Source organism: Sus scrofa, chromosome 3, assembly GCF_000003025.6.
Source record: "Sus scrofa isolate TJ Tabasco breed Duroc chromosome 3, Sscrofa11.1, whole genome shotgun sequence".
Taxonomy (NCBI): Eukaryota; Metazoa; Chordata; class Mammalia; order Artiodactyla; family Suidae; genus Sus; species Sus scrofa.
This window is the reverse complement of record NC_010445.4, coordinates 11,418,593-11,533,166: the sequence shown is the minus strand read 5'-3', so window position 1 is coordinate 11,533,166 and position 114,574 is coordinate 11,418,593. Positions and strand designations below refer to the sequence as shown.

The 114,574-nt window shown below is 55.6% G+C and overlaps 1 protein-coding gene across 6 annotated transcripts; it reads right to left on the bottom strand.

Moving 5' to 3' along the window:
* CLIP2 (CAP-Gly domain containing linker protein 2) lies at positions 27,750 to 113,721 on the bottom strand. 6 transcript variants are annotated; one of them, XR_002342326.1, is made up of 18 exons: positions 113,414 to 113,530; positions 92,437 to 92,630; positions 91,981 to 92,076; positions 74,930 to 75,480; positions 63,071 to 63,195; positions 61,103 to 61,316; positions 60,257 to 60,454; positions 59,018 to 59,121; positions 56,871 to 56,931; positions 50,422 to 50,526; positions 47,900 to 48,835; positions 44,988 to 45,045; positions 40,094 to 40,170; positions 39,008 to 39,164; positions 35,555 to 35,714; positions 33,677 to 33,868; positions 33,327 to 33,389; positions 27,750 to 29,638 (listed from the first exon to the last, which is right to left on the bottom strand). XR_002342326.1 is itself a non-coding variant. In XM_021086339.1 (18 exons), exons 2-18 carry the CDS (start codon positions 92,561 to 92,563, stop codon positions 29,627 to 29,629), a joined length of 3,243 nt encoding a protein of 1,080 aa, XP_020941998.1. In that variant the 5' UTR covers positions 92,564 to 92,630; positions 113,414 to 113,530; the 3' UTR covers positions 27,750 to 29,626. The 6 variants fall into 6 exon arrangements, 5 of the variants coding, with proteins under 5 accessions (XP_020941998.1, XP_020941999.1, XP_020942000.1 ...); XM_021086339.1 differs by having other exon boundaries at positions 40,087 to 40,170; XM_021086340.1 differs by lacking the exon at positions 91,981 to 92,076 and having other exon boundaries at positions 40,087 to 40,170; positions 113,414 to 113,571.

The window sequence follows — 114,574 nt, the reverse complement described above, 5'->3', positions numbered from 1 at the left end:
CCAATAAACTCTCACGCAGAAGCTCAGTCCATACGCTTTTCTGGGTGGAGCAGAAGTGAAGGTCCTGGAGTTGCCCTTGAAATTCCCTTCATCTGCTGGTTCCTCTGAGAAGTCCCTGTAGACCCCCTGCCCCCCACTCCCCCCCCCACTCCCCACACTATAGAGCAACCACTGCAAATATTAATAAAAACAGGAGTTCCTGTTGTGGCGCAGCAAAATGAACCTGACTAGGAACCATGAGGTTGCGGGTTCAATCCCTGGCCTCGCTTGGTGGGTTAAGGATCCGGCGTTGCCGTGAGCTGTGGTGTAGGTCGCAGATGCTGCTCAGATCCTGTGTTGCTGTGGCTGTGGTGTAGGCCGGCAGCTATAGCTCCCATCTGCCCCCTAGCCTGGGAACCTTCCTAGGCAGCCCTAAAAAGCAAAATAAATTAAAAAAAAATAATAATAAGATTTACTAACTGCTTACTCTAAGCCATGCCCACTCTGTGGAAGAAAGAGGCTCAAGGTGATAACTGAGAAACAAGGTCAATTTCACAATTACAATATCCCACGCAGGGTGAGGCTGAGGCAGCCGGTGAGTCCTCCTTGACCCCAACTTGGAGGAGCTGCGACAAGGGGAACAGAGCCTTTCCTCCTCATGTCATCCCCGCCAGGAGGCTTCCCGGGTCCTGGCCCCCCTGGTCTCACCTGGGCCCAGCGCCCCCATCCCCAACCTCAGGGCCAACTGGCAGGCTTGATTTTCTACCAAGTAGCAGGCAGCTGCTCTGCTAAGCAAATTTAGTGATTAGAACCACTTCAGGACTAGAAAAGAAAAAAAAAAAAAAAAAAAAAAAAAAAAGCACTTCAAAGCCACTTCCCCAGACATTATAGGAAAAAAGCAAAGTTGGTAGGAAGGCTTTGGGAGGTGGGTCCCAGGAGGGTTGACGGGGGAGGGGCTGAGCAGCCTGCACCCCCCCACGCCCCCCCTCGACTAGAAATCTAGAACTAAAACTCAGCTGCATCCTTGGGTCGTTTCTTCTCCCCAAGCCTCAGTTTTCTCATCTGCAGAGTGGGTTTCTAATACAGCCCAAGGCCTAAGGTGTGTTCGGCCCCAACCAGCCCCTGGCACAAGGGCAGAAACCCGGTATGGCAAGAGAATGAGCTAGAACTGGGGGTCACATGGGCGCCTCTTCCATCACACTGGCAGCTGATGGGGACGGTGACAGGGGAGGGGAGCCTGACAACCTGGGCCTCTTTCCTCACCTTGAGTGCTTGGTAAAAGCGCAGGTCCAGACCCTTCTTGGAGATGCGTTGGCTCAGACTCTGGAGGGGTCCGGAACGTTGCAGTTTAGAGCCCGGTCCTCTACTCTTTCGGACACACATCAAGTTTGGGGCACACGAAACTTCATGTTCTTTTTTTTTTTTTTTTGTCTTTTTAGGGCTGCACCCGAGGCACATGGAGGTTCTCAGGCTCAGGGTCGAATCAGAGCTGCAGCTGCCGGCCTCCACCACAGCCACAGCAACGCCAGATCCAAGCCACATCTGTGACCTACACCACAGCTCACAGTAATGCCGGATTCTTAACCCAGTGAGCGAGGCCAGTGATCAAACCTGCGTCCTCAAGGATACTAGTCAAATTCGTTGCTGATGAGCTACAGTGGAGACTCTGAGACTTCATGTTCTCCAAGGGCTCCAGCATCTGTGGTTTGACCACACTCAGCCATGTGGTCCCAGCCCACAGTCAGGTCCCTTGTGCCACGGGGCCCTCCATGCTGGCTCCTCTGTCCCAGACTGCCAGTGTCCAAACCAGCAGCAGGACCTGACATCTGGCTCGGCCAGATCAACCCTGCGATGGGACAGCCCTGATTCCACATCAAAGCGTCCCCTCTGTAGCAGGTGTCCTGTAGACACAGTGGACACCTGCCCCTGGGAGCTCTGGGCCAGCTCTGAGCACACAACAGTGTCCGGGGGCCCTGGGCACTGGAGCCAGAGGCTGCACCCAACTCAGCCTGAGGGGACTGGGGGCTGCAAGGCTACGCCTCTGCCCAGGGGGATGGTAAACCCACACAGCCCACTCCGCCCTCCATGCCACGGGTCCACTGGTCCAGGGCCTCAGCACAACTATGCTAAAATAGTTCTCTCCTGGAGTTTCCCTGTGACTCAGTAGGTTAAGGATCTGGCATTGTCACTGCTCTGGTTCCAGTTACAGCTGTGACACTAATTTGATCCCTGGCCCGGGATCTTCCACAGGCAGCAGGCAGCAGGCTCGACTAAAAAATTCTCTCGCTTCCGGATTTTCTGCTGCACCCCCTCCCCCCAGGAGAAGACATCACACAGGGTCTGTCTGTCTCCCCCACCAGCCTTCCATACACCCCGTGTTCCGAGGGGTGTGCTGGTCCAGGCCTTGGAAGCAAGTCTTTGCTTGGACATTAGCATGTGCAAACATGCCTCTGCACGGTGGCCTTACTATTTTTTTTTTTCTCTTTTTAGAGCCCCACCCACGGCATATGGAGTTTCCCAGGCTAGGGGTCAAATCAGAGCTGCAGCTGCAGGCCTACACCACAGCCACAGCTATGCCAGATCAGAGCCACATCTGCGACCTACACCACAGCTCACGGCAATGCTGGATCCTTAACCCAGTGAGCAAGGCCAGGGATCAAACCTGCATCCTCATGGCTATTGGTCGGGTTCTTAACCCACTGAGCCACAACAGGAACTCCCTGTACAGCATCTTTGCACACACAGTTCTTCTAAAGCCAGCACCCTGCCTGCCCCGCCAGGTCAGCTCCTCAGCCTCCAGATCGCAGGCTTCCTGACCGCACTGACCCCGCCACCAGCCCACCAAAGCTCTCAGAGCACTTTAGGAAAGAGCAGCGGAGAAAACCTGAGCATTCGCTCCAGCTGGAATTGTACACTGGGTGAGTGATGCTTTGACCCCACCTCTGACTCCCCCATTAAACTCACGTGAGGGCAGATGTGGGGTGGGGTCCCGGTGAAGCTCAGGGTCTCCAGCACCCGAACCACCACAGGACGGCACCACAAACACCTGCTGAGTAAATGAGTGAATGAATGAATGAATAGGGCCTTTTTTTTTTTTTTTTGGTCTTTTTAGGGCTGTACCACAGCCACAGGAACTCGGGATCTGAGCCACACCTGCAATCTGCAACCTGTACCACAGCTCACGGCAACACCGGATCCTTAACCCACTGAGCAGGGCCAGGGATCGAACCAGCATCCTCATGGACAATGGTCAGGTTCATTAACCACTGAGCCACAACGGGAACTCCAATAGGGCCTCCTCCTATCTGCTGTCAGCGGACTTGTCGGTCTGTGTCCTCTCTCTCTCTCTCTGTTACTCCCCATTTGTTTGTTGCGGTCTTTTTACGGAGCTCCCTCTAGCCAAGTACGTGCATAGGTCTGCCTCCGGCCTCAGTCTCTCCTTCTCTGGGATCCCAGCTGTCTCTCTGTCCCTGTCGCTCTGTCCATCAGCTGGCTTTCGTGGGATGCTTTCTGCCACCACTCTCTCCTTAAGCTTTTGGCTCTCCCACCTGTCTTGGGTCTGTGGTTTCTCTCTGCCGCTGCATCTCTGTCATTCTCCGTCTCTGGGGGTCCTCGGGTCACCTGCTCTCTGCGACCCTCTCTCCTTGCGCCTCTGTCTCGGCCGTCACTGCTCTCTGCTTCCTCCTGACTCTCCTCCACTGGAATCTTTTAAGAACGGAGAGCGAGGCGTGGAATCGAGCCGGGGCCGTCTCCATGGTTGCAGCTGTGGAGTAACTGAAAGATCAATTTGCAGCGACTGTCTTTGTAATAATTGCAGTGTAATAGTTTCTTGAGGCAGAGCGGGGCTCGGTTTGAGATGGCCAGGACGGCTGGGGACTCTGGTGGGAAAGGGCCACCTGGAGCCACCAGTACCCCAGGGCCAGGCTCGGGAGGGGACACGTGGCTTTGGCCAGGAACAGGGGGTGGGGTGGGAGTGGGGGAGGGGACGGAGGCCCATCGCACGCCCCCACCAACGCCCTCCAGAGGTATCCTTGCCTCCCTGCATCTACCCGCTGTGCCCCGCTCCTGTTTCTAATTTATGCTTATGATCGGAATTATCAGCAATAATGATAACGTGATTATAATTGCTGAGCTGCCTGGCTCAATTGCAGCACTGTTGGTAAATATTGTGATAGGGAGTAGCGTGAGGTCACTGCCTCCCGGAGCCAGAGGATGGGGTGGGGGAGGGGAGGACCACGGGGGTGGTGTGGTCCTGCTCCCACTCCCGGCCAAACCGACCCCCCCCAGAGAACTTGGGCCATTTGCACGTGCATTTTAACAGCCGGCCATCCTCCCTGCACCTGCCTTAAATCATTCCTGCTTTTGGCTCAGCCGTCAGCATATAGACCGTCTTTGGGGTGTCACCCCACCCACAGAGGGCTCTCCGGGGCTGTGGTGAGACTTCCGCCTGGGAGGCTAGGGCGGGGTGCAGAAAGGACGGCCCTTCTGGGAGGTTCTGTTGTAGCTCAGAGGCTTACAAACCTGACTAGAATCCTCGAAAATGTGGCTTCAATCCCTGGTCTTGCTCGGTGGGTTAAGGATCCAGCGTTGCCGTGAGCTGCGGTGAAGTTCACAGATGCGGCTCAGCTCTGAAGTGGCTGTGGCTGCGGCGCAGGCCGGCAGCTGAAGCTCCAATTCAACCCCTAGGCTGGGAACCTCCATACGCTGCAGGTGTGGCCCTAAAAAGCCAAAAAAAAAAAAAAAGCATAGTCCATCCCCAACACTCAAGTGGGTTTGACCGGCAACTCAGTCGCACAGCTCAGAGGTGGTCTTGGGGGTCTGAGAGCAGAAAGCCAGGGGACTGGACAGGGCCACTGCCCCAAGCATAGTCCCTGGGGGACAGGGGATGTTTCTGGCACCCAGAGGGCACCTCTTTCTGCCCAGGAGAAGTGAGGCTGGAGGTGCAGGGTGGGAACAAGAATGGCAGCCTGCCTCAGCCATAAACACAGCGCTTTAAGGGAGGCCACCCGGATGACCCAAGGAGAGGGACGAGATGTGCCCACTGCAGCCACCAACAGGCCCTCCCTCAAGCCTGTGGCCTCCAGCAGCCTGGAATGCCCGTCCGTCTGGGATGCTATTAGGGCGTGGTTACAAGGGGCCGCTGGGCTCTGAGAGTCACAGTGAGGCCATGGTGAGCACAGCGGTGCCCCAGGAGGGGGCCCATGTGCTGGTGAAGATGGACCAGCATGCACGGGCTGCCCTGTGGGTGGCAAGGCCCAGCACCCCCACTCTAGAGCTGGGTGCTCCGAGGCTCAGAGAGACTTCCCCAACTCACAGATCAGTGAGGGCACAGCCAGGATGCGCCCGGGGCCCGTCTGTGGCGACTCCAACTCGGAGCCTTCCAGGACGGGACAGGACGGAGCTGTGCTGGGCCCTGGGCCCCGGTGTGTTGCATTATTCATGAGCCCGACATTCCCCCAGGGATAAACATTCAGAAGGAGCGTTTCAAATCCACTTTCCTGCTCTGAAAATAAATAAATGAGCAGAGAATACCAGTGCACATGGAGGCTGTGGGCCCAGACTCCTCAGAGCCTTGGGAAAGCTCACAGATGGCCTATTTCTGTCCCCTCACCCCGGGCCCCTGACCAGCAGGGCCTGAGATCCACGCGCTTGGCCAGCTGGGCTCAGCCCAGAGGGAGCCTTTGAGGCCAGGTGCCCCTCTCTGCCCAGTCTTCGTGCCCCGACCCAGGGATGCCCCACCCTGAAATCCAGGTGACCCCGGTGACATTGGTCCTTGGGGTCCTGGACAGTTGACACAACCTCGGGATCCTCCGGGGACTAGGAAGGTGGTTGGGCCCAGAGGAACCACCTTGGCGCCTCGCCAGGGTCAGGCTGGATACCCACTGAACTGGTGCCTGAAAATAAATGAGACAGAGCGCCCCTGGGCCTGTGGCCTGGAAGATGGCCCTGTGGCCTCCCCTCTCCCTGAGCTGCCTCTGCCCTTCTCCACCAGCCCCCCGGAAGGAACATGCCACACAGGGATCGAACCCTGGATACTAGTTGGGTTCTTAAGCCAATGAGCCACAAGGGGAACTCTCTAGGGGTGTGGGTGTGTGTGTGTGTGGAATGATGGTTGGGTGGCCCTATGAAGGGCCCCCTGTCCCTGGGTGCCATCTTCCACCTTGTCTTGCAATGGGTCCTCCAGGGCCAGTGCCAGGCTCCCTGGAGCTGCCACTCAGGGGGACACGCATGCCAGGACCAGCAAAGCACTCAGAGAACACCAAGGCTTGGTGGTGGGCAGCCACCCAGCATCCTCAAAGCCCCTTTGATCACCAGCCAGCCACCCTTTTTATTTATTTATTTTTTTTAAGGGCTGCACCCTCAGCCTATGGAAGTTCCCAGGCTAGGGGTTAAATCAGAGTTGCAGCTGCTGACCTACACCACAGCCACAGCAACGTGGGATCCAAGCCGCATCTGTGACCTACACTACAGCTCACGGCAATGCCAGATCCTTAACCCGCTGAGAAAGGCCAGAGATTGAACCTACAAGCTCATGGATGCTAGTCTGATTCGTTTCTGCTGCACCAGGACCAGAGCGCCCCAGCCAGCATTCTCTCCGCCCCCCCAGACCCCACTGTCAGGGCGCAGCGTCTGGGAAGGACTTCCTGCTCTCGAGTCGGTCAGCGGCCCGTGGAGCACAGCGCTCTGCCCCTGCTCAACTCGGCCTGCAGAGGCCTGGGTAAAGGAGAAAAAGGAAAGCATATAAAACACGTTTCCCCTCCTGACCCATCAGGGGCCAGGGCCGGGGGCAGAACTGCAGGGTGAAGACGGGGTGGAGTGGGGGGCGGGGGGGGGGACAGGGGGGCGTGGCTCAACAAGCAGGAAGAATGTACCCGAAGGGCACTAACACATAAATACTTTCTATCTGCCACAGTCTCTTTTCCCACTTATCACGGTGGGGGTTTTTTCCAATTGCCATGTAATGTCATTCCACATTTTAAACATTTAAAATGTGAAATGTTCAGCATGGTGCCATTGCATTCCTTACCCTTCATCTTTCGGTTGTTCAATATCCATTTTATTTTATTTTATTTTTGTCTTTTTGCTATTTCTTGGGCCGCTCCCACGGCATATGGAGGTTCCCAGGCCAGGGGGTGAATCGGAGCTGTAGCCACCGGCCTACGCCAGAGCCACAGCAACGCAGGATCCGAGCCTCGTCTGCAACCTACACCACAGCTCACGGCAACGCCAGACCCTTAACCCACTGAGCAAGGGCAGGGACCGAACCCGCAACCTCATGGTTCCTAGTCGGATTCGTTAACCACTGTGCCACAACGGGAACTCCCAATGTCCATTTTAAATGCTGCTCGAACAGCATGTAACACATGTGTGGAATCCCCAAATTGACGCAGTTTATATCATGCCTTGTACGTGCCAGGCTATTCATTCTTCCTCCAACAATGGCAACAGGGCACACAACGAACACAGCTGTTTTAAGTTCACTTTTTTTTTTTTTTTTTTGGTCCCACGGACGCATGCGGAAGTTCCCAGGCGGGAGATCGAACCTGCGCCACAGCAGCCACCTGAGCCACAGCAGTGACAACGCCGATCCGTAACCCGCCGGGCCACCCAGGAACTCCCTAATGTCACTTTTTGATACATAGGCATTCAACCAACTCCCTCTACCTTTGGCTTATGATGGGTAAGGAAGGATCAAAAGGAAAAGAAGCTGTGCATTGTCCTATCTTTGCTTTTCCGTGTCATCATTTTCAGCACGAGCAGTCGGCTGATGCAGAGAAGTAACGACTAAGACAGAGTAGGATAGGGTTCCTTGGTCCTCCGTGATTCTTAGAAAGTCATTGCCTTCTTCCTGCTTTTGAAGCAAGTTCTGGTTAGAACAGAAAGCAAGACGGCTCAAGACTGTCAATGGCCCCCTGATACGACAAACTCATCTTGTACTTGCTTCGCGTCTCCTGCTCTCGGTGGGTCCATTGGAATTCCATGCCCCAGGGGCATCGCCACCACCGTGTGCAAATACGGCGGCCTCGAGCACGGATACGTATTCTGGGCACCCCCTCTGTTCCCATTCGTGCTCCCTGTCCTATTGGATTTTATTTACAAAACACACATTCAAAGATAAAATTATGTTGTCTTTTTTTAGGGCCACACCCATGGCATATGGAAGTTCCCAGGCTAGGGGTCAAATCAGAGCTGTAGCTGCCAGCCTACACACCACAGCCTCAGCCACGCCCGATCCGAGCTGCATCTGTGACCTGCACAGTTTGCGGCAATGCTGAATCCTTAAACCCACTGAGCAAGGCCAGGGATCAAACCCACATCTTCAGAGATACGGGTTGGGTTCTTAACTCTCTGAGCCACCACGGGAACTCCCAAAGATAGAATTGTTAAGGATTTCGAGATGGCAGTAGCAGAGCATTTACCTGAGCACAGAGACCTTTTCATTATAGCCAAGGGGCGCCTGGTTAGCTCATTTGCATGTTTGCACACGTCATTCTCACCCTCCTGGGAGCTACAGCTGCCAGCCTATGCTGCAGCCACAGCAACACCAGAACCAAGCTGCATCTGCAGCCTACACCACAGCTCACGGCAACGCCGGATCCCCACCCCACTGAGCGAGGCCAGGGATGGAACCCACATCCTCATAGATCCTAGTCGGATGCGTTTCCACTGCGCCACAAACTCCCCAGAGCTGGTTCTTTTTGGTGACCAGGAGGAGTCTATGGAACCCTAGGGAATTGCCTGGGGACCCCACCCCAAGGCCAGTCAACAGCATCACCCCTAACCTGGCCCTCCCGGGTCACGGGCCCAAACACGGATCTGTTGACTGGCCTCCTCACCCCAGCTCATCCTCCTTCCCAGAAACCAGAGGCCTGCCCCTCCACCTCCGCGGCCCATAAGCTATGCAACTTCAGGAAGGGCACCCCCCGCTCTGCGTCTCAGGTTTTCCCCTGGGGTGAGAGACGAGATGCTCCGGCTGCCCGATGGGCTTCATGAACTTGCCATCTGCCAGGCCGGCAGGGGAGAGGTGTCCTCCCCTGTCTACCTCTTTGTCATTCTCGGGGGCACATTTTAGGGAACAGTCCCCGTTCACCGTCACCCAGCCTGGCCCCTTTCCTGGGGTGTAGGGGTGTTCGTCCCAAGTGCGTTGGTTTCCTACCAGTTGGGAGTTTCCGCTGACATAGCCAGATCTTCAGCCCTGGCATTGTGCTTGTATTTAGGTCAGGCCTATTTTAATTCCGCTGGGACTAGCGCTGGGCTGAGACCGCCTTCTGGGGCCGACACAGAGAAGTACTGGGTTGGTTCAGCCCGGCTAGGCTGCTGAGGATTCGGGGAGCAGGCAGAGGGGGGAGGGAGACCGGAAGGGGCAGGTGGCCTTGACCCCAAACCTTGGCCCATCTGGGGCCCCTCCACCCTATTACATCTTGGCGGGGACCTCTGACACATGGCTGCTGAGGACAGAGACCGCCAGGCTGAGCACCTGGGGACATGGTTTCTATGACACCAACGTGCAGGAGGATTTTGGCAAGGGACACCCTCTCCCCTCTCCTGCCTTGGTTTCCCCACCTGTGCCATGACGGGCAGCTTCCATGATGCCAGCCAGCATATCTGGGTCCTCACGTCCCCGTGGTTAACAGCCCAGGCTGGTGTCCCGGTGCAGCGGCCTGATAGCTGTGTGACCTTGTTAGGTTACAAAACCTCTCTGGGCCCGAATGGCCCCAACTGAAAAATGGAGATAAAAATAGGACCAATCTCGTGAGGCGGTAGGGAGCGAGAGGACAGAAGGCACAGCATCGGGGTCACGTGGGCCCTGCCTGGCACTCGGGAGCTGCTCAGCGGGAGCTAAGTGGCGGTGGTGGTATTTTCACCACCCAGGGTGCCCCTCCGCTCCCAGCCCCTCCTCGGCCCAGAGCGGAGCCACGGAGGCCAGGCGCTCATTGGCATTCTGACCACCAGGACCCCTACCCGGCCCGAGCAAACCTCACCCGCGTCTATCAGCAGATCTGGTAATTAATACCCTTGACGGTTTTTATTGGAATGAGGCAGGACCTGCACATGACTTGCTTTTTAATTAATAACCAGCCTCCCTCATGGCTCCCTTCCCCTCCCCTCCCCCAGCCGTCCTTGAGGACAGGCCGGGGTGGGGGACCCAGAGTCACCTGGGCTTGTTGGGCCAGCTCTGGAGGGAGGGGTGCATGGCGAGGCAGGGGGAGGCAGCCCTGGGGTTATTCCCAACATGCACCCCAATATGCTCTGTGCAGAAGGGCCGGCTCTGCACGGGGCCAGGCCTGCCCCCACCCCCAACGTGGCCCCCGACCTTGGGGAGCGTGCAGTGCAGGGTGGCTAGACCCACAGACACATCGATTCCAAGAGCAGGTGCCCCAGGAGAAGTCTCTGGAAGAGCGGAGACAGAGACAGCCAGCCTGGCCTGGAGGCACCGGGAAGGTGCCTTTGCGCTGACGCCACTTGAAGGATGACGCAGCATCCCGTGGAAAAGAGGAGCCGCCCACATCCCAGGAGGCAGGAGTGGCCTTGCAAAGGCTCCGAGGGAGGGCAAGGCTGGTGGTCAGAAAGGATGCTCCCATGGCTGGAGCACTGGGGAGCCCTGAGGACCTGGTGGGAGTTGAACCGGGGGACCAGAGGGGCCTCGAGCGCGGGACCGAGGCCTGACCTTATCCTCAGGGCAGTGGAAGCCTCGGCAGGTTACACGCAGACAAGCGCTGTGGTCAGGTGGGATGTTCGGAATCACTGCTCGGGTGGTCAGGGGGCCAGAGGGACGCGGGGGAGCCCGGCAGCAGGGGGATCCTGGGCTGTCAGGGCCGGGTCCGAGCTCAGGAATCTGGACCATCCCAGGCCACAGGGCCTGCTGCCTCCCTCCAACCCCGGAGCTCCCTCCTCCTCCTGCTATTTTTAATACAGAATCTTGTTGAGATTCAAATGAGCATCTCCAATCTGGGCCTCTTTGCATAATGTCCCTCCATTAACATGTCTAAGGTGCCAAAAGAGAAGATCTCACACCCCCCCCCCAAGTGGGGACCCCTCGCTCTGGGAGGAACCCCACTTTGCTGGTGAGGAGCACATGGTCGCTGGAAGCTCAGCCCCAGACGGGGACTTGTTGAGCCCGACAGAGTGCGTGGGAGAACCCTCTGCCTCTCCAGGCCTCAGTTTCCCCTTTGAGAGAGGAGGAGCTGGCTGTGTGACCCCCGAGGAGCTGAGCCCTCTCTCGGCTCGGAAGCCACACATTGGCCCCTCTCCTCTTGGCAGACCCCTGAGGGCCATGGGAGTGATGAACCCATTGAACAGATGAGGAACCTGAGGCCCAGAGAAAGAAAGCCCCAACATCACTTAGGGCTTCAGCAACAGAGTCAGACCCAGGCCTTGCGTCTCAGCCCACAGGGTCTCCCGAGCTCTACAGGGCCCCAGGGCACTGGGGGAGCCCAGGGCCTCATGGGAAAGTGAGGCAAGACACGGCTACGGTCCCCGAGGGCTGGGGCAGCCAGGAAATATTTCCTGTTTGTTCTCCGGATCTCAGCCCCAACTCACCTCCTCCAAGAAGTCTTCCCTGATCTCACTTCTCTGAGCTCCTTCATCCCTGACTGTCCTGCTGCCCACCGACACCAATCCTCCAGGTGGTCCTCTTCTCCCAGGATGCCCTGGTCTCCCCGATGGACCATGGCGTCACTGAAGGCAAGGGCGGGTCCCCTCGGTTCCGATGCTCCCTGCCTCGGAGTCCCGTGTGTGGCTTTGCACGGACCTGAGCACACACAGGGCTGCCTATCTCCAAAAGCTTATATTTCAAAAAAAAAAAAAAAAGGAGTTCCTGCTGTGGCACAACAGCATCAGGGGTGTCCCTGCAACGCTGGGACACAGGTTCAAACTCCTGGCCTGGTACAGGGGATTAAAGGATCCAGCGTCGCTGCAGGTGCAGCTTGGATCTGATCCCTGGGAACTCCATATGCCACAGGGCAGACAAAAAAAGAAAAACAAGATCCAAATGCTTGTATTTCCCACACATGGCAGGACCCGTCGTGTGCACTGGACACGGGAATGAGGGCCAGTCCCCTGGTGCTGACACAGGTCCCTTTATGACAGAACTGGATGCTCCTGGAGGGCAGGGACCACACTGTCTCCTCTTCTTGGCCGCTAAGTCCTACCCCAGGATTTCCGTGTACGAGGCTGAGTTTACTGTTGGTGCTCAATTAGGCATCTGGGATTTAAATCCCTTTGCTTCTTGGATCCATGTCTCTTCATCTGCAACATGAGAATCCAGGAATATTTTATGAAGCATCTGCTTGGTGTGGGGCCCTGGGACCCCCCAAGGAAGCAGATCTGACATTCCCCCTCCTTTCAGAGCCCAAGGCTAGCTGGGGAGACAGAACATCCTGGATAAATACGGGGCAATTAGATGGATGCTCTGAGGAGTGTATGTGACAGGCTGTGGGGATGAGAGAGAGACAAAGCAAGAGAAGAGAGAGAGAGGGAGAGCCACGCTAGCTTCTGAGCTGCCCTAAAAGACGGGAGAAGAGCAAGGACTGATCAGAAGGAGGAAAAAGCCTGAGGACACCCAGGAGGCAGGAGACAGCACAGAAATCACAGCCATCCGGCTGGACCCGAGTGTGGGGAGAAGACAGGAAACGGAAGTCTCGGACTTACTGGGAAGGGCCCTGCAGCCCAGGGGAAGCATCACAGTCATGATGCTGGGGCCACACGATGCTATTTGTGACCCTTTTGCTGTTGGTGTCCTTCCCATACACCCTTGACCCACCAGGCATCGTCTGCAAACAGCTACCCGTGACTCTGCCTGAGGGCGACGTCTGGCTCCAGGTGGAAGAGGGACCCTCCCCGTGGAAGGGCAGGAGCTGGAAACTGAGCACCCCAAATGCTCCTGCTCCACGGGACCATCCTGCAGCATGAAGCTAGCCAGCCCCCGATCTCAGGGGGTCCCAAGCCCAGTTACCCCCAGAGTCACCTGCTCACTCACACACACTTCACTGGCTTTTCTTCCTGTTCCATCCCCTCTCGCAGTCATCCTGGGTCACCTCCCAATCCCTTGCATCCAAATCCTTGGGGAGCCCGAACCAAGAGAGCCCAAATTTCCTCTTTCTCTAGGATGGACTCCTATTTAAGAAGCCCAGAAGGACGGAGCTGCAGAAGTGCTGGGGAAGAGGGGGTGCCTGGAGCTACAAAGACTGAGACACCTCAGAAGTTAGGGTCTGTGGAAAGATGTTGCATCTTCACCCTTTCATTCCCTCAGCTGCCTGGATTGTATCTCATCCAGAGGATTGAGAGCCATTTTCAACCACACATGTATAACACTCACATCAGGTGGGTCACCTGTGTTTTATTAAGTGACACTGTCCCCAAGGCAGTGGCTTGATCTTTAAGGTCACTGCTTCACCCCCCTGCTGTGTACTTCAGCATTTAGCCTTGACATACCTGGTTTGTCTGGAACCCTCTGCTCAGACACAACACATCCTTTCTGGTCTCTTCTGGGTGCCTACGGGTAAGTTTCATGCACTGGGTTTTAACCTTTTTCTTATTGATTTGCAGGGATTCTTTATATATGATAGATCCCAATCCTTTGTGTAAAATTTTAAAACATTTAGGTATAAGCTCTGCAAATCTTTCCCCAAACTAAGAGTTAACATTCATTTGTTGTCAGTATTTACTCATTAAAATAATTTAAGTATTTTATTTATTAGAGATTTAAAATTTTAATTTAATCTCTGCTGCCAATATTTTTCTTTTTTTCTTTTTTTTTTTCTTTTTTTGTCTTTTTGCCATTTCTTGGGCTGCTCCTGCGGCATATGGAGGTTCCCAGGCTAGGGGTCCAATCAGAGCTGTAGCTGCCAGCCTACGCCAGAGCCACAGCAACGCAGGATCCGAGCCGTGTCTGCGACCTACACCACAGCTCATGGCAATGCCGGATTGTTAACCCACTGAGCAAGGGCAGGGATCGAACCTGCAACCTCATGGTTCCTCGTCAGATTCGTTAACCACTGCGCCACGATGGGAACTCCCCAATATTTTTCTTTAACATTTGTGCTTTTTTGCTTCTTATTTCAGAAAAACTTTCTATGTCTGATTCTGCTCATGGTCTCCAACATCCAGTCTACCCGTCTACTTTAGTATCAGAATTCCAGTTTTTAGCCAGAATTTTTTTTTTTTTTTTTTTTGTCTTTCTGCCTTTTCTAGGGCTGCACCTGTGGCATATGGAGGTTCCCAGGCTAGGGGTCGAATCGGAGCTGTAGCCACTGGCCTACGCCACAGCCACAGTAACGCCAGATCCGAGCCACGTCTGTGACCCACACCACAGCTCACGGCAACGCCGGATCCTTAACCCACTGAGCAAGGCCAGGGATTGAACCTGCAACCTCATGGTTCCTAGTAGGATTCGTAACCACTGCGCCACGATGGGAACTCCATTTAGCCAGACTTATTGCCATTCAGTGAAAACAATACATTTCCTAGTCTTCTTGCCAGCTGGGTGTGGCCATTAGACTGACACCTGGCTGATGGCATGTGAATGAAAGTGTTTTGTGAGGCTTCTGGGACATTTCCCCTCCTTACCTTCTCCATGCTGCCATCTGGAATGCAGATGTGATGGCTGGAGCTCCAGCGGTCATCTTGGACTATTTTTTGGTCACACCTGTGGAAGTTCCCAGGCCAGGGATTGAACCCGAGCTGCAGTTGCAACCTTCGCCACAACTGCAGCAACACCAGATCCTTAACCCACAAGAGACCATTGAGGGGATGTCGATATGGCAGCAACATGCTGAATGTGGCAGGGCAAAAGTTGGAAGCCTGATTCTTGGTGGCACAGTGCATCTGCTGGCCTACACCAGAGCCACCGCAACTCAGGAGCCAAGCCGCATCTGCAACCACAGCTCACGGCAATGCCGGATCCTTAACCCACTGAGTGAGGTCAGGGATTGAACTCGCAACCTCATGGTTCCTAGTCGGGTTCGTTAACCACTGAGCCACGATGGGAACTCTGGTTTTTCTGGTTTTATTTAGTTTTGTTGCCTACCCTTAGAGGGATTATATAGCTGATGGAAGTGGTTTTCACTGGGAGAGAGCACTTCCTTAAGCCATTATTGCTTTGGGTTTCTCCAGTCAAATACACTCCCCCCTCCTACATTTTCTTTTAAAAGTTTCACAGTTTTACTTTTCACACGTAGTTCTTTAATTCATCTGCAGTTGATTTTTGCCAACGTGGGAGGTGGGGATCTAATTTTATTCTTTTTCCATATGGACAGCTAACTGTCCTAGCCTCATTTACTGAATAGTCCAAAACAAAGCAGAAGGTGTTTTGGGATCCATTTGGTAAAAGTTGCTCAAGACCTATATAGATAACATTGCGACATTAACTCAGGGATGTAAATTTAACAAACACTTAGCTAAATGGAAAGATAGACCCTGCTGACAGAGGTGAAGATAATTCATGGTTGGGAAGAGAAATCTCCCCTCAATGAATCTACACATTTCAGAGTCACCCCAATTAAATTTAAAACCTGTGGGTTTTTCAAGTTATATTTGCAAAGATAAAATCAAACAATGACAAGTTGGGAGGGAGTTCCCTGGTGGCCTATCGGTTAAGGATCTGGCATTGTCACTGGGTTCCATCGCTGGCCTGGGAACTTCGGCAGGCCTCAGGTGTTGCCAAAAAACAAAACAAAACAGGCTAGGACATTAGGGAAAACAAGGGCAGGAAAAGAAGATAAAGCCTGAAAGTGGGAATTCCCACTGAGGCTCAGAAGGTTAAGGAACCGGAGTTCCCTTTGTGGCTCAGTGGTTAACGAACCCAGCTAGAATCCATGAAGATGTGGGTTTGATCCCTGGCCTCTCTCAGTGGGTTAAGGATCCGGTGTTGCCTCGGGCTATGGTGTAGGTCACAGACGCTGCTTGGATCTGGGGTTGCTGCAGCTGTAGCTCCAATTTGACCCCTGGCCCAAGAACTTCCATGTGCTGCAAGTGCAGCCATTAAAAAGTAAAGTCAGAAGTGAAGGCTCGTGTAGTTGTCAGAGCTGGGAGACATTCCCCTATAAAATTCTGGCATCTGATACACGAGGGAAACATGATCCGTGCTTTTTTTTTTTTTTTTTTTTGGTTTTTTTTTTGCTATTTCTTGGGCCGCTGCCGCGGCGTATGGAGGTTCCCAGGCTGTGGGTCGAATCGGAGCTGTAGCCACCGGCCTACGCCAGAGCCACAGCAACTCGGGATCCGAGCCGCGTCTGCAACCCACAGCATAGCTCACGGCACCACCGGATCCTTAACCCACTGAGCAAGGGCAGGGATCGAACCCGCAACCTTATGGCTCCCAGTCGGATTTGTCAACCACTGCGCCACGACGGGAACTCCTGATCCATTTTTATCTAAAAGGTAAAAGCACCCCGTTACCACGTAAACACAGGTGTTCCCGGGAGTGGTGGAGGAATCGAGGGGCTGACAGCCAAGGCCACAGGGTTTCTTTCCGGGGTAATGAGAATGTCCTAAAATTGATGGTGGCGTTCCACTGTGGCTCAGTGGGAATGAATCTGACTAGCATCCATGAGGACACAGGTTCGATCCCTGGCCTCGATCAGTGGGTTAAGGATCAGGCGTTGCCGTGAGCTGCGATGCAGGTCACAGACGCAGCTCGGATCTGGCACTGAGCTGTGGTGTAGGCCAGCGGCTACCAGCTCCAATTCCACCCCTAGCCTGGGAACTTCCATATGCCATGGGTGTGGCCTTCCAAAGACAAAAAATAAAAAAGAAAATAAAATAATAAAATAAAATTGTGAGGATGATTCTACAACTCTTTGACGCTCTGACAAACCACAGCACATTAATGGGTGGGTTGTATGGTATGTGAATTATGTCTCAAGAAAGCTGTTAGAAAAAAATACAAGAACAAAGAAGAACATACACTAAAGTGTCATAGATGTGTTGGTGTCATCACTCATGGTTCCTGGCTCGAAATCAAGCCCCGAACTCAGTGGAGTGACATGCAGAAAAGGGTCATTACCTAAGCATCTCCAAGAGCCCAGAGTATCTCCCAGAGTTGTGACCTCGGTGACAGTTAGCAGGCAGGCCAGATCTGGTGCAGGGCTCGGGGAAGCTACAGCTTCTGCTGCAGGAGAGTGCTTCCTTTTTTGCTTTTTTATAAAAACTTCATTGGGAGTTCCCTTGTGGCACAGTGGGTGAAGGACCTGGCATTGTCATTTCTGTGGCTTGGGTTGCTGCTGTGGCACAGGTTGGATCCCTGACCCAGGACCTTCCCTATGTCTCAGGCACAGCCCAAAAAACAAAAGCCAAAACCCCCAAACAAGCAAAAAAAGCCCTTTTCATTGAAGTTACATTACATACACAAACGTACACACATTCTAAGTGTGCGGCGTGTTGGATTTCATAATCGGAACACTTGCATGTAACTCGCATGCAGCCTGACTTGCAACAGCAGAGCTTACAGCTGCCTGTTTTATTCCGTATACAAAGGGGAGTCTATAGGTTTGTCTGGCACTTTTTTTTTCTTTTTGTCTTTTTAGGGCCTCGCCCACAGCACATGGAGGGTCCGAGGCTAGGGGTCGAATCGCAGCTACAGCAATGCCAGATCCAAGCTGCAACTGTGACCTACATCACAACTTTTGGCAACACTGGATTCTTAACCCCCTGAGCGAGGCCAGGGATCAAACCTACAGCCTCATGGATATTACTCAGGATCTTAACCCACTGAGCCATGACGGGAACTCCTAGCATCTTTCTTTTTTCTTTTTTTTTTTTTTTTTTTTTGTGTGTGTGTGTGTGTCTTTTTTTTTTTGCCATTTCTAGGGCCGTACCCATGGCATATGGAGGTTCCCAGGCTAGGGGTCAAATCGGAGCTGTAACCACCGGCCTACGCCACAGCCACAGCAACGCGGGATCCGAGACGCGTCTGCAAACTACACCACAGCTCACGGCAACGCTGGATCCTTAACCCACTGAGCAAGGCCAGGGATCGAACTGGCAACCTCATGGTTCCTAGTCAGATTTGTTAACTACTGAGCCACGACGGGAACTCCAGTCTTTCTTTTTTTTTTAATTTTTAGAAGTTTTATTGCAGTACAGCTGATTTATTGTCTGGCATCGTTCGTTGAACAGATCTTTTCCTTCATCAAAAGAATTTTTTACACTGTCTACTACGCTTCTGGGGGTGAAGGGTGGGAAGGAGGTAAGACAAGCCTAAGGGAGGGACACTCTAGGGCATCCTGGTGACGGGTGTTGATCTTGGCAGGAAAGCGCAGGGGGTGGGGAGGTGGTTTCACTGCTGGCCTGAGTCACACGTCCTTGGCGTGAGTCGACTGTAAGCGACCCCAAAGATGACCTGTGGGATGAGCTGTGCAAAAGCCAGCTGCTCTTGACGGCGCCACGCCAGGCGGGTCTTGGTGCAGGGTCCCTGCGTGGGGCCACGTGAATTGCGCCCCCTGGAGTTGTGTAATAGAGAGGCCTGGTTTTCATCCAGCCTTTCGGAAAACAGGACTGGACCCCCCAGGAATCGAGGGGGTCAGGGGAGCCTGGTGTGGAGCTGGACCAGGGGCTGGAGTGGACGCTGTCCTGTCCTCTATCGCCAGCTCCCAGGAGCCCAGCATCAGTTCCTGCCAGAGGTCGGGGGCATGGCCTCTGAGTCCGGGCCGTCCTCCTGGCAGAGTCTGCCCTGACTCCAGTGGCTTCTAAAACACACGAGTCCTAGAGTTCCCGCCATGGCTCAGCAGTTAATGAACCCGATGAGTATCCATGAGTTCAGTCCCTGGCCTCACTCAGTGGGGTAAGGAGCCAGCGTTGCCGTGAGTTGCGGTGTAGGCTGCAGACGCAGCTTGGATCTGGCGTTGCTGTGGCTGTGATGTAGGCCGGCAGCTGCAGCTCTGATTCGACCCCTCGCCTGGGAACCTTCGAAAGCCACGGGCTCTGAGGCCTGAATAGCATGAGATTCTAGGCAACCACGTGCTTTAGTAAATCAAGGTGATTTTTTTTTTTTTTTTTTTTGGCCACGGCTGTGGCAGGTGGAAGTTCCTGGGCCAGGGATTGAACATGCGCCCCAGCAGCCACCCAAGTCATTGCCAGGGATTGAACCCAAGCCACAGCAGCCACCCAGGTCGGGGTCTGAAAACACCAGATCCTTACCTCGCTGCCTCAAACAAGGGAACTCCCAAGGTGATGTTTGTACAGAAAGCCTGGTGAGTCTCTCGGAATGAGGTTCTGGGACAAAGCAGAAGCAAAGAGGCTGGGAGAGACCCCCAGGGCAGCCTGAGGGGGCCGCCGGGAAGCCGGGGAAAGGAGGAGCCTGGACCCGGCCTCGGGGCCTCGACTTGCCGCCCTACCGCCACTCACCAGCCGTGGGACCACCGGCAAGCGCTTATCTCCTGGGGTCCCCCCTGCTCACCTTTAAAGTGGGGTTGCTGACAATCCTAGAAGAGCAGCTGTGTGGGGCTGAGGGCGGCCTGACTGCCTGGAGGCTGCGGAAGGTATGATTCCTGAGAACAATAAGGATTTTTAAACCAAGAAAAGCAAAGGCCGGTGAAGACTTAAAACCAAGAAATTTTTAAACACAACACTGTTAATCAACTCTACTTCAATAAGATACATTCTTCAACATTCAACATCAAGAATTTTTTAAAATAAGGAAGGAATTTAAGATGACAGAAATAAAAGACAGGGACCAATGAGATAACAACTTTCAAAGATGAATGTGTAGTTGCCGTTGCGGCTCAGTGGTAATGAACCCGACTAGTATCCACAAGGACGCAGGTTCGATTCCTGGCCTCGCTCTGTGGGTGAAGGATCTGGCGTTGCCGTGAGCTGCGGTGCAGGTCACAGACGAGGCTCACATCCCACGTGTCTGTGGCCCTAGTATAGCCCAGCAGCTGTAGCTCCGATTTGACCCCTCGCCTGGCAACTTCCATATGCCTCAGGTGTGGCCCTAAAAAGCAAAAAGACAAAAAAAAAAAAAAGAAAAGAAAGAAAGAAAGAAAAGATGAATGTGTGTATATAATGCAAAGCTCTGATCAACAAATACAAAACGAAAATGAAAAACCGAGGAGTGGGGCTTAACGTTTACCCTTAATGAGAGATGAAAGCTAAGGGGTTTAAAATAACAATAACACAAAGTGACAAAATGAATATGATTTAAGATGAAGATCAAAGCCTGAAGTTGGAGCTTAAAAGATTAAACACAGGAAAGGTAAGGACGTGAGAATTTAAGAAGATGCAGGCGACCACCCGGGAGACGAAGAGAGATTTTTCAGGAGTAACCCTGGCAGTGAAAACAGTGATGTTTACCTTCTCAACAAGAAGGAAACTTGAAAGTAAGAAAGAGAAAGAGAAAAACCATTTCAAAGGAAACCACAGCAAGACGCTTGAGATGAAGAGAGAGAGCAAGTAAACTCTCTGATTACAAATAAATAAGGATAATTAAGAGACTTCCAGGAGTTCCCGTTGTGGCTCCGAGGTAAAGAACCCGACTAGTATCCATGAGGATGTGGGTTCGATCCCCGGCCTTGCTCAGTCAGTTAAGAATCCGGCGTTACCATGAGCTGCTGTGTAGGTCGCAGATGTGGCTCGGATCTGGGGTTACTGTGGTTGTGGCTGTGGCTGTGGCGTAGGCTGGCAGCTGTAGCTCCAATTTGTCCCCTAGCCTGGGAACTTCCATGTGCCTCAGTGCAGCCCTAAAGAGACAAAAATAAAATTAAAAAAAAAAAAATTAAGAGACATACACAGGGCTCCATGTTTTAGAAGGGAGGGCCACTCTGGGGATGTCCGGGGCTCCGAGAAGACGGCGGAGAGGAGGAATAATGTTTTATCAGTCACCTGCTATGGGACAGGCACTGGGCTAAGTGATGGGGAGGTGGGTGAGCCACCCACGGGGCCTGCCCCTGGGAGAGACAGGTTACACAAATTCAAATTGTGGTCCATGCTGGGAGGGGGTGGGGAGAGGGCAGGGGGAAAAAACAGGGTGTGTGTGTGGGGGGGTGGTCACTGGGAGTGGCTTCCCCAGGCTGTGGGGTTTGAGCCAGGATCTGAGGGCTGAGCCGTGAGAAGGGGGGTGGGGTACCCGGAGGAGGTCCGGGCAGGAGTGGGGGGATCAAGGGCAGAAAGTAAGGAACATGATGATGCCCAAGGATGCGCACCTGGCGAGGCGGGAAAATGAAGATGCTCTTGGTAAATTACCAGCCCAGGGCTTCTGGGAAATTGGAAGCCAAGTTGTCTGCGTCGGTCAGAGGGGAGGGTGGCTGCTGTGGCTGCAAGGGGGAGGTTATAATTGGGCTGCTCAATGCTGAGGCAACCCTGGGGGCAGCAGGTCCTGCCCTCTGCTGGTACACCTGAGGGAGAGAGCAGAAAGCTTTGCCCAAGCTGCCAGAGAAGATTCTAGAACAAAATCCCCTGTTGATTTGCCCTATCCCATGTCCCATGTCCTCTCCTAAATTTACACTGGACCCCAAACTTCTGCCTTAAGGCATCTTTCAGCAGCTCCTGGGGAGTAGGAGAGGGACCAGAAAAAGTACCAGAGTTGGGGTGGTGAGGGGGACGTAATGAAAAAGTTTAGGACAGAGATTCTAGGTCTAGGAGGCAGCTCCGTGGAGGGCGGGTAGTGACTGGAGCCAGGCGGGGAGCATCAGGACCCCCGGTTCCTGCAGGGTGGGGAGGCCACGGTGACGTCAGGGTCAGGAACTGGTCTGCGGGATCCTGGAGAAGGAATGAATATCCACCCCAAGCTGACCTGGATCCCAGAAAGATTCTCACACAGAGGTCAGAACCAAGACTGGGAGGCCACAGGGGCAGAGAGCTCTAGGGCCACGCGCTGGCACATCTGGGTCCCCATCTGGTTCTGGCCACGCCCCTTCTGCGTTCCGGCCTCAGTCTCCCTCCCCTCCCTCCACAGTGGCCTGATGTGCAGTGGTGAGCGGGCTTAGGGTGACACCTGGTGGTGAATGGGAAGCATTGCAGGCTTGGCTTGCCTGATGGTTCCCTTCGGAGCCTGGGGTGGGTTTCACCCACTTGCCAGCATCACCCCCAGATCCCTCAGGAGGAGACAGCCAAAGCCTTCCCATCAGTCTAGATGGTCCTACTGATGTCTCCCTTCTGTCTCCCGGGAAGGCAGAGCAAAGCGGGAAAGTGGGACCAGAGAAAGCCCAGTTCCTAAGACCAGCAGCCCTCAGGAGACAGAACCTATGTTGAGGGGAGAGGATGTCACCCTGAATCATCACACCCACCCCGTGTGGAGCTGGAAAAACAGGGGTTCGGGAGGTTTAGGTTCTGGCGAAGGTCATAAACCTGGTAAGGGCTGAGCTGGAATGCAAACTCAGACCACCTCGATCTTCAGCCTGCTCAGGTTCTTTGCACAGCCCGGGAGACAAGGGCCAGTGCTCTGAGCACCGGGGTGGAGGTGTCACCAGGACAGTCCCCAGTGTCTCGGTCCCACACCCCAGACATCGCCGCTCCAAGTCCCACTTAATCTTCCCAGAGATGAAGTTCCCCCCGAAGGATGCTTTCCCCATGCCCCGCCCGGCTCACAATTCCCATTTCCCTTTGTCACCCTGACACATGGGGACCGCGCTCTCCCCTGTACAGTGAGGAAACGGAAGCCTTGCCCAGGGCCGCAGGCAGGTCAGAGAGTCCGAAGTAGAACCTGGATCTGGGTCACTGCATGGTGCTGCCTCTTGAGGACAAACGGGGAGTCCTGTGAGCTCTAAGGCACTCTTAGGGGCTTCACCCCCATCAGCTCCCAGTTGGGGCTGATGAGGAAAAATCAGGTAGGAACTGCTTTAGCACAGCATCTCAGCCTCGGCGCTACTGATGTTTCCCAGTAACTGTTCTTCTGGGGGCCTGTTCTGTGCGCTGCAGGCTGTTTAGCGGCGTCTCTGTCCTCCACCCACTAGATGGCAGTCTCCCCAGTCGTGACCACCCAGGAAACATCTTGAGGCTGTGCCACGTGGCCAGTGCTGGGAAGCCCCAGTTGGGCTGAGAACCAGTGGCTGGGAGGGAGCGGTGTGGGGAGTCCTGCTTTCCCAGAGAGGGAGGGGTTGCTACAGCCGAACTCAAGCCTCATTAGAAGGGGCTTTAAGAAGACCCCTTGAAGAGCTTGTCACTGGAAAGTTGGGGGACACAGTAGGCAGGTGCCCAACATCCCGAATTGAGACTATGTTTGCAATCAAAGTGACCTTCGTGGTCTCTTACCTTTGAGCACCTGGTGAGGTAAGGGACATCCAGGGACAGGGGCCAGAGCCCCCCACCCCCACTTGGACAGGTTTTATGGCAAACTGGGAGATATTTAATTGCTATTGTGACAGTATCCTGTGAGTCCTGCTTGGATCTTTGACATTCTGCAATTTTTTTTACGGGGGGTGTCTTTTTGGTGCCGAACCCACGGCATATGGAGGTTCCCAGGCTAGCAGTCCAATTGGAGCGGTAGCTGCTGGCCTACGCCACAGGACAGCAACGCCAGATCGGAACCGCATCTGTGACCTACCCCACAGCTCACAGCAGCGCTGGATCCTTAACCCACTGAGCAAGGCCAGAGATGGAACCCGCAATCTCATGGTTCCTAGTCGGATTCGTTAACTACTGCGCCACCACGGGAACTCCTCCATGCCTAATTTTAAATTGAGGTATTTGTCTTAGAGGTGAACGAGTTCATTATATATTCTAGACACTAGACCCTTAGCAGGTATATGCTTTGCAGACATTCTTCTCACCTTTGGTGGGTATCCTTTGAAGCAAAAAAAATCTAAATTTTGATGAACTCCAATTGGATCTATTTTTCCCCCTTTGGTTGCTTGTGCTTTAGGTTCTTATCTCAGTGGCGGATTCCAGGGATACAGCAGGAAAAATAAGAATCTGGAGCATAGGGAGAAAGTAAGAAGAAGCCAAAAAACAGAAGGATGGGGACAGGGGAGCCAGCTGAAGGCACTCCCGATGGCCAGCGCTAGGATACCTTGAACAATAAAGTAAAATAATGGCCATGTTGGGTAATAACCCAAAGTATAGGAAAAATATCTATGAGTCCATAGTGAAATAAGTAAATAAATGGAGAAGAGAAACCTTTCCCTACAGAAGAATTTCAGTTAATAAATGGAGACGGAAGAGTTCCCCCTGTGGCTTAGTGGTTAATGAACCTGACTAGCATCCATGAGGACATGGGTTCAATATCTGGCCTTGCTCAATGGGTTAAGGATCCAGTGTTGCCGTGAGCTGTGGCTTAGGTGGCAGATGTAGCTCAGATGCTGCGTGGCTGTGGCTGCGGCTGTGGTTGTGGCCAGCAGCTAAGGCTCTGATTCGCCCTCTAGCCTGGGAACCTCCATATGCCTCAAGCGCAGCCCTAAAAAGCAAAAAAAAAAAAAAAAAAAAAAAAGTCACAGTAATAATGACAGCAGGTAAGGTCCAAGGACAGATGCAAAAATCAATGGTGAAAGTTTAAGGAGAGCCGGACCTTTGCATAATCTCAAAGCGTCTTCTCGAAAACAGTTCTGAATTAAAAAGGGCAGGAGGGTGACGGATGGCAACGGATGGTGGAGAATCCGGGCGCACATCACTTTAAGCAAATACCAAGGTGACGCATCATCCATAGTAAGACAGGCGACATCAGATTCCCCGAGACACCGCGCTGAGAGGGCACATCACCTCCAGGCTCCACTCATCATGAGAAAACACCAGACACACCAAACTGGGAGACAGTGGACAAGATAACTGTTCAGTGCTCTTCCAAGATGTCAAGGTCATGAAAGACCACGGAAATCTGAGAAACTCCAGATCGGAGGGAAAGCGGGAAATGGGGCGAACCCATGCCCTGCGGGATCCTGGATGGGATACCGGAATGGCAATGACGTGAAAGGGAAAACTGGTGAAATCCAAACCTGCACCGTTCCAGGCTCGGGGTCGGGTCTGGATCACTAGCCTGTGGTCGGACAGGAGGCTAAGGTGAGGGGAGCTGGTGGAGGGTGCGGGGGAACTCTCTCTGCGATCCTTCTGTGCGTCTGACATTGTCTCAACATTTATTTATTTATTTATTTTTATTTTTATTTTTTTTTGTCTTTTGTTGTTGTTGTTGTTGCTATTTCTTGGGCCGCTCCCGTGGCATATGGAGGTTCCCAGGCTAGGGGTTGAATCGGAGCTGTAGCCACTGGCCTACGCCAGCGCCACAGCAACGAGGGATCCAAGCCACGTCTGCAACCTACACCACAGCTCACGGCAACGCCGGATCATTAACCCACTGAGCAAGGGCAGGGACCGAACCCGCAACCTCATGGTTCCTAGTCGGATTCGTTAACCACTGCGCCACGACGGGAACTCCTGTCTCAACATTTAGAAGTTAGCAAAGTCAACCCAGGGGCGTGGGGACACCCCCTGTCCAGAGTGGCGGGCTCCCAGCCCCTCCTACTGTACCCCAGACCCAGCCTCGGGGCGGGGGGATATGCTTGCTTCTTCCTCTTTTTGCTTTTTAGGGCTGCACCTGTGGCATATGGAAGTTCCCAGGCTAGGGGTCAAATTGGAGCTGCAGCTACCGGCCTACACCACAGCCACGGCAATGCAGGATCCAAGTTATGTCTTTGACCTACACTACAGTTCACGGCAACTCAGGATCTTTAACCCACTGAGCGAGGCCAGGGATCGAACCTGCGTCCTTATAAACACTAGTCAGATTCATTTCCACTGAGCCACAATGGGAACTCCGATGCTTGCTGCTTCTAACCTGAACCGTCAAGGGGCCTGCCGGGGTGGGGGCTCCCAGGGGCCTGTGGGTCGAGGAGGGGCAACCTGCCTGCTAGGCTGGCAGAGGGAAGGAAACCCCCAGGTGTAGGCTTTCATCTCAAGGCTTCTTCTGTGGCTCATTTGGTCCCCACGATGCATGAGAGGGGTTTTCTTTTCTACATTGCACAGGTGCAGAAACGGAGGCTCAGAGAAGCCGAGCATCGGGCCTGGTCTGCAGAGCCAGAGGGTGGCAGGCTGGGCTGGAGCCCAAGGACGTCCAGGGCCTGAGCTGTTCCCGGGCTGCTGCTGTCAGACACTCCCTACCCCTGCCCCGGGCGGACAGCTCTGAAGGGCTCAAGGCTGCCCTTGAGGCCTCTGACTTTGGACGCATTCCCTCAGCGTGCGCCCCCGCCCCCCTGCGCTGCATCCCTCGGGCTTCCTGCCCCCCCGGGGCTATGAACCCCTGTGAGCAGGGCCCTGCGTAGTAGGCTGTCATCGCCACCTGGCCCCTGCAGAGGCCTCCTCATCCTGCACCTCCTGGATGCCCGGCCCTGGGTGGACAAGGACTCAGGAAGCTCCTTCTGCGAGATGCCAGCCCTTCTCCCTCTGGACCCCAGGCTCCCATACTGTTGGTGACAGGAGGGGCCAGAGACCCCAGGCTCCTCGCCCTCCCTGTGACAGGCCCTGCCTGCCTCCACTTCCTCCCCCCGCCACCTCCCCAGCAAGCTCATCTTCACAGCCGCTAACACGAGCCCTAACAGAGTTCCCACCAAAGTTTAAATGGGTCTGGAAAGCGCTTTAGCCTGGGGTGGGGGGAGAACCGGGTTAGCACCGTAGACACCCGTAGACACCATTCATATTTGGGGGGCAGAAGCCGGAGTCGGATGCGGTTTACATCCATCCCAGGTCGGTCTTCAACAGACACTGTGTCGATTGCGCTCCTTGTCCCCACCCCAGACCCACTCTGCACCCCGCGGGGCACCCTGGGTCCCAGGGGCTGACCTCTACAGCCTCCAAGAGGCTCTCCTGTCTTGGCCTCCGCTTGGCTTCAGCCCACGGGAGTGCAGAAGTCGGGGTGTCTGCCCCTCCAGCTCCTTCCACGCCGCCCGCTGGGGTCCTCCCCACAGCCGAGTCCCACGTGGGCTTCCTGAGCCCTGTCCACAGCTGCGCCCACAGCCCCTCCTTCCAGTCTCCGCCACCGTGGACAGTCCCGCCGTTTCTCCAGGACTCTGCTGACACGGGGCCTGACAGAGCGCGCCAGCTGCCGGACACATCAACCTCGCGAGTCCCGCTCAGTCTCCACGGGGCGGTGGGGAGGACGGGGCGCCCACAGCACAGCCTGCAAATGGCCATCACGCTTGCAAAACGCTGACCATTTGATCTACAGACATCTCGCTGCAGGAGACAGAATTAGCTCACGAAGCCCTAAGTGTTCTCATCAAACTTGGATTAGCTGATCCATCACGACTTTTGTACATCGGGGAGAACTTTATTATTTTTCCTTGGGCGCCCACTTATACCTCCCAGCAGATTCAAATCCACCCCCTTCCCATGCTTCTCTGGCAGCCTGCCCAGCCTCCACCGCACTCCTCCCTCCCTGCCTCTGGTTCTCTCTCTCCCAGTTCTTTTTTGGTAGGGCCACACCCACGGCGGCGTATGGAGGTTCCCAGGCTAGGGGTCGAATCAGAGCTACAGTTGCCGGCCTACACCACAGCCACGGCAACACCAGAACTGAGCTGCATCCGTGACCTACACCACAGCTCATGGCAACGCCAGATGGCTGACCCACTGAGCGAGGCCGGGGATCGAACCCGCATCCTCATGGATCTTAGTCGGGTTCGTTTCCACTGCACCACAATGGGAACTCCCTCTCCTCCAACAAGGCAGCTCAGTCCCACACTTCTTCCATACCAGACTTTGTGAGGCCTCATCAGCCATTCACACTTGAGTAAGAATTAGTTGGCAGTGCATCGGGAATAGGATTGAGAACAACCCCTGGCACCAGGGTGCCTGTGAGCTGGGAGAGGTTGAGGGAGCCAAGGTGCGCACAGAGAAAAACAGAAACTGCAGGGTCCTGACCTCAGTCACAAGCTTTATTGTCTCGAGCACAGACTCGCCACACTTTTCAACAATTCCACTTTGGGGAAGGGAAGGGTGCGGAAGGACTTGGGGGGGGGATGGCTGAGCGCACACTGGGCAGGCGTGGAGGCTCACAGGGAAAGCACTGGCCCCCTGCCAGCCCGCCCGGGGGCTCAGCCCCAACTCCTGTGGGCTTTTGGCTGTTAGTAGACTAATCAGTCTCCAGTGGGCAGGGCAGCTGCCTGATTTTGCTGGCAAGAGTAGTATTTGCCTCTGAGTTAAGCCACTACAGCGTTGCTTCTAGACTGTTGTTAATAAAACCGCATGCAAGAGCTACCGAAAGCCAACAGGGAGAGTGGAGGGGGCCCTAACTGGCCGCCCCCAAGGTGGGCTGCTCTGGGGCAAGGACAGGAGCACTCAGAGGCTACCTGGGCTGCTCCCAGGGCACCAACTGCTTAGCTGTCCTGGTGGGAACTCCTGGACCCTTGGCCCCACCTCCAGCCCCCAGTGGGAGAGGCCCCTGCAGATACCCCGAGCTGGGGGAGGCTGGAAGCCCTAGAGGTGGGGGGTGTGGGCCGCTGCTGACTTTCCCACCACGCATGTGGCAGGACCGGCGGCGGGGGGGGGGGTGGAAACCGGGGAGGTGGGTGGGTTTTTCCTGCTGCATCATCCTTGGATTCATTTCTCGGCTACAGGAGACAGGGCTTTAAAAAGCCCCAGGCAGGGGCCTTCTAAGAAGGAAAGCGGGCTGTTGGGATGTGTGGTCTCACGAGTGCGCGTGGCCCATGCCTCCCTGAAGGCTCACCCACGTGTAGTGGGCTGTGTGTGTGCACGGCGAGGTTGCAGGAGCGTTTGCCGTGTGTGCGGTCACAGCCCTACCCAGCCTGGACCGGGGCTTGGTCCTGGAACCTGAGGGTGAGCATCCGCGTGGCCTGAGCATCCCGCCCACACAGCACGTGTGCACGCGTGACCCCTCTGAGTGTGTGTGCGCCAAGGGTCCTTGGGTGCGTGGGTCGGGGTCTGCGTGGGCCCCTTGGCAGGTGGGAGGCCCGGCTCTGGAACATCAGGTCAACCCAGGGGACACCGTGTTACTGAGCAGCCAAAACACACACCGAGCCCTGGTTCTGGGGCCCCCTGTGGCCGCCCCGCCCCAACTCCAAGCCAGGTCCGCAGTGAGGGGGGAGGGGAGGGGCTTCCAAACTCTCCTAATACTGTGGCTCTGGCCTTGGTGACCACCCTCCGGCCAGCAGCTCGGAGCTGTGTGCGCTGGGGTGGGGGACGAAGGGCCTTGCCCCCCAGCACTTTGAACATGGGGCCTCACTGGGCAGATGGGCCACAGGGACTTTGTACCACTCTTTGAACGAGGCTCAGTATGTGGGGACAAGAAGCCCTGGGGATGGCCTTGGCCTGGAAGCGGCTGCAGCTCCTGAGGGCTGGGCCGCCCTCCTTGGTGCCTGCAGGAAGCTGGGGCCCTCTGCCAACGCCTGGCCCAGACAATGGCTCTTGGGGTCTGGGAGGGATCCAGGAGAAGCGGGGAACAAAGGGGGGGCCAGGATGGTCCTCGGGCAGCTCCCAGGGAGAGGGGCCTGGCCGGATCTCTTGGCCTCCCCAAACCAACTCCAGAAGCTGCCGGATGTCCAGTCTGAAGGTCCCGGGGCCTGGCCGGGGCTGTACCGCTCTCTGTGGAAGGTCGGGCTTGAGGAAGCCTCCTGGTCCGGCAGGGGGTCGGGTGGGGGATTGTCCGCGGGTATCGTTACAAACACTGCTCTCGGCAAAGCGACAGTTCTGGCCCCTGCCTGGAGGGGGCGCCACCAGGGCAGGCCGAAGGGGCTCTGGTGTGGACTGGGCCGCTCCACGGTGTCCCTCAGGGTCAGTGCTTGTCCTGGAGAGAGCAAGGGCTTGATCAGCAAGTGGCACAGGAAGCTTAGGGACAAGTGGGAGAGGTGACTCAGGTAGGAAAGGGAGCAGGGCGGGCTGGGGGAGCAGAACCCACCTGTGCCAGGTAGAAGGAACAGCATGTGCAAAGGCCCTGAGGCTGAAGCAGTCTCTCTCTCTCTGGCTCTTTTTTTGGGGGGGGGGCTGTGCTCACAATGTGCAGAAGTTCCAGGGCCAGGGATGAAACCCTCGCCACAGCTGCAACCAGGGCCACAGCAGTGACACGGCCGGGTCCTTAACTCACTGCGCCACCACAGAACTCGAGGAGCAGCCCCTCTGCTGAGCATTTGGGGCTCGGAGAGACAGGAGGCGGTGGGGAGCAGTTTGTGGGAAGTCGAGGGGAAGAGGTGAGAGCAGGTAGGTTGCACAAAGCGCTCAGAAGGCCCGTGTGGAGGCTGGATCCGAGGAGAGGAACACGGGAGCTGAGACTCTGAGCCTCGGTTTTCTCGGCTATAAACCAGCATAAGCCCCATGTGCCTCACAGCAAAGCCTCACGAGGAAAGGGCATCAACTCCCAGGGCACCCAGCACAGGCAGCTTCTCTGCAGACAGAACCCCGCCAGCCCCACGCCCCCACCTGCTCTCAGGCCCGAGGCGGGGTCCCCTCTTCTGCTCGCCCAGCTTTCTGTTCCTCACCCACAGGGCCAGGCCCTTGGCAGACTCCGCGGCCAGGGCTCTCCCATCTCTAGGGGAGCGCCTGTGGCCGCAGCTCCTTCCTCTGCCCCAGCCTCGCTGGCCCAAGGTCACACACTGAGCCAAGGACAGGGCCTAATGTGGCTGGCACCTGGGACCCTGGGGAGGGCTCGAGCACTGTGCGGGGGTGCCAGGGGTCACCTGTGGGGTGGAGGCCACCAGGCAACCCCCTAAAACATAACCGTGGGGCAAAGGCCTTCCCAGGAAGGGAGTCAGGCCCAGGAAGTTCCAGAAAATCAATTTTCCACCCACAATCTTATGAAATGTAGAATTTACAGAGACTGCTTAAGGAAGAGAGAAAATGCTTATGCTGAAAAGATTTCATAAAAAACAACAACAACAAAGTTGACACTGTAAAGCACGCGACCCGCTCTATTAAAATGATTTATCTGCTACTTTGCAACCACCACCGTCAGGACCGGCTGGGGCAAGAGGCAGGAATGGAGGCCGAGCCCCGGCGGCGCCTGGTCAGGGGGAGACGGGTCATCACGCTGCCTTCGAGAGTCTCCACTTAACACTCCTTAGGAAGCGACCCTGAACTGACTTGGACAACACCTTGACAGGTGACCAGAACGCACAGCAGGAAAGAAGGGCAGACGGATGTCCCGCTTCCCAGGCGTGAGGCCCAGAGGAGAACGTGACATTGACCAAGTGTTCCAGCCTGAACAGTAGAACCCGGCTCCCACCGCCGGGAACCAGCACACCAGCCGCACGGGAGGAATCTTCTATACAAAAAAGGAGGGAGGACTGTATCTTACAAATGTCAACGTCATAAAAATCAACGCCCAGGTGAGGAAAGGGTCCAGATTCAAGGAAGAGACATGACAAGCAAATGCGACAGGCTGGTTTAAACCCAGACTGGATCCTGAACCGAGGGGGCAGGAGCCGGGAAGAAGCTCCTGGGTCAGCTGAAGAAAACGGGGACGGGAGTTCCCGTCGTGGCGCAGTGGTTAATGAATCCGACTAGGAACCATGAGGTTGCGGGTTTGGTCCCTGCCCTTGCTCAGTGGGTTAACGATCCGGCGTTGCTGCCGTGAGCTGTGGTGTAGGTTGCAGACGCGGCTCGGATCCCACGTTGCTGTGGCTCTGGCGTAGGCTGGCGGCTACAGCTCCGATTCGACCCCTAGCCTGCGAACCTCCATATGCCGCGGGAGCGGCCCAAAGAAATAGCAAAAAGACAATAAAAAAAAAAAAAAAAAAAAAAAGAAAACGGGGACGGAGCGTGAGGAGCCACACATCTCGGATCAGCGTCACGTTGGCTAAGGTGGGTAACTGTACTCTGTTTATGTAAAATCACATCCTTTCTCTCCGGAACCACGGACTGAAGGATGAAGGGCCATGACACAGGCAGTGATATTCAAATCGTTCAGAAAAATAATGACACGCATTATCACACACATCTACGCATGGAGAACCACAAATAAAGCAAATGTGGCAGAATATTAACAATATATTATGGGGGGGGAGCAGAGCTGAGGCCCTAGGTGCTGTTTTTATTCTTGCAACTTTTTTGTCGGTTTGAAATGATTGCCAAATAAAACGTTTATGTATGTACATCAATGATACTTCAATAAAAAATGTCTTTGGAAGAGTTCCCGTTGCGGCTCAGTGGTGAGCGAATCCGACTAGGAACCATGAGATTTTGGGTTCGATCCCTGGCCTCGAACCCGGTTAAGGATCCGGTGTTGCTGTGGCTGTGGTGTAGGCCGGTGGCTACAGCTCCAGTTCGACCCCTAGCCTGGGAACCTCCATATGCTATGGGTATAACCCTAAAAAAAGCAAAAAAAAAAAAAAAAAAAAGGCTTTAAGTTAATATATACACACACCTACAGACATATATATATACACATATATGTGACAATTCTCACTATTTGCAGGAGTTCCAGTCTGTAAAGTCACGCCACCGCAAAACCAGCAAATACTGAACCATCGCTGCTGGTGGGAAGACAAGGTTCCTGCAAAACCTCCCACCTCCACACGCAACCATGTTTCACGAGTGCTTCTGTTCAAAGACCCCTCACTGGATACACACTGTTGACTCAGTAACACTAAACTCAAGGCCAGCAGCACTATAACTCATGCCTACAGGAGGCTTCTATCAAGTACTTTCTAGAAGGCACGGCCCAGCCTTCGTGCACTTAGGAACACCAGACTTAACTCTTCAGCACGGCGCTTGGGGGCCACTGTGAACAGCGGAAATCACCAAGACAAAAAGCTTGAACATGTGAAAAATGTGTCACTAAATAGACTGTGAAAAGGACACGTGTTTGCAGAATGAGCTCGATAAGAAGGCAGCAGAGGGCCTTGTTCCAGTTGCAGCTTGAGCGGGAACAGTGAGCTATTAAATTTTTCTCTGCTCTGCACGTGCCCACGAATGACCAAAAAAGTGTCCTAATGATTTTGGGGGTTAAAAATAAATGATATCAAAATAAATAAATAAATGTTATTGAGTAGGTAAGCTTGCAAGTATGGAATCCGTGAATAACGAGGACTGTCTATGTGTACACACACACGCACGCACGCGCGCGCAGACACACTTAGCAAACCGCAGGAAGGTGGTCACTTAAAAACATTAGCCTTGCTCATGTCTGGGTAGAAGGGCTACTGGTGAGTATTTTCTTCTTTATATATATTTTTTTCATATATATATATATATAGAAAACTACCCCTGCAAGTTTCCCAATAGGCATGTGTTACTTCATAATACGATTTTTTTTGAAAGGTCAAAAGGGCGGGATGGCAATTGAATCATGTTTGACTACGCTTGATTCAATGGTAATGAATCAAGGGCCCACTCCATGAGCGACCCTAGTGCCAAGCCTCCTACAAAAGGCATCTTTGTATGTTTGGTGGCTTTTCAAAGTTTCCTTTCCAGAGGAGTGTGCCTACATGCGAGGGTCATGGGAGGGTAGAGAATCTCCCCGGGCCCAGCGTGCCCCTTACCTCTTGCTTGTGGGCCTTGTCTTGCTGGTGGATGCCGTTTGCAGAACCGGAATTGCCGACGGCCTGTAAGAGTCACGGGCAAGACGCTGCGTGAGGTTCACCGGGCAGCATTTCCTGGTTCGTCCACTAGATGGCGGGGTCTTCCCGACGGGACCATCTCTGGCTCCAAACCGAGCAGAGCGCTTCAGAATGGGGGTCCCCAGACCCCAGAAAACCTAGGCTCTCTGGGCGAAGCCGCATCTCTGCCCTTGGTCTGAGCTCCTCAGGATAAAGCCATGCACCCCTTCGGCTGAGACTCCTGGGGGCAGGGCTGGGTCTCTCCCCGCGGACCTGGGTGAGATGCAGCTCACCTGGGGCTTGTCGGGGCAGCTCCTCATGGCCTCCACGAGCCTCTCCACCTGCTGAGCCTGGTCCAGCGCGTTGCGCAGCGCATCCTCCGTGCTCATGAGCTGGTGCTGCAGCCGCAGGACCTCAGGCGCCGAGGATGAGGACGGGTCAATAAGGGAGTAGCGCCTCTGATCCGACAGGGACTTCTCTTTGTCCTGGACGCGGCAGGGGAGGGGAAGAGCGTGCACGTGCACATGTATGCGTGTACGCGTGTGCGTGCGCGCACATGTTCGCGTTGCCAGAGCGCAGACTCTCCTGTAGGCAGGGAACTCCTCTGTCCCATCTCATCTCTGGCCAGGCCTGAGCATCACCAGGGCCCGCGGGCCTCCCTCCCTCACCTGAGGGTCCTCGATGAAGCATCTTCCTTGCCCCCCTGCCCTGAATTCCCAGCTTCCATCAGATGCTTCACATTCTCCGTGTCCTGAAACCTCTCTTTCCTTCTTGCATTCCCTCCCTGCCCCCCACTCCCTCCATGCTGTCTCATGGGAGTCCCTCCTCTTCCCCACTAGACCCAGAGCCTAATTCCCTGAACCCTTCCTCCACCCACAGGACACCTGTTACCTTCCCTTCCAGGGGTGCCACAGCTGACCCCGCCACCATGCTACCCAGAGATGCACTGCCTCCTGGCTCACCAGCCTCCTCGCTCTGGCACAAACCCTCCCTGAACTGCCTCCCTTAGGCTGATGCTTCCAGGTCCTTCTGCTCTGCTCTGACCCTCTACCCAACCCGCCCTCTCTGTCCAAACCTTCCTCACTTCAGGAGGTTTCTTACTACCAAGCCCATCCCTGGTTCTCCGTGGTGCTGGGGACAGTTCACCAGGGACATGGGACAGGCCGCCCTGGGGGAAGGGGCAGCCAGTCACACGTAAACTCGACCGGCTTGTGGCCCATGGAGACAGACAGCCAGGGCAGCTCTGCCCCTTCCACATGGTTCTGGGGAAGCCTCGGAATCAGGACTCCCAAATCCCCACAGCCCCAGGCTTCCGAGTTACACCCAGATTCACAGCACCATGAGGCCCACAGAGGGTTCTGTATTCACCCCCGCCCCCTGGTGGCCAGACCTGGAAGGTCACAGCGCATCCGGACCCGTGGTCCCCAGGATCTGGGAGCAGCAGAGTGACGCCCCTTCTCCCTTAACCTTGCCAGTGCAAGCCTGCTCCCACGGCTGCAGGCAGGTCTTGTGTCCCCTCCTGCCCGGGAGGCCTCTCTTCTCCTTCCATCTCCTCCTGTGTGGCTGGACCCACGTTGCTGGGCGGGAGGGCAGTGAGGAGCTTCGGAGCAGCTTCTCCTGACAGCAGGCCTGTCCTTCCGGACCCTATCCTGTCCACACCCTGGAGTTGGCCAGGCCCAGGAACTGGCCACAGGCTTATCCTGAACACTGACCACGGGGATGGTTTCATCCTGTGCAACCAGTACCACTCACCTACCCCGGCCCTACCTCTGAGAACTCCACTCAGTCAGGCCCCTGTTCCTCTCTCCTTCCAGAGACTGATGCATGAATCATCATTACTGGTTGATTACTTCCCTGGACGGCAAGCTCACCATCTGACGGAAGCTGGTGCTGCCTCTGGACTGGCCAGATTCTTAGGAAGTCTTCCTTTGCATTGCATCACCCAGACGGCCCCACAGCCAGCCATGATGTCTGTAAAAGGGCCACCATGGCCCCCCAATAGCCATGTCACTGACTCTGCCTGCAGTTCTAGAGGACTATGAACCCTCACTGTGACTTGGCTGTCCCTGGGGTGGCTCCAGGAGGTCACCAGCCTCCATGGCCTGACAGCAGGTAGCCCTGGCCCCGTTCCAGCGTTCCATCATTCTCAGGCCGCCCCCTTCTCCACGTACCAGCCCGGTCAGCTTTTCCCGCAGGCCCCGGATGTCATCCTTGAGTTTCTGCTCCTTGATCCGCCACTCGGCCTTATGGACCTCACGGCTCAGATCCCTTTCAGGCCCCGGGGAGTGGCGATTGGCCTCCAGCAGCAACACCCGCAATTCATTCAGGCTCCTGGAGGAGGGTGGGGGTACACAGAACAGCTGCAGTCAGCCTGGGCCCCTCTGTTCCCATGCCCCACAAGGTGCCAAGTGCCCACAGACTAGCTACCCCAAGGGACAGCGCTTCTCAGCATCTGTGCCAGGAGGGGCCAGAGAAGAAACGTGAGGCCTGGAACCATCTGATCACAGGGGGCAGGGTTCAGGGACGGGACAGTCAAGAGAACTTAGCCTTTCTCAGAATGGTTTTGAAGTTTTTTTGGTTTTGGTCACATGAGCAGCATGGGGAAGTCCCCTGGCCAGGGATCAAACCTGTGCCACAAAAGTAACCAGAGCCACAGCAGGGACAATGTCAGATCCTTAAGCTGCTGAGCCACCAGGGAACGCCTGAGTTTTTTTTTTTTTTTAAAGAGAATATATTTGTTTAATTAAAAATTAAATAATACAGGAGTTCCTGCTGTGGCACAGTGGGTTAAGGATCTGGCACTGTCCCTGCAGTGGCTCGGTCTGCTGCTGAGGCACAGGTTCAATCCTTGCTTGGTGCAGGGGGTTAAGGATCTGGCATTGCCACAGCTGTTGGGTAGGTCAGCAGCTGGGGCCTGGATTCGATCCCTGGCCTGGAAACTTCCATATGTCTCAGGTGCCGCCAAAAAAAAAAAAAAAATATATATATATATATATATCAAATAATATAGAGGTAGAAATACAATGTTGTACATGTGACACTTAATGATGTTATAAACCAATGTTATCTCCATAAAATAAATTTTTAAAATACTAATTAAATGAAATCAAGAGTAGAACATTTAGGAGTTCCTGTCATGGTACAGTGGTTAACAAATCCGACTAGGAACCATGCGGTTGCGGGTACAATCCCTGGCCTTGCTCAGTGGGTCAAGGATCCGGCGTTGCCGTGAGCTGTGGTGTAGGTTGCAGCCGCGGCTCAGATCCCGCGTTGCTGTGGCTGTGGTGTAGGTTGGCGGCTACAGCTCCGATTCGACCCCTAGCCTGGGAACCTCCATATGCTGCAAGTGTGACTCTAAAAAGCAGAAAAAAAAAGAAAGAAAGAAAGATAAAGAAAGAAAAAGAAACCTGTATCCAAGACAGCTCATGTGGCAAGACATTTTAAATGCCTGGTGTCAAACAAGTTCTAGTTCTCACGTCAACTCTTAATCAAGTGGCAGTACCTGCCTTGATTCGGAAGCCACATCTGGGCTTTGCAGAAAAAGAGTGCACTGATCAATTGGCAGTGTCTTCCATGGGCACAGGATGAGAGAAAAGGACACTCTCCTTCTAAGCTTTTTCCCTTGCCTGCATCTACCAGAGAGGACAGGAAAACTCCCTCTCTAGCTGCCCATCAACAGTTAAGAACAAAGTGAAAGTCGGCTGGCACTGACCCTTTCCTTTTCCTCCTTCTTCCTGCTATGAATGTGATGGCTGGAGCTTCAGCAGCCACCTTGCAACCATGAGGGAGAGTCTAAGAGGAGAGAGGTGTTGGCACGGATAATTTGAGCCACTGAGCCAAGTGCCAGCCGTAGCTACCTCCAGATTTCTTACATAAGAAAAAGAAATCTCTATTGTTTAAATCTGTCAACACATTCCTAGCTGACTTCTCACTCCTATCCTAAGCATCACAGAAGCACGGAGGAGCTCATAGTGGCCTACATTAATCAAGGAGGGTTTTAAGGAAGAGGTGGGCTGTGAGCTGAGCCTTGAAGAATGGACCAGATCCAGTGAAATGATCAAAAAGAAGGTGGTATTCCAGAAGGAAGGAATTGCATGAATGATGAGAGATGGAAAGGAATGAGCGTGTGGATGGCAGCAAGACAGACTCCTCAGAGGAGGGGAGAGTGGGCTGACTGCCGGGAATGAAATATCTGATTTGGACAGGGGAGGAGACAGGGAGCAAGAAGCAGCGGAACCCTGACGGGGTGGGGCCCCCGGCGGTGACATTCGTTCCTGCCAGGAAGGGAATGTTCCCAAGTTAGCTTGCCGCATCTTTTTAACCCCCATCCCACCCCCTGCCCGGGGCAGGATCACGTTTTCTAGAGAGTTTCATAAAAATTCCCAATTTGTACATCAGGTGTGTAGGAAGGGAGATGAGAAGACAGCATTTTCTTCATGAAAATATGCTTGTACTTCAACAAGATTCCTTTAACTCAGGGGCTGACAGGGGCTGATGAATCATGTCCATGAACTGGGCATAAAAAAAATAACCAAGGGGGAGCTCCCATCATGGCTCAGCAGTAACAAACCTGACTAGTATCCATGAGGACACGGGTTTGATCCCTGGCTTCGCTCAGTGGGTTAAGGATCTGGTGTTGCTGTGAGCTATGGTGTAGGTCGCAAACACAGCATGGATTCAGCATTGCTGTGGCTGTGGTGCAGGCCTGGCAGCTGCAGCTCCGATTTGACCCCCTAGCCTGGGAACTTCCATATGCAGTGGGTGCGGCTCTAAAAAGCAAAATAATAACAATCATTATTATTTGAAAAGGATATTAAAATACTCCCCTTTTTTCTAACTACATCTCCACGTGAGGCCAGATTTTCCTAATGTATTTCAACCAAAACAACAAATTGCAAAGACTAAATGCAGAAGAAGATAAAAGAATCTTCAGCCGTCTTCCTTTAAAGGAACATTCAAGAAATCTGCAAAACTGTGAAAGAGTGCCACTCTTCTGACTAAATACTTTTTGTTTGGAAAACAGTTAATCTTTATCAAAAGAATGTAATCCATGTTACATGCGATCGGTATGCTATTATTTTTCAATGGATTAATATTTTAAATTTCTGTGTTAATTTATACTATAGTAAATAAAAAATAAATACACAAAAGCTCCTTGGGAACCCTCAATAGTATTTAAGAGTTTATAGGAGTACCCAAGACCAACATGTTTGGGAACCACTCATCTTTTTCATCTGTTTGTTTTTAGGGCCCCACCTGCGCCCTATGGAAGTTCCCAGGCTATAGCAACAATGCCAGCTCCAAGCCACAGCTGGCAGCACTGCTAGATCCTTAACCCACTGAGCAAAGCCAAGGATTGAACCTGCAACCTCACAGACACTCTGTCAGGTTCTTAACCTGCTGAGCCACAGCGGGAACTCCAGGAATCACTCCTTATAAGCTCTACTGGGAGAACTGTGTGAAGAAGGATTCTGCGGCTTCATTGGGGCTTAGGAGTGGACGGCAGGGTAAACACTGGTGATGCCAGCCATCTGTCCACTGGGTCTAGCGCTGCCCCCTCTGGAGAGGACTGGCTAATCTCAGGGGGAGGGCGGGTCCGACCACTCGGCCCTCGGCTGACTCACCGCTCCTTCCTGAGCAGCTCCTGGCTGATGAGGACCAGCTGGCCCGAGGCGTCGTGGGTCTTGCGGGACACGGCCTCCAGCTCGGCCTCCAAGCGCCGCTTCTCCTTCTGGAGGGCGTCCACCTTCTTCTCCCCGGACCTGCACTTGCCCTCCAGTGCTGAGGGCGCCAGGCAGGGCGGGTGGGGAAGAGGGTTGGGATGGCCATGGGAACCTGTCCCATGGCCAAGTCCCAGGCAGGGAGCAGGTGTCCCCGGGGGTCCCAGGGACACTCCACTGAGTGGGCCTCTCTGGTCCTGGGGGGGGGGCAGGCAGCAAGGGGCCAAGAGGGGCCACTATGAGAAGCAGTCCCCCCAGAGCAACGGGGCCTCCGGTGCCAGGAAAGCAGACCACCCTTCCCGAGACGGGGCCTGGGCGTTGACACTGTTGCCGGACACGGAGAAGCTGAATCTTCGCCTTGTCCCCGGAGGAATCTGAGGTCAACTGACCTTTGAGGGACCGACTACGCCACGTGAACGTGATGAGAAGCGGATGGGAGCCAGGGTGGGAACCATTTCTCGGGATGTGGTCCGTCTCACGGACACCACCACTGGCGTCCTGGCGGACCCGAAGCAGGGCCAGCTTGTCACCGAGTCATAGATTCCAGACGCCCTGCCTCTTCCCCAGGCTCCATTCTGGCCTCGTTCCACGTGCCTGGCCCTTGGCTGCAGCCAGGGTCCCTCCCCCCAATTCTGAAAGCCAGGCGTTTCTTTAGGGGCTGGTGCCCAAACCCGGAACCGCAGGGACGGGAGGCTGAACCCTAAGGTCTTCAAGCCCCGAGGGGACTCGTGACGGATTTCAGAACACAGACCCACTGCTGGGGAGAGAGGCTGGCGAGGGCCCCTGGTTATAACGGACCGAGCGTGGGCCACGCTTCCCCTCAGCCCCACCTCTGCCCAAGCAGACGCCCAGCGCTCACGATCGGGGCCAGGCCACCTTCTCCTCCAGGCAGAGTCAGGGAGGGCATCCTGATCTGGTGCCACCCGCTCGGTGCTGGCCGGGCAGCGAAAGCCCTGCATCTGCCCTGCGGTGGGGAGACTTACCACTTACTTGGGCCCTGAGCATCTCGGTCTGGGATGTTAAGGCTGTCACCTCTTTGTCCCTCTTGTTCAGCTTGTCCTGCAGGCCTGGGGGAAGAGGGAGAGATGAGCGGCCATCAACTGTCCAGAGCCAGCCCTGCGGTCCAGGGGGCAAGCGGGTGGCCCTCCCATAAAAACCCTAAAAGGGGGTCACATGTGGCCTTGAGAGTCCAAATTCTTCCTCACGCCAGCTGCCCCTCTGGATAACCTGCCCTGAAGGAGAGGTGCCAGGATGGTGAGATTTGGGACAACTTAACTCTGAGGGTCTCCGTTCCCTCAAGTGAAAAATAGGGATTAAAACAGCCCTGCCCATGCCACTTGGCCAAGTGCATTCAATAGCGGAGAGTCTCCCAACAGTCATGAGAGAGACGCACAAAGCCGTTCCTGGGCGGCTCAGTGGGTTAGGGATCCAGCATTGTCACTGCTGTGGCTCGGGTTGCTGCTGTGGTGATGGAACTTCCACACGCTATGGGAGTGGCCAAAAAAAAAAAAAAAAAAAAAAAGACGCACGGGCAGTGCTAGACCGACACTGACTTTCCACCAGTTAATTTATCAATTCAACATAATGCCAATAAAAATGCCAACCAGATTTTAATTGTTATGGAACTAGATAAGCTGATTCTAAAATCACTTGGAGGAGTTCCCGTCATGGCTCAGAGGAAATGAATCCGACTAGCATCCATGAGGAAGTAGGTTCGATCCCTGGCCTTGCTCAGTGGGTCAAGGATCTGGCATTGCCATGAGTTGCAGCGCAGGTTGCAGACACAGCTTGGAGCTGGCATTGCTGTGGCTGTGGTGTAGGCCAGTGGCTACATCTCCAATTCGCCTCCTAGCCTGGGAACTTCCATACGCCGTGGATGCAGCCCTAAAAAATAAATAAATAAATAAAAATAAAATAAAATCACTTGGAAAAATAAGCAAGAGAGTTTAGCAAAAAACTTCAAAGAGTCAAGCGTGGGAGTTCCTGCCATGGCACAGTGCATTAAGAATCCGACTGCAGTAGCTTGGGTTGCTGCAGAGGCATGGGTTCAATCCCTGGTCCAGCACCGAGGGTTAAAGGATCCAGCACTGTCGTGGTTGCAGCATAGGTCTCGGCTATGGCTTGGATTCAACCCCTGGCCTGGGAATTTCCATGTGCCAGAGGTGTAGCCATAAGATGAAATTTAAAAAAGAGTTAAACATGGAATTATTATATGACTCAACAATTCTATTCCTAGGTGTGTATCCCAAAGAGCTGAAACCAGGTCTCCATCAAGTACCTGAACATGCATTTTTTTGTCTTTTTAGCCCCGCACCCCACCCCATACGGAGGTTCCCAGGCTAAGGGTCGAACTGGAGCTGCAGCTGCCGGCCTATGCCCCAGCTCAGGGCAACGCCAGATCCTTAACCCACTGAGCGAGGCCAGGGATCAAACCGGCGTCCTCATGGACGCTAGTCGGGTTCGTTAACCACTGAGCCATGACGGGAACTCCTGAACACGCATGTTTATAGCAGCACTATTCTCAACAGCCAAAAGGTGGAAACAAGCCCAACGTCCACTGAAGGCTCAGATAAATGGAAAGAGGTGTGCACGTATGATGGTGTATTACTCAGCCACAAGCAGGAAGGAAGCGCTGACACGTGGTACAACACAGATAACCTTGAACACGTCATGCTAAGTGAAATAAGCCAGAGATGAAAAAGGCCACATATTGTATGATTCTATTTACATGAAATGTTTAGAATGGGCAAATCCACAGAGACAGAAAGCAGACGAGCAGTTGTCAGCAACTGCAGTGAGGGGAAAATGGAGAGTGACTGATAAGGCATACGGGGCTCCCTCTGGGAGTGATGAGAAGGTTTTGGAATTAGATGGAGGTGGCGGTTGCGCAGCCGTGTGAATGTACTACTGCTGCTGAGTTATTTACTTTAAAATGATTAATTTTATTTTATATTAATATTGGCTTGATTTAAAAAAAAAAAAAGAATGGCCAAAAGAATTTTGAAAAAGCAGAGCAGGAAAGACTGGCCCTGCCAAAAATTAAAATAGAAACAAAGCTTCAAAACATTATAGAATTGGCACACGAACAGATAGATAGGTCACTGGGAAGGAACTGGAAGTCTAGAAATAGAGTCAATCTCCTGATGGAATTTAAAGATGGTGAGTCTGGTTAATGCACATCAGTGGAGACAAGGAGATGGGTTTTTTCAAAAATAGTGTGGGGAGAAGTGGGTATTCTTGGGAAAAGAATAAAAATGCATCTTTGCCTCACACCTTGTTTTTTGTTTTTTGTTTTTTTTTGCTTTTTAGGGCCACACCAGCAGCATGTGGAAGTTCCCAGGCTAGAAGTCAAATCAGCGCTGCAGCTGCCAGCCACAGCCACAGCCACAGCCACTCCAGATCTGAGCCGTGTCTGCAACCTACACCACAGTTCACGGCAATGCCAGGTCCTTAACCCCATGAGCAAGGCCAGGGATTGAACCCCCCTCCTCATGGATACTAGTTGGGTTCATTTCCGCTGTGCCACAATGGGAACTCCCACCTTACACCCTTTTTAAAAAACCTCTTTATTTTTGGCTGCAGTGTGCAGCAGCTTGATGTGGGATCTCAGTTCCCAATAAGGGACTGAACCCAGGCTGCAGTGGTGAAAGCACTGAATCCTAACCACTAGACCACCTCACACCTCAGAGAAGGGAGTATTCTAAAAGGACCAGAGATTTAAACACAGAAAATGGAACTTAAAAGTTACTAGAAGAAACTACGGGATACATTTTAAGAACAGTAAACCCCAAAAGAAAGGATTGATTTTTAAAGATCTGCATGGCAAACACCACCCGGAGAGGAGTCAAGAGACAAACCATTACCGGGGGGGAAACGTTTGCAGTGTCAGGTATAAATTTCTTCTAAAAATCCACAAAAAGATCAATAACCCAACAGGGAAAAAATGGGCAAAGGATGCAAGGAGAAATGGAAACGGCGCTACATCTGTATCAAGAGAAGGGGAGGTTGAAGTTACATCAGGTAACATCTTTTACCGTTCAGACTGGCAAAGATCACAAGGTGTGGGAAAATATTTCGTGGGTGAGGCTTGTGGGGAACCATACTTTTTTTTTTTTTTTTTTTTTTTTGCTATTTCTTTGGGCCGCTCCCGCGGCATATGGAGGTTCCCAGGCTAGGGGTTGAATCGAAGCTGTAGCCACTGGCCTACGCCAGAGCCACAGCAACGTGGGATCCGAGCCGCGTCTGCAACCTATACCACAGCTCACGGCAACGCCGGATCGTTAACCCACTGAGCAAGGGCAGGGACCGAACCCACAACCTCATGGTTCCTAGTCTGATTCGCTAACCACTGTGCCACGACGGGAACTCCGGGAACCATACTTTCAACCATCGCAGGCGGGAGTTAAAGTTGGTTGAGCCCAATGACGGGCAAGGTGTTACCCTCCGGCAGTGTTTGCAATAGATGAAAACCCGCATCAACCTATGATCTGGCAGCTACACACAGGATGGCAGCGCCACACGCCCGGATGCTCTGCACATGTTAAAGAAGGCAGGAACCGGGAGCCGTCTTCAAGACACGGTGTTAAATGGAAAACAAAACAAGGGGCTCAAACCGTGTGGGAGGCGAGGCGGCACCTGTGTCACCTCTGTGTGTGTGCGTGCGTGTGTGTGCGTGCACAAGCCATCTCTGGAAAGGAGACAGGAGGTGGCCGACACTGTGCCAGTGGGGAGGTAACTAGGGAACAGAGGATGCTTCACCAAATGACCTTTGAACCATCTGAAGGGTTTTTTTTGTTTTTGTTTTTGGTCTTTTCTAGGGCTGCACCTGAGGCATATGGAGGTTCCCAGGTTAGGGATCGAATTGGAGCTGAAGCCGCTGGCCTACACCACAGCCACAGCAACACAGGATCCAAGCCACGTCTGTGACCTACATCACAGCTCACAGCAACGCCGGATCCTTAACCCACTGAGCGACGCCAGGGATCACATCTCATGGTTCCTCGTCAGATTCATCCCCACTGAGCCACAGTGGGAACTCCTGAACCATCTGCAGTTTATCTCTATTTTTAAAATAACAAAACCAGGAGTTCCCGTCGTGGTGAAGCAGAAATGAATCCAGCTAGGAACCATGAGGTTTTGGGTTTGATCCCTGGCCTCACTCAGTGGGTTAAGGATCTGGCGTTGCCATGAGCTGTGGGGTAGGTTGCAGATGCGCCTCGGATCCTGCATTGCTGTGGCTGTGGTATAAGCCGGCAGCTGTAGCTCCGATTACACCCCTAGCCTGGGAACCTCCACATGCTGTGGGTGCGGCTCTAAAAAGAAAAAAAAAACCAAACAAACCAAAAACCCAGGAGTTCCCCAGTGGTGCAGAGCATTGGGGATCCAGCGTTGTCACTGCTGTAGCACAGGTTCGATCCCTGGCCTGGGAACTTGTGTGTGCCACGGATGTGGCCAAAAAAAAAAAATCAGGGAGTTCCCGTCAAGGCACAGTGGTTAACGAATCTGACTAGGAACCATGAGGTTACAGGTTTGATCCCTGGCCTTGCTCAGTGGGTTAAGGATCCGGCGTTGCTGTGACTGTGGTGTAGGCCGGCGGCTACAGCTCTGATTAAACCCCTAGCCTGGGAACCTCCATGTGCCTCGGAATGGCCCTAGAAAAAGGCAAAAAGACAAAACAAACAAACAAACACAAAATCAGCCAACTCCAAAAACTGAGGCTCCGCCCTCCTCACCCAGGTCGGGGGTGAGTGGCTGGTGCACACAGTAGGCCACTCTCACCAAACAGCAAGCAATGCAAATTGCTTTAGTGGGAGCCAGCTCGGAGGCAGAGCCAACCAGCCTTTCCCCAAAGCCCCACATCCGGCCCGGCTGGGCGGCCACTCACCCTCCACAGCCTCCTTCATCCTTATCTTCTCTCCTGAAATGTCGTTGGACTCGATCATCTGAAAGGAGAGCCGTGTAAGGGGACCCTCGACTCCCCGGCTCGGCCCCAACCAGCCCACCTCTCCCCGATTTCAGGAGACTTTCGGGGCTGCAATGCGGCAGGGAGCACGGATGTCCTTGGAGTGGCTTTCCTGACAAGAGGATCCCCCCGCCCCGTTCCTGGTGGCCCCCACCTGCCCCGGGCTGCTTACGAACCTTCCCCGCAACCACCTCCGACCCTTGCCTTTTTGCAAACGTCTATCGTATCGAACAGCCATCTCCTTTCCCGGGACACCTACAGAGACGGGTCCCAGGAATCTGTTGCCATCATCACCCAGAGGCCAGACGCTCAGCCTCGGTCTCCCGTCCATAAAACAAGCACCGCCTGTCACGGGCACCGTGTGCAGCGCACGCCCAGGGCCGCCTCTGAGGGACCGGAAGAAATGCTATTTCCTTCTAATGCTTCTTTGTAAAAAATAAATCCAGGGAGTCCCTGTTGTGGCTCAACTGTAACAAACTCGACTAGTATCCATGAGGATGAGGGTTTGATCCCTGGCCTCACTCAGTGAGTTAAACAATCCAGTGTTGCCGGGAGCTGTGGTAAAGGTCAAAGACACGGCTCAGATCTGTGGTGTAGACTGGCAGCTACAGCTCCGATGTGACCCCAAGCCTGGAAACGTCCACATGCCTCGGGTGCGGCCCTAAAAAGACTGAATAAATAAATAAATAAACAAATAAATCCAGGGAATTTCCTGGTGGCCTAGTGGTTAAGGACTCAATGTTGTCACTACTGTGGCTCTGGAACTTCCACATGGCTCGGGCACAGCCAAAAAAAAAAAAAAAAAGCCAAAGAACAGATCAACTAAGAAAAAAAAAAAAAAAAATCTGCATGGCAAACACCAACAGGCTCCTCGCTGCTTCCTGGCAGACATTTCCAGCCTCCTGCCCAAGCTGGCTGTGCTCTGAGTCTGCAGTCTGCCAGAGGAATAATAACAAATAAAAATAGGAGTTTGCATCATGGCTCAGTGGTAACAAACCCGACTAGGATCCATGAGGACATGGGTTCAATCCCTGGCCTCGCTCAGTGGGTTAAGGATCCAGTGTTGCCACAAGGTGTGGTGCAGGTTGCAGACGTGGCTCAGATCCCGCATTGCTGTGGCTGTGGTGTAGGCTGGAGGCTACAGCTCCAAATGGACCCCTCGCCTGGGAACCTCCATATGCAGCTCCATGGGTGTGGCCATAAAAGACAAAAAAAAAAAAAAAAACCCAAAAAATAAAAATAAAATAAATAAAAAAAATAAAAATAAAAATTCCCATACTTACTACTTGAAACCAAAAACTGAGTTGTCCCTGGACTTAAACTTTTGAATCTGAGAGGCAGTGGGTCCAGACCAAGGCCCCGTGCGTGTGGAAGTCAAGAGACGGACATTCCTGACCATCCACTCTTTGGCCTGAGGGCTGTGACCAAGGGACAGTGGGCCACCAGGTGGAACCACAACAGCCCCAGACCTCCCCTGCGAAGGGAGTCCAGGTCCTGGGGTCCTAAGGGACCCCCCCTGCCCTGAGCAGCCAATCAGGCCACGTGCACACGGCTAACCTGGGGCTCCTCCCTTCCCCTCTGCCCGGGATTCTGGAGAGCACCTGCAAGCAGCGGTCCCCCCCAGGAGACAGACGGGGGCGGAAGAAGCCTGCACAGCAGGACGTGTCTGGGGTGAATCAGGGACTCCAAGACTGGGAAGAAGGCTGTTCTCTGTGCCTAGAACACATCTAGGAGCACTGGGGGCTCAGAAAAGGCATGCCCTGGGCGTGGAACTCCTCAACACTTACTGCTCAAATGTTACACTCTGGTACAAAGGGAATCAGAAGCTCAAGAACTCCCAGGGCTGATACATAGGCAATGATCTTGCGGCAAACTGTCCCCTCCTATGCGGTTTGACCTTGTCCTCCTGGGCGCCCCCTGTCAGCCCTTTGGCGGTAGGGTTGGGCATGAGCCCTGCCACGGGTGGCCAAGAAGCCGTGGGAAAGGTGCCCTGCCTTGGAGTCTGGGTTTGCTCATCAATGAAATGAGCCAACATGGACCTTGAGGGTGTCGAGGTGAGGTTGCCGAGGTGAGGTGGGGCATCGTAGGACCTGCACCGGGTGTGGGGCCCAGAGCCACTCACGAGGCCCTTCCCGGGCCCTGCTAGAGACACACCCACACTACCTGGGGTCTCGGCCTCTAGATTTGGAGCAAGACCAACCCTGGTGGCAGTGGCAGCCGCTCCAGGGTCACGCCCCTCCAGTCTTCCAGAGCCCGCTCTGGGGACCCCCACCCCCGGGAAAGTGGCTGCCAAACCATTGCTCAGTCTCCTCAGGACTGGCCGATGGGGGCTGCGCTCGCTCAGGTCCCCTCGGTGGGCGCGTGTGTTGGGGATGGGCGGGGTTTCCCTCCACGTGTTTGTGAGCCACACGGACTAGCGCCGGGATGCCTGGCACAGGTGCCTTGGGGAGGCCCAGGAGCCTGCACCACGGGACGTGTCTGGGTGGATCAGGGACTCACAGACCAGAAAGAAGGCTGTTCTCTATGCCTGGCACACATCTCTCCAGGCCTGGTCTGGGTGACCCAACCAGGTCAGCTCAGACCACCTTGGAGTCCCCGGTCACCACTGCCCTTCTGACGGAGTTTTTGAAACCAAAAACTGAGTTGTCCCTGGACTTGAACTCCTCTGAGTCAGGTGCCCTCCGCCCTCACGAGGCCGTGCTCCTGCGGGGGGCACTCCCTGTGCTGGGGATAGAAGGTCAGTGGGCACCGAGACCCTCCCCAGCTGGGCCCTGGCACCCGGGCCGCTGCTGCCCGTGGGCCCCTCGGAGCTGGGCAGGAGGGGCGGCGCCTACGTTGGTGTGCTGCGACGAACACAGGGACTCGACGGCCTGGAGTCTGTTTTCGGCGACCAGAAGCTTCTCCCGCAGCCTCTCGGCCTCCTGCTTGCTCTGGGCCTCCGAGCGCTGCAGCAGCTCATAGTCCAGCATCTTCTTCTCGGCCAGGGCGATCTGCTCCTTGAGGAACTCGATGGCCTGCGCCTGGCCCCGGTACTCCACGTCCAGCTTCTCCAGCTCGTGCACCCGCAGCTCGGCGTCGCGGCACTGGTCCTGGGCCTCCTGCAGCTCCAGCCGGTGCTGGCTGGCCTGCACCTCCAGCTGGGCCCGCCAGTGCTGCTGCAGGCCGGCCAGCTCCTCCTGGGCCTCCTGCAGCTTCTGCCGCAGGCCCTCCTTCTCCTTCACGTGCATGGCGGTCTCGATGTCGTGCTTGGCCCGCAGGTTGCCCAGCTCCAGCTGGTGCTCCATCTTGATGCCCTCCATCACGGCCTTCAGCTCCCCGATCTCCTTCTGCTGGGCGCCCGGGCCCGAGTTCAGGGTGGCCTTGAGGTCCTCCAGGGACTTCTGGTGGTCCGAGGCCAGCGAGTCCAGCTTGGACTTCCAGTTGTCCATGAGCCCCATGTTCTCGCTGGTGGCCTGCTGGACCTTGGCCTTGAGGTCCACCACCTCCTGCGCGTACTTCTCGTTGGCCGCCCGGAGCTTCTCCACCTCCGCCTGGTAGGCCCTCAGAGCCTTCTCGTACTTGTCCCGCAGCAGGCCGCTCTCCCGCTGGTGCTCCTTGCTGGCCGACAGCAGTCGCTCCCGCAGCCGCAGGGTCTCGGCGGCCTCGGGGTGGTCGGCGGGCGGCGGGCCGGAGTGTAGCAGGCACTGCTGCAGCTCCTTGATCTCCCCGCGCCGCAGGCTCAGCTCCTCCTCCAGCTGCAGCACCCGGGACTTCTCGGCCACCGTGGTCAGCTACCGGGAGAGAGGGACAAGGGGGTCAGCAGCCTGGCCGGAGGGCGAGGGGACACGGCAGGGAGGGGGTCTCGCCCCTCACTGGTCCAGCCCTGATGGGGGCAGGTCATGGGACGTCATGGGACGGGAAGGGCACCCCTTCCACAGCTCCCAGGGGGACTCCTGACTTGCGTGCTATCCACGTGGGGACTCAACGGTCCCCACTGCCCAAGAGACACATCGGTGGTTAAAAGAAACCAACCTATTTGAGGTTCTGGCTTCCCTCAGTTTCATGCTGTTTTTAAGGGGCAGACACGACAGAGGGGAATTTTGCATTATCTTGCTCTAGAATAGTCCCAGCTGGAATGGGTTGACTCACAAAAAGGCTGTCTGGAGGGGGGTGGCCAAAGAAAGGCCTGTTTTAATGCCTAACGCTGGGGGAAAAAAAAGTAGGCTCCCACATCTGCCTCCTGGTGGGAAACTCTGAGAGGAGAGGGTCCCTCCGCCAAAACCCACCTTGATCCTGTCAATGGTCATAGACATGGAAGCAATATATTTTGATGTTTTAAATCTTTGACAAGCTTAAGAAATCTGTGGACCTTTAGTTCAATAAACATGTTTTTGTTGATTTAATCCGGTTGACCCCTAGAGGAAGATGCCTCGGTTGAGGGCTCCAGCCTGTCAATCGTGACTGGGTTGGTTTCTGCACGCGAGCTCCATGCACGCGCATGTTTATTGCACAAGCACACGTGGCCACTGGGCAATGGCCCAGTGTGTGGACAGGGACCCGTGTGTGTCTCCAGACGCCCACACGCACGCATGCACCAGCTTGTGTGCTGAGGCCCACCTGCAGAAACTGATGCCCCCCCCCCAACACTGTGTACTGTGATTTTCCCAGTCACTGCTCACTGGCTCTTTAACTCCTTGGCCAGAGGAACTGCAGCTGGGCTGGCCAGCTATGAGGATGTGCGCCTGCACAGGGGGCCGGCCCTGGGGCCCACATGGTTTGTGTGAAGGGCCCAGCGGGGTCTGGAGCCTGGATTCAGAACCCCCAAGCAGAGCTTTCCTTGGCCTAGGAACCACTCCCTGGGGCCGACACAGAGCTGTATGCCCTGGGCACATCCGCCCACTCCTCCAGCCCCAGGTCCTTCAGGCTGGCCCCTCGTGCCATCCTACTTAAGACCCCCCACAGTCCCCTGGCCTCCCGCCTTCCCAGCCTTGGGGAGATTGGAGGTGTGGACGGATTGCACAAGGGCCAGAACGTTCCCAAGTGGGCTGCCCCCCCCATTTCTGAAGACAGCAAAGTGTTGTCATGACAATGCAAGGTGTGGGGGAGGGGAGGCTCTCACAGGACCTTCCCAGCCAATGGGACCCCGAGCTGGGGAGCAAAGTCCCAGAGAGCCAGGACCCCCACCACCACCAACAAGCATCATGGATGGAGCATCACGACCCTAAACTTTACTTCCCTCCTAGAAGGGGCACAAAAGGAGAAAAAAAACAAAACAGTGAGGAGAGCAGCCAGAGACAGAGAAAATAATAAACCAGAGAAGCTGCAGGGGGCGTGGGCAGGCGAGGCGCCGGCGGGCGGCCGGAGGCGGCGGGATTACCCTGTTGTCGGCCAATTCTCGGAGCAGCCTCTCGGCCTGCGCCTTCTCCAGTAGCAGGTTTTGCTCCAGCTCCCCAATGCGCGCGTGCTCCAGCTGCGTCTGGGTCTGGTCCACCCGGGGCGGGTGGCGAGGGGGCGACAGGAGAGAGGGGCACAGGGGAGAGGAAGCCGGAGAAAGAGAGAGAAAGAGAGAAAGAGGCAGCGTCATCTTCTGTGCACCAGACAGGAGAGCAGGTGGAAGGAAGCCAGGAGGCCTGGGGAGGTGGGTTGGGACCACTGTGTCCTGGCTGGGTGGGTGCGAGGGCAGAGGACGGATTGCAGCAACCCTGTCCAAGCTGGCCCCTGGTGAGGGCAGCAATGGGTCCCTCTTGTCACCCCAGGGGCCCCTTCCCCTCGCAGCTCCTGGGGAGGAGTAGCCCCAGCCGACTCCCTCCTCCTCAGCAGGGAGCCCGGAGGCTGGGCCTCATTTTAGATGCAGAATCCTGCACACAGGAAACCCCCCTGACGGGCAGATGAGTAAACGACCCCAGGATCCCCGGGCCCCAGGCCTGTCTTGAAGGTCGAAGAACCAACTGAATGAAAGGTTTTCAAAAATATACCCACACCATCGTGATTCTCCTGCCGGGCCTCAGTGGAGGCCAAGCTGGGCCTCCCACCACCCTACCCTGAGCCCAGCCCCAGCCGGGCCCACTCCCCGGGCCCCACGGAGGGCGCCTGGTCTCCTGAAAGCACAAGAGCACTGTTGTCCCAGCTCCTACAACACCCACTTCACACGCTAACAAAGCCCGACATTCTCAGGGCATCCAGCCTGGCATTTGGCTCCCAACAGATCTGCGAGGGCGGCAGGAGGCCGAGGCCCGGGGCCACCGGGGGGGTCTGCACACCAAGGTCACAGCAGGGAGAAGCCAGAGGGTCCTCCGCCTCCTCCTGGCGGCGTCACAGAGGAGGGACAAGGTGAAAGCAGATCCACGTGGCGGTTCTGAAGCAGCAGGGCTTAGCACCAGAGCACGTCCCGTAAAAACCCCGGCTACACACCCGACGCGAGCAAGGGCGACAGCGACAGTGCAGACTGATGGTACTGTCCCAGAAATACTCATGCACTGCATGAGCTAGAGACACGATTCTGTCCTTTGGCCCAAAAGCTTATTCCCACAATCTTCCTAAAGGAACAAAAGCTTCTCCCTCTCTCCCAGGAGAGGTGCGTGCCGCAGGGCCGCAGAAAGGGCCGTGCGCCGTCTCTGCTGGAAAATGGTGCCCCGACTCCAGCCTCGCAGGGGCCATGTTCCCCGCCTTCTCCCCCGACGGTGGGCACAGCAACTCTGCCCCCGACCCCTGCTAGACAGAGCCTGATCACAAACGCCACGGTCTAAAACAGCAACAGGACACAGGCCATACCGGTGGCCCCAAAAGCAAGAGGACACCTCCAGCTTCACAACTTCAAGGGCAACTTTGCGAGGTAGCCCCCACAAAAGGACGCGTCCCCATCACACTCAGAGCTCCCGGCCTCCTGGGCCATGGGCCAGGGTCTCTGTGGGGGCACAGGGGCCCCCAGGGGAGTTGCTTCAGATAAATTCACCCAGAGGAGCTTGGGGACGGGGAGCCTCTGGAGGCTGGATTTTAGGGGAGGGGAACGATCTGGCCTTCGTTCTGCTCCAGGGACGCAGCCCGGGGTGTGAGCAGGGGCAGCCCCGCACTTACATGCTTACACTGGGGGCAGTGCAAATAATTTCTGGCTCAGGGGCCAACTTTAGAACCCATCCCTCTAACCACACCCACACAGTGTCTCACTGGAGACAAGGACCCCTCCCTGTCTTCAGGAGATAAGGACCCCTCCAGGGAGACAAAGCCTCAGGCTCACAATCTCCCAGCAACCTGGGACAGCACAAAGCCACGGAGGCCTGGATTTCAGAACAGCGGCCTTTCCCACCAAACCAGCCTGAGTCCACGGAGGGAAGGCACAGACTTCCAGCAGCAACAGGGAGCAGGGACAGAAGCTCCTAAAGTGGGGGACCCCCTGTATCCCCGCCCCAGTCCTAGTCCTAGAGGCTTGGTGAAGACTGGACTGAGCCCTGGACCTACAGCTTCTCTCCTTCTTGTGTGCATCGTGTCTACACCACTCCAAGGTCACTGCCGTAGGTTCCGCAGGGCTGGGATTATTAACTAACTGGGCAGGAGTTCCCCCAACTGCACCAGGGGCTCCCGAAGGTCAGAGGCACATCGCCCCTCTTAATCTCCCTCCAGGCCTCACCCTGCACAGCCAGTTTTTAACAAACAGCTTATTCTGGGTTCTGGCTCTTCCTGTTACAATGGGTGTATCCCTGCCACGGAAAAATAACACCGAGGCGCTACTTAATTAACAAAATATTAACACAAAACCCACGAGTGACTAAATAACAATAAACCACCAATATCCTCAAGTCTCAGGTGACTTCCCGACGTCCCCACCAGAGTGGCAGCAGGGAGTGGCACAGGTTTTCATGATGCATCATGGCCACGCCCACTCAAGAACCACAAAACATGTCCCCAGCCTGGGACCCAGAAGCATGTCACCATGCTGTGCCTGCTCTGGCACTGGGGACAGGAAGGTGCAGGACAGATAGGGCCCCGGCCCCAAGGGGCTCATTTCCTGGGGAGGGTTGCAAGCATGACCAGCAAGGGGCATTGCAGACCGTGATTCAGGAACAGAGAACCACGTGGGGGGCGAGGAGGGTGGAGGTGAAATCGAGGGGGGCAGCGAAGGCCCCTCTGAGAAATAGTTTAAGGGGAGACCGGGCAGAGAAGCAGGAACCAGCTGACCAGGGCGGGGGTGGAGGAGTGAGTGTTTCAGGCAGAGGAACCAGCAGAAGCTCAGAGGCAGACAGCCTGGGGTGTTCCTAGAGCAGAGTGGGGTCCCCAGGGTCCTCCCTGGGCTACAGAGCCCGGGTTGCATCTAGGGTAGTGTCATGAGATGTGTGGGCCAGGAAGGGGCAGGATCTGATTGATGTCAAGAGTTGTGGTCATGTGATGCCTGCAGTTTGCTGCAAGATAACCCGAGGTGGAGGCGGGGGCTGTGAGTGGGGGTGGAGCTGAAATAGGAGCGGCCAAGAGTGGATCATCGTTGTCAACATTTTTTGCCATGTTAAAAATTTTAGGGAGTTCCCTGGTGGCCTAGTGGGTGATGATTCGGCGTTGTTACTGCTGTGGCTCAGGTTCGAGCCCTGGCCCAGGAACTTTTGCATGCTGTGGGTGCAGCCAAACAAAAGAAAAAGAACAAGAAAAAACTTTAAAAGATTTTTTTTAAAGCCGATCTGGCTTCAGTGTGCAACAAGAAAGGCAACAGCAGAGGCTATGTAAGTTGTCCAAAGCAAGGCACTGGGACGGGCCCAAGAGGGAGGTGGGAAGAAGGCAATTTCAGAGGCAAGATCAGGAGGCTTTCTGATGGAGGGATGAGGGGAAGAGAAGATTCCAGAGGCTTTTTAGCTATGGGGTCTCAGCAACTGTGTGGACTGGGGGCAATGACCGAGATGGGGAGGATAAGGGGGGGGCGAAGGGGGCAGGAACAAAGGGAGGGAGAGAGAGATCTGTTTGGACGTGTGACCCGTGGGCTGCTGTCCGGCACTGAAGACCATCTCCCTAAATTTCAAGTCTACCTGGAACCTCAGAATGTGACCTTGGGTTTTTTGGGTTTTTTTTTTGCCACACCTGCAGCATGTCGAAGGACGCCAGGGATCAAACCTATACCACTACAGTGACCCAAGCCGCTGCAGTGACAATGCTGGATCTTTTCCCTGCACCACCAGGGAACTCTGTGACCTTGTTTTAAATGGGGTTCTTTGCATATGCAAATAGTTGTGATGAGGTCATACTGGATTAAAGTGGGTCTGATGACCAGTGTCCCTCTAAGGAGGCCACGGGAAGAGGCACAGTGACACACGGGGAGGAAGATAATGTGATGACTGAGGCAATGATGCAGCCCAAGCCCAGGAACACCTATGGTCATAGCTGGGAGAGGGCCGGCGCACGGACCGCGTGCACACCTTGGGTTCAGACTTCTGGCCTCCAGCACTGCAAAGCATAATTGTGTGTTGTTTGAAGCCGCCAAATGGTGGCAGTTTTTTCCTCTGCAGCTCCAGGAGCTGCTCCAGGTGCCTGCTTTCTCCTTCTGAGGGAAACACCCTCAGTGGGTGTGCTTGTGAGGGGCTCAGGGGAGGACTGAGAGCATCCTGGGCATAGAAAGGGCATCTGTGCCACAGACTGGATGCTCTGAGGGAGGGTGCAGACCCAGACTGAGCCCTTGGACAGGAGGCCAACATTCAAGGTCAGGGAGGAGGTAAAAGGTTGGAATGGGGGGTTAGGGTTAGGGTCTGGTGGCTGGGGGGTGAGGGGAGAAGAAGGACAAGCAAAGAGATGGGGTGACAGAGCTTGAGGGGGGCCAGGAGCTCAAGGTGATTTCCTGGGTTTTATTTTTTAAGATGGGAGGGGATGAGACGGGCTCTGGGTCCATCTGCCTTCTGGGTGCCGTGAACGTGCCACCATAAAAACAGCAGCAAGGGATTCTGCTGCCCTTGGACTGAAATAACTGTCCCTGTCTCTCCTGGTCAAAGCTGATTGGACCAGGGGGTAGAACCTGAACCAAAGCCAGCCAGCCCACTGGCTAGCCTGGGACCAGTTGGGTTCTCCTCGAGGGGAGAGATGGGACAGCTGGGAGACAGTGGGTGCTGGAGCCTGGGAGGGGCCAGGAGGGTGGGTGTCTGGGAGACAGGATGTGCCAAGAGACCTGCAGACACAGTGAGAGACAGACAGACTGACCACAAGTCATGAGAAGAGGGAGGCTTGGTTTCTGATACTGTTTCTTGCTGGCTCCCTGACCTGCCTGCTGTTGGGGTCATTGAGGCTATGAGATTTCTTTGCAGCTTTTCAATAACCCTCCTGACGGCAGAGTTAGTACGAGGGGTCTCTGTTCTCTGCAACCATGGGTGTGTTTCCCAGAAGCGCACCCCAACCCATGCAGCAGAGCAGTCAGGGGAACCTGTCAAAACACAACCACGTGACCTGCACACCTCCCTCCCCCGCCCCGCCCCCAAGAGGGAAACTTACACTGGAACACCCGGATGCCGGCTGGGTTTCCTACACCAGGTGGTACCCCAATATCCATCCTTCAACCACAGGCAGTGAGGCATTTGGCTGTGACCCTGGATCACACACATCCCTCCCCCAGCCATAGTCACTGAGGGACGGGACAGCCATAACGCACAATTTTTCTGGACGTTGGTAGTTACAGGGGTCTTAATGCAGCTCTTTCATAAAATCAGAAACCCGTACTTCCCCGCTGGAGCTCAGAAATGATCTGCGGTAGTGGTTCCCAAAGTCTGGTCCTCAGACCAGTATCACAGGCAACTGGGTAGAAGCGCAAATTCTCTGGTTCCCAGACCTACTGAACGGCCACTCAGGCGGGGACCCAGCATCCTGTGTCTGAACACACCTCTAGGGGATGAAGTCTCAAGTTTGAGATTCTCTGACCCGGTTCAGCCTCCTCATTTTACAGAGGAGCAGGCCGAGGTCTGGGAAAAGGAAGAGGCTGCCCAAGGCCAGGTAGGGCCAGGACCAGAGCGTGGAAAGGACCCAAAGTGACTGCTTCCGTCCCATCTGATGGCTCCAGACGTCCTTGTCCCCTGTCACCTCCTAGTGAGCAGGGAAGGTACCAGGGGAATTTGCATCCCTGTGTACCCAGCTGTGAGCAGGCCTAGAGAATGATTTGGTGGATGGGCTGGGGGGCAGGGGTGCTCCTCAGCTGCTTCGTGAATTGATGGGAACATCCTCCATCCTTTGGCTCAGAAAGGGTGGGGCAGGTTGGAGAGTGAGCGTGGGAGGTCCACCCGCGCCCGGGCCGCTCGTGCAGGTGTTATAACTGAGGAGGTGCTGGCACCAGTCATCCTTCCAGGCAGAGCTCAGGAGTCAGGGGTCCCCGTTCCTGGTCCTAGGGGCTGCTGACTTGCTCCATGACCAGGTGAGCCCCTTAACCCTTCTGAGCCTGTTTTCCCATCTATCCTTTCTGGGACTCAACCACAAGCTATTTCCAGCCAAAATTTTACCGGGAATTCAAGATGAACGAAGGGTCCAGGGAAAATCTTTAGGGCTCCTGCCAAAGAAAGAAGGGACAGGGGATCCCGCCACTATGTCCTCAGGCCCAGCCCTGTGATGCCTGGTCCATCCCACCCAGCTGCTGACACAGGAAGCCTTGCACCCTGGGACTCCTGAAGCTGAGCCAGTCCTGCTTCTGACACCCAAGGCTCTCAGCATGGGCCCCCTCTCCCTTCCCCTAGGGTGTGACCTTTGACCCCTCCCCATTTCTCCATCATAATGTTGCTGCCTGGACCTCCTGGCTATTTGCCCTGTGAAGGCTGGGCCTGGAGCACTGAGTGAGCCCAAGGGGTCGGGGTGGGAGTGGGGATGGGGGGCTTTGGCCGTTACCTCCAGGTCTCCCTTGGTGATGGACTCCTCCTCCACTCGGAACTGCAGGTCCTCCACCTTCCTGCAGGGGGAGAAGGGGCTGAGTAAGCTTCACCCAGATGGGTGGGCCTCGCCAAGTCGGCGACGGTGCAAGGAGCCAAGGCCACCGGTGGCTCCAAATCCACGCTCAGACCACGCAGAAAGCACAGTCCCAGAGCCCCACGGCTGATGGGGGCCAAGCCTCCCAGAAACCCCCAGCCTTCCCACCTTCCTGACCCATGCTCGACACAGCACACTGCCCTCTCCAGAAGAGCAGTGTACAGGAGACACTGCTTTGGGAAAGATTCCCCAGGGTTCTCCTTACTTGCTCCAAGTAACAAACCCTTCCTTCTCTCACAAAAATAAATGCATACTTAATAAAAACAAAATATGAGTGTTTGGAAGTTCCCAATGTGGCACAGTGGGTTAAGAATCCGGCACTGCCACAGCTACGGCATGAGTGGCAGCTGCAGGTTGGATTCAATCCCAGGCCAGGGAACTTGCATATGCAGGTGTTACCACCGTCCCCTCAAAAAAGAGCATTCAATGTGGCATCTGTCCCCACTAGGGAGGTTGCTGGAGTAGATGACAGAACAGATAGTAAAGGGGGGGCCCTAACAGCTCTGTTTTCATCACAACAGGGAACAGACATGCCACACGGACCAGTTTGTGGGGAGGGAAGGAAAATGGGTTTTTCCCGTGCTGACCCCATTCTCATCCTCTCCCCTTGAAGTCGGGGGCCAGGGTCCCAGCCCCCACTGCTTGGACTGCTCCCTGGTGTGGAGCGCCCCCAACACCCCGATGCGGGTGTGGGGCTCACCCTCAGGGAGACACCCCCGCCCCCACCTCCAAGAAGCACAGGAGAGAGACACGGGCACAGCACAGCCCACAAAGCTGCTCCTCCTGGGGCCTCCCGACAGCTCCCAGCACACACGGAAGAGGAAACTGCGGCCCAGAAAGGGCCAGTGACTGGCTCAAGGTCACACAGCAAGTGCAGGTCAATGCTAGGACTGGCATCCACGCCTTCCTGAACACAAGTCCCAAGATATCTGCTTTTGTTTGTCGGCATCAGGCACGTCACCATGGCAACCAGATGTGTGGGCCACACCAACCGTCTCAGGCAAGATATAAATAAGCCCTCCTCTCCCCGAGTTAGACAGTAACAACAGACTGTCGAGCACATGCCTCGGCTGAAAGCCCAAAACCAGACCCAAGCTGGGCGAGGAGGGGGGCTGGGGCTGGGGGTTGCCTGCCGCGTGGGGAGTGAGCTGCAAAAATCTGTGTATCAGCAGCAAAGAGACAATGAGAGGCCCCTGGGCCAAGGGAAACCCCAACCCTCGTCACTGTGAGTTCTACCAGGTGACCTAGGACCACGTCAGGCCAGAATCCCCACACAGAGGGACCCACAACCCCTACTGGCTACTGGGGCAGGGCGGAAAGAGCCCAGCAGCACCACTAACAGGCTGGTGACCTCAGGCAAGTCCCTCCCCTGCGTCTGTGACTTGGGGGCAATACCTGCCTTCTGGGCTATTTCTAACACAGAGACAGGGCAGGTAAAGCACTTGGCACCGGGCGGACCCCCCAGGGGCAAGGGTTTTCCAGTGGCCTTTGCTGCTGCTTCTCTGCGCCTTGGTTTCCCGACAGGTGAGATGGGAAGGGAGCTCCGGGACCCAGGCTGGGAGCTCCGTGCACGGGACCTGGCACAGAGGGTGCTCCGTGCATGCGAAGGGGGTCCCAAGGTGGGGACATCGGGTGCACATCTCCCGAGTGAGCACCCCCCACCCCTGCGTTCTCATGATACTTCACGAGCCAGGCAGGGCAGGAACGTGACCCCCACGTCAGGAAGGAAAGCGGTGACGCGCGCGGAGTCTCCTGTGCCTTCCGGCCGCGCTGGGCGCTTTGCTGGCGTTACCGTCTGTGTCCTCCCAATGGCCTGCACAGACGGGGTCATCGCCCCCCTCTGGAGACGAGAGGACTGCAGCCGGCAGAGCTCGCGGCACTGGCCCAGGCGACACAGCCAGAGGCGGGCGGAGGCAGGGTTTGGACCCGCCGGTCCTGAGCCTGTGCTCTCCCTGGTCATCCCTATCGGGGGTCAGGGGAAGTGACCCTGGGGCCGGAGCGGCACCCACCTCCTCTCCTCCTCCAGCTGGTTGGACAGGTCCACCTTCTCTTTCCGCACGCTCTCCACCAGCAGCCGGGCCCGCTGCAGCTTCTCCTCAGCTTCTGCAACATACTGGGCCCCGAACGCGGGCCAGGACAGGGTCAGCTTCTTCCCGGGGGCTGGGGGCCGGGGCGGGCGGCAGGGAGGGGCAGGCCGGGAGCCCCAGCCACCCCGACTTGGGCGGGGACCACGGGCCCAGATGCTGAGTGCCAGGAATGGCAAGACTGGCCTCACCCAGTGGGAGCCCAGGTCCCCTGCCCCCAAGACCCACCCCCTCCCTCAACCCTTGGGGGCCTAAGACCTACTGTCTTATGAAGGCCCCTGTCACAGCACACACGTGACCTTGGCCTTAATAATTCCAGAGCCCGAGGGAGGAGTGAGCCAGGCTCCAAATGGGGACAGAGGCCCAGGAGGGAGCTCATGTGTGGGGGATGGGCATGGGGGAAGCGCAGACATGTGACAGCAGCAGACTCAAGGCTACAGACAAGGGCTTCCTTGCCTGAAACCCAACCTGGGAATTTGCTCAAAAGCATGATCTGCAGTGTGGACAGTTGTACTCCAAAATGTTTACATGTTATTTAAATAAAAATGAGGCGCTGGAAACAACCTAAACACCAGCTGGGGACAGGCCACCTCAGTAAGGACACTGCCTGTGACAGACAGCAACACAGCCCTGCAAAAGGGAAGACTCTTCCATGACCTAGAAAATGCTTGAACTATAGAAAGTAGGAAGAAGCAGGTACTCGGAGCTCTTGCTGGCTCAGTGGTAACGGACCCAACTAGGATCCATGAGGTTGCAGGTTTAGATCCCTGGCCTCGCTCAGTGGGTTGAGGATCCGGCGTTACCATGAGCTGTGGTGTAGGTTGCAGACGCGGCTCGGATCCCGCGTTGCTGCGGCTGTGGCATAGGCCGTCAGCGGCTCCTCTGATTCGACCCCTAGCCTGGGAACTTCCATATGCTAAGGGTTCAGCCCTAAAAAAAAAAAAAAAAAAAAAAAAAGAGGCACACAAGTTTGTGTCCAGGTCCTGGATGAATGCGTACCTAGCACTGGAAGGAAATCCGCCAGGAGGATGAGAGGTGTTGGTCACGTGCATCTTAGTATTCTCTGCACACCCCAAGCTCTCCTCCCTGAGCGTGAGGGATGGACAAGACGGAGCAGGTGGCAGGTGCCCTCTGGGTAACCCTTGGCCCCGCTGATTCACCTACCTGCTCGTGCTGCGCCTTGAGCAGGGCGATCTCCTTCTCCACCTCGCAGATGTGGCTCGTGGCCTTGGCCACCTCGGCCCGCTCCAGGTCCCGTTCAGCCAGCAACTGCTCGATGTGCTGCTGCTTCTCCTTCAGGGCCTCTTGCAAGGCGGTCGTGCCTGAGATCTTGCGGGCGTAGCGCGAAGACGTCTCCGTGAGCTGCGGGAAGGCGTGGGTGCAGGCAGGACTCAGGGACGTGGAGCGCCGTCCACACGGGGCACAGCAACCCAGCAGGTGAGACAGAGCCTACCTGCCTCGGCGTCTGGGGTCCTGCTCCTCCCCCGCTCAGGGCCCTACACATTCTGCTTGCTCACACAGAGGGGATCGTGATGTCTGAGATACAGGGAACGCCCCGCCTCAAGGACAGTCACAGCCCTGGGGCTCCCCTCAAGGTGGGCTCCCCCACCTGGGCCACCTTCTCCTGGACTAGGAGAACCATCTCAGCTAGCTCTGCTGGAAGGGTAACCTCGCCTTCTCCCCTCACCAAAGGCGGCTGTACCAGGCTTTGGGAACGGCCTCTCCGGCACCTCTATGACCTGCGTGCACCTGTACCATCTGCCCTGCATCTGTAGGTCCCTCTTTAACTCCCATGGAAGGGCCCAGGCTACCATCATAGAAAAATATATACAAAAATAACAATAAAGGTAAATGGATCAATTTTCCTATTAAAAAAAAAACTTTCCTCTTTGTTCAGAAACTCCAAACTGATGGATGCCTAGAATCAGAGCAAGTCAGGGGACATCTGGATCCCCCTGTCCCCACGCTCCATACACACACCAGGGTACCCCTCCCCAGCCCCACCCTCACCAGGCCACTGCGGCTGGGCCGGCCCCCCACGGAGGAGGCCACGGAGCTGACAGAGCTGATGGAGGAGCTGCTGGGACTGTGGGTCAGCGCCGAGACGCCCATGGCCATGCGCTTGGTCTTCTTGGCCTTGGCTGGGCTGGTGGACGGGAAGCCGATGCGGATGACCTTGTGGATGGGCGCAAAGAGACCGAACTTGGGTGGGCACTGGAAGTACCTGGGGAGGCAGGAGAGGGACCCAAGCCGCTGTCACGCCCACAATGGGCTGGAGCCTCAACCGCCTCCTCCATCTCTTCAGAGCCCAGCACAGAGAGAGGCTCCTCCTTGGGGACCCATCACCTACACCCTAAGACCAGTAGACAGGACTCCCAGAAAGGGAACAGAGGTGAACAGGGCCAGACATTCTTCATGGCCGTGAATAACCGCTGAGCATATTTGGGGAGGGTGGAGGTGGGGGAGGGACAATTACCGAGCGGCTGCTCGGGGCCAGTCCCTTTACATACATGCTCATTTCAATCCCCGACCATGCGACGGTCACCTACATTTCACAGATGAGGCGATTTAGGCTCAGAGAGGTTAAGTAACCTGCCTACAGTCACACAGCTTATTGGGAAGCTGAGACTGGACCCAGTGGACTCCAAAGCCCATTCAGCTTGGCTCCCACACACCAGTCAGGGCCCCAGCCGTATCTGCAGCCCCATTCTCATGGCTACCTCTTGACCATCCCCAGGCCCCAGGCTCTCTGCCCAGGGAGCTCCCTGCACAGAAAAACAAAAGCCTAAAAGAGACGCCTTGGTGGTGAGGAGGAGATGCTGCCTAACCTGCCTCTGCATTCATAGAGCGAGAGTAAGTTAAGAGGAACACCTATCTTGAAAACAGGAAGGTAGGAGTTCCCGTCGTAGGTCAGTGCTTAACGAATCCGACAAGGAACCATGAGGTGGTGGGTTCGATCCCTGGCCTTGCTCAGTGGGTTAAGGATCTGGCATTGCCATGAGCTGTGGTGTAGGTCGCAGAGGCGGCTCAGATCTCGCATTGCAGTGGCTGTGGTGTAGGCCGGTGGCTACAGCTCTGATTCCACCCCTAGCCTGGGAACCTCCATATACCACAGAAGCGGCCCTAAAAATGGCAAAAGAGACAAAAAAAAGAAAAAGAAAACAGGAGGGTAAGTGTTATCATGGAAACTCTGGATCATCTTCTCTTCAAAACTTCTCTGGCCGTGGGTTCCACATGGGACCAGGGGACCTAGTCCTATCCAGTTTCGGACTCACCTTGAAACTGCCACCCGACCCTGCCTCTTGCCACGTTCTTTGGGTCTTTGTTCAGGCTGACCCCAGCCTAGAAGACTTCCTCCTCAGAGCTGTCACAGACTCACCTGGACCACAGAATCTAGCCCAGGGACCGTCAACACAAGCTCACAGGCCACCTCACCTTAGCCCCACCCCCTGACACGGCTCACCCATCCCATCTCCACACTCCCTACTCACAACGAGTCCAGGTAAAGCCTTAGACCCTCTCAACCCAGCCTTCCCAGCAGTCAATTCCTTTTAATCCGAGACCTGGGGCACAGCTGTGACCCTGACTGTGGCTGAAGGGCACCAGGCACTGTCTGGTTATTCCTGAGTCAGGGGGAAACCCCAGAAGGCAGGGACCACTGCCTCTCCTTTTTTGGTGCTCCCACCTCACTTAGCCAGGGTGGCAGGGAAAGGACACACAGGGATAGATGCCTCTCCTAGCGCTTGCCCATGACTCCCTGTGTGACCTTGAGCCCTGACCTCTCTGGCCTCAGTTCTCTCATCTGTAAAATGGGGGTGATATTTCCACCACTTGTGTCCATGAGCTGCTGACAGAAGGGAGTGAGCAGCAACTATATCATGGTGTCTGGTACGGCCACCCAGATGCCCCAACCCTGCCCCCTGTCGCTATTCCAGGAGGACCCCCCCTTCCTCCCTCCCCAGAGGAAGCCCACCGTACCTGGTGCCTGCCACTGCCCCGTCGTTCTTCCCAAGGGGCTCGTCCAGCTCCACGCCACACCACTCGCCCTTGGCAAAGTCTGTCTCCCCCACATACCGCACCACGCCAGTCTTCGTCCCACCAACCTGTTGACACAGAGAGAGACTCGGGTCCAGAGGGTGCAGTGGGAATGTCAGGGATGGCATAGGCACGCAGGCGCCCAGGCTCGTCCCTCCCCTCCCCTCCCGGCAGAGGCCAGGGGAGATGGCAGGGGAAGCCCGAGGACAGCTGGGAGGGGGAGGGATGACCACTGCTTCCCAGGGCGGTTCCATGCAAGGGCTCTGGAGTACGAAACACAGGACCTGCATTCAAACCCTGCCACTTACAAGCTGTGTGACCCTGGGCAAGTTACTTAACCTCTCTGAGCTTCGGCATCTTCATCTGTCCAAAGGGCTTTTTTGAGAATTAAGTATTGTATGTGCAATGTCTTAATAAACGCTACCCTTAAAAATGGTTTGAATGGAGGTTTCCCGGAGCTGGGCAGGAGGAGAAAACAGGCATTGTTGTTTAATGGGGATAGAGCTTCCGTTTTACAAGATGAAAAAGGTCTGTTGCACAGCGATGTGAATACACTTAATACTAGCGAACGGCCCACTCAAAAATGGATAAGGAGGTAAGTGTTATGTGTATTTTACCACAACTAAAAAAAACCCTCACAGGCCAATAATCGGGAATATTATTGTAAAAATGGTTTAAAAAACTTTTACTTAAAGATATATAGGGAGTTCCCCTGGTGGCACAGTGGGTTAAGGATACAGTGTTGTCACTGCTGTGGATCGGGTCACGGTTACGGCACAGGTTCGCTCCCTCATCTGGGAATTTCCACATGCCATGGGCATGGCCTATATATATAGTTGGACATGTATGGACATAGTCAATACTTTCGAAGTCTTGAAAAGCTCTGGAAGTTTCTCCACCTCTCCCCAGAAGCACTTTTAGGATGAAGTTTGTGGTTTGCTTTTAGTTTTTGTCTTTTTAGGGCCGGCACTGGGGCATACAGAAGTTTCCAGGCCAGGGGTCCAATCAGAGTTGCAGCTGCCAACCTACACCGCAGCCACAGCAATGCAGGATCCAAGCCTTGTCTGCGACCTATACCACAGCTCATGGCAACAGCAGATTCTTAACCCACCGAGCGAGGACAGGGATCGAACCCGCCACCTCATGGTTCCTAGTCGGATTCGTTAACCACTGAGGCACGATAGGAACTCCCTGATCCCATATTTCTAAATGTCATGTTTATATTGCTTCTTGTGGATATTCCCATTTGGGGGGACACCCAAAACTTCTCAAGGAAGGGGAGGCGTTAGCAGCACATCGCCAGGCTCCAAGCATTGGCGCTGTGTCTCCACCTTCCCACGCAGCCACGCCAAGTCTCCAGAGCCAGGACTAAGTAAACAGTACTCACAGACACAGATGGGCAGGTGCAGCTATGTTTCCTTCCCAGCCCCAATTTTTCCCCATAGAGAACTGTCTTTTATGATGGTTTGCCCAGTTTTTATGGCTTTCACACTAATTTAACCCCAAACTCTTTCAATCGTCTAGATCTCTTGCCAAGATGTTCAAAGCCATTGCAAACTCCATCCAATTTTTTCTGGAGGAGGCTCTCTGGGCCCACGTGTCCCTCTGCTGCATGGCCACCACCCCAGGGTCTCCTGTCACCACCATCCTGAAGGCTCCCTTGGTCTCTCTCTTGGGCTTGGATCTCCCACGGCTCAGACGCAATGTCTCCCTTTTTTCCTGGTTTCTGCACTTATTTTGGTAGAGCATATCCTTCCATTGCTTTCATTTTTTTTTCTTTTTGCCATTTCTTGGGCCGCTCCAATGGCATATGGAGGTTCCCAGGTTAAGGGTCTAATCGGAGCTACAGCTGCCGGCCTACACCAGAGCCACAGCAATGCGGGATTCGAGCCGCGTCTGCGGCAACGCCGGATCCTTAACCCGCTAAGCAAGGCCAGGAATTGAACCCGCAACCTAATGGTTCTTAGTCGGATTCATTAACCACTGCGCCACGATGGGAACTCCCCTCCATTGCTTTCTAAGAAGAGTTACAAGAGGAAACAAAATACCGGAGCCTTTGCCTAGCTGAAAATATTTATTCTGTCCTTGTTTTTTTTTTTTTTTTTTTTTTTTGGCCACGCCCACAGCATGTGGAAGTTCCCAGGCCAGGGATAGAACCCACGCCATAGCAGGGACCCAAGCCACAGCAGTGACAACACCAGATCTTAACCCACTAGACCACCAGGGAACTCCACTCTTTCTTTCTTTTTTTTTTCCTTGTCTTTTTGCCTTTTCTAGGGCTGCTCCTGTGGCATATGGAGGTTCCCAGGCTAGGGGTCTAATCAGAGCCGTAGCCACCGGCCTACGCCAGAGCCGGATCCGAGCTGCGTCTGCAACCTACGCCACAGCTCATGGCAACGCTGGATCCTTAACTCACTGAGCAAGGCCAGGGATTGAACCTGCAACCTCATGGTTCCTAGTCGGATTCTTTAACCACTGAGCCACGCCGGGAACTCCCACTCTTTCTTTTTTAATTGAGGTAAAATGCACATGATGCAAAATTTAGCCTTTTACCTTTTTTTTTTTTTTTTTTTTTTTGGTCTTTTTAGGACCACACCCACAGCATATAGAAGTTCCCAGGCCAGGAGTTTATTTGGAGCTACAGCCGCCGGTCTACACCACAGACACAGCAATGCAGGATCCGAGCCAAGTCTGCGACCTACACCACAGCTCACGGCAATGCTGGATCCTTAACCCACTGAGCGAGGCCAGGGATTGAACCTGTGTCCTCATGGATACTAGTCAGGTTCATTATCACTGAGCCACAATGGGAACTTCTTTAACCATTTTAAAGTACATAATTCAGTGGCTCTTTGTACACTTACAACCATCACTGCTATCTCACTGCAGAATACACCCATCATCCCCCCAAAAAGACCCTGAACCCAAGGGCAGCCACTGCCCATCCCCCTCTCCCCAGCTCCTGGCATCACTGACCTGCTTTCTGTCTCTATAGCTTTGTTATTCTGGGCATTTCCTACAAATGGAATCCTACACTATGTGGCCTTCTGAGTCTGGCTTTTCATGTAGCAGTGTTTTCAAGGTTCATACCTGTTGGAAGTTCCCTTGTGGACCAGGGGGATCTGGCATTGTCACTGCAGTGGTTCAGGTTGCTGCTGTGGCACAGGTTCAATCCCTGGCCGGGAACTTCTGTATGCCACGGGCACAGCCAACAAAAACCAAAAACAAAAAGAGTTCCCACTGCGGCTCAGTGGGCTAAGAACTCAGTTCCCTGTGACCCTCACTCTTGACCGAGAGTCTGGTGGGGTCTCTTCCTTCCAAAAACTGGCTCTGCGTGTTCTAGTGTCCAGTGTCACTGTTGAGAAGGTCAAAGCCATTCTGAGTCCCAGTCCTTTCTGGGGGCCCGTCTTCTCACTCCGGAAACCTGCAGGACTGCCTTTCTGTCCTTTGCACAGTTTCACAAAGAAGAGCGCTGGGAGCGGGCGCCTCTTCCCATCCCTTTTCTGGGGCTCCCACGGGCCCTTCCAACCAAGAAGCCCCGTCAGTCCGGGGATCTCCTTGGACTGCTTATTTGACTTCCGCCCTCCTTTTCCTCCGATCGTTATTTCTCCCTCTGGTTTTCCATCTGTCTTCTGGCTCCACTTTCTGGGAGATTTCCTTAAATTTATCTAAAACTTCTGTGGAGTTCCTTAAATCTGTTATCGTATTTTTCCTTTTCCAAAAAGGGTGTTTTTATTCACTGAATACCCATATCATAGTCCATGGCATTCTGTTCAGATTCACTGCTTGTATTACCTTCTCTTATTTCTCAGAGGAGCGGCTGCCTTCCCCAGAGAAGCTTCTGTGCCCTGGAGAGGGCAGGCTTGGCAGCCAGGGATCTAGGAGCTGATTAAAGGAGAAGCCAGTGGGGAAAGGAGCTCAGTTTTGCTGTTGGTGGTGGTTTTTTGGCTGCCCCGTGGCATATGGAGCTCCCAGGCCAGGGATCAGATCCAAGCTGCAGCTGTAACCTATGCTGTAGCTGCAGGAATGCTGGGTCCTTAACCCACTGTGCTGGGCCGGGAATCGAACCTGCGTCCCGCTGCTTCAGAGACGCCACCCTTCTCACTGCGCCACAGTGAGAACTCCAAGAGGGCTCCATTTTTAGGACAGAAATATTTATTTAATCATCCTTTTTCAGCCCAGTTTTTTTCAGGGGTTTCCCCATCCAAGGACTCTCCAAACCTCTCAAGCATTCCTCCCAGGCGTCTGCTGGAGGAACAGTCGCCAGGCAGAGGGGACCACAGGTGGTGGGGGGAGGGGAAGCCTGAAGTTTTTTTAAGCAACGTCAGTCCCCCATTTCCAGAGGCCACCACACACAGATGGCTGATTTCCGAGCCTCTTGGGCTTCTGAGGGAAACACCGACTCCTTCTCTGCTTTTCCCTCTGCTGCCTGAGGCCTAGGCTGCACGGGATTTCTGGTATCATTGCTGCCTTCCCTTCTATTCACCCGGTCCCTGAGGATTTACACCTTAAAAGAAAAAAAAAAAAAAAAATCCCGGAGGTTCCCATCATGGCTCAGCAGAAATGAATCTGACTAGCATCCACGAGGACGCAGGTTCGATCCCTGGCCTCACTCAATGGGTTAAGGATCTGGCATTGCCGTGAGCTGTGGTGTAGGTCACAGACACAGCTCGGATCCCGAGTGGCTGTGGCTGTGGTGTAGGCCGGCAGCTGTAGCTCTGATTCGACCCCTAGCCTGAGAACCTCCATATGGCGCAGGTGCAGCCCTGAAAAGACAAATATCTGAATAAGTAAATAAATAAATAAGCAGTCCCTTCACTGTCATTCTAGTGCAAATCCAGGAAGGGGTGAAGGGAAAGGCCTGGGTTTCTCTCATCGTGGAGAAGCCAGAGCAGGGCACAGACAGCCAAGGAGTGAGTGAGCAAATGCTGATATTCCAGGAGGACGACGGGGGCTACTCGGAACAGCATCGGGGGGTCCCCTCTCTGAGGAGTGACAGCAGCACAGAGGCCTAACGGAAGCGGGACAGCAAGCGGGAGGAAGTCCTGGGGGACAGAGTCCTGGAGAGGAATCAGCCGGGCACAGCAGAGGCACCAGACCGGTACGGGGGCACAAGCAAGGAGGGCGGGGGCACAGCCAGGATGGAGCAGGGAGGTCAGGTCACAGCAGGGTGGATGGGCGATCCCAGGGCCCTGAGGGCTATGGAAAGGTGGGTGCGTTTATGACACTGAGATGGGAGCTTCTGGAGAGTTGGCCCTGAGTGGGGGCAGGGAGAACCACGGAGGAAGCAGCTGCATTTTTGGAGAGAGGAGCCACCAGAGGAGGTAGTGGGTCGGGGATGGGATGGGGAGTTCTGGAGGCAGCGCCAGAGGCCTTTTTTTTTTTTTTTTTTGTCTTTTTAGGCTGCACTTGCAGCATATGGAAGTTCCCAGGCTAGGGGTCTAATTAGAGCTGCAGCCGCTGGCCTATGCCACAGCCACAGCAATGCCAGATCTGAGCCACGTCTGCAACTTACACCACAGTTCACAGCAACATGGGAACCTTGAGCCACTGAGCAAGGCCAGGGATCGAACCCACAACCTCATGGCTCCTAGTCAGATTCATTTCCGCTGCGCCATGACAGAAACTCCAGAGACCTGATTATTGATCACGTGGTAGGGAGGCGAGCAAAACAGGACTCAGGGCCAACTCCCAAGTTCCTGGACTGGTCTGGCGCCAGAGACACAGGCGTGCCATTCACTGAGATGGGGAGGAGGGGGAGGAGCCGGCGGGCGATGGGGGCGGGTGGATAAACAACTGAGTTCCATTTTGTTCGCGTGGTGGGGGTGGAACTATTCTCCTAAAAAGATATATTCAAGTCCAGATTCCCAGTACCTATGAATGTAACCTTATTTAAAAAATAGGAGTTCCCATCGTGGCTCAGCAGAAACGAATCTGACTAGCATGCATGAGGATGCAGGTTCGATCCCTGGCCTCGCTCAGTGGGTTAAGGATCCGGCGTTGCTGTGAGCTGTGGTGTAGGTGGCAGATGCGGCTCAGATTCTATGTGGCTGTGGCTGTGGTGTAGGCCAGTGGCTACAGCTCCAATTCCCTAGCCTGGGAGCCTCCAAATGCCATGGGTGTGACCCTAAAAAGACAAAACAAAAAAAGAGCCTTGGAGTTCCTTGGTGGCCACTGAGGTGTTGTCACTGCTGTGGCACAAGTTTGATCCCTGGTCCAGGAACTTCCGCATGCCCTGGGCGGAGCCAAATGAATGAATTAATTAATTACAAAATAAAAATAGAGTCTAATCGACATGATCAAGTTAGGTAGGTCCTGACCCAGTATGACTGGTGTCCTGTAAGAGAAGAGACGCGGAGAGAAGAAGGAAGGCCATGGAAAGGGGGAGGCAGAGATTCGAGCAACGCTCCCACAGCCAAGGAAAGCCAAGGAGCATGAGCAACCCTGGGACCTAAGAGAAAAGCTCAGCCCAGACTCTGCCCTGATGCTCCAGAGAGAGCATGACCCTGCGGCACCTGGGATTTCAGATTTGTACCCTCCAGACCTTTAAGAGAATGCATTTCTAGCGTTCGTTTTCTTTCTTTTTTCTTTTTTCAGTCTTTTTAGGGCTGCACCTGTGGCAAATGGAAGTTCCCAGACCAGGGGCTGAACTGGAGCTGCAGCTGCCAGCCTACACCACAGCCATGGAAACACCAGATCCGAACCACGTCTGTGACCTATACCATAGCTCACAGCACACCGGATCCTTAACCCACAAAGAAAGGCCAGGGATCAAACCCGCATCCTCATGGAAACCAATCGGGTTCGTAACTGCTGAGCCACAGCGGGAACTCCACATTTCTGTTTTAAGCCACCCAGTTTGTGGGACTTGCTACAGCAGCCACAGGAAACGAATGCAGGTTAAGCGGAGATGCTGACGGGAAGCCTGCCTTTTGAGACAGGAGATGGGAGTGGTGTGACGCCCATGTATCCTTGGACTGTCGTAAGTCAACGGGCCTGGACCCTCCGACAAGGAGACAAGCAGAGGCCGGAGTGCTGACCTGACGCTGGGAAGAGGAGTAGCAGGGAGGTGGGAGGACCCAGGGGAGTGTGTGGAATCCTCAAAGTTAAGAGAACGTGCTTCTAGAAGGACACAGGGAGAGAGTGACAGTGGCCGATCCTGCTAAGGGTGAAATAACACTAGGACTGGAAAGTGGCAGCTGTATTCGGAATGAAGGGTCCCGGCAGGGGAGGGGTCACAGGAGTGGACGGTGATGGGAGAGGGCGGGAAAGGAGACCACGGCCACAGGCGGGCCTTTCATCGGGTTTAGCTGAAGGGAAGTGGCGAGCTGGGCAAATAGCTGGAGGAAGACACGGGTTCGGGGGAGAGTTTTGTGGTTTTGTTTTTTTGGGGGCCACACCCGAGGCCTATGAAAGTTTCCGGGCTAGGGGTTGAACTGGAGTTGCAGCTGCTGGCCTGAACCACGGGCACAGCAATGCCAGAACTGAGCCACGTCTGTGACCTACGCTGCAGCCCACAGCAACGCCGGATCCTTGGCCCACTGGGCGAGGCCAGGGATCGAACCCACAACCTCATGGACACTAGTCAGATTTTTAACCCACTGAGCCACAACAGGAATTCCTGAGAGTTTTGTTTTTAAGGTGGGAGAAGCTGGAGTGAGTGGATGAGAAGAAGGGGGAAATGGGCAGGGGGGAGGGAGGCTGACTGCAGGGGCAGGTAGGGCTGCTGGCTGGAGGGAAGGCCGCACGCGCAGGCGTGGGCGGGCTTGGCGGAGGACAAGGGCTCTGTTCTTCCCGGGGAAGCACAGAACCGTCATCGGCTGAGATGCGGGGGAGGCGCGGGCGTTGGCAATTTGGGGAAAGAAGATGGGATGAATATTACAGAAAAGGAAACTGGGGGTCAGAGAGGCTTAGCAGCAGGTAAAGGAATGGCCCGGCTGATGCTCCAGTAGGTCTGCAGGCCTCAGGTGGGTCCTCTGCCCAGCCCAGCACACAGAGTGGGGGGGGACCGGTCATTCGTCCTCCCAGGCACTTCCACACTTGAATTTCTTGTTTGGTTTTGTTTTTTTAGGGTCGCACCTGCAGCATATGGAGCGAGGCCAGGGAGCAAATCTGCGTCCTCATGGTTCCTAGTCAGATTCATTTCCACTGAGCCATGATGGGAACCCCCCACCCGGATACTTTAAAGAAAAGGTGGGAGGGGCCAGACAGAGGCTACTGCACAAACTCAGGCCCCCCACTGTGGCCCTGATGAAAGGGAACCGCTCTGGAGCCTTCCTAGCCTGGGGCTGGTCTGACCCCACAGGCCCTGCCCCTGTCCCTCTAGGGAGGCAGGAAATGAGAGCAGGACTAAAGGCCACACTCTTGCCTGGTGCCCTGGGCCCCCTGTGACAGAGAGAGGAAGCCAGAGGCAGATCTAGTGCCTCCTGGGCCTGGCCTTCTGGCTCTGCCCGATCAGCAGAGCCTAAAGACTGAGGCCCAGCTGCCCCCTGTGCTGGGTGGGCTGGGTCCCCTCCTGGTCACCCCTCCCCATTCCTAACAGATGCCTGCCCTGAGCCCCAGCACCACAGCCCCCAGGGCAGCCCCCAGGTTGGTCCCCACAAACCTCTGACCTCACTAGAACAGGCCTCGCACCAAGAAGCATCATAGCACTTGGCCCTCGGCTGCGAAGACACTGGGGCGAAGAAATGAGGCCAGAGCAAGGGAGAAAACCAGCTTTTCCCAAGGGCCCACCATGCCCGCCCGGAGTCGTCCTCATCCATGTTTATAAATCCTCCCAAGGGGAGTTCCCACGGATGCAATGTGAGGGGGGCATCTCCGGACCCAGGGCTCGCTCCCCAGCCCAGCACAATGGGTTAAGGATCCGGTGTTGCTGCAGGTGCAGCTTAGGGGGCAACTATAGCTCAGATCTGATCCCTGGCCTGGGAACTCCATATGCCGCCCCCGGGGCGGCAAAAAGAGGGGGGAAAAAGAAAAGAAAGAAAGAAAGAAATGAATCCTCCAAAATGGGAGTATCAACCCCCTGCGCCAGGACACCGCTTGAGGGGAGGGCTGAACTCACGCCCAGGCTGCACAACCCTGGAGCCCACCTTGCAGCCCCTACACCTAGGATGGCCCTGCTGGGTGTCTGTTCTCAGCAGAGGGAGGGGAAGTGGACGGGGGCCTGGGGTCGGAGGGACTGTCAGAGCAAACCTCCCTCCTTACCTCTCAGAACCCACTCTCTCAGGAGGCTGGTCCCACACCTCCCAGGTCACCTGTCAAGGACAAAGCCCTGCGGAGAATCTACCTGCCCACTGGGGAGGGGCCGGACTGCTCAGGCTGCCTCTCGGGCTGCTATGCTCAGGGTTATGGGCAAGGCCGGGCTGGCACCGTAGCTTTGAGATGTGCTGGGAGAGGTGCCAGTCCCTGGAAAGGGTCTCTTGGTCCACTCTCTGTGGGATGCTTCTGTGGCCAGTACAGGAAGGGACATAAAGGGGCAGTGACTTCACTTACTCAGAGATGTTCCAGGAGTTCCCATTGTGGCTCATGAGGATGCAGGTTCGATCCCTGGCCTCGCTCAGTGGGCTAAGGATCCAGTGTTGTTGTGAGCTGTGGTGTAGGTTGCAAATGCAGCTCAGACTCCATGTTGCTGTAGCTGTGGTGTAGGCCGGCAGCTATGGCTCCCATTCGATCCTTAGTCTGGGAACCTCCATGTGCCGAGGGTGTGGTCCTAAAAAGAAAAAAAAAAAAAGGAGATGCTCCACTCAGATGCTGCTTCAAGGGGGACAAGGGGGTGGGGAGCCTCACACCTGAGATGGGGCCGCCAGACTCAGTGACTGAGTGAGGCTGGGGCAGAAAGGCCCTGACACTTGGCTCAGCACAGGACGCTGTGATGGGCAATCTCACTCCAGAGCTGCCCCACAGTGGCTGAGGCTCTGCCCAGCCTGCATAGCCATCTACCTTTTGTCTCTGCCAACCCTTTGCAGATGGTAAAAGGCCTAAGGAACACCTGTACCCCAAACCCCACCTTGGCGACTACTTCCAAAGAACCCGAGCTTGCATGGCAACTTACTGGCCATCTGATGTCTGCGGGGGTCAGAGCTCTCCCACCACCCCGTGCTGAGATCTGCTCCTGGGGACTTCAGCCCTGGAGCACTCCTTGAAGCCACAAGCAACCAGCCAGGCCGCTTCCTTCCTGAGATAGCCTCCTCTGTCCCATGCTGCCAACTGTAGCTGACCAAGACCCACTCAGACTGCTGGGCTCGCTCCGGGTGAGGGATACAGGGGTCATTCTGGGGCTGGCAGGGAGGAGCCCAGAGCCCCAGTCCCGGTCTTGCCCATGACATGCTGTGTGGTCCTGGGGAAGTGCTCACCCTCTCTGACTCTCACGATTCTCATCTTCACAATGAGTGATTAGGGCCCGTGGTCTCCGCCCCAGCAGGCCTGTCTGTGAGTCTGGATCGGCTCTCACTGGTCGACGGCCCTCAGGTAGGGCTGCCTTCCCACCCCTCTTCTCTGTCACCGGTTCTCAACCTGCCTCTCTACACATTCAGTCTCAGTTCCTGCTGCTCCATAATCCCCTGCAATGTCTCTTCTCTTCCATGACCTAAATCCCAAACTGCTGGCTGGCTCCGGAGTCTGCTGCACCAGCCCCACTGCCTCTGGAGAAACAACTCTAAAACCCATGCACAGACCCACCTCCTGGAATGGACCTTCAGAACCACACCTTGGGGACACACACAGCAGCTATGTCTCAGGCCAGCTAGGCAGCCAAGTGCCCCACCAGCTCTGAGGGCCTAGAAGGTGCCAAGGACCAAAGAGGGTGATGGGTGTCTCCAGACAGAGGACATGGAGCCCTGATAAGAGACTGGGGTCTGATGGAGACTTCTAGAGCTGTGTCTACCTCATGCCAGTCTGAGTGTCCCCTCCCCAGTACATTCTGTTCCCACTCCCTGAGGGGGGAGCAGGTGCAAGGGGAATTCTAGGCAGAATCACACTGGGGTTAAAACCCCCTCCTCCCCCAACCTGAGGACCAATGAGGGCTGGTCAGTAACCCCCAGGGCTTCCACTTCCCACCCTGAAGGGATCACAGACCTCCTCCCAGGGCACCCATGTGACACGACACGGTCAGAGCCCTGGGCGATGACGAAGCACCCCCGCATCCACAGCTTCTCAATCCTCCCAACAAAATCATCACGCAGGAACTACCTATGCCTGTTCTGCTGAATGGACAGATGAATGAAGGGGGATACGGCCCAGTTACGTGACTCACCCAGAATCGCGCAGCTGTGAAGTAGCAGGAAGGGCACAAACCTGGGCCTGATTTCCCTGCAGTGGCCACGGCCAGCAGGTGCCCTCAGATCCCAGGCATCCCCAAAGATGTCTGGGCAAGACTGCAAGCCAGCTTGCCCAGCCACTCTGGTTTACAGCAACTAGATGTCTGAACTAGCCGACCCGGGGACAGAGGTCTTGAGTGCCTGGGTCCCCAGCCTTTTCCAGTACAGGCCTGGCACATTCACATTGGTGGGCTGGATCAATGGGTATCAATGACAGCTAACATTTACAGGGCACTTACTATCAGGCATCATCTAAAAGCATTACATGTATTCACAGGCTTCAACCTACAACCGAGGCACTATTAAAGTTCCCATTTAATAGATGGGAAGAATGAGGACCAGAAAAGTGAAGACACTTGCCAGGGTCACACAGCCACAGACTTCAGGGCCCACTTTACCTGTCTCCCTGGTCATTCTGCGGGAATGACCTCCCCGAACCCGCGGATCCCCCTTCCTGCCCTACCCCCCCCCGGGGGGGGGAACTCACCAGCACGCGATCTCCCAGGCGCAGGTCCTTGTCGCCCCGCTTCACGGAGCCGCTGTCCGAGAGGTTGGAGCCCGACTCGTTGCCGGTCTTGACCGAGCTGTTGAGGACGCTCTCCCGCAGCGGCATGACGCGGCTGGTCAGCGGCGGCGTGGCTGTGCCCGAGTGCAGGGACAGGTTCTGTGCGGTCAGCGACTCGACCGAGTGGGCGTCGCTGCCCGAGCCCTCGGCGGCCGGCTGCCGGGTCAGCTTGGAGGGCCGCGTGAAGATGCCCTGCAGCGCCGGGCACTCGAAGTAGCGCACGCCGCCCACGGCGCCGTCGTTCTTGCCCACCGGCTCGTCCAGCACCACGCCCGCCCACTGGCCCGGCGCGAACTGCGTCTCGCCCAGGTACTGCACCACGCCCGGCTTCACGCCGTTCACCCACACGCGCTCGCCCACCACGAAGTCCCCCAGGAACTCGTCGCCCACCTCGGCCGCCTTGGCGCTGGGCTTCTCGGGGGCGGGGGCGGCGGCGGCCGGGGGCCCCGGGGCCTGCTTGTGCAGCGGGGAGCCTGTGGAGGAGGAGAGGGCGGCGGTCAGGGCGCGGCGGCGCAGGACCCTCGGGGGCCCCAGGAGCGCAGTCCCGCGGGAAGGTGCCGGCAGGCGGACGGATGGGGAAACGGGCAGGCGTGGCTGGGCGCCGGGCTGCGGGAGGGAGGTCTCATTCCGCTTGGGCGGGCCCTGAGCATCCTTGGGTCTCTCCCTATTCTGCCAACCCCTCTGCAAAGTTCTAGGGATGAAAAGCTCAGGGCAGGGCCTCCTCAGATGCAAGGCTCAGGGTCACTCAAAATCGAGGGCAGAACAAACCCATGACTGAGGGTTACAAGCTGCTACTCCCCCGCCCCGGGTGGGCTCAGGCCCTCAGCTGTTAACCTGAGGCCGCCCATGGCCCCTGTGGGACTCAGATCTGGTGAGGAGCCTCTGTGTCCCCTACCCTCTTCCCTAGACAGCTCTGGACCCCACGAAAGCCTCCTAACTATCCCTTAACAGCTGGACACAGACATCCTGGGACAAGGAAGGAGCCGGAACACCCTCGTACCCGCTCCTCCCTGCTCCCCAGGCTGCACAGGCCAGGAAAAGTGAGGGTGAGGAGGGCAGGGGGGCAGAAGGGAACACGGAACTTCATTCCTGGGACTGAACTCCAGGCTCTCTGGCCTGAACTGGGTCCCCTGGTCCAGCCCCTCCTTGTAGAAAGAATTACCCTGAGGCTCAGAGAGGCAAGGGCCTTGCCCAAGGCCACACAGCAGAAATGGGTATTCGAACCCTTGGCAGGAGCCTGCCTCTCAGCCCCAGGCTCTAATGTGCTTTAGACTCAGAAAAGGAAGGGACGAGGTCAGTCTGCTCGTGGTTACTCACGAAAGGGCAAAGCTCGTGGTTACATCACGAGCATGATGTGTTTCGTGTGTGTCTGGTTCCTGGGCCCCCCACAGGGCCTCCCGTGCAAATGGTGCTCAGAAAGCCTGCGGACTTGTACCTCAAGGTCTGGAGGCTGCCCACACCCCACACTCCCGGCCAGACCAGGAATTACACAGGTAAGGAGTCATCCTTTTCCTCCTCTGCTCCAGAGGCTGATGGGCTCGCCAAGCACAGGTCAGGACAGCAGGCAAGCAGACACAGCCATGACCTATCAGAGCTCCCTGTGTTTCTGGGCCTTCCCATTCACAGCCAGTAGAGGGGCCACAGGGGCAACGGCTCCCACCAGCATCCTCCTTTCACCCATGGCCAAGGAGCCCAGGGTGCCAGGCCTGGCTGGATGCTGTCTCAGGGCTGGAAGGACAGAGCTTCTGGGGGATGGGGAAGCCACAGGACTCCAAGGCCAGGCTCCCGTGCAAAGCCAAGGAGGTGGGTTCTTCCTCTGGGGCACTGGCCACCCAGAGCCTGGGCAGCCAGGAGGCAGTGCTAAGTGAGGGGCAGGGGGCTCCCTCTCTGCTGTGACCCGGGCTCTTGGGAGCTTTGCTGGATTAATGACCACAGTGATCACGCCCATTAATTAATGCTCTGAGCTAAGAGAGGGCCATATGGTAGCTCACTGGACCCTCGCAGTTAATCCTGCGGAGTGATTCTGTTATCCGTTCTCAGATGAGGAAACTGAGCCTTCTATCAGGCGCTTGACCCAGGCCCCCAGGAAGGAGGCAGCTGAGCCAAGCTCCAGCCAAAGACCTCTGGCTCTTGGTGCAGCGCGCTTTCACTCATCCAACCAACCTGCTATGCCAAGCCCCGAACTAACTCCAACCACCCCAATCTTTTTTGTTTTTTAATATATATTTTCTTTTATGGCCACCCCATGGTATATGGAGCTCCCAGCCAGAGTTCAGATCTAAGCCACCATTTCAACCTAAGCCACAGCTGTGGCAATGCCAGATCCTTAACCCACTGTGCCAGGCCGGGGATCAAACCCATGTCCCAGGGCTCCCAAGAGGCTGCCAATCCTGTTGCAGCACAGTGGGGTACTCCCAACCACCCCAATATTGGACTCCCCCGCCTGGACCGGTTTCCCAGACCCTGGCCAAACCCCGCAGGTCCCTACAAGCCGGGAACAATCTGGTCTTGTCCTCCTTGCAGACGGACGTCCCCTTCCATTTCTTGCTTAGAGAAGAAGCCCACACAGGACCCTAAATATCCCACAGCGGCTGGGGGGCAGGCCCTGGAGCCCCACCTGCCCCCTGTCGTGGGGCCACCATGCAATGACAGACACACAGCGCCAGGGACAGCGCTTGAGTCATACAAGCAAACAACCAGCGCTGATTGTTCTCACTGTGATGAGAATGACTGATACTTGAACTAAGGGAGTAGACAAAGTTTTAAACCACAAAAGGCCCGGGGGGTAGAAGGCCTTCCAGGCAGGTTCTGGTGATCTTGGGAAGTAACTGCCCCCTAGTAAAATGAGGGAGAGGCTGAGGCCCATGCGGTTGGCATAAAACACCACGTGTGATGTTGGCTCCTGCAGACCTTGTCCTGCTGCTCCCTGCGCTTAAGCCAAGCTCCTAGTTCCCGGTTCTCAATGAGGAGAATCTTGTTACAAGAAGCTACTTCTAGAGTCACTCTAGTAGGGGACTAGGAACCCCAGAAGATCAGGCAGACCCCTTCCTTTAAAAAAGAAACTGCTTGGGAGCTCCCATGGCAGCTCACTGTTGGTAACAAACCAGACGAGTATCCATAAGAATGTGGGTTCGATACCTGGCTCCACTCAGTGGAGGTGTTGTCGTGAGCTGTGGTGTAGGTCACAGACTCAGCTTGGATCCTACATTGCTGTGGCATAGACCGCTAGCTGTAGCTCCAATTCAACCCCTAGCCTGGGAACTTCCACATGCTGTGGGTATGGTCCTAAAAAGAAAAAAAAAAAAAAAAAAAGCTGCTCCAAAAAGCAGCCACAGCAAGAGGAAGCCACCACTTAGATGGCACTCCAGCCATCAGTCCCTCATAACGCTGCCAAGTAGCCCTGGGTCCTGCTAACAAGGGATCAAGGTTATTATCGTTAAAACAGCAGCTGCCCTTCCTCAAGTGCTGACTGCGTGCCCTCCATGGGCTGGTACTCTTGCTACATGATCACCTCATCCTGCAGATTAGAAAACGTGAACAAAGTTACCCGGGCAGGAGTCGGGCCCTGCTGGTCTGGCTTCGAGCCTCCCTCCTGACGGCTCCCTTGTAGGGCAGGCCCGGCAGGTGCCCAGCGGGCATCAGGGCCCATCCCATCTCTGTTTCCAGAACATTTCCCTGGGCCAAGGGGCTCTGCGACGGCTGCTTGCCGAGCGGCCGTGGCGCAGGGAAGAGCTTGTCCCTACGTGTCCTCTTTGCTTAGATCCCAGATAAGGGTCCCAGGTCGAAGGGGACCCGGCATGGCTATTCTTGGCAAGAAGCCGCCACCCAGCTGTCCTTCCAGCTGTCTCGGCCCAGGCAGACCCTCAGGTAATCTCCTTTCTCCCCACCCCGTCCCTTCCAGGGGTCACAGGCCCAGGGACCAGTTGTTTCAACAGCTGCTAAAATCCAGGTCACGAGCCTGGCAGCCACGCTGGGGTGTTCCACTTCATTTTTCCTCTTTGGTGCCCCAGCCTCACAGGCACAAACTGTCATCAGATTCCCCGACTCACCCTGGGAAGCTTTCAGCGCCTAAGCTTGGGAAGGGGCAGCAACCGCAACAGAGCCCCCTACCCTCCATTAGTAATGCACTGGCTGCGCCTGGCCAGGCCCCTCCCCATACCTGGGCCTCAGTTTCCCCACGGGACCACAAAGGGCTGGGTCAGAAACTGCTAGGGTCCTGACGCCGACAGAGGAGCTGACGTGTCCTCAGAGCTAGGAGATCTGGCTGACGGCTGAACCTCCAGGGCAGGCTCTGAAAGCTCCCCACCCCCCCCACCCCCCACCCCCCGCCTCATTCTCACAGGCCAGCGGTGGCCCCAAGAAACCAAAGGGCAGCGACAGGGTTAAGCCTCAGGCCAGCAGCTGATCCTTCCGCAGACACCAGGCACAAGGGAACTGACTGCTGGTTTCCACTTCAAAGTAGAACTTTGATGGAAGAGCTAAAGGATGTGGTGTGGAGAGGGAGCAGCTGGTGGCCTGGCCCAAGGGGGTGCGGGGCTGCTGGGGGTGGGGTGTCCAGACTAGAACACATCCTCTCCTGCTTCCGCAAGGACCTAGGTCCCGCCCTGCCCAGGGAATCCAGGACAGGGATATGTCATACCTGCCGAGTCTCAGCCACCAGGGCCCACAGTCACTGAGCACCCATGTGAAATGCAGGCCCAGCAAGGGGTCGGGGGGACAACAGGACCAAAGCGACAAGGGCCTGGTCTCCTGCCTGGCAGGAAGGACCAAGGAATATGGGGATCCAGGGCTGGGGAGGGGGCTCATTGTGAATGGAGGTGGAAGCACCTCCCAGAACCTCTGCCCCAAGAGTCACATAGCTCGATCCATTGCCTCCTCAGAAAAGCTTTCCCTGATTGCTTCCTCCAAAAATCCACCCTTGGGAGTTCCCGTTGTGGCTCAGTGGGTTAAGAACCTGACTAGTATCCATGAGGATGCAGGTTCGATCCCTGGTCTCACACAGAGGGTTAAGGATCCAGCGTTTGCCACAAGCTGCTGCATAGGTTGCAGACGTGGCTCGCATCTGGCGTCACAGCGACTGTGGCGTAGGTAGGCAGCTGCAGCTCTGACTCAACCCCTAACCTGGGAATTTCCATATGCCACGGGTGCGGTCGTAAAAAGAAAAAAAAATTTTTTTATTTTTTTTTTTTTACTTTTTGCCTTTTCTTTAGCTGCTCCTGCAGCACATGGAGGTTCCCAGGCTAGGGGTCTAATGAGAGCTGTAGCCGATGGCCTACGCCAGAGCCACAGCAATGCCAGATTCAAGCCTCATCTGCGACCTACACCACAGCTCACTGCAATGCCAGATCCTTAACCCACTGAGCGAGGCCAGGGATCGAACCCGCAACCTCATGGTTCTTAGTCAGATTCATTAACCACTGAGCCACAACAGGAACTCCTATACAGACTTTTTTTTCACATGATCCTCCATCATGCTCCATCGCAAGTGACTGGATACAGTTCCCTGTGCTATACAGCAGGATCTCATTGCTTATCCACTCCAAATGCAATAGTTTGCATCTATTAGCCCCAAATTCCCAGTCCATCCCACTCCCTCCCCCTTCCCCTCGGCAACCACAAGTCTGTTCTCAAAGTCCATGAGTTTCTTTTCGAAAGGTTCATTTGTGCCGTATATTAGATTCCAGACATAAGTGATAACATATGGCATTTGTCTTTCTCTTTGACTTACTTCACTTTGTTTGAGAGTGTCTAGTTCCATCCATCCATTTCTCTCTATATTTAAATGTTTATTACACACATCACTCTTATCCACTGCAGAAAAAAAAATGTAAAACGTAGTAACTGATTTCTCAAAAAAAAAAAAAAATTAAGCGCCTATAACTGCATCATATAAACCTCATCATAGATAACATCTCAGCGTGTGTTTTCCAGGCTTTATGCAACACACATATGTGTGTGTGTGTGTGTGTGTGTGTGTGTGTGTTACTTACAAGTCAAAAACACAAGCCAGGCCGTATTTGGATATTACTCGGTCCACTGCTCTTCTTGCAGTGGGTATTTTTCCATCAGCAGCGTCTTGGAAGTGGTTCTGTATCTTTTCCTTTTTTCTTCTTCTTTTTTTTTTTTCTTTTTTTTTGTCTTTTTAGGGCCACACCCATGGCATATGGAGGGTCCCAGGCTAGGGGTCTAATCAGAGCTGTAGCTGCCAGCCTATGCCACAGCCATAGCCACGCCAGATTCGATCCAAGCCGCTTCTGCAACCTACACCACAGCTCACGGCAACGCTGGATCCTTAACCCACTGAGCGAGGCCAGGGATCGAACCTGCAATCTCATGGCTCCTAGTCGGATTCGTTAACCACTGAGCTACGATGGGAACTCCATGGTTCTGTATCTTGACTTAGACTACTCTGCTTCCCAGGCCTCTCTGACCCTCATCTCCCCACCCCTCCCTGATGTGGAAACTGCTCCTGCAAGGATGCCAGGGCCTCCTCGCTGCCCTGCAGTGGGGCCCTTCCTGGCCTTGCGGTGCCCAGCCCTGCTGTCCACCCTCCTCTCAAAGCTCCCCACTCCTGTGACGGGACCGGGGCCTCTCTGTCTCCTTCACCCTGGCCCGCCTTGGTGGTCCTCTGAAGTGGCCACTCCTCTCTCTGCCTATAGTCCAGCCATGGTGCTCTGGGAAAGACTCAACAACTAGCTCTCCCAGAGAAAATAATATCAGTAATAATGATCCTGATTTCATAGCCTTTGCCAATTTCCATAGTGTAAATTCTCCCACCACGGTCCATCTCAGGCTAGCAGCATGACGTCCCTGAACAAAGAGTCGGGAAGAGATTATATATAGTAGTTCCGCCACAGAGTAAATCACCTCAAAGACACAGATGCTATAAAATCTTACTGGTAGCAAATGGCAGTATTTTACCAGTAGTAAAAGAGCAGAAGTATTAGTGGTATTAACACCACTAGGAGGGCTACTAGAAGTCATGAGTTTTGAATATTTATTACCTATGTTTTTATTTTATTTTATCTTATTTTATTATTATTTTTTTTTTTTGGTCTTTTTGCTATTTCTGGGGCCACACCCGTGGCATATGGAGTTTCCCAGGCTAGGGGTCGAATCGGAGCTGTAGCCACTAGCCTACGACAGAGCCACAGCAACGCGGGATCTGAGCCGTGTCTGCAACCTACACCACAGCTCACGGCAACGCCGGATTGTCAACCCACTGAGCAAGGGCAGGGACTGAATCCGCAACCTCATGGTTCCTAGTCGGATTCGTTAACCACTGCGCCACGACAGGAACTCCTATTACCTATGTTTTTAATAGACTGTCCTTAATTGTAAGTGGACACAGTCTGATTGTTTAAGTAATGGCTGTGTTTAATATCTGGCCTGCAAAATTCCTGACAATTTCGCAACTGGTCTTGGAAACCAGCGCCCACACACCCCCGGCCCTATCCCGGCCCACACGGGGACAGTGGCCTATCTGAGGTCCTTATGCATTTTCTACAGACCCCGTGAGTGAGAGACAGGAGGAGAAGACAGGAAGTGACCAAGCCCCTGACCGTCTCCGACCACAGGGAGCAGGCAGGGAGGGGGGCCAGCAAGGCAGGAAAAATGTCCCTCTTCTCTGGTCACTACCTGGGAACCCTCATCTACTCTGCACCCCCCTGCAATCATAAAGCCCTCTCCAGAACACTGCTTATAGGCTGCTGTAGCTCTGCTTTTTAAAAAGCCATTCATTAATTCTCCTTGTAAAAGATCCAAACAACACAGGAAGATGTAGGATGAGTTTGGGCCCCGATTATTCTCCCCAGTCCAGATGTCTTCCTTGGCCGCCGGGCCTGCTCTTCCAGCAGCTGCCTCCCCCTGGATGTCCCCCAGGATTTCACACAAACTTTCTGAATCCAAGCGAGCCCACCTTGGGAGTTCCCGCTGAGGCACAGAGGGTTAAGAATCCCACCGTAGCAGCTCAGGTTGCTGCAGAGGCACAGGTTCAATCCCCAGCCCGGAACAGTGGGTTAAAGGATCAGCATTGCTGCAGCTGCAGCTCAGATTCAATCCCTGGCCAGGGAACTGCCACATGCCATGCGTGCAGCCATTAAAAAAAAAAAAAAAAAAAAAAAAAAAAAAGTGACCGCACCTTTAAGAGCTCCTCCTCCACCCTTCCCATCTCCAGAGTGCCGCCCCCTCACCCAGTTACTCGGGCCTGGGTCCCTCATTGCCCACCCCCCACCCCCGAATCCAGTGATTCATCAAGATCCAGCAATTTCACAGAAGAAATGCCCTAACTCCACACCTCCCTCCAGGGTCTCGGAGACCCCTCCGGAGATCAGGCCCTTGAGATTCCACATACTGCCCAACAAAGGGGCTTCCAGAAGGGTCTCCCAGGCTCCGTGTCCAGGGCCCTGCTGCAGGCCCTCCTCCAGAGCACTCAGACTGAGCCCCCGAAGGCAGACCCAACCACGTCACCACTCTCCCGGAGTCATTTTAACTCTCTACATGGGGATCCCTTTTTAGGCTAATCCTTGGCTTGTACGAGGAGCCCGTGTTACGTGTATAACAAAATGAATAACACGTTATAAAAACAGACTACAATATTTCTAAAAGAAAACTGAAAAAATGGGATCACCATCTTTGGCCCGTTTCCCAAGGAAATGATTGTGAAAGAAAAAAACTGACCCACTGTCCTGTCGTTCATGAAACAAACAAAACGTGGGTCTAGGTGCCCCCCAAATAGGGGGCAGTTATATAAATTACAGTCAAATCTTCCAGATTATTAAGTAATCTTTAAAAATAATCCTTGTAGATAAAATGGGAACGCGTTTATCATGTGATGCTTGGTGAGAAAGGGTTCAAGGGTATCTCCAACGCACGGGGGCGGGGGAGCAGAATGGGGATAGGGAACAGGATAAAAAGGAATCAATTAAAAAAACAAAGAAAGGGAGTTCCCGTGGCGGCGCAATGGAAACAAATCCAACTAGTAACCATGAAGATATAGGTTCGATCCCTGGCCTCCGTCCGTGGGTTAAGGATCTGGTGTTGCCATGAGCTGTAGGGTAGGTTGCAGATGCGGTTCGGATCCCACATTGCTATGGCTGTGGTGTAGTTCTGATTAGACCCCTAGCCTGGGACCCTCCATAAGCCCTGGGTGTGGCCCTAAAAAGCAAAAAATAAAAAATATAAAACAAATAAATTAAAATAAAAAAGATTAAAAAACACAAGAAGAGCCTTGCAGGGACCCACAGTGATAAAGGATGTGAAACCAGGAGCAGGATGAAGTCGGCCCTTGGTTCCTTGAAGAGGCAGGCAGTTCTTTAAATGTTCTAAAGACATGGTTCCGCAGGGTGTTAATAGGTATCATGAACACAAAATCTTAACCTCCAAATTCAAACAAAAGTCAGAAACAGACGCTTAAGCAAAGTTAAGGTTACGTTGCCGCAGGACTTGTCAGAACCTTTAATGTGCAAATGAGCAGTAGGACAACTTAGGAAGGACTATAAATAAGATGACTACATGATTCACTATCCAAAACCAAACACTGTGGAGAAAAAGGAGGTGCTACTAATATAGGATCATGCCAAGACCACAGGCAAAAACTAGGGGTGTTGCAGGCAGTACAGAGTCATCCTGACCTAAAGTACAGCATTTTCCTCTGTCACCTAAGGAGACCCTGCCTGCCCATCAGACCGGCTCCATCACCCTTCCCTGGCACTGCCCCTCCATGGAGCTCCACTCTTCCTCTTTCTGCACAGCCTACCTCCCAGGCTGCCAGGGTACCCAGAACACAAGCCCTGGGAGGCGGGGTCCACAGGGATCCCCTTTTCACCCTCAGAACCCTGGAACAGGACTGAAATGCAGCCTGGCCACAACCCAGACCTCCCCTCCTGGTGGCCCCAAAACAACATACACAAGTGCCCCACAAGCCCCAGAGCAGCTTTCTGCTCTAAGACCCCTGCTGTCCCAGCAGGTGCTCAATGCAGAGGTCATTAAAGGAAGGGACAGGGTCTCTAGAGCATTCCTCCAGGAATCCAGCTTTCCGCCACGAGCCCCCAGCCCCATCCACCCTGCAGTCGGTCCCTGAACTGCACCCTGCCCATAGGGTCTCCGGGGAGACCCTTCCCAGCCCATCCTGCCTAAGGCAGCCCCACCGCCCCCAGTGGCCACCATAGCCCCAGCATCCCCCCTGCTATGCTGTCTCCAGCCATCCACCACCACCAGCCCCCGCCCCCCCAGGGAAGGACCCTGAACCAGCCTGCTGGGGGTGGGCCCCAGCCCCAAGGCCTGCTCGGCGTCCTTCCTGAGCCAAAGAGAACTCAGAAGCCCCCTTCTCTTCCCCCTACTCCTGAAAAGGGGACAGAGCCCCCACCCAGCAGACTCAGCTGGGGCCCTGGGGAGAAAAAGACACGGGAGGCTTACCCTGGAAAGAACAGAGCCAGCTCCCCATGGAGAAGCCCTGCTCCGGCCACGCCGGCCACGCCAGCCACGGCAGGCAGGCGCTGGCAGGCGGGCCCCGGCTCCCCCCAATCCCCAATCGATGCTAGGCGACGTCAGGAGCATTAGGAGGCTGCCCTGCCCCCCGCCCATCCGCACAGCCCAACCTCAGAAAAGCTCAGCTCGGCTTCCCCATCCTGATGCCATTAAAAAGTTTAGGATGTGGTTAGGGGAGGAGAGCCGGAGAGCTGACCTTGAAGGGAGTGAGGGCTGCCTGGGGCCAGGGCTGGCGCTGCAGGCGCAAGGGCTGGCGCTGGTTCTGGCTCTTTCCAGGTTTGCACAACATCTGGGACAAGTGACTTAAAATGGGGATCGTGCCACCTGCCCTCTCAGGGAGCATGGGGACCAAAGTGAAAGATGGGAACATCAGGGGGTGGAATGGAGAGGAGTCAGTGTCCAGAACCAGAGGGCAGCTGAAAAGCTCTGTGGGCCCCATCCCAGGCACGTCGGGCTGGCTCTTATGTCCAGAGCACCCATGGGTTGTGGGGGCATCTGGGCCCAGCTCAATAAGCCAGACTGAAAGGATCTGGGACCTCGTGTGGGCCCTTTACAGGAGGTGGAACCTGTCCCAAGTGGCCCGCTCCTGTCTGAAAGGGACTCCCGCGTACCCTTGTCCTTGACCTCCTGTGTCTTAGGTACCCGGCCCATGGAAAAGCCCAGGCACATTAGGGGATAGTTGTGACCTTCCTCATGAGAACAGACCGCTCCTCCCACCCTGCTCTCCTGTCCAGGGTCTAAAGAGAGTGTGGGACTGGACTTGGGACCCAAGCCACCTCACCCAGGCTGCTGGAGGCCAGGAGGTACCAGCAGCCTGAGCCAGCTGTAGACTGAGCCAGCATGAGTCTCAACTCCAGCCCTGCCACACTCTGGCCCTGTAACTCTGGGCAACTCAGCTGAGAGACCCCAAGCCTCAATTTTGTCATCTTTAAAATGGATAGGAATTCCCTGGTGACTCAGTGGGTTAAGGATCCAAGGTTGTCACTGCTATGGTGTGGGTTCCATCCCTGGCCTGGGAACTTTTGCATGCTGCTGGCACAGCCATGAAATTTTTTGTGTGTGTTTTTGCCTTTTTTTGGGGGGAGGGTATATCTGCAGCATATGGAAGTTCCCAGGCTAGGGGCTGAATTGGAGCTGCAGCTGCCAGCCTACACCACTGGTACAGCAACACCAGATCTGAGCTGCATCTGCGTCCTACAGCACAGCCTGCAGAAACACTAGATCCCTAACCCACTGAGTGAGGCCAGGGATCGAACCTGCATCCTCATGCATACTAGATGGGTTCTTAACCTGCTGAGCCACAATGGGAACTCCTAATACTTTTTAAATTAAAAATAAATTGGAGTTCCCATTGTGGCGCAGTGGTTAACGAATCCGACTAAGAACCATGAGGTTGTGGGTTCGATCCCTGGCCTTGCTCAGTGGGTTAAGGATCCGGCGTTGCCGTGAGCTGTGGTGTAGGTTGCAAACGTGGCTTAGATCCCGCGTTGCTGTGGCTCTGGCATAGGCCGGTGCCTGCAGCTCCAATTGGATCCCTAGCCTGGGAACCTCCATATGCCGCGGAAGCGGCCCCAGAAAAGGCAAAAAGACAAAAAATTTTAAAAAAATTAAAAATAAATAAATAAATAAAATGGATAGAAAAGTAGTTATCTCACCAGGTTTTCTGGTTTGTTTTTTGGTTTTTGGCTGCCCCCACAGCATATGGAGCTCCCAGGCCAGGGATCAGATCCAAGCCACAGTCATGCATGAACTCAGCTGCAGCTATGGCAATGCTGGATTCTTAAACCACTGTGCCGGGCCGGGGATCAAACCTGCGTCTCAGCGCTCCCAAGATGCTGCCCATCCTGCTGCACTACAGTGGGAGCTCCTCTCCCTGGGTTGGTTATTAGTGAGAAAGAAATGTGGTAAGACACCTGTAGAAGAGCTGACTTGTGACACAGCAAGTGTCAAACATCGTCCCCCCTAGATGGGACGTCTCGGACTGGACCACAGTGTGAGGGACAGCAGAGGGGAGAGGCCCTCTAAGGACACACCTGTCCCAGTGGGGGGCAAGGACGAAGGGACCTTGACAATGGCGTGTGGTCTGTCCCTTCTCTCAGTAGCCCCTGAGCCCTCCTCAGGCCACTGTGGCCAGCTCTTCTTGTCCCAAGAAGGACAGCCACGGCCTGGCCTGGCCTGCCCCGACCCAAGGCTCAGAAGCACACCCAAGGAGAGGGCTAAGGGCTCCTGTGCCCAGCCTGCGGGCCCCTCTCCGCCACAACTGCCCGGCAGCACTGGACCTGCCCAACCCTGCAGGCTGCTCCTGACCCAGAGGGCGGCCCGCACCCCAGCAGCAGTCCTGGCCAGCCAGTCTGGGGGCCTGAACTCCCTCTCTTCTTCCTCAGGCCCAGGAAGAGATTCCCAACCCCCAGGCATCCCGGGGCATAGACCTCCAACCCCCTTCCAGCCCCCAGCCCGTGCCCCCCCAGCCCAGTCACAGCACTCACCGGCCCTCGAGGGGCGCTCTAGCCACAGAGGTTTCAAACTTTGGACCTTTGCAGCCACCACGGCCTCTGCCCGATGCCCTCCCTCTGACCTCAGCTCGGTGGGCCCCTACTTGTCACTCAGATCGTCACACCCGTGTCACCAGCTGAGCAAGACCCTCCCTGACCACCTAAGCCTGATCTGAAGCAGCCCCCTGGGGGGTGGGGGGCTCCAGCCCATCTGGCTGGGCTGCCCTTGACCCTGTGGCCCCTCTCAGGCCCTTGCCCACTGGTGGATCCCAGACGGCTTTCCTGTGTACCTGTTCTGGCCACCTCGAGGCCACCTCCTGGTATGAGATATCCCACGGCCCCCAGCTGTGCTGCTCCCTGTGTGTCACTGTTCTGGGCACTAACACAGGCCCAGTGGGGGCGGGGAGGGGGTGGGTGGGCATCAGTCCAGGCCTGGCCCTTGGCAGACCCTCTACCCGGAGACTGAGCTCATGCTTTGGGAGGCAGCCACTGTCCCGATTCCCAGAGCAGACTCAAGCTTATTACTGCCCCCTCCAACCACCGCCAGGCTCCAGCCCCTGCCAGACCCTCTCTTGGCGCCCAGTCCCCACCCGCCTCCCATGGGGGTGGGCTCCTCTGGCCCCTCAGGGAGCAGACAGCCAGTTCCATGGGTGGGTGTCGGCCAAAAGGAGGGAGAGGAGGCCACCCTCCCCCCTGCTGCTTCCACACATCCTTCCTCTGCTGAGACTCTTGTTACAGGCCTGGAGCAGAGGAACAAACACAGCTCTGGGCAGCAGCAATCTCCCTCCCTGTCTCACAGGGGTCTGCGGCTGGGCCAGCTGCCCCCGGCTCTCTGTTCCCTCCCAGAGCCCGGAGGTCTATCTCCCTCTGACCTGCGAAGGCAGCAGGTGCCAGAGCAGGAAGGAGGGCGGCGCCAAGCACAGCTGCAGCCTTGTGTGGCCGAAGGGCCGTGGGCATGGCTCTGGGATCTGTCGGGCATCCGTGCAGTGGCACCACCTCCCTCTGGAACAAGCCCTGCACGGCTGGCGGCCCGGACAGTCAGACCACCCAGCCCCCACCCTCCGCAGCTCCCAGACCACCATACAGGGTGACCAGGAGGCAACCGGCAGGCCCCACAGCGTGGCCCACCCCCTTCCTGGGAGGGACCGTGATGTAGCCATTCAAAATGATGGCCAAACGACACTGCCCTGGCACAGGGGCACTCCCCAGAGGACGCAACACAATGTGAAGCGGTAAGACCCCAATCTGGATACAACCCATAATTCAGCTGCTTGGAACAACACGAACGAAAGGGAAAAAACCAGGAGGAAATATATCACAGCGGTGGCTGCGATTAGGCTAAAGGGAGGGTAAGAGGAGTTCTTCTTCTTCTCTCTCTCTCTCTTTTTTTTTTTTTTTTTTTTTTTTTTTGCTGCAACAGCAATATGTGGAAGTTCTCAGGCCAGCGGATCAAACCCACATCATAGCAGTGACCTGAGCCACAGCCAATGCCAGGTCCTTAACCCATGGAGCCACCAGGGAACTCTGGGAGTTTCTTCTTTTAACACACTATTTTTCTGCAGTGAGACTGTGGACGGATGACAGGAAAAGAAATTACTCTCTAATGAGTCTTGTACCTGCAGGCACTTCACATTTATTAACTCGCTTGATTCCATCAGAGAAATGTTATTATCCCATGTGTGGCTCAGAGAGGGTGAGTGATGGTCACACAGCAGGGGCAGGGTTAGGAGGAGTGTTAGAACTGGATCCAGCCAGAGCTCAGGCCCCTCTTGATCAGAGGAAAGAATCCAGATGGTGCTACAGGGCTCTCTCCAGCAGAGAGGGGGGTCAGAGCCAGGGTCGGGCCAGGCTGCAGCCCTGCGCCAGCCAGTAGGCTACACAGCTCCTGCCAGCACCAGACCAGGCTCAGCCCACTGCGGCACCTCTGCCCAGGCTTGTCCTCCAGGTCCCACAGGGCCTCCTCATCTCCACACTTATCTTCCTGTCACGCTCAAGGCTGCGCTCACCCACACTGCCTCCAGGAAGCCTTCCTTGCAGCCCACTCGTGGTGGGAAGCCCCTGCCCTTCCACAGCCCTGGCAGGGAGGGCACACATCCTTGCCTGGGCGACCACAGGCCTCCTCACCGGCCTCGCCAGCCCTGCTCTGAACCCTACAACCCAGTCTCCACCCGGTGGTTTGAGGGATGCCAGCAACACCCAGACATACTCTGCCAACATCCTCCATCCGCTTCTTTCTTTCCTTTCTTCTTTTTTTTTTTTTTAATTTTTAGGGCCACACCCATGGCATGTGAAAGTTCCCAGGCTAGGCGTCCAATTGGAGCTACAGCTGCCAGCCTACACCATAGCCACGGCAATGCCAGATCCAAGCTTCATCTGCAATGTACACCACAGCTCATGGCAATGCCGGATCCTTAACCCACTGAGGGAGGCCAGGGATCGAACCCACGTCCTCATGGATACTAACTGGGTTCATTACTGCTGAGCCACGACGGGAACTCCGTCTCTGGCCTGGGTTCTGATCAGGCTCAGCAATGCCTCCCATAAGGAAAGGCGAACCTGCCACCCTAGAAGGCGAGTCTGGGCCTGCACTGGGCAGGGCTGTCCTGGGGCCACATGACTCATCTCCCCCACCTTTTCATGCCAGTTGTCTGGCTTTGCCAGGGACCTGGTTCTGCCAACGGCTCGAGCCTTTGGCCAAAACTTCCCTTGGCCCCACCCACGGCCCGGACTGCTGCCCAGAGTGGCCTGTGGCTACTTTTGTCTCTCCAAACTTCTGTGCCAATCAGATGAGATGGACCCTGCCTCACCCTGCTGGCAGAAGGTTCATCAAAGCAGAGATTTGCACCAAAGAGGTTCATCGCAGCATTATTTACCCAAGTGAAAAATAAGAAACAGTGGCGATATTCAACTGCAGAGAAGGAGGAAGAAAAATTTTCCAGTTCCTTCGATCATACTCCTTTTCACTGAAATCTTTCCAGTCACATGCCAGTGTTACTGGGACAGAAGTGAAACGACCTGTACAACCCCACACTGTCCCCACCCCGCTCACCCCATCTCACCAGCACATCTCTCACTGGCCATGTTCCAGCGGCACGCACGTCCCCCCACTTCCTTCTGCTCACCAATCTCCCTCTGCCACTGAGCCTTTGCACATGCTGTTCCCTCTGCCTGGAATACCCTTCCCTCCTCCTCTAGTAAACTGTCACCCTCAGACCTCAGTTCACACGTCCCCTCCTCAGGGAAGGTTTTGCTGGCCTCCCAGACTGGGAGAGGCCCCAGTCAAAGGATCTCACAACACTCAGCAGCCCCCACCACACTGGTAGTCCCCCGAGGGCCAAGACCACCATCCAATTCTGCTCAGAATGAGAGCTCCGGCAGTGAGGACCGTGTCAACAGTGCAGGCCCTTAATTTCTATTTGTTGAATGAACAGAATATTTTATAGTCATTAAAAATAAAGGACATGTGAGGTTTTTAATCACATGAAAAGGAGTTCCCACAGTGGTGCCGTGGGTTAAGAACCCAATACAGCAGCTCAGGTTACTGCAGAGGTACGGGTTCGAGCCCCGGGCCCAGTGCAGCGGCTCCAAGGATCCAGCGTGGCTGCACCTGCGTTTGCAGTGTAGGTTGCAGCTGTGGCTCAGACTCAGTCCCTGGCCTGGGAATTTCTATACGCCGCGGGCGCAGCCATAGAAGACAAATGACATGAAAAAATCCACTTGATCATATTAAAAGGAAAAAAGGAGAATTTCAATCTGTATATGCGGCACGACTACAAATAGATAAGAAATACAGTGAAAGGATATAAACCGAAATAGTAATAGTTACCTCTAGGGAAGAGTATCAGCAATGTTACTCCTGCATCAAACCTCCCAAATATTACACCAGAAAAAGCCAATCCCCGACAGCTGTTCTCAACACATCCGCTTTCAGGGCTGGAGCCTCCAGCCAGAGCGCCTGGTCTCATTCCTGCCCCGCGGGCACCCTCCACCCACCAGCAGGCGGACCAGAGGTGACACATGTGAGGTCAAAGACGTGGGTCTGGGTGGCAGACAAGAAAGCTGACAGGAAGGTGGGGACAACCTCGGGCTCTGAAAGGGAATGAGTGGGGGAGGGAGGCTGGCAGAGGCTGGAGTTTGAATCAGGCTGTGTTTTCCCGGCGGAGTGACGCGGGCAAGGTGCCATGCCTTCCCGGGCCTCCATTTCCTCATCCCTAAGCAGAGCCAACAGTGGTACCCGCCTCCCGGAGCTGGAGGAGCATGAAAAGGAACCACGCACATCGAGCTCGCACCAGTGCCCGGCGCACGTTAACTTCCAAAGGGATGTGGTCAGACATCGAGAAGAACTTCTGGGAAACGCTGGCCTCTAGGCTGGCCACAGAGCAGCCCAAGTGCCCTCAGTTCTTCCAGAAGAAGCATGACCCCCGCCCCTTCACCCCTCGCCCTGCGCACCTTCCTTGGAGCCGGTGGCCGTGGTGGCGGCGGCAGAGGCCGAGGTGGAGCCAGTGGACGTCCGGCCCATGGGGCTTGAGTGCTTCCCCCCACGGCCGGGGGGCTTCAGGCCGCTGGGCTTCTGCATGGTGGGGCCACTTGGTGGGCAGAGAAGGGTCCGTGCAGGTCACGTGCTTTCTGCCATTGTCACTCACCTGCGGGCACAGAACAGGAGTGGTCGCACAGGAGGAGAGCACCCCAGACCCTGTGAGGCCAAGACCATCTTCTAGGTGGGGAAACCGAGGTACAAAGCAGTGGCCACCGGTGTGGGCTCAGCGTGGTGGTGGCACTGCCAGGACCCGTGTCCCGGAAAGCCGGACTCTGGGTAGGGCACACTCTTCCTCCCACATCCTGGGCCCAGGAGGTAAGAATCAGCAGCAAACCCAGTAGGGCTTCTGCGGCACTGCCTGTGCTAATCCCGCAACCCCGCAGCCCCACAGCGGGCACACGTGGCTCTCATCAACAGAACACAGGCAGCAGATTCTGACATAGACCGGTGAGCCACTGGGTCACTTTCCAGTGGACCCCAGACCCTCCAGGACCAGCTGACAGCTCACGCCCTCTTGATGCAGGCTGGACAGAGCAGCGCCTAATTTAATCAGCAGCTCACTCTTCCACCTCACGTCCCAGGCCACACTCCAGCCCTTGGACTCACCTTCCGGCACCCACCACCTCCTCCCAGGTGTGGCAAGCTTACACCTGCCTCGATCCCCACTGGGGTGGACTTGCCATGCCCTCTGTCTGCCCTTCCACCATCACAGCTCCCTGTTTTCATGACTAAGCAGAGAAGGGTACGATGCATGTGGCATCTGGGACACTGGCGTGTGACAAAGGGGACTCCTGAAAAGGGAAGCCCCCTGGTCTCCATGGTGATCAGCTCAGAACCCCAGGTGACAGCAAGATGGGACTGGCTGCAGGACAGGGAGAGGCAGGCAGGACAGGCCCACCTCGCCCTGCCCCTCCCCATAGTCCTATGGGCACACCCTCTCTGGCACTAGATGCCCAGGGAGGGCTCACCGGAGGCCAGGCTGTGTCCTGCCCGAGAGCCCAGGCACGATGCTTCCTCTGCCTTGGGAAGCCCACTGTCCAGTGGGGAGCAGGGAGGCAGAGCACCACGGACAGATGGAAGACTCTGGGAGAAAGTGCCACCCCCTTGGGACCTTGGAGAAATCAATGCCTGCTGGGCATTCAAATCTGATGCAGTAGATGCCACACTCTGCCTGTCCAGCCATATCCTTATTCTACCCTTGGCCACAGAATGTTAGTCCTTTTTAAAGAACACTCCTTTCGACTCTTGAGCCAAATGATTTACATGAGCTGACCCATAACCCCCACACCTGGAGTGGACATGTGACCCAGGCCTGGCCAGAGCCCTGTGGTTAGCTGAAGGAGGATGGTGTGACCCAGGGAGCACCGGGGCCTAGACTCTGGCTGAAACCTTTAGGAAGAAGTGCTCCTCTTGCTCTGGGGCTGCCTGGGTGTGGGCAGGAAGCCAGGAGCTGCAGGCCCATCCCAGTTACCACACGGGCGAGCCTGCCAGGGGACGACGCCAACCAGAGAAAGCAGAGCTGAGTCCCTGGATTTGGAGGGCCTGGATCCAGCTGAACCTGAAGCTGGTCACTTGAGCCCTTCGTTTACATTAGCCAATAAATCCTTACACACATACACACACACACGGGCACTGTTCTTTTTGTCTAAATCTCTTTAAGGGACACTGTTACTTGCAACCAATGAAGCTCTGACTCATACAGAAGCCAACCCACAATGTTCACAGCAGGAATATGAGAAGTGTCCCCCACCTGGCTGTCAGGTCGGCAAGATGAGACAGCAACACTAATGTCCATCCTGGCACAGCCACAGAAAGGATCAGCTCCTCACACAGGGCAGCTAAGCACAAGAGCCAAGGAAAACGAGCTCCTGCAAGGCACAGAGTAGTGGCACCTACACGCCCAGGTGAGCTGATGGGAGTATGAGACATGCCTGCCAGCCTTGACCTGGCCCCCAGAGCCCGCCCAATCTAGCATTCTAATCCCCTGATCAACTCCCTGATACCCTAGGAACCCTAGGTTTCAGGGAGTCACTTGCTATCGGGCTTGGGTCAAGCTGCAAATCATACATCTAATAAAAGTCATATACTTGCCAACACATAAAGGACTCTTACAACTTACTAATAAGACCTAATTTTAAAAAATGAACAAAAGATCTGGATACCCATTTCACCAATGAAGACATGCAAATAGCAATAAGCACATGACGAGAGGACCAGCGTCATCTGGCAGGAGGGCACTGGGGATGAAAACCACAATGTGATACCACTTCCCATCAACGGGAGTGGCTAAAATCAGAAAAAGTGACAAAACCAAGTGCTGACAAGGATGTGGAGAGACCGGAACACACAGATTGCTGGTGGAAATGAACAACGGGGCAACCACTTGGGAAAAGAGTTTGACAGTTTCTTAAAAAGCTAAGTATATACCTACCATATGACCCAACCACCCAAGAGAAATAAAGACATATACCCGGGGAGTTCCCGTCGTGGCGCAGTGGTTAATGAATCCGACTAGGAACCATGAGGTTGCGGGTTCAGTCCCTGCCCCTTGCTCAGTGGGTTAATGATCCGGCGTTGCCGTGAGCTGTGGTGTAGGTTGCAGACGCGGCTCGGATCCTGCGTTGCTGTGGCTCTGGTATAGGCCAGTGGCTACAGCTCCGATTGGACCCCTAGCCTGGGAACCTCCATATGCCGCGGGAGCGGCCCAAGAAATAGCAACAACAACAACAACAACAACAACAACAACAACAACAACAAAAAGACAAAAGACAAAAAAAAAAAAAAAATGATACACTACAGTCAGTCCTCCGGATCTGCAGATGCACAAGCTGCAGATATGGAGGGTTGACTAGCCTCCTTAGCAGCCATAAAGAACCATTGATATAGGAGTTCCCATCGTGGCTCCCATGAGGTGGCAGGTTCCATCCCTGGCTTTGCTCAGTGGGTTAAGGATTCGGCATTGCCGTGAGCTGTGGTGTAGGTTGCAGATGCAGCTTGGATCCCGCGTTGCTGTGGCTCTGGCATAGGCAGGCGGCTACAGCTCCGATTCAACCCCTAGCCTGGGAACCTCCATATGCCACGGGAACAGCCCTAGAAATAGCAAAGAGACCAAAAAAAAAAAAAAACCAAAAAACAAAAAACACTGATATAGGCAACAATATGCATGAACCTCAAAAAAACACTATGCTAAGTGAAAGAAACCAAACACAAAAGACTGTATACTGTTTGATTCCATTTATATGAAATTTCAAAAATATAGGCACAGAAAGCAGATCAGCAGTTGCCAAGAGTTGAGAGCAGGAACTGACTTCAAACAGGCATGAGAGAACTTTCTGGATGGTAGAAATGTTCTAAACCTGGATCGTGGTGATGGTTGCACAGGTATATGCTGATATTAAAAGTCATCGAGGAGTTTCCATTGTGGCTCAGTGGTAATGAACCTGACTAGTATCCATGAGAACTCAGGTTTGATCCCTGGCCTCTCTCAGTAGGTTAAGGAACTGGCGTTGCTGTGGCTGTGGCGTAGGTCAGCAGCTGTCGCTCTGATTCAACCCCCAGGCTGGGAACTTCCATATGCTAAGGGTGTGGTCCTAAAAAGACAATAAAAATAAAAAGTCATGAAACTGTACACTTAAGGTGGGCAAATTTAATGGTATGATATCGAAATTAAACCTCAGCTTTAAAAAAATCTTTAAAAAATAAACTTCCTGGAGTCCTTGCTGTGGCTCAGTGGTTAACAAACCCAATGAATAACCATGAGGTTGCGGGTTCAATCCCCGGCCTTGCTCAAGCATTGCCGTGAGCTGTGGTGTAGGTCGCAGATGCAGTTGGATCCCGAGTGGCTGTGGCTGTGGCTGGCGGCTACAGCTCTGACTGGACCCCTAGCCTGGGAACCTCCACATGCCGTGGGTGTGGCCCTAAAAAGACAAAAGACCAAAAAAAATAAACTTCCTGAAGGCTCCTCATGTAAGTTAGTGCTCTGGCCTTCGGGGCCCCCTGACCAGGGCCCTCCCTCACCCACTCCACACTAAACATACTTACTCACACTAAGCACACTCTAGCCTCAGGGCCCTTGCACATGCTGTTCCCTCTGCCTGGAATGCTTTTCCCTCAAATATCCAGTGTGCTGCTCATCTCCTCCAAGTAACTACTCCCCTGCCCCCTCCTAGGATCGCAGCCCCTCCCCTACCGTCCCCGCTTTGCTTTTCTCTACTGCATGAAGACAGGACCTGGGTCCGTTTTGTTTACTGTGGTCTCCTGAGTCCTGATGGGGCACCTGGTCCCTCCAGTGCTCAATAAATCTCTTGAATGGGGATGCGAGGCCCAGGAGGCTCCCCTCACCTCCTCAGGACCCAGCCCTCAGGGCTGAGTGGCTTAGAGCCATCAGCCCAGCGGGTCCTCTGACCCTTGTCATACAGCCAGTCTGGACTCCTCTGAGACAGGGACCAGGTGTCCCATGTCCCTGCACTGGAAGCGCCTCCGCCAGCCTTGCCGCGGATGACCCCTGTCTCCTCACCCCTGGCCTGATGCTCTCCCACCTCCCAGACTCTGCCCGTGCCTGTCCTCCCATCAGCTTCACCTCACCTACTCCAACCACCTATGGAACACTGAGCCCGAGGCCTCCTCCTCCAGGGAGTCTCCCAGGACCTCTGACCCACAGAGACCTCAGGATCACACATGGAGCCAAGGGCTACTGTGCTCATTTACCTTCGTCTGGCCTCCCGGGAGCGCACGGGCAACCCCGAGGGGGCCAGACTCTCCTCTCCGAGAACCTCGCCCCAGAACAGCACCCGGCACAGAGCCCAAGATCCAGACACCCTAGGAGAGCACATCTGCTGTGGCCCAGAGGACCAAGGCCTTCAAGGCCACACATCCTCAGGGACACTCCCCAGGAGCGGCTTCTGGAGGCTCCCACAATGGCCCTCCTGCCCTTCCAGACCCTGATGAGCCCAGTGTGAAGGAGCTACGTTGTGCCAGGCCTTGCGCCCAGGGCAGGCAGGGGTCGGCTTACAGGCAACACATCGGATGCTCAGGAAAGTCTGGGGAAGGCGCCTGAAGTCACACGCGGCTCAAGCTGGGCGGGAACCAGAGCCGGGACTGGCCCTCTGCCTCCCGGTAACTGCCCGGCCCAGGCCTGGAATAACATTTGTGAGACCCCTGGCCCCTGTGGGGAGCACCCACGCGCCTCACGGACAAAGAAGACCAGAGGGGCTGGCGGGAGAGAAAGCCCGCGGCGCCACCCGGGTCCGGAAGTGGGGGCGGGGCGGGAGAGGCAGGCAGCCCCCCACTCCCCCCCCCACAGAGCTGGGGGAGCCCGGGAAGGGGAGAAGGGAGAGGAAGAGTGAGCAGGAAGAGGGGGAGGAGGCCCCTTTATGACTCAGGCCAGCTCGTGGGACAGAGGAAGTGAGGGGTTTCTTGGAAGAAGCCGGGACACGGGGATAAATTGGCCTCTGGCCACACTCAGCTGATGGGGGAGGCCAGGGAGGAAGCAGATTTGAATCCGATGGGAAGTCCAAGCCCCAGACCCCCCACGAGTGGCTGTGGGACCCTGGCCTGGTGTGAACCTCTGTGTCATCATCTGTCACATGCGAGGAATGCACGGCTGCCATCGGGGGAGCGGGGGAGCGTGGAGGGGCGAGTCTGAGGAGGCCGCCCCGCTGTGCCTGCGCTACGATCTGGTCTCCATTATGTTCTCCGAAGGCCTGGGGTGCACACGCTGCCTCCCCTGGGGCCGGTGGGGGGGGGCAGACCAGGCGGGTGTGAAAGAGGCGCGCGCGGGCCGGTGGCATTCGGACCAAAAGGCCCCCTTTGTGCCGCCCTCAGTTGCCATTTACTGAAGACAAACCCAGCTGCATTTCAGGGTTTCCATTTCAGCTGCTCTGGGGGTGGCGGGCGGCAGCTCTGGGGCGGGGGGGACGAGGCCCAAGAACTTTCCGCCAATCGGCTGCCCAGGGTGCGGCCGCGACGGAAGGGGGAAAGATGCCAAATAGGACAGTGGAAAGCCCGTGTCCTAGTGCCAGCATCACCCAGGAGGCGCCGCAAGCGGGCTCCCAGGACCAGACCTCAGCTCAGAGTCCTCGACCACCAGCCACACCCTGGGCTCTCCCACTGGGGTCCTCCCCTACCCAGGGGTCCCACGTCCCCCCTCCTCCTCCCCGAGCCTGTGACCCAAGTGCTAGGCCATGTGGCAGCTGGAGATGGACTAAGTACTGTCCCTGCCCATTCAATGCAAGCCGCAGGCAGGATTCCCCAACAGTACCATTGGGGGAGCACGGGGCAGGGGCTGGGGGCCAGGATGGGGAAGCTGCAGGGCACAGGTCACCCTGTGCCGGGTCAACCAAACAGCCGAGGGTTTAAAGGACTTAAGACTGAGCAGGGCGGGGGTTCACCCAGTGATCTAGAGGAACCCGGTGGGGGTTGTCTCCCAGTCACCCAGCCTGATGGCTGAGACGACATCAAGCCAAGGATTTGACAGATCAGATGAGCGTCTCAGCCAAAGCGCTCTGGGACAATGTGGTGGGCAGGGTGGGGGCTGCTGCGACAGAGAGGGACTCTATGAGGCCTGAGCTGCAACAGAGGCAGGGCTGGAGGGGACAGAGAGGGGACAGACACTGAGCAGGGAGCAAATAGTGACGGGGCTGGGAGGAGGAGGGGAGGGCCGAGGACGGCAGCAGGCAGGAAACTCTCTCAACCCCAAGAGGGACCTGAGAGGACAGAGGGGCCAGAGTCCAGAGCTCATCTGGGCACACGCTAGGCGTGAAGTGACTGAGGCCTGGGGCACCCGCCCGGCCTGCAGCCTGCAGTGTAAGGGGTGGGAGGGGAAGGAAGAAACGGGCACCGGCCTGAGGGCACCTCAACAACAGACAGCATGAAAGGGCCAGCTTTCGAAGAGAGGATGCTGGCTGGAGAGCCGCCGGGCCTGCCCAGCCATCAGGGAAATGCAAATCCAAGCCACAAGGAGATCCCATTTCCCACCCCATCAGATGGGCACCAAGTCAAAAAGCCAGGTGATACCAAGCGCTGGACAAGGGCTGGTGGGCGCAGGGCAGGCACAGCAGGTGCCTGGAGACCTGGCGGGGGGGGGGCAGGGGCGGGTGTGGCTGGGCCCATGCGGTGCCCATCCACAGTCCTCCGTGCAACAGCTGGCAAGTGGGGTTTGGGGGATGGGAACAGGGCTGGGGCGGGACAACTGGGGTCCTCATTTCTATTTGTCAGATTTCTTTCTTCAAGTCCTGTGGGCTGTACCTGGGAGTTCACTGTGTCCTGTCTATTCCTCTTTTTTGAGTGCCTAAAATATTTCATAATCATTTCTTTCAATTTACTTTTTGGGTCACGCCCATGGCATGTGGAAATTCCCTAGCCGGGGATCGAACCTGAGCCACAGCAGTGACAATGCCAGATACTCAACCACAAGACCACCGGGGAACTCCAAATCATTTTTTAAATTAAAAAAAGTAAAGATAGACACTGGGGAGGGGGAGAGGAAATAGCTCTTCCCCTCCCCATGCACACCCGCCAAGAAGAAGGGGGGGCAGGCCCCAAACAGAGTGAAGTCCGCAGGTGGTGACCACAAGGCCTAGGCTCCTGAAGGTGAGTCCTTGTGTGGGCATGGTGGGAGCTCCTCCAGCCCTGTCCCACCAAGCACCTCAACACTCACACCTGCACTAGAAACCCAGTGCCACCCTAACCGCTAAAACCAGCCGGGGCCCCAACGGCAGGTGTGCCCACTGTCCGCATGAGCCTACTCCCAGCAGGCACCCACTGCCTGTCCTGTCCTGCATGGAAAGGAGGCTCGTTTTGCCCACTCGTGACCGAGGCTCAGGAAGCTTCACTCAGGGGTAAAGTTGGAACCTCCACGAGCGAGCAGAGCAAGGAGCAGGGCTGGGACAGCCCCTCCCTGTGAGTCTGGCCAGCTCACACCAGCTACCCCTAGCGCCTGGGAGCTGGGGAGATGGCTCCTGACTGCCTGTGTCCCCAGCCCCACACTCTGCTCCCACCTGGGCAGTGAGGCCCGTGGGGCAGGCAGTGTAAGCCCAACATTCGTGCAGCTGCTGGCCAGTGGCGGGAGATGGGGCAGGGGACCCCCAAGAAGAACAGGGTGGCGGTGGGCCCTACCTGGGGTCCTGAAACGCCCTGGAAGTACCCATCCAGAACCAGAGTGGGGAAGGGACCCGGCCAAGCCTCACAGCAGAGCTCGGGCTGGAACCCAGGCTCCACCAGCTGATGTGGCTTCAAGGAGGAGGAGGGAGGATGAAGCTGGGAAGACAGCAGGGCACGCATGCCAGCGGCGTGGACAGAGCACAGGAGCACGCATGGGGCTGAGCAGGGAAGGACAGAGCTACCTAAGAGCCCCAGATGACTCCCGCCTTCCCTGGCACCTGCCAGGAGACAAGCAGGGCTGAGGCCAGAAGGCTGGGATCCTGGCCCACAAGCTCCCCAGCCTCCAAGCTCAGGGGTGCACTTCCCAGTCTGTGATGTCAGTGTCTGTGCCGCTGCCCACAGCCCAGGTGACTGCAGAGCCCTGGGAATGGCCAGCCTGTCCTCCCTGAGCAGGACGCACGAGCTCAGCCACCTTCCCCTCGGGCTTGGAGGGTCAGATTCCCCTCCAGCAAAGGGCCAAGGGGACCAGGGCTGTGTCAGGTCCAGGGAGGGGAAGGAACGTCAGTATATGTCCCTGACTTACACACGTGCACACACACATACACACGCACACTCAATGTACTTCCCTGACTTACACACGTGCACACACACACACTCCATGTACTTCCCTGACTTACACACGCGCACACACACACTCCATGTACTTCCCTGACTTACACACGTGCACACACTCCATGTACTTCCCTGACTTACACACGCGCACGCACACACACCCCATGTACTTCCCTGACTTACACACACGCACACACACACTCCATGTACTTCCCTGACTTACGCGCACACACACACTCCATGTACTTCCCTGACTTACACACGCGCACGCACACACCCCATGTACTTCCCTGACTTACACACGCGCACGCACACACCCCATGTACTTCCCTGACTTACACACGCGCACGCACACACCCCATGTACTTCCCTGACTTACACACGCGCACGCACACACCCCATGTACTTCCCTGACTTACACACGCGCACACACACACTCCATGTACTTCCCTGACTTACACACGCGCACACACACACTCCATGTACTTCCCTGACTTACACACGCGCACACACACACTCCATGTACTTCCCTGACTTACACACGCGCACACACACACTCCATGTACTTCCCTGACTTACACACACGCACGCACACACACCCCATGTACTTCCCTGACTTACACACGCGCGCACACACACACCCCATGTACTTCCCTGACTTGCACACGTGTGTGCACACGAGCGCGCACACACGGGTGTGCACATGCACACAGTTGGCCTGCTCAGAGCCAGGGCACAGCCATGGCTCCAGATTCTGATCCTAGCTATGTGGCCGGCCCCAGCCTCAGTGACTGGACAGCTGGGGGCCCCCCTGTCGCTAGCTGAGGACACTGGGCAGACTTCAGCCTAGCTCTGCTAGATGAGGTCCCCTCTAGGCCCAAGGAGAAGGGCTGGGAAACCACATGGCTCAAGCTGCCCCCAGACCTGGCTTTATTCCCACTTCACAGAATGGGAAAATGGAGGCCCCGCACAGAGCAATGACGCAAACAGGACCTTGAGAGTCAATGGCACAAATACAGAAAACCTGGGCTGGGCAGGAAAGTCCCTGAGATCAGACAGAGTTGGAGGCCAGGCAGGGGAGGGACCTGCTGAGGTCAGCCAGCCATCGGGGCCACGGGAAGGACAGGCTCTGGCATCCTGCCTCCCAGGCCAGGACACTGACCCAATCATCTTCCACTGCTGCCTCCTTCACTTCTGATTTCCGGAGCAGCCCCAACCAACAGAGCCAGGCCGGGGCGGCTGCAGGAGAGCCGCCCCCTCTCCTGGGTTCCCCGCCCCACAGCCTGGTGGGCCTCCTCCCTGAGTTGGAATTTGCACAGGCAAGTAAAAATTACCCCTGAGCAAAAGCATGTCTTTTTACTAAGCGGTGCTGGGCCAAATGGACAGCTGTGTGGGGAAAAAAAAAAAAATCATGATCCCTTCTGGGGCTGGCAGAATAATGGCCCCATCCCTGTGCTCGTGACGATGTCAGCTTGTGCAGCAAAGGGAACGAAGGTTGCAGACAGAACTAAGTTGTTGATCCGCTGACCTGAGATGGGAAGATTATTCTGAATTATCCAGGCAGACTCAATGCAATCACAAGAGTCCTTATAAGTGCAAGGGGAGGCAGGGGAGAAAGAAGCAGAGAGACAGCTGTGCGCAGAGGACCCAGCCCGACATTGTCGGCTTTGAGGATGGAGGCGGGGCCCACAGCCAACGAATGCGGGCGACCCCTAGAAGCTGCAAAGGACTCCTAGAAACCAATTTTTCCCTTAGAGCCTCTAGAAGGAATGCAGCCCGGCTGACACACTGATTTGAGCCTGCTGAGATCCATTTCAGACTTCTGACCTCCAGAAGTGTAAGCTCATACATTTGTGTTGTTTTAAACCACTATGCTTGTGGTCATTTGTTAGCGGAGCCACAGGAAACTAATACGCTTCCTTCACATCATACAGGACAATCAGCTCCAGATGGGCAGATCTAAATACGAATGGTAAGGCCGTACAGATTTTAGAGGAAGACACGAAAGAAGATTCGCCTAACAGGGGAGCAGGGAAAGATTTCGACACAGGACATGCTGAAAATAACAGAAAAGATGCATAAATTGGACGATGTATTTTTTCCTTTTTTGCTTTTTAGGGCCGCACCTGTGGCATATGGAAGTTCTCAGGCTAGGGGTCCAACCGGAGCTGCAGCTGCCAACCACAGCCACAGCCACAGCCACACCAGATCCGAGCCACGTCTGCGACCTACACCACAGCTCAGGGCAACACCGGATCCTTAACCCACTGAGCAAGGCCAGGGATGGAACCCACAACCTCCTGGTTCCTAGTCGGATTCATTTCTGCTGTGCCAGGACAGGGAACTCCAAACTGAACAACATTAAGAACCTCTGTGCGTCAAATGATCCCCCTGTCGGGGATGGAGGGAGGAGAACAGAGAGAGAAGATGGATTGATATTCCTGTGTGCCACACAGGGTTCCTATTCAGAATACGGAAAGAATTCCACAAATCCAGTTAGGAAAAAATCAACAAAAGACTTGCACAAGCATTTCGCCAAAAAAAAAAAAAAAAAAAAAAAAAAAAGAGAGGGTATTCAAACGTCCAGTATGTATACGGGAAGATGCTCACTTTCATGCGTCAACAAGGACGCTACATGCACTAGAGTGTGTAAAACGCACCAGTGACCACCTCAAGCGCTGGTGAGGCTGTGGGATATCCAGAACACTCGTGCACGGCTAGAAGGGGTGGAAGCTGGTGTAGACAATGTGGAAACCAGTCCGCCGTGATGCACTACGGCTGAGCATGACCCAGCACCCCCACGTCTGGCTACGTCGCCACAGAAAAATGCATATACAAGCACCAAAAGACACGGACCATTCCTAATACTCCAGAACTGAAAAGGACCCAGATAGCCATCACCACTAGGATAAGTAACTAAGTTATGGTTTACTTACACAACGGGACAAAGCACAGCAACGAGAACCACGACCACAGGCCACAGTAGGTATGAACCTTGTGAACTAGCGTGGAAGAAGAAGGCAGATGTACAAGTGTTTATAGAGTGTGATTGTGTGTTTCCATTCCCCCCGCCCCTGCTTTTCAGGGCCGCGCCTGCAGTATATGGACGTTCCCAGGCTAGAGGTCAAATCGGAGCTGCAGCTGCCGGGCTATCCCATGGCCAGGCCCACACAGCAACACCAGACCCAAGCCACGTCTTCGATCTACACTGTATCTCACGGCAATGCTGGATCCTTAACGCGCTGAGCGAGGCCAGGGATCAAACCCACATCCTCGTGGATACTAGTCAGATTCGTATCCCACTGAGCCACAACGGGAACTCCCCGTGTGCTTCCACTTAAAAAGAAGTTCAAAGGCAGACGAAATATATTGATGGTGCTAGAATCAGGGGAGGGGTCACCCTTGGATCAAGGGTACTCGCTAGAAGGAAAAATAAGAGCGGCTTTGAGGAGCCAGCAGGTTCGGATTCTGGACTTGGGTACCACACGGGTGTTTCAGTTTGAGAAAATCTGACAGGCCAAATGCTTTTCTATATGGATGCTGTACTTCAACAAAAGGCTTTTTGTTTTTTTTAATTACCTGGGCTAGGGATGGGGGGCAGCGGGAATAAAGGAAGCAAGGAAAGCCCAGATCACTGAACCACCTTCCCCCCAAATCAGACAGCCCCAGCCGGCACCTACCCAAGGAGCATCGGTCTCCCAAGGTTCTGTGGGCTCCCCAGGGGCTGGCCCAAGGCCCACGGAGCTCAAGCACCCAGGACCTGGCACACAACAGTGCCGTGCTCACCAAACCATCCAACATGCCAGCCTCTTCCCTAAAGAAGGCATGTGAGTCAGTGCCCCGGCATCCTCTCACTCCCAAACCCTCCCCTGCAGGCAGAGGGTGCGGAGGAGGCTGAGCCCCCTGAGACCCAAACCCACCCATGAGAGGAAGGGACACAAATCAGGGCCCATGAGGAAGGGCCAGGGTGTGGGCAGCCTGGAGGAAGGGGTGAACCAGGCAGGGAGCTACAGGCATCACCCACATCTCTGAAGGGCCACCAGGGCTGCCAGGGGTAGCAAGGGGGCAGGAAGGAAGGGGCAGAATGTGGTGGGGTCAGTCATCAACAAGCCCTCAAAGTCGGTGGGTTCTTCTATTGCTTCCAGAAAGGCAGCACCCCTCCCCCCACCCCGGGCTCCCAGCCACCAAATTCTGGCAGAACGCCAGCAACACCCAGCCTCACCCATGCACACACTGTCACATCTCCAGACCTTTGCACATGCTGTTCCTTCTACTAGAATATCCTTCCTTTTATTCACTGGCAGAATCCCTCGCCTCTCTCTGAGAGCAGCTTGAAAGGGCAGGTTCTTTGCGTATCTTGTTGACTGCAGAACTCTCGGTACCTAGGACAGCGCCCAGCACTCAGAGGAGCTCAAAATACCAAGGAGTACGTGAATGAATTAAATGTCCTTCTCTGCCTCCGCCAGCCTCCTCATGATGACTTGGAGGCCTGCAGCAGCGAGTCACACCCCCCATGACCACACTCATTGGCTGGTTTGGAGTGACCTCTGGAAAGGACAGAAAGGAGTAACTCAACATTCCAACAAACTTGAATCCTTTTGGAATCCTGGCATCCAGCACACACATGGCGCAGAGCCAGGGCTCACCAGGTAGGGGTCAAACAATCACAGGAACAGGTAGTGAGCCCCCCGTCACTGGAGGGAATCAAGTACAGACTGAGGCCTGCTCTCAGAGCAGGTTCCTGCTGCCCTGAGAGGCCCTCATGAACATGCACAGCTACAATTACTGTCAATAACAACATGAACCAGAACCTGCCAAGCACCTGCCATCCCTGGGCTGGCCCACCACTGCAGGAAGGGACTCCCATGCCCGCACTCTCTCCATCACAGGAGCTCTTGCTGTGCTGACCCTGAACCTGTGTGGGTGTACTGGGGGCAGGAGTTCAGGTAGGGTGAGGCTTTATGTCCAGCCAGGTTGCTCCCTCTTAAGAAGCCACAGACCCGTGACATCTTGTTCTGCTGCAGGCACGTCTAAGCCCTTTGCAGGTATTAACCTGTTCAGGCTCCACCACGGCCCTGCGAAGAAGACAGATACCAATGGGGAAACTGAGGCCCAGAGTCGGCAGGGCCTTTGCCCAGGATGACACAACTGAGCAAAGGCGGACGTGGGATTCGAACTCAGGCCCTCTGGGCTGCAGCGTTCACATTCTTAACCACTTTGCCTTACTTCCCCAGAACTAAGCCCAACGCTCCTCCAGGCGCCAGGTTGGGGGAACAGGGGCACAGATTTAAGCCAGAAGTCAGGAGGGCGCCCCATGGCCCTGGGTGCTGAGGCCACCGTCTGCAGCACCTCTTATCAGAGGGGCCGGGCCCCACCCGCCTCCTAGGCCCCCTCCCACCCAGCAGCCTGAGGTCCAGCTCCGCTGAACTTCTCATTGCTCTTGAAGACACCCAGCCTGTGGCTTGCTCTGCAGGAGTGCCTTCCCCTCTTCTACCCCTTGGGCGGCTCCTGAGGCAGAGTGGGTATGCCCGGAGCTGGCCACATAGCCCTGTATCACAGCCCCCAGGCCCCCATCCCAGGACAGGCATTCTCCCAGGTCGCAGGGTCCCACCCAGCCCTGGAGCCGTTCCACCCTGGTGGAGGGGGCTGGCTGGGAGCACCAGCCCCAGCTCTCAGCGCCCCACCAGCTGCTGGTCAGGACCGTCCGGGAGGAGGATTACAAAGACCAGAGGCGGCTGCCATTCTCCCCCAACCCCCGCATTCTTTTCTTTTCTGTTTTTTCTTTTTTGGCCATCCTACAGCTTATGGAGTTCCTGGGCCAGAGATCAGATGTGAGTCACAATGGTGACCTATGCCACAGCCGTGGCAGCACTGGCTCCCTAACCCACTGTGCCAGGACAGGGATCGAACTTGCATCCCAGTGCTCCAGAGATGCCACCGAGCCCATTGTGCCACAGCGGGAGCTCCATCCCTCTGCATTCTAGACTTGGTTCGCGGGGACCCTACCCCAGGCCCACCCTGACTGGCCCCACCCTGGAGTTGGGACCCTCACCTAGGCTTTCCTGTTACACAGAGCACGGCACGGGCTTACGCCAGACAATGTGAGGCCACTCCAAACGCCTTATCCACCTGGATCTGGCTGCTAGAAAGCTGGCAGTCAAATTACCGCCCTTAGAAGGTACAGCAGCCCCTCCAGCTTCGTCTGATATTTGCTACCCTGGCTTTCTTCTTGCCCTGATTTTTCTCATGTCTTTTTCATCTCTTTATACTGCATTTTTTTTTTTTTTTTTTTGTCTTTTTAGCTATTTCTTGGGCCGCTCCTGCGGCATATGGAGGTTCCCAGGCTAGGGGTCGAATCGGAGCTGTAGCCACTGGCCTACGCCAGAGCCACGCAACGCGGGATCTGAGCCGCGTCTGTGACCTACACCACAGCTCACGGCAACGCCGGATCCTTAACCCACTGAGCAAGGCCAGGGACCGAACCCGCAACCTCATGGTTCCTAGTCGGATTCGTTAACCACTGCGCCACGACGGGAACTCCTATACTGCATTTTATCTTCATAAATATCCTCAAGTCCATTCTGGAATCAGACAAAGAACACACAAGACCCTTTCAGATGTCTCCCCTCCTCCGCGCCATGTTCCCCGCACAGCCCTTGATCCGGGTGGGAAAGAAGCTGAATATGGGCTGAGTGAGCAAATCCACAAGCAGATGAGTTCATGCAGGGAACAGACTACAGCAGAAAAAGGAACAGCCTGAGTGGGAGCAGGTTACAAGGTAGCCAAAAAAAAAAAAAAAAGAAAAATGAGAAAACACCAAATGTTGTTCCCTCTTCATCCCAGGGTCCGAGAACCAGATGCTCAACTTCACAGTGGACTTGGGAGAATGGTGGGCTCCACACTGAGCCCCCAGCCAGGTCCTCCACGCCCGGCTACCCAAACCTCTCCTTCACTTTCCTCCCGGTGCCCATCAGGAAGTCGCCCCTTACGGACCCCAAGTCTGTCCATCCTTCAAGATACAGCCCTGTCCTACCCCACCAGAGAGTCCTGCCACTGGCCACCCCACCCACCCCGTGCCCTGCCTCTCTGATTAACCCTTGCAGTGACTTGAACCATGGCCACAGCAGTGACTGCACCCACCACCACCACCACCAGGCCTGGAAGCTCTTCTGCTCTGGCCTTAAAATTTTCCTCAAGGTACGGATGTTTCCACCTTCAGGAAGGGGGATGATGTCTTCCTAATTCAATGAAAGCTTTCTTTTTTTTTTTAAGCAGTTTTCACATCTTTTTTTTTCTTTTTAAGGCCACACCTGCGGCATATGGAAGTTCCCGAGCTAGGGGTTGAATCAGAGCTACAGCTGCCAGCCTACACCACAGTCACAGGAACATGGGATCTGACCTACACCACAGCTCACGGCAACGCTGGCACTGACTGAGGCCAGGGATCGAACCCACTGACTGAGGCCAGGGATCGAACCCACAACCTCATGGATACCAGTCAGGTTCTTAACCCACTGAGCCACAGTGGGAACTCCCAATAAAAGCTTCTTGAAGGCAGGGTCCAAAACTAAGGTGTACTGTGTGCCACACACACCGAGGGGCCGACTTCTGCCCAGCCACCACCCACGCCCGCCCTCAGTGCTGTATGTGTGAGGGCAGGGCGGCAGCGCCCCAAGGAGGGGCTGGGGCCAGGCTGGGTGCACTGAGAAGATGGGCCCTGGGCACCACAGGCTCAGCTCCTTAGGGAGGAGAGATTAGAAAACCAGGCACTCACTGTGAGCCTCGATCTCCCCGCCTCGCGGTGAAGAGGGCAGACGGACAGAGAGGCTGTGAGCGAGGCGTGGTGGAGCTCCCAGGCTGCAGCTGGAGTCAGAGACAGGTTCCAGGGAAGCAGCCAGAACAGCTCCAGAAAGACGGAAGCCGTAAGTGGACAAGCCCCCTAATTTATGCCCTGTTAATAAAAGCCACCTGCTATGCTCTCCTTTCTATTCAAAGAGGAAACGCTGCATTACCGCTTGAAGCATTTCCTCCGAAAACCTGAGTTCTGTATTTATTCCTGCTTCTGTGAGCCTGGCAGCGCAACCCAGAGAGAGGAGTGGCGGGACCCCCAGCAGGCAACGGCCCCCCCAGTGCCCAGGGGCTGAAAGGACTGTGTGTGTCCTCTGCCCCCAGCCAAGGGACAGTGAAGCCCCCGCTTCACCTGTCCTCCCCACCACAGACCCGCTGTACCAGCTGTGCCCAGCACTGTCTCCCACCCCAGCAACCACGTGGCCTGCCCCTCCACCAGTCAAGTGGGGGGGGTGGGCACCCTCACCCATCCATCTCTCTGGCACCCAGAGGCCGAGGGGAGCGCCCCTAAGTGGTCCAGGGGCCTCAAGCTGAAGCCACCATTCAGGGCGGCCACACCAGCAACCCAGAGAGCGCCGAGGGACAGTCGCACAGAGAGAGGACGAGTCCAGAGAGAAGGAAGCGGGAGGAGGGGCTGCCTGCCAGCTTCCCGGGTCCTGGGGGAGCCAGGCCGCCTGCAATTGTTTGCTGCAAAGTTCCTTTCCTTTTAACTCCCCTTTCACTTCACCTAATTGGAGGCAGTTCCTGTTCCACGCAACAAAATATCCACAGACATGCGTCAGGGCCCTCCCCGCCCCCCTGCCTGCACAGGACCAGGCCTGCCCATCAAGCCAGGTTCACGAGTCAGTTTGTAAAAGCTGAGGCCTGTCTGGGTAGAGCGTGCAGAGCCCTGCAGAGAAGGCAGGGCTCAGGCAGCTGGGGGTGAGCCCTGAGAGCCGGACAGTGTCTGGACTTTGCCCTTGAGCCAGTGGCGCGAGGTGTCTGAGGAAGGCGGGGCCAACCTCACGCTTTGGGGGAAATGAACCGGGTCAGTGGACAGGGTGGAGGAAGGAAGGAAGGGGGTCCCCAAGTACACAGCAGGTGCCTGCCGAGTGCGGGGAGGGCAAAAAGGGAGACCTCTCTGTGTCTTGGTTTCCTCATCTGTGAAATGTAGGCAAGATTACCAAGAAATCCATAAACCAATACATGCATTTAAAGAGCTTAAAACAGTCCCTGGCAGAGTAAGCACTCAAGATCCATTGGTTTTTTTGGTTTTTTTTTTTTTTTTTTTCTTTTAATTGCCTTGAAGGCTGACATTCTCCCCAGGGCCCACTGGGCAGATGCTGTGGTCTGACTATGTCCCTCTCAAACTCATAGGTTGGAACTTCACCCCCTAGCTTGACAGTATTAAGAGGTGCGGCCTTTAAGGGGGGGTGATTAGGTCATGAGGGTGCAGCCCTCATGAATGGGATTAGTGCCCATATAAAAGAGACCCCAGAGTTCCCGTCCTGGCGCAGTGATTAACGAATCCGACTAGGAACCATGGGGTTGCGGGTTCGATCCCTGGCCTTGCTCAGTGGGTTAAGGAACCGGCATTGCCGTGAGCTGTGGTGTAGGCCGCAGACGCGGCTCTGATCCCGCGTTGCTGTGGCTCTGGCATAGGCCGGTGGCTACAGCTCCGATTAGAGCCCTAGCCCGGGAACCTCCAAGTGCTGCAGGAGCAGCCCAAGAAATGGCAAAAAGACATAAATAAATAAATAAATAAATAAATAAATAAAAGAGACCCCAGACAGCTCCCTTACCCCTTCCAGCATTGAAGGTACCAAAATAAGTGCCACTCAGAAGAGGGCCCTCACTTAACCATGCTGGCACCCTGATCTCAGACTTCCAGCCTCCAGAACTATGAGCAACACATGTGCTGATTATAAGCCACCCAGTCTGCAGGATTTTGTTAGAACGGCTCGGACTAAGACAATAAGGAACCAGGAGGGTCAAGAATGCAGCTTCTCTCCTCTGGGCATAGAAGAGAGTAGGGTAGACAGCCTCAGGAGGGCGGGATCGATCTTAGGGTGCCAGGGCCAGGGAGGAAAGGCCAAGAGGAAACTGTCTCCCGTCTCATGGACCAGAGCCGAGAGCAGGCACAGCTCATCAGAGGCTGCTGGGCTGTGTAACCTGCCAGCCCCTGGCAGTGCTGGGCCAGGTGAAAGGGCTCTGAGGCTTAGGCTTCCCATCACCACGGGAGGCTGGACCAGAGCTGAGAGAACAGCCCTGGGAGGAGCTGCACTGAAGCGGGGAACAGCAGCCTCGGGCGGGGCTGACAGGCAGTCCTGCCTGACAGTCCACAAACAGCTGGGGAGGGGACGCGCCACTTGTGTGGACAGAGGCTGGAGAGCCACCCAGTACAGCAGCAGCAGCAAACACTGGGCCTTCGCTGCATAGCGGTACGCGTACTTTGCATCCATCCATCCAATGCTCTCCACAGCCCTAAAACGTAGACACCTCAAGCATCCTCATTTACAGATGGGGAAATTGAGGCAGAGAGAGGTAGAGGGACTTGTCTGAGGTCACACAGTAAGCTGCAGGGCTGGGCTTTGGACCCAGGCTGTCAGGTTCCAGCATCCAAATTCTTAATTCCAAAGTGGACAGGAGATGCTCAACAAGGGACTGGTGCATCTGTGGGTGGGTTCCCCACTTGGGATTTCAGGCTCTGGGTACGGAATCCCAGTCACCTCCTTCTCAGCCTGCTGAGTGCACGTGGGGGCTTCCAGGTACGCAGTCCTGGGTGCTGCGGTTCCCACCAGGTGTCCACCAACTCCTCTCCATCCCATCCCCCTCCACCCGTCCAGAGCCTGTATCCCGACATCCCTCCCAGGCCAGGTGCTACAGGTGCCAATGCATCCTGGGCTCGTGGAGACGGGCATCTAAGGGGCCCCACCTGGGAAAGCAGGAGGGACAGAACAATCCCTTCCCTGAATGGAGTCTCCCCACCTTAAACTCCATGCCCCAGGCACCCAAGTCCTTTGCTGCTCCTCTAACCCACCAGCCACCAGGGCTCCTGCCTCCTAATCCTTGCCCAGACTATTTCCACTCCCTAGAGCCCCCTCTGGCATCCTGGCAGCAAACTTTTAACACGGGGCTCTATCAAGCCTCTTGCTCCACCCCTTCCTCCAGGTGCCCCTCCTCTGCTCCCAGCTCCCCCATCACTGCTCTCATCAGAGGCTGCTGGGCTGTGTAACCTGCCAGCCCCTGGCAGTGCTGGGCCAGGTGAAAGCAGCTGGATGAATGAAGGGCTCATTGTTTACATTACAACTGGTGGGGAGTCTTGCCCCACGTGGTACTCCCTGCACCCTCCTCCTCCTCTGCCCGCGGCCCTAGGCTACCGCCACCCCACTCGTCGCTGGGGCATCTTACAGGGGTGAGGGCAGCCCCCTCACCTCGGACCCCCATTTTTCATCCGGAAGAGAAAGGTGGCATCTCAGAGGTTGGAGGATTCGCAGCTGGGTGTGTGACTCCCCCCAACCAAAATGTCCCTTTTGCCCATCCTTCCCAGGGTGGCTCTGGAGCTTGCGTGGCAGTGCCCAGTGGGCATCCGCCCTGCCCAAGCCCCGCCTGAAGGACCCAAACAACGGGCGGGCCCTGGAGGCCAAGTGAAGCATCCTCCGCGCGCGCGGCCACGGCCCCTCCCTGTGGGGAGGGCAGAAAATGTGCTGCCTCACCAGCCACGAGCGCCAGCTTTGGGGGGGGCCACCCCTGCGGGAAGCCGCCCCATCCCAGTCCCCCCTTAGCTCCTTCTGCCAGGCACTTTAACCAAGTTTCGCAAAGGGCATCGGTCAGGCGGCCAGGCGACCCCAACCGGCGGGGCGGGGGCTTCGTGTCGCCCCAGACCCCTCTGGAGAAGGGCACCGAGTGGCCGCGCCCACTGGGATCGGCTCTCCCACGCCTGGGAACCCAGAGCCGTATGGCACGTTCAGCCACCCGGCGCTGCCCTTGGGAGAGGGGAGCCAGGTGAAAGCAACCCCTCAGCATTTGCGCCGAACCCCCGCTGGGGGCACAGAGCGTGCGGGTGATGCCTTCACCGAGGGGACCAGCAGCCAGAGAAGGGTTCCCCAACGCCAGCAACGCCCCCTCCTCGCCTGCAGGCGACAGGGAAGTTGGGGGTGCACCCTAGGACCAGCTCCCGCTCACGCCCACCCACCGCCCCCGACCCTTCGGCCTCTCCCACGCCCCGACAACGCCTCCGGGCCGGCCACCCCGCTTCGGACCAGGCCCGGGCTGCCACCGCCTCCCCATCCTCCGGTCCTTTGTTGCCCGGCGAGCCCCCTCCCTCGGGGTCCCTCCGGCTGCTCCTACCTTCGCCCCTCGAGCATCAGGCTGAGCAGTGGGCGGCCGGGCGCCCGGCCCTCTCCTCTCCCGGCCCGGGTGCCGCGGGGGCAGAGGATGCTGCGGCCCCTCCCGGCGCGCCGCTGCCCACCGGCTGCAGCCCCTCCTGGCGCCGAAGACTCCGCGTTCGCGCGGCGGGCCCCGGCCTCGCGCCGCGTGTGGGGCGGGCCGAGCGGCGGCGGCGGCGGAAAGGCGGGAGGCGCTGACCCAGGCAGCCCCGGACGCCGCCTGCGCTCCCCGCGACAGAGCCGAGCGGAGCTGAGCGGGAGCGGAGCGAGCGGCCCGGCTCCGGGAGGGAACAAAAGGGGCCGGCGCTGGGGCGGGCGCGGGAGGGCGGGGCCTGGCGCGGCGGGGGTCAGGCGAGCGATCGCGCGGCCTCGCGTTTCTCGGGCCGCGGCGCGGCGCCGCAAGGGGGCGGGCGGGCGGAAAACGCCGCCGAGGCTGGTCCACCGCTCCTAGCGGCGGGCGGTCAACCGCGCGGCGCCCGAAGCGCGCCAGCCCCCACCTCGGCGCTGGGCACCTATTGGGGCTTCAGTCGTGTTTAGCGAAAACACATCCTCCAGCCTTGCTCTGCTCACAGGGGTGTCTCAGACCAGGGGAGGCGGAAGCTCTGGAAGCTGCGGAGAGGGAGGAGAGGTTCCTGGAGTTTCCGGGAAGGCTTCACAGGGGAGGTGACGTTTGAACTGGACAGGAAGGGATGAGGAGGGAACAGCGTCGCTGCGGTGCGAACTCCAGGTCTTCCTGAGCTGTCCGGAGGCCAGAAAGGGTGGGGACGAATGGCACCAGTGTCTTGGTGATTTGCTCCGGACACGTGTTTGGAAAAAGTGGTACCCGGGATCCAGACTGAAGCCTGTACCCTCCTCCCCGGGCAGAAGCTGTCTCCAGCGATTTGGGAAGATTGACACAGCCATCCGCCTGCCCGCCCTGGACAGCTCAGGGGCAGAGACGAAGCGGCAGCCCAGGAATGGGAAGGAACTGAATCCCAGCACCCAATGTGCCTGGCTGTGTTTGGCGGCTGTGCCTTTGTTCTCCCCCTCCCCCTGGCTAAGCTAACCTCAGTTCCTTTCCCCTAGATGGTTCCCCCCTTTCTCTTTTGACAAATCATCCTTCCCCTTCAAAGCCCATCTCAAT

Coding starts and splice junctions, on each gene's coding strand:
- CLIP2 (XM_021086339.1), bottom strand. CDS start 92,563: ATGCAGAAGCCCAGCGGCCTGAAGCCCCCCGGCCGTGGGGGGAAGCAC. Junction 48,836..50,421: donor GAGAATTGGCCGACAACAGG/GTAATCCCGCCG, acceptor CTCTCCCGGTAG/CTGACCACGGTGGCCGAGAA. Junction 39,165..40,086: donor GCTCAGGGCCCAAGTAAGTG/GTAAGTCTCCCC, acceptor TGGCGCCCTCAG/CACTGGAGGGCAAGTGCAGG.